The 133,163-nt window shown below is 43.5% G+C and overlaps 2 protein-coding genes across 3 annotated transcripts; both read right to left on the bottom strand.

Moving 5' to 3' along the window:
- Nucleotides 1–16,067: 16,067 nt before the first annotated feature.
- Nucleotides 16,068–86,942, bottom strand: vps45 (vacuolar protein sorting 45 homolog). Its single transcript, XM_059006367.1, has 15 exons — nt 86,493–86,942; nt 79,559–79,693; nt 78,731–78,791; nt 77,037–77,116; nt 76,870–76,938; nt 75,072–75,209; nt 74,283–74,393; nt 73,010–73,144; nt 68,955–69,068; nt 63,438–63,605; nt 60,551–60,709; nt 40,728–40,835; nt 40,518–40,639; nt 38,351–38,482; nt 16,068–18,075 (listed from the first exon to the last, which is right to left on the bottom strand). The coding sequence occupies exons 1-15, from the start codon at nt 86,583–86,585 to the stop codon at nt 17,988–17,990; spliced, it is 1,713 nt and encodes a 570-aa protein (XP_058862350.1). The 5' UTR covers nt 86,586–86,942; the 3' UTR covers nt 16,068–17,987.
- A 9,142-nt stretch (nt 86,943–96,084) lies between these two features.
- On the bottom strand, nt 96,085–118,200 carry LOC117395602 (retinol dehydrogenase 13-like). Of its 2 annotated transcripts, XM_059006369.1 has the most exons (7): nt 117,445–118,200; nt 116,972–117,106; nt 113,240–113,431; nt 101,899–102,060; nt 101,341–101,460; nt 98,925–99,129; nt 96,086–97,213 (listed from the first exon to the last, which is right to left on the bottom strand). In XM_059006369.1, the coding sequence occupies exons 1-7, from the start codon at nt 117,512–117,514 to the stop codon at nt 97,111–97,113; spliced, it is 987 nt and encodes a 328-aa protein (XP_058862352.1). In that variant the 5' UTR covers nt 117,515–118,200; the 3' UTR covers nt 96,086–97,110. The 2 variants fall into 2 exon arrangements, with proteins under 2 accessions (XP_058862353.1, XP_058862352.1); XM_059006370.1 differs by lacking the exon at nt 116,972–117,106 and having other exon boundaries at nt 96,085–97,213.
- Between the last annotated feature and the right edge of the window lie 14,963 nt (nt 118,201–133,163).

The following is a 133,163-nucleotide window of genomic DNA, read 5'->3' as shown; positions in this document are numbered from 1 at the left end:
AGTTCCTGTCCAGCTTGAGCTCTGTGCCGCGCTGTTAATGTTAGCTCTGATATTAACACACAAATGCAAGTATCACTATTACATTAGTACGTCTTTTTAAACCCCTTTACTTAATTTACTAGTTAACTGGAAATTCTGACAGGAGAAATCCACCTGTCAGTTTGGGGCTAGTAAACAACAAGGCCAGTAAAACTGAACCAGGTAACTACAGACCAGTAAGCCTGACTTATGTTATACGTAAACTTATGGAAACTATAATAAGATCTGAAATGGAAAATTACCTATATGGTAACAATATCCTGGGAAAGAGTCAGCATGGTTTTAGGAAAGTGAGATTGTGTCTAACTAACCTGCTTGACTTTTTTGAGGATGCAACATCGACAATGGATAATTGCAAAGCATACGACATGGTTTATTTAGATTTCCAGAAAGCTTTTGACAAAGTCCCTCATAAAAGATTAATTCTCAAACTGAACGCAGTAGGGATTCAAGGAAATGCATGCACATGGATTAGGGAGTGGTTAACATGTAGAAAACAGAAAGTACTGATTAGAGGAGAAACCTCAAAATGGAGTGAGGTAACCAATGGTGTACCACAGGGATCAGTATTAGGTCCTCTGCTATTCCTAATCTACATTAATGATTTAGATTCTGGTATAGTAAGCAAACTTGTTAAATTTGCAGACAACACAAAAATAGGAGTCGTCAAAATGATCTAGACAGCATTCAGAAATGGGCAGACACATGGCAAATGACATTTAATAGAGAAAGGTGTAAAGTATTGCATGCAGGCAATAAAAATGTGCATTATAAATATCATATGGGAGATACTAAAACTGAAGAAGGGGATCTATGAAAAAGACCTAGGGGTTTATGTTGATTCAGAAATGTCTTCATCTAGACAATGTGGGGAAGCTATAAAAAAGGCCAACAAGATGCTCGGATATATTGTGAGAAGTGTTGAATTTAAATCAAGGGAAGTAATGTTAAAACTTTACAATGCATTAGTAAGACTTCACCTAGAATATTGTGTTCAGTTCTGGTCACCTTGTTACAAAAAGGATATTGCTGCTCTAGAAAGAGTGCAAAGAAGAGCAACCAGAATTATCCCGGGTTTAAAAGGCATGTCGTATGCAGACAGGCTAAAAGAATTGAATCTATTCAGTCTTGAACAAAGAAGACTACGTGGCGATCTGATTCAAACATTCAAAATCCTAAAAGGTATAGACAATGTCGACCCAGGGGACTCTTTTGACCTGAAAAAAGAAACAAGGACCAGGGGTCACATTAATTTCAGGGCCTCCTGTCAACAGTTAGACCACACAGGCTTCAGTAAAAGGGAACTAAGTCTAGCGGCCCTGTTTAAAATCACGTGGGTCATTTTCATATCCATAATTAATGTTTCTGCTTCAGAAAACGACTTGGATTTTCAGAAAGGAAGTTACAACAAAACAACAAAGACGCTTCCTTCATTTCTCAAACTTTGGGGATCTGAAAATGAGACCAAGGTTTTACCTTGTGATGTCGAAAGTGCATCATATATATATATATGTATATATATATATATATATATATATATATATATATATATATATATATATATATATATATATATATATATACACTGTGTATATATACAGTGTCTTGCAAAAGTGTTCAGACCCCTGACCAATTCTCTCATATTACTGAATTACAAATGGTACATTGAAATTGCGTTCTTCTATTTTATTTTAAAACTCTGAAACTCAAAATCAATTATTGTAAGGTGACATTGGTTGTTGGGAAATATTTTTAAGAAAAATAAAAAACTGAAATATCTTGCTTGCATAAGTATTCAACCCCTGTGCTGTGGAAGCTCCCAGTTTACACGGATGAAAGAAATTGCCCTAACGAGGACACAATTACCTTACCATTGGCCTCCACCTGTGAACCATTAAAGTTGCTGTCACATTTTCTGGATAAAAACCCCACTGTTGAAGGATCATTGGTCAGGCTGTGAATCTGAAGGAAAATGAAGACCAAAGAGCATTCTACAGAAGTTAGAGATAAAGTAATACAAATGCATAGATTAGGGAAAGGGTACAAAATAATATCCAAGTGTTTGGATATCCCAGTGAGCACATTTGGATCAATAATCAGGAAGTGGAAGCTGCATCACACCACCCAGGCACTGCCAAGAAAAGGCTGTCCCTCAAAACTCAGCACTCAAACAAGAAGGAGACTTGTGAGAGAAGCCACAGAGAGGCCAACAATCACTTTGAAGGAGCTACAGAGTTCAGTGGCTGGGAGTGGAGTAATGGTGCACCAGTCAACCATATCAAGAGCTCTGCATAACACTGGCCTGTATGGGAGGGTGGCAAGAAAGAAGCCGTTACTCAAAAAGTACCATCTGAAAGCACGTCTGGAGTTTGCTTGAAAGCATGAGAGTGACCCAGCTGCGATGTGGGAAAAGGTGTTGTGGTCAGATGAGACCAAGATAGAGCTTTTTGGCCAAAACTCAAAGCGCTATGTGTGGCGCAAACCTAACACTGCCCATGCCTCAAGACACACCATCCCTACAGTGAAGTATGATGGTGGCAGCATCATGCTGTGGGGATGCTTCTCATCAGCAGGGACTGGGCATCTTGTTAAAACTGAAGGAAGAATGGATGGAGCAAAATACAGGGAAAGTCCTGATCTCAATCCCATTGACAATCTGTGGCACTATTTGAAAATTGCGGTCCAAAAGCGTTGTCCAACCAACCTGAACAACCTGGAGCAAATCTACCAAGAAGAATGGGCCAAAATCACTCCGACACTGTGTGCAAAGCTGGTACATACTTACCCCAAAAGACTTAAAGCTGTTATTGCAGCGAAAGGTGGCTCTACCAAATATTAATGTGTGGGGGTTGAATTCAATGTACCATTTGTAATTCAGTAATATAACAGAATTTGTCAGGGGTCTGAATACTTTTGCAAGGTACTGTATGTATATATATATATATATATATATATATATATATATATATATACAGTACTGTGCAAAAGTTTTAGGCAGGTGTGAAAAAATGCTGTAAAGTAAGAATGCTTTCAAAAATAGACATGTTAATAGTTTATATTTATCAATTAACAAAATGCAAAGTGAGTGAACAGAAGAAAAATCTACATCAAATCAATATTTGGTGTGACCACCCTTTGCCTTCAAAACAGCATCAATTCTTCTAGGTACACTTGCACACAGTTTTTGAAGGAACTCGGCAGGTAGGTTGGCCCAAACATCTTGGAGAACTAACCACAGTTCTTCTGTGGTTTTAGGCAGCCTCAGTTGCTTCTCTCTCTTCATGTAATCCCAGACAGACTCGATGATGTTGAGATCAGGGCTCTGTGGGGGCCATACCATCACTTCCAGGACTCCTTGTTCTTCTTTACGCTGAAGATAGTTCTTAATGATTTTTGCTGTATGTTTGGGGTCGTTGTGATGCTGCAGAATAAATCTGGGGCCAATCAGATGCCTTCCTGATGGTATTGCATGATGGATAAGTATCTGCCTGTACTTCTCAGCATTGAGGAGACCATTAATTCTGACCAAATCCCCAACTCCATTTGCAGAAATGCAGCCCCAAACTTGCAAGGAACCTCCACCATGCTTCACTGTTGCCTGCAGACACTCATTCGTGTACCGCTCTCCAGCCCTTCGGCGAACAAACTGCCTTCTGCTACAGCCAAATATTTCAAATTTTGACTCATCAGTCCAGAGCACCTGCTTCCATTTTTCTGCACCCCAGTTCCTGTGTTTTCGTGCATAGTTGAGTCGCTTGGCCTTGTTTCCACGTCGGAGGTATGGCTTTTTGGCCGCAAGTCTTCCATGAAGGCCACTTCTGACCAGACTTCTCCGGACAGTAGATGGGTGTACCAGGGTCCCACTGTTTTCTGCCAATTCTGAGCTGATGGCACTGCTGGACATCTTCCGATTGCGAAGGGAAGTAAGCATGATGTGTCTTTCATCTGCTGCAGTAAGTTTCCTTGGCCGACCACTGCGTCTACGGTCCTCAACGTTGCCCGTTTCTTTGTGCTTCTTCAAAAGAGCTTGGACAGCACATCTGGAAACCCCTGTCTGCCTTGAAATTTCTGCCTGGGAGAGACCTTGCTGATGCAGTATAACTACCTTGTGTCAATTTGGAATGGCCAATTATTTTTTAAGCTCAGCTCACCGCTACGACCCCTGCGCTGACTCGGGAGGGCGAAGACAAACACACACTGTCCTCCGAAGCATGTGCCGTCAGCCAACCACTATTTTTCACACTGCAGACTTACCATGCAGCCACACAAGAGCTACAGCGTCGGAGGACAACGCAGCTCTCGGGCAGCTTACAGGCAAGCCCGCAGGCGCCCGGCCAGACTACAGGGGTCACTGGTGCGCGGTGAGCCGAGAACACCCTGGCCGACCTAACCCTCCAGTATGGTAGAGTGACAAGAAGGAAGCCATTACTCAAGAAAGTCCACCTTGATTCCCGTTTGAAGTATGCAAAAAAAACACTCAGGAGATACTGTAGCCATGTGGCAAAAGGTTTTGTGGTCTGACGAAACTAAAATGGAACTTTTTGGCCTAAATGCAAAGCGTTATGTTTGGAGCAAACCCAAGCATGGTGAAGCATGGTGGTGTCAGCATCATGTTATGAGGATGTTTCTCATCGGCAGGGACTGGGGCACTTGTCAGGATAGAAGGGAAAATGAATGGAGCAAAGTACAGAGAAGTCCTTGAGGAAAACCTGCTGCCCTCTGCAATAAAGCTGAAACTGGGACAGAAGTTCCCCTTTCAGCGTGACAACGACTCAAAGCACACAGCCAAAGCTACACTGGAGTGGCTAAGGAACAAAAAGGTAAATGTCCTTGAGTGGCCCAGTCAGAGCCCCGACCATGTGTGGCATTACTTGAAGATTTCTGTCCATCAACGCTCCCCAAGGACCTTGACAGAGCTTGAACAGTTTTGTAAAGAAGAATGGTCAAATATTGCCAAATCTAGGTGTGCAAAGTTGGTAGAGACCTATCCCAACAGACTCACAACTGTAATTGCTGCCAAAGGTGCTTCCACCAAGTATTAACTCAGGGGGGTGGAGACTTATCTAATTATGATCTTTCAGTTTTGTATTTTTAATATATAATTTTTTTTTCAATAAAATCTTTTTTCCCCTTAACAGTGTGGAGTATGGTGTGTAGATAAGTGGAAAAAAATCCTCATTTAAATGCATGAAACTCTGAGGCACTGACACAACAAAATGTGAAAAAGTTCAAGGGGGTGTAGACTTTCTATAGGCACTGTATGTATGTATATATATACATGTGTGTGTGTCTGAACATAATTTAGATATTTTTTTAACATCATTTAATCAAAGAAACTACAAAATGATATCGCAAAAGTCTACAGGAAGACATAATAGTAGTACAGTATTTCATGTAAGATTTAAAAATGTCACATTTTTCAATTTTATGTCAGTTTGTCATTAAGTATATGAGATTTAAAAATGTCACATTTTTCAATTTTATGTCAGTTTGTCATTAAGTATATGGAAAACTACAAAGCGGTGTGTAATTCAATATGTTAACGTAACATTATTCAGCAGGTTTCATTCGACTTTATGAAGCAAAGTGTGTTAATTCCATAGGGTGATGCTAAACTTCTGTCCACAGCTGTATATAGCTAAACCACTGATGACACCTTCCAGTCCTGTGTTCCCATAGAAGCCTTTCTGAAGTCTGATGGCAGCCAGGTCTCTAGGAAGGGCATGCTGTCAAATATAAACTGACATGAACATGTATGGCTGGTTCCACAGATTGACATAAACATGTATGACTGGTTTCACAAAGCCTGATTAGCACTAGTCTTGGACTAGCCTAGTGTAACTTTGGGTAAAGAAGTTCAAGACTAATCTGGGAATGTGATCTGTGCTTTTAAATGAGATCCCCCCAGTAGGGGAGATTGGTGTGCTAACAAGGGATGAGCCTTGTTGAGCCGAATGGCCTTTTCTCGTTCCCAAACTTCGCTTATGTTCTTGTGTTCTTATCTATTCATTAAATAGGTCTCAAATGTGCAGTTTTGAAAGAAATACATGTTTTAGCAAACATGTGTTTTCATGATGGGAGTGCAAAATGGGTATAACTGTTGGAATTGTTTTGTTAGCTACAATTACTTTAATCGAGTAAGACTGTGTTCAACCCCAAAGAATCCTCAATACACAATGTACATGGCTGTGCGAGTCAACGGTCTTCAATGGGGATTCTGCAGGGACTCACTGCACAGTGCAACAACAACCCTACTGGCCAGCCAGCTCAAAGCGGATGCCTGCAGGGCTGGCCTTTGTCCTCCAGGGGGCAGTAGCTCACACTCGCTGTGGAGCTCCTGGGTGTAAAGAGGCAACTGGTTTGGGGATCGGAGGAGCCCGCTGACCTTCACTATTGAGCTGCTGTGGGGAGTGGGAAGCGAACAGGATTGGACTTTCTAAACTGGGGAACAAAATGGTGGTAAAAAGATGTGATGGAAAAAGCTGGTATTATAGAATTTGGTTAGTAAAGGATTCTTTCTAGAAAGTGACACCCCTGAATCCCATCTTCAGCACTACATGTGTTGTGTATTACGAGGGAGGAGGGGAAGGGGTTAAGTGGGATGTAAGAGTCACGCATCACCTGAAGACATGGGGGAGCATTAACATGTTAGAAATAAGGAACACTGAGACACACACTGCCTCCCCCACAGTCTGAGTCACACAGAGAAACAGCAGCTTCCAGGAAGGGGGGAGAGACACAATCAAATGTATAGCCTGGCAATAAAGTTACAAAATCATGTGATTCTCTGAGAGGGGGTGAGGGAGCAGTTCAGTCTCCATGTCTCAAGCCTGCCCTGGACTGGAGGCAGCACCCTTTCTCTTAGGGGGTGAGGGAGGGAGCAGTTTAGTCTCCATGCCTCAAGCCTGCCCTGGACTGGAGGGAGCCCCCTTTCTCTTAGGGGGTGAGGGAGGGAGCAGTTCAGTCTCTATGCCTCAAGCCTGCCCTGGACTGGAGGGAGCACCCTTTCTCTTAGGGGGTGAGGGAGGGAGCAGTTCAGTCTCCATGCCTCAAGCCTGCCCTGGACTGGAGGGAGCACCCTTTCTCTTAGGGGGGGGTGAGGGAGCAGTTCAGTCTCCATGCTTCAAGCCTGCCCTGGACTGGAGAGAGCACCCTTTCTCTTAGGGGGTGAGGGAGGGAGCAGTTCAGTCTCCATGCCTCAAGCCTGCCCTGGACTGGAGGGAGCCCCCTTTCTCTTAGGGGGGTGAGGGAGCAGTTCAGTCTTGCAGTTTTGAAACACATATTATAGTAAACATGTATTTTAATTGTCTGGTACTGCACTCGGTTAAAGGTAATGTCCATGCCTTATTCTCAGTTGTACCAGATGTTTTAAAATAAGTTTGCTATAACATGCATTCCTTTCAAAACTGTACATTTGAGACCGAAATCCTCCCCAATGGAAGAGCAGATCAGGGATTATTGTGTTGGCTACAATCACTAGGATTGGAGAAGATGTGTAGCAATGGAAAGTGTGCTGCATTCGTACAATCACTAGGAGTGGAGAAGATGTATAGCAATGGAAATTGTGCTGCATTCGTTCCCCTGCAGCCTCTTGTCTTGAGGAGTTTGTTCACTTTGCTGATGTTACTCATTAACATGCCGCCGATATAAATAGACAACTGGTGAGCCGGCTTCCTCTTTCAGATACTGCTTCCTCTATCAGCTGATAATGAGAAACGCTGCCCGCTTTGCAATGTCACTGCACTGGCCTCTCTATCAGCTGATAATGAGAAACGCTGCCCGCTTTGCAATGCCACTGCACTGGCCTCTCTATCAGCTGATAATGAGAAACGCTGCCCGCTTTGCAATGCCACTGCACTGGACTCTCTATCAGCTGATAATGAGAAATGCTGCCCGCTTTGCAATGTCACTGCACTGGACTCTCTATCAGCTAATAATGAGAAACGCTGCCCGCTTTGCAATGCCACTGCACTGGACTCTCTATCAGCTGATAATGAGAAACGCTGCCCGCTTTGCAATGTCACTGCACTGGACTCTCTATCAGCTGATAATGAGAAACGCTGCCCGCTTTGCAATGTCACTGCACTGGACTCTCTATCAGCTGATAATGAGAAACGCTGCCCGCTTTGCAATGCCACTGCACTGGACTCTCTATCAGCTGATAATGAGAAACGCTGCCCGCTTTGCAATGTCACTGCACTGGACTCTCTATCAGCTGATAATGAGAAACGCTGCCCGCTTTGCAATGTCACTGCACTGGACTCTCTATCAGCTGATAATGAGAAACGCTGCCCGCTTTGCAATGCCACTGCACTGGACTCTCTATCAGCTGATAATGAGAAACGCTGCCCGCTTTGCAATGTCACTGCACTGGACTCTCTATCAGCTGATAATGAGAAACGCTGCCCGCTTTGCAATGTCACTGCACTGGACTCTCTATCAGCTGATAATGAGAAACGCTGCCCGCTTTGCAATGTCACTGCACTGGCCTCTGTGCCATGGGGCTGTGCTTAGCCTTGACAAGGTGGGTTCATAACCTAAAGTAATATCATGTATAGTGGATCCCATCTGATACAGCCATCTGGAATAATATACAGCAGACCCTGATACTAATGCAAAACATAAGAACCCCTGGTTTGGTCCTTGTTTCTTTTTTCAGGTAAAAAAAGTCCCCTGGGTCGACATTGTCTATACCTTTTAGGATTTTGAATGTTTGAATCAGATCTCCGCGTAGTCTTCTTTGTTCAAGACTGAATAGATTCAATTCTTTTAGCCTGTCTGCATACGACATGCTTTTTAAACCCAGGAAAATTCTGGTTGCTCTTTGCACTCTTTCTAGAGCAGCAATATCCTTTTTGTAACGAGGTGACCCGAACTGAACACAATATTCTAGGTGAGGTCTTACTAATGCATTGTAAAGTTTTAACATTACTTCCCTTGATTTAAATTCAACACTTCTCACAATATATCCGAGCATCTTGTTGGCCTTTTTATAGCTTCCCCACATTGTCTAGATGAAGACATTTCTGAGTCAACATAAACTCCTAGGTCTTTTTCATAGTTCCCTTCTTCAATTTCAGTATCTCCCATATGATATTTATAATGCACATTTTTTTTTGCCTGCATGCAATAGTTTACACTTTTCTCTATTAAATGTCATTTGCCATGTGTCTGCCCATATTCTAAAGACATTTCAGTCATCTGAAATGTCTGTAGAATATACAGATGACCCTGACATTGGTCTGATGCAGCCATGTGAAATGTCTGTATTTATCACAGTGTAATCCCAGGACAGCCACAGGTCACAGGTCGTTGATACAATCCAGGGTTTGCCTGATGCTGTAAAATGCTCTCCAGGTTGATAAGATTGAGCCCTTAGTTTCTGATTGAATGAATGGTGATACCATTGTAAAACCCAAATAAAATAAAAAATAATCTGGTTCTGTGATTCTCCGAGAGACTACATGGTTTATTAAACATAAACTGATGTCTTCAGATCCAGCCCGGCTTGTCTCTCTGAAGGACTGGTGTCTATGATTAAATATGAAATGATCCCCTTTTTCGCAGATGAATTGATGAAGATTACAGCTCAATGGCTCAGGATAATCAGCACTGTGGGGCAGTGAGGCTGATCTGTGTGTGGAGTAGGTGGGGCAGTGAGGCTGATCTGTGTGTGGAGTAGGTGGGGCAGTGACGCTGATCTGTGTGTGGAGTAGGTGGGGCAGTGACGCTGATCTGTGTGTGGAGTAGGTGGGGCAGTGAGGCTGATCTGTGTGTGGAGTAGGTGGGGCAGTGAGTCTGATCTGTGTGTGGAGTAGGTGGGGCAGTGATGCTGATCTGTGTGTGGAGTAGGTGGGGCAGTGACTCTGATCTGTGTGTGGAGTAGGTGGGGCAGTGAGTCTGATCTGTGTGTGGAGTAGGTGGGGTAGTGAGTCTGATCTGTGTGTGGAGTAGGTGGGGCAGTGAGGCTGATCTGTGTGTAGAGTAGGTGGGGCAGTGAGGCTGATCTGTGTGTGGAGTAGGTGGGGCAGTGAGTCTGATCTGTGTGTGGAGTAGGTGGGGCCGTGAGGCTGATCTGTGTGTGGAGTAGGTGGGGCAGTGAGTCTGATCTGTGTGTGGAGTAGATGGGGCAGCGAGTGATCTGTGTGTGGAGTAGGTGGGGCAGTGAGGCTGATCTGTGTGTGGAGTAGGTGGGGCAGTGAGTCTGATCTGTGTGTGGAGTAGGTGGGGCAGTGATGCTGATCTGTGTGTGGAGTAGGTGGGGCAGTGACTCTGATCTGTGTGTGGAGTAGGTGGGGCAGTGAGTCTGATCTGTGTGTGGAGTAGGTGGGGCAGTGAGTCTGATCTGTGTGTGGAGTAGGTGGGGCAGTGACGCTGATCTGTGTGTGGAGTAGGTGGGGCAGTGATGCTGATCTGTGTGTGGAGTAGGTGGGGCAGTGACTCTGATCTGTGTGTGGAGTAGGTGGGGCAGTGAGGCTGATCTGTGTGTGGAGTAGGTGGGGCAGTGAGTCTGATCTGTGTGTGGAGTAGGTGGGGCAGTGAGTCTGATCTGTGTGTGGAGTAGGTGGGGCAGTGAGGCTGATCTGTGTGTGGAGTAGGTGGGGCAGTGAGGCTGATCTGTGTGTGGAGTAGGTGGGGCAGTGAGGCTGATCTGTGTGTGGAGTAGGTGGGGCAATGAGGCTGATCTGTGTGTGGAGTAGGTGGGGCAGTGAGGCTGATCTGTGTGTGGAGTAGATGGGGCAGCGAGTGATCTGTGTGTGGAGTAGGTGGGGCAGTGAGGCTGATCTGTGTGTGGAGTAGGTGGGGCAGTGAGTCTGATCTGTGTGTGGAGTAGGTGGGGCAGTGAGGCTGATCTGTGTGTGGAGTAGGTGGGGCAGTGAGGCTGATCTGTGTGTGGAGTAGGTGGGGCAGTGAGTCTGATCTGTGTGTGGAGTAGGTGGGGCAGTGAGGCTGATCTGTGTGTGGAGTAGGTGGGGCAGTGAGTCTGATCTGTGTGTGGAGTAGATGGGGCAGCGAGTGATCTGTGTGTGGAGTAGGTGGGGCAGTGAGGCTGATCTGTGTGTGGAGTAGGTGGGGCAGTGAGTCTGATCTGTGTGTGGAGTAGGTGGGGCAGTGAGGCTGATCTGTGTGTGGAGTAGGTGGGGCAGTGAGGCTGATCTGTGTGTGCAGTAGGTGGGGCAGTGAGTCTGATCTGTGTGTGGAGTAGGTGGGGCAGTGACTCTGATCTGTGTGTGGAGTAGGTGGGGCAGTGAGTCTGATCTGTGTGTGGAGTAGGTGGCGCAGTGAGTCTGATCTGTGTGTGGAGTAGGTGGGGCAGTGAGGCTGATCTGTGTGTGGAGTGTGTGTGGAGTAGGTGGGGCAGTGAGGCTGATCTGTGTGTGGAGTAGGTGGGGCAGTGAGGCTGATCTGTGTGTGGAGTAGGTGGGGCAGTGAGGCTGATCTGTGTGTGGAGTGTGTGTGGAGTAGGTGGGGCAGTGAGGCTGATCTGTGTGTGGAGTAGGTGGGGCAGTGAGGCTGATCTGTGTGTGGAGTAGGTGGGGCAGTGAGTCTGATCTGTGTGTGGAGTAGATGGGGCAGTGAGTGATCTGTGTGTGGAGTAGGTGGGGCAGTGAGGCTGATCTGTGTGTGGAGTAGGTGGGGCAGTGAGTCTGATCTGTGTGTGGAGTAGGTGGGGCAGTGATGCTGATCTGTGTGTGGAGTAGGTGGGGCAGTGACTCTGATCTGTGTGTGGAGTAGGTGGGGCAGTGAGTCTGATCTGTGTGTGGAGTAGGTGGGGCAGTGAGTCTGATCTGTGTGTGGAGTAGGTGGGGCAGTGACGCTGATCTGTGTGTGGAATAGGTGGGGCAGTGAGTCTGATCTGTGTGTGGAGTAGGTGGGGCAGTGAGTCTGATCTGTGTGTGGAGTAGGTGGGGCAGTGATGCTGATCTGTGTGTGGAGTAGGTGGGGCAGTGAGGCTGATCTGTGTGTGGAGTAGGTGGGGCAGTGAGTCTGATCTGTGTGTGGAGTAGGTGGGGCAGTGAGGCTGATCTGTGTGTGGAGTAGGTGGGGCAGTGAGTCTGATCTGTGTGTGGAGTAGATGGGGCAGCGAGTGATCTGTGTGTGGAGTAGGTGGGGCAGTGAGGCTGATCTGTGTGTGGAGTAGGTGGGGCAGTGAGTCTGATCTGTGTGTGGAGTAGGTGGGGCAGTGAGGCTGATCTGTGTGTGGAGTAGGTGGGGCAGTGAGGCTGATCTGTGTGTGCAGTAGGTGGGGCAGTGAGTCTGATCTGTGTGTGGAGTAGATGGGGCAGCGAGTGATCTGTGTGTGGAGTAGGTGGGGCAGTGAGGCTGATCTGTGTGTGGAGTAGGTGGGGCAGTGAGTCTGATCTGTGTGTGGAGTAGGTGGGGCAGTGATGCTGATCTGTGTGTGGAGTAGGTGGGGCAGTGACTCTGATCTGTGTGTGGAGTAGGTGGGGCAGTGAGTCTGATCTGTGTGTGGAGTAGGTGGGGCAGTGAGTCTGATCTGTGTGTGGAGTAGGTGGGGCAGTGACGCTGATCTGTGTGTGGAATAGGTGGGGCAGTGAGTCTGATCTGTGTGTGGAGTAGGTGGGGCAGTGAGGCTGATCTGTGTGTGGAGTAGGTGGGGCAGTGATGCTGATCTGTGTGTGGAGTAGGTGGGGCAGTGAGGCTGATCTGTGTGTGGAGTAGGTGGGGCAGTGAGTCTGATCTGTGTGTGGAGTAGGTGGGGCAGTGAGGCTGATCTGTGTGTGGAGTAGGTGGGGCAGTGAGTCTGATCTGTGTGTGGAGTAGATGGGGCAGCGAGTGATCTGTGTGTGGAGTAGGTGGGGCAGTGAGGCTGATCTGTGTGTGGAGTAGGTGGGGCAGTGAGTCTGATCTGTGTGTGGAGTAGGTGGGGCAGTGAGGCTGATCTGTGTGTGGAGTAGGTGGGGCAGTGAGGCTGATCTGTGTGTGCAGTAGGTGGGGCAGTGAGTCTGATCTGTGTGTGGAGTAGGTGGGGCAGTGACTCTGATCTGTGTGTGGAGTAGGTGGGGCAGTGAGTCTGATCTGTGTGTGGAGTAGGTGGCGCAGTGAGTCTGATCTGTGTGTGGAGTAGGTGGGGCAGTGAGGCTGATCTGTGTGTGGAGTGTGTGTGGAGTAGGTGGGGCAGTGAGGCTGATCTGTGTGTGGAGTAGGTGGGGCAGTGAGGCTGATCTGTGTGTGGAGTAGGTGGGGCAGTGAGGCTGATCTGTGTGTGGAGTAGGTGGGGCAGTGAGGCTGATCTGTGTGTGGAGTAGGTGGGGCAGTGAGTCTGATCTGTGTGTGGAGTAGATGGGGCAGCGAGTGATCTGTGTGTGGAGTAGGTGGGGCAGTGAGGCTGATCTGTGTGTGGAGTAGGTGGGGCAGTGAGTCTGATCTGTGTGTGGAGTAGGTGGGGCAGTGATGCTGATCTGTGTGTGGAGTAGGTGGGGCAGTGACTCTGATCTGTGTGTGGAGTAGGTGGGGCAGTGAGGCTGATCTGTGTGTGGAGTAGGTGGGGCAGTGAGTCTGATCTGTGTGTGGAGTAGGTGGGGCAGTGACGCTGATCTGTGTGTGGAATAGGTGGGGCAGTGAGTCTGATCTGTGTGTGGAGTAGGTGGGGCAGTGAGTCTGATCTGTGTGTGGAGTAGGTGGGGCAGTGATGCTGATCTGTGTGTGGAGTAGGTGGGGCAGTGAGTCTGATCTGTGTGTGGAGTAGGTGGGGCAGTGATGCTGATCTGTGTGTGGAGTAGGTGGGGCAGTGACTCTGATCTGTGTGTGGAGTAGGTGGGGCAGTGAGGCTGATCTGTGTGTGGAGTAGGTGGGGCAGTGAGGCTGATCTGTGTGTGGAGTAGGTGGGGCAGTGAGGCTGATCTGTGTGTGGAGTAGGTGGCGCAGTGAGGCTGATCTGTGTGTGGAGTAGGTGGGGCAGTGAGTCTGATCTGTGTGTGGAGTAGGTGGGGCAGTGAGGCTGATCTGTGTGTGGAGTAGGTGGGGCAATGAGGCTGATCTGTGTGTGGAGTAGGTGGGGCAGTGACTCTGATCTGTGTGTGGAGTAGGTGGGGCAGTGAGTCTGATCTGTGTGTGGAGTAGGTGGCGCAGTGAGTCTGATCTGTGTGTGGAGTAGGTGGGGCAGTGAGGCTGATCTGTGTGTGGAGTAGGTGGGGCAGTGAGGCTGATCTGTGTGTGGAGTGTGTGTGGAGTAGGTGGGGCAGTGAGGCTGATCTGTGTGTGGAGTAGGTGGGGCAGTGAGGCTGATCTGTGTGTGGAGTAGGTGGGGCAGTGAGGCTGATCTGTGTGTGGAGTAGGTGGGTCGTGAGGCTTATCTGTGTGTGGAGTAGGTGGGGCAGTGAGGCTGATCTGTGTGTGGAGTAGGTGGGGCAGTGAGGCTGATCTGTGTGTGGAGTAGGTGGGGCAGTGAGGCTGATCTGTGTGTGGAGTAGGTGGGTCGTGAGGCTTATCTGTGTGTGGAGTAGGTGGGGCAGTGAGGCCGATCTGTGTGTGGAGTAGGTGGGGCTGGCATAGTTGAAAGATTGTATTGTAATATGATTTGAATGGAATGAGAAAAGCGGCTCAGTGCCTGACACTTAGGATTCTCCTAGCCAGGTCAGAGCCAGGTAAAGGGAAGTTTCGAGAACATTTTTTAATAATTCATGTTAGAGCAACAGAGCCACTCGACAAGACTGCGAACAGCATCACAGAGTCAGGGGGATGTAACAAAGCAATTCATATGATCCTTTAACTGTGGATAAAAACTTCACACATCTCTGTGAATCACTGATGTTACACAATGAACTGCATCCAGTAGGGATGTTAATAAAGCCAGAGCAATGTAACCCTGCTGCAGCCCTGGCACACTGCACCCTCTCTGTCTGGAATGCAGGGGAAACAGGAAGCCAGAGCAATGTAACCCTGCTGCAGCCCTGGCACACTGCACCCTCTCTGTCTGGAATGCAGGGGAAGCAGGAAGCCACAGCAATGTAACCCTGCTGCAGTCCTGGCACACTGCACCCTCTCTGTCTGGAATGAGGGGGAAGGAGGAAGCCACAGCAATGTAACCCTGCTGCAGCCCTGGCACACTGCACCCTCTCTGTCTGGAATGAGGGGGAAGGAGGAAGGCAAATGTTCCATTCTCTACAAAGCGAAATTCCCCCAATATTAAATGCTGGTGTGTTTTTGGAAATTAGTGGAATTGAAAGTAGTTTGTGGTAAAGCCTGCATTGACAAAAGTCAGACTCAGTTCCAAAATACTGTGGTGCTACAAGAATGGGATGTAACTAAGAACCTTCCATTAGTTACATAGGGCTCAAACGGGCAGGTTTGAAGGAAACACATGCTATAGTAAACATGTGCGTTTATTTTAAAACATAACACCTGGCACTGCACCAGGGTAAATAAAGCTGTTGACAAGCTGTGCTTTACAAGGTGAGATATACAAATGGCCACAATGTATTCTGGGTCATCACAAGATTATGTATTTGTTTATGTATATATTTATCTATTTAAACCACACACTAACCCCCTCCCCTTTTATAACCCGTATTGCAGATGCAAAACGTTTGGTAAGATAGCTCTGCACAGCAGCTGCAGCAGCACCTTGTGTATGCAGTGCAGGATGACAGTTGTGTATGCAGTGTAGTGCAAGATGACAGTTGTGTATGCAGTGCAGGATGAGTTGTGTATGCAGTGCAGTGCAGGATGACAGTTGTGTATGCAGTGCAGTGCAGGATAACAGTTGTGTATGCAGTGCAGTGCAGGATGACAGTTGTGTATGCAGTGCAGTGCAGGATGACAGTTGTGTATGCAGTGCAGTGCAGGATAACAGTTGTGTATGCAGTGCAGTGCAGGGTGACAGTTGTGTATGCAGTGCAGGATGACAGTTGTGTATGCAGTGCAGTGCAGGATGACAGTTGTGTATGCAGTGCAGTGCAGTGCAGGATGACAGTTGTGTATGCAGTGCAGTGCAGGATGACAGTTGTGTATGCAGTGCAGTGCAGGATGACAGGTATTGAAGAATGGGAAACACTTCAACATACTTATTTTTCTTTTCTTACTTTATTTGATAAATCTTTGACACATTCACAGTCACAAATATTATAGAGAATTTCACAACTCCAAGTGTCTCTTGAACATCACATTTTTAGAATTCACACCCCATGTTAAACCCCATTTCCTTGATATTCCACTTGTCTTGCTTTGTAAAGTCACTGATATTTGAGGATGACAAAGCAGAAGAGCAGCAACACTGTCCAGACAGCAAGAGCTGACCATGGCCTCTATTCACAAAGCTTCCCCCAGCACTCATTTAAAGAATGTTTCTCGTTATGAAATGAAGCTGCTATTCTTGAAACGGTTCTGGACTATTGATGGTTACAAGAGCAGTTTCAGGAATAGCAAACTTGATTTTATTCCTAAAAACAGACTGATTTTTTTAAAAAACTAATCAGTTCAAGCTTTGTGAATATGGGACACATTTTCAAAGCCTTTACTTCAGTCTTTATTGATTTTCTGAAAGAGGTAAAACACCTGTTAATTTTACAAAAACAGAACCAAACTACTAAGTAATATAATCAACGTTCTCTCCCGCAGACCCACAGAGTTTGTTTCTCATTTTGTAACATTAAATTATTTTTTTCTCCTTTAAAAAAATAGGAGTTAATTAAAGACAACAATGTGCTTTCCCTCCCCTCAATAAATCAGGAGGCTGCAAAGATTTAAGTGTGAGGCCATGGGAAGGTCAGGGAGGATGTGAGTCACAGCGAGTCCTGAAGTGAAACCCAGAGACCTGGAGAAAGCAAGACACAGAACACGCCAACACTCACACACACACGCGCTCACAAACATGCACACAGACACACACACACACGTGCACGCACACAAGACAGGAATGTATGACCTGCCAGTAATTTTCCTGGCAGTCAATAGTTATTATACACTATTATCTAATTATTTATCACTTTTTTATTGTCATCTTGTGTATGATGAATATTCCTGCATTTTAATTGGGCCGGCCTTTCTAATCATTCTGAGTGATTTTGGGCTCTGTTGTTCCAAAATTGAGTTGTTCTCTAAATCTGACTACCTTACTTTATGCTTGTCTGGAGAATCTTAACTACTGGGGCTGAATATTTAAATTATGTTACAATGCGACCTTTCAACTCTGCCCTACTCTCTATAAAGGTAATGTAGGTGGGCATAGTTGGTCACACTGTCAGATGATTTGAATGGAATAAGGAAGGCTCTTTCCTGTATGAAAGATGCACACATTATGATAAGCGTGCAGTTAATATATATATATATATATATATATATATATATTTTTTTTTTTAAAATGGTAATTATTTTTCATGAAGAAAACGCAGTTGATATCACATGAGGTGTGTTTTCCAGTTCCCAGGTGAGTGCCCTGCTCTGGGGAGGCTGCTGGCCCTCGGGTCTGCAGTGTTGAAGTGTTGAGAGACGCAATGCTGCTACAGTGGTTGTAATGCTCTGGAAAGGACAGGGCTCTATAACATGGGAACTACAAGTGACGGCCAATAATGAAGTATTCAGTGTGGAAGCTGTTTCAGCGTTAATGGAATTACCACAGCGGGTTTATTTGTAGGATCAGCTTGTCAACTGCACATGTTTTCTATGAGTTTTGGATCCTATGCAGGTCCACTAGTGTAATTTTGCTCAGTGTAAGGTCCTAACTTTGCATCCATGTTTAATGTGCACTCCATCTCATACAGCGTCAGTCTTCACTGTGGGGTTTAGCACTGTGAGATACATGTTAAAAGATGATACAGTTTAAAGAGGGCACTCGCATTACAAAACAGACGCAAGTGAAGTTTCATTCAGGTGCAATTCTTCCTGTCCTTTGCTTGCTGTAAGTGTTGTTTCCCTCCTCATCTCCAAGACCTCCTCCCGAAGCAGGAAGCTGGGAGAGGATGACAGGAAGTGACCCGGGTCCTGCGTCAGCGCCTGCTCGCTGGCCTGCCTGACCCCTGTGACCTCTCAGCTCCGCGGCCCGGGGTCGTGGCTGCCATGACCTCGTCCAGGAAGCTGTGAGGGAGACACGGGGAGGAGGGGAAGAGGGGGTTACAGTACAGAAACTACTGGCCTGCAAGAGCAGGCAGCTTCTAAAGGAATTGGAAAAGCCTTTATTAAAATCTCCTTCCTATTTGAGCCAATCTTTGAGTGGTTCTGGGTTGTGTTGCTCCCACATCGAGTTATTCCAATTCTTCTCTAAATCTGCCGTTACCTGGCTTTGAACTTACATTGAGCTTTTCTGGGGAATCCTAAGCGCCAGGTACTGAAGAGCCTTCCTCATTCCATTCAAATCATCTGACAGTGTGACCATTCAACTATGCCCACCTGCATTACCTTTATAGAGAGTAGGGCAGAGTTGAAAGGTCGCATTGTAACAATTTAAATATTCAGCCCCAGTAGTTAAGATTCTCCAGACAAGCATAAAGTAAGGTAGTCAGATTTAGAGAACTCAATTTTGGAACAACAGATCCCAAAATCACTCAGAATAATTAGAAAGGCCGGCCCAATTAAAATGCAGGAATATTCATCATACACAAGACGACAATAAAAAAGTGATAAATAATTAGATAATAGTGTATAATAACTATTGACTGCCACGAATAAAGCAACTCTATTAAAACAAGCAGGCAAATAACATCCATCCCCATCACTACTGCTGTAAACTAAAAATCAGAGCCGCCAGTGTGATGAAAAAGTGGATGAGCACGACTGATATATACAGAACAAGAGAGAATCAATATGTACGGAACAATAGAGAATCAATATGTACGGAACAGTAGAGAATCAATATGTACGGAACAAGAGAGAATCAATATGTACGGAACAGTATAGAAGAAGAATGACCAAGTTGCATGATAATTTCATAAGCGATTATCCAGATATCTGCAAAAATGTAAGTGTGACATACAGATTGCTCAGTCATGTGAACACTCTGTATCCCCAGAATCTGCTATTCTCAGTGCCCTCTGTTCAGTCATGTGAACACTCTGTATCCCCAGAATCTGCTATTCTCAGTGCCCTCTGTTCAGTCATGTGAACACTGAGTTTCATGGCAAGCGGTTTCCCACAGATATGGAGAGATGTGTCTAGTGGGCCTCCACTATATCCCCTTCACAGGGAGTGTCACCCCCAACTATAGACAGGTGGGGTTAAGAGATGACTGATAACCAGCGAGAATGTTATTTCAGTACAAACATATGATTTCCACAGTGTATTTAACACACATGTACAGAGATGGATGCCAGTCACCTACAGCTATGGCCAAAAGTTTTGCATCACCCTAGAAAATGAACAAATTTTGCTTCAGAAAGTCTTAAGAAACCTGCTGAAAACAATAACGTTATGTCAACACATTGAATTACACAACGCTTTGGAGTTTTCCACATACTTAACGAAAAACTGACACATTTTAAAATGTCACATTTCGAAATCTAACATGAAATACGGTATTACTATTATGGTTTCCGGTAGACACTTGCGATATCATTTTCTAGTTCTTTGACTACATGATGTTAAACAAAATATCTAAATTATGTTAATTATGTCTCAATCCTAAAATTCTAGGTGATGCAAACTCTTTGGCTAGAGCTGTAGCTTTACCACTGGTGTGCTACCCTTTAGTACCCCACCCTGAGGCCTGCAGTATATATTATATTATATATACAGTGCCTTGCAAAAGTATTCAGACCCCTGACCAATTCTCTCATATTACTGAATTACAAATGGTACATTGAAATTTCATTCTGTTTGATATTTTATTTTAAAACTCTGAAACTCAAAATCAATTATTGTAAGGTGACATTGGTTTTATGTTGGGAAATATTTTTAAGAAAAATAAAAAACTGAAATATCTTGCTTGCATAAGTATTCAACCCCTGTGCTGTGGAAGCTCCCAGTTTACACCGATGAAAGAAATTGCCCGAACGAGGACACAGTTACCTTACCATTGGCCTCCACCTGTGAACCATTAAAGTTGCTGTCACATTTTCTGGATAAAAACCCCACTGTTGTAGGATCATTGGTCAGGCTGTGAATCTGAAGGAAAATGAAGACCAAAGAGCATTCTACAGAAGTTAGAGATAAAGTAATACAAATGCATAGATTAGGGAAAGGGTACAAAATAATATCCAAGTGTTTGGATATCCCAGTGAGCACATTTGGATCAATAATCAGGAAGTGGAAGCTGCATCACACCACCCAGGCACTGCCAAGAAAAGGCTGTCCCTCAAAACTCAGCGCTCAAACAAGAAGGAGACTTGTGAGAGAAGCCACAGAGAGGCCAACAATCACTTTGAAGGAGCTACAGAGTTCAGTGGCTGGGAGTGGAGTAATGGTGCACCAGTCAGCCATATCAAGAGCTCTGCATAACACTGGCCTGTATGGGAGGGTGGCAAGAAAGAAGCCGTTACTCAAAAAGTACCATCTGAAAGCACGTCTGGCGTTTGCCAGAAAGCATGAGAGTGACCCAGCTGCGATGTGGGAAAAGGTTTTGTGGTCAGATAAGACCAAGATAGAGCTTTTTGGCCAAAACTCAAAGCGCTATGTGTGGCGCAAACCTAACACTGCCTATGCCTCAAGACACACCATCCCTACAGTGAAGTATGATGGTGGCAGCATCATGCTGTGGGGATGCTTCTCATCAGCAGGGACTGGGCATCTTGTTAAAATTGAAGGAAGAATGGATGGAGCAAAATACAGGGAAAGTCCTGATCTCAATCCCATTGACAATCTGTGGCACTATTTGAAAATTGCGGTCCAAAAGCGTCGTCCAACCAACCTGAACAACCTGGAGCAAATCTGCCAAGAAGAATGGGCCAAAATCACTCCGACACTGTGTGCAAAGCTGGTACATACTTACTCCAAAAGACTTACAGCTGTTATTGCAGCAAAAGGTGGCTCTACCAAATATTAATGTGTGGGGGATATTTCAGTTTTTTTATTTTTCTTAAATATATTTCCCAACATAAAACCAATGTCCCCTTACAATAATTGATTTTGAGTTTCAGTGTTTTAAAATAAAATATCAAACAGAACGAAATTTCAATGTACCATTTGTAATTCAGTAATATGAGAGAATTGGTCATATATATATATATCAATAAATAATACAGTTCTGATGAAGCTGAGAGCGGCTTTGTTTGCTTCCTTGCCTCCCTGGGTCTCCTGCACAGATCCTGCAGACCTGCTCCTAACGAGGAACAGTGTCGTCTAACACAGGCCGATAAAACATTCATCGCAACCCAATCCCTGCCTGGCTGTCCACAAAGGGCACTCTGGGGGCTATCTGATCCACCATGGACGTACACTACTGTGTGTGTGAAAACAGCCGCCGCCACGGTCTCTACTGTAAAGACTACACACTGTGCACTGGCAGGGTCAGAGAGGGCTCTGGGTACAAGATAGTCAAGCTATTGTGCTGGGAAACTAATCCGTTCAGGCAGGGAGGCAGCCTGTAAAACACAATCTCCAATCTGCGGCAAGCAAACTGTACTGAGTTCTGCTATCCAGAGACCTGCGCAGCCGTGTCACTGCCGTTTTAAAAGGGTGTTTCTTCCTTCAGGTGCTTGTGTTGAAGGTTAAAATAAAAAATAAAAAAAAGCTATTATGAGGTGTTCAGATTTTGTTGTGACATATGTTTGTACGTACACAAGCACAACGTGCAAGAAGTCACTCTTATAATCACAAGCATGTGTAATAATATATATATATATATATATATATATATATATATATATATATATACACACACTACCGGTCAAAAGTTTTAGAACACCTCCATTTTTCCAGTTTTTATTGAAAGTTACGCAGTTTAATGTCTCAATGTACTCTGAAATTAAAGCATAGAACAAATAAACAATTGGAGATAAAAAAAGAAATCATGGAATCGTTTTGTTTAACAAAATTTAATCTAAATTTTTGACTCATCAAAGTAGCCACCTTTTGCAGATATAACAGCCGAACACACTCGTGGCATTCTTTCTACAATGGAAATCAAATATTGTTCGGAAAGTTCTTCCCAACACTGTTGCAGAAGTTCCCACAAATGTGTTGAACTTGTAGGTTGCTTTGCTTTCACCCTTCTGTCCAGTTCATCCCAAACCAGCTCGATGGGGTTTAAGTCTGGAGACTGTGCTGGCCATTCCATGATTTGAAGCCTACCGTCTTGTTCTTTTCTTCTAAGGTAGTTCTGACATTGCCTGGAGGTATGTTTTGGGTCATTATCGTGCTGTAGGATGAACCCCTGACCAACTAGGCGTATACCAGAGGGTATTGCATGGCGCTGCAAAATGCTGTGGTAGCAGTTTTGGTTCAGGGTGCCACTCACTCTGTGCAAGTCGCCGACTCTGGATCTAGCAAAAGAGCCCCAGACCATCACGCTTCCTCCTCCATGTTTGACAGTTGGTGTCACACACCTTTCGCCTACTCGACGGCGTACAAAAACCCTGCGTGATGAACCGAAGATTTCAAATTTTGATTCATCGGTCCATAAGACCTTCTTCCAGTCTTCAGTAGTCCACTGGCGGTGCTTCATGGCCCAGACAAGCCTCTTTTTCTTATTTTGCCATCTTAGCAGTGGCTTTCTTACTGCCACTCGACCTGTCAAACCTGCAGCTCGAAGTCTTCTCTTCACAGTTGAAACTGAGACTTGCTTACTTCGACCAGTGTTAAGCTGTGCTTGAAGCTGTTGTCCTGTGAGCCGCCTATCACGCAAGCTGTTGACTCTCAGAAACTTGTCTTCTGATTCTGTTGTGGCTTTGGGTCTGCCAGACCTCTTCCTGTCAGAGTTTCCTCCAGTTTCCAAGTGCCTTTTGATGGTGTAGGAAACTGTACTCACTGACACCTTGGCTTTCTTTGCAATTTCTTTAAAGGAAAGACCTACACTTTTAAGGGTTATAATGGTCTGTCTGTCTTCCTTTGTTAATTGCCTTTTTCTCGCCATTATGAGAGCAATATACTACTTCCTGCAGTACAATACTGTCCAAATAATGCTTAAGAGGGTGTAGTAACACAGTCTGTTCCAACACTGTAGGAATTGTTAGCATCAACTTTCAAGGCTTAATTTACTTCCATTGCTGCAGAACAGCTGTAAGTTGTTAACCCATTACTTGTTCCCTGAAAAAGGCCTTTTTGTATAACTCTGAAATGTACATTATTTTTCAGTTTTTGGTAACCTAAACTTTTTTTTTTTAACCTCTGGCAGTTTACCGCTTACCTTTGTACCATTTCAGGTTATTCACTGGACTTGAACTGCTTAAATTTCAATAAAAACTGGAAAAATGGGGGTGTTCTAAAACTTTTGACCGGTAGTGTATATATATATATATATAACCCTCCAGACTAGGTCCTTGGTTCAATTAAACAGCTAAGAGCATGGCTGGAACAATTAAACCACTAGGCATGTCCCTAAGCAGCTTCTTATCTGATTAAAGCACTTACACCTGAATGGTAGAATTGTCTCCAGGACCCAAGCTGCCCATGCCTATTGCAGCACTGTGCTAACGCACTGGGTATCTTCTTGCTGTTGATTACTGATTGACCGAGTCTGAGCCCCAGACTGGCCCAGCCGGTCAGACTGCAGCATAATGAAAACACAGGATTAGCACGGCTCTGTGAGGGTGACAGAGCATTAGCAGGAATCACCTGATGTACACGGCTGGAGATAGAACACGCTAATCCTAGGGAGAAGCCTTCAGACTGCATTAACAGAGGTGCCCGGATTGCACTACTCTCTTAGGGCACGATCACAAAGGATACAGTGCTAGAATGGAGGCATGTTTGGATTTGCAGTGTAGATACAAACACACACACTAAAGGAAGTGCTCCCTATAGCACTAATCTTGGACTACCTAATAGCATTTCTATCAGCACCATGAAACCAGTCTGTAAAACTCAATCTTGACTAACTGGGGCTGCAGCCGGTACAATCTGCAATCTAATCTGTAAAGATGCACACATTACAGTGAGTGTGGAATGGAGTTCTCAGTGGAATTTGTAGGGTTTTTTTGGTACGATCGCTCATAAAAGACCTCAGTGCTACACTTCCCACTGGAAGATTTCATGGACATTGAAAACACAAGAGAGCTCTCGGAATCACAATAGAGCTCTCAGAATCATGTCTAATCTCAAAGTACATCCGGTACTCCAGTGTAACCATGAACCTGTCCCCCTGGAACACTCTGTCTCTAGTGGAAAATGTTGCAGGGGGGACAGGTTCATGGTTACACACTGGAGTACCAGATGTACTTAACAGAGGTTAGATGTGATTCTGAGAGCTCTATCGAGGGGTACTTTAATCTTCAGCATTTAAAAATGATACAACGTGAAATCAAGATAGTCAAGTTAAGATAACTCTGATATTTCAACTCTGATATTATATAACTTTGTTTGAAACAAACATGAATGGATTTTCCTTTGTTAACTTTACTAAGAAGACCTGCTTTATCTACAGACAGTGGAATATGGAGCTGGAGGCAGGTACAGGGTGCCTGATGACTCTCCGTGTCTCTGCAGTAACGAAAGCTGTGACACAAGACACCGTCCTGCGCTGAATAATTGAAGGCTCCGAGGTGGGGGGGGGGGGAGGGCTACAGATTTCTACAGTTACAGCCATGGGGGGGTGGGGGGGCTGAAAAACATCGTTGAAAGAGAAGCTACTATTCTCGACACTCCGTCTCTCCCAGCATTCCCACTCTCTCTCGTCTGCCACATCTCCTGTACTAAGTTGGGCTAGTCGATATCAAACTACTGGCGAGACTTTCTGATGGTCAGACAACACTAGTTTGATATCCATGACTACAGATGCATCAATAAAATCGATTGATTGAATACTGATTACTGATCACCATGGCTTTTCTTGTGTGAGCCGGAGTTAAAAATGCATTGATTGATTTATAGCTACCCAGCAACTGTTGCCTTCCTTGGTCCTGTTTGTATTTGTTTTGTGATGAGAGACGGCAGAATCTAATGAAACCCAAGCTATCTTCATGCTTTTCAATATTGAAGTATTCTCCAGGCATTGATTATTGTTGATTAGCTGCCCGATACTCCATAAGGAAACTGACTGCTGATTGCACCTCTGTTTGTGACACACACCTCATTCTAATAGAAGTGAAGCACAGAAATGTTTCAGCCATGCTTGCATCAGCGTTAAACTGCAGAGTATTGAAATATACAGCTAGGTTTAGCATCACCCTATAGAATTAACTCATTTAGCTTCATAAAGTTGAATGAAACCTGCTGAATAATGTTAGGTTAACATATTGAATAACATACCGCTTTGGAGTTTTCCTTATACTTAACAAAAAACTGTCAAATTGAAAAATGTGACATTTCCAAATCTAACACGAAATACTGTACTACTATTATGGCTTCTGGTATTTTGCGATATCATTTGGTAGTTTCTTTGATTACATGATGTTAAATAAAATATCTCAGTTATGTTCATATAGTTGTTATTATGTCTCAATCCTAAAATTCTAGGTGATGCTAAACTTTTGGCCAGAGCTGTAGGGAGCAGAATGGAAAGGCAGTTGACTGCGGAGGTTCCAGCACAGCTGCAGTATTGAAGAACACACACAAGCTGTTTTTATATGGGTGATTACAGAATCAGCGTGAGTCACACTGCCATACTTACAGTGTACACAGCGATGTACATAAACATTTCATATTTAAGAACATTACAAATACCACTATAAATAGCGTACATGCAATCAATGACCGTTAAGGATTGGTCAGTATTTCAGCGCATCCTATCTAGTGTGCAGACGTCATCCTGCCCCTAGAACACAGAGCACATCTCTGAAGTTAAAGCCACCCTGTTCACACACTCCTCAGTATCAGACAGAACTCTTGAGTAGCAAGTTAATACGTTGTGTGTCTCCTATTACCACCGAAACTGCACGACAGGGCATCTCTTAAGCAATAAGGGACGCCCTGCACGCTTCGCATTAATAACTTAGAACAGATTTCCTTTTTAAAATAGATGTGGACTACTTTTAGTAGCTTTAATACCCTTATTATTTTGTTAAACTTTTTATTTCTAGTAAGTTGTCACCTAGAAACAGGAATGCATGATTGAGTGAAGCTATGGACACACTTTTGCAATGTTTTCAACAGTGTTTATCTCAGAATGCATTTATTTTCCCAGGATGAGAAAAAACTGCAAACAGTTTATGTTGGACACAGATTTTTTTTTGTATTTTTTTCACTTCAAGCCCAAGGACAGACTGCTGACACACGCTGGATTGAGCAATATACAGGAACATGAACTATATGCAGAAGTAGAATCAACTCACAAACAGGTGCTGTTACTGGACTGTGTTCTACTGCTCGGTTACTCATTTGAGGGCTGTGTTGAAATCATTTCATATTTCAAAACCACAGCAGTAAGCAGAAAAACAACATTGCACTTCGGGGTGCATGAATAGTGCATTGAATCACGACAGAGCTCTCAGAATCATGTCTATTCTCCAAGTACAGCCGGTACCCCTGAGTGTAACCATTAACCTGTCCCCACCCCTGCAACACACTGCCCCTAGTGGATGTATGAAATGCATCAGTAAGAAACGCCACACAGAACCAATGTGGTATTCTCTCCCATCCACTAGGGGGCAGGTTCCTGGTTACACGCTGGGGTACCGAATGATCATTTAGAGCCGTGGTGTCCAATACGTTCGCCACTCACCACATGTGGTGAATCGACCACAGATGTGGCAAATTGATGCTTTTCATCAGTTATATATATATATATATATATATATATATATATTTTCTTAATTTCGAAACAATATTCGAAATTTACGTTAATGTGTGTGGACAGTTTGAAAAGCATTTCCAAAGCGCTCGAGTTTGATAGGAAGTTTCCTCTTGGCAACCGAAATCGAGTCGATGAAATCGCTCGTCTGAAGTCAAATATGAATCAGCAGCTGGTGACTTTGGCTGGATACAAAGCGGTGTGGATTCTGAACAGAAGACAAAAAACGACATCATGCAGAAGGTTCGAAATCTGCAGCTGAGTCAACAGATAGTTGCTCATTGATTGCAAGATTTGTTGCAAAATCTTGAAGCCCAACTGCGTGCTCAGTTGAAGAACTGTGTGTCTTTCAGTGGCATTTGACGATTCATGTGACATCCGAGACACTGCACAGCTCCTTTTCTGGACTCGTTTGGTGTCAAAAGACGTGGAGATTCAGGAAGAAATGCTGGCAATTTGCGGGCTGAAAGACCGCACTAGTGGTGTCGACATTCTTGACGCTTTCAAAGGTGTCATGGAAAAGTCTGAATTGGATTTGAAGAAGTTAGCTTCAGTCACGATGGATGGTGCACCTGCGATGATTGGACAAAAATCTGGATTTGTCAGTCTGTTGAAGCAGCATCTGACAGAGAATAGCCTTAATGGCGATGATATGGCCTTGTTTCACTGCATTTTGTACCAAGAAAATCTTTGTGCTCAAATGGCGGGGAAAGACACGCTGAAAGATTTGATGGACACGGTTATGAGACTTTCTTGCCAAGAAAGGAACACTGGCAACTTACGCTGTGATTGAGGATGAAGCGTGGCAAAGTGACTTATACCTATCCCCTGATCTGTGCCTTTCAACAACTGTGTCCCGGAGTTCTTTTGAAAGCACCTTGGTGCTCATGGTTGAGTCTTTACTTTAAAATGCACTACCCAGCAGAGGAAACCTACAGGAATTGCTGAATTTATCCTGAAATCATGTGAATCACTACAATTTAACACAGGTGGAGGCCACTTAACTTGGTGTGTGATTTTGAAGGCGATTGGTTACACCTGAGCTAATTTAGGATTGCTATTACAAGGGGGGTGGACACTTATCCAACCAAGCTATTTCAGTTTTTATTTTTAATTAATTTTCTCCAAATTTCTAAAATATTTTTTTCACTTGGAAGTTGGGGTAGGATGTGTAGATAAATGAAAAAAAAAACTTTTTAATGCATTTTAAATTCCAGGCTATAAGGCAACAAAAGGTGAACATTTTGAAAGGGGGTGTTGACTTTCTATAGGCACTGTATCTGTAAATCAATTTGAGATATCTGTTTAATTTTTAGATATCTCTAACTGATTTACAGATATCTTAAAATGAATTGTATATATCTTAAAAACTGCACAATTAAAGATATCTGTAATTCAATTTGAGATATCTCGAAATGATTTGGAGATATCTTTAAATATTTCAAGGAGTATCATACGCTGAAGATTTAGACACTCTCACTCCCTCCACCCCCACCACCTGTTGGACCGGCAGAGCATTTTAGAACTCACTACTCAAAGGGTTAAATGCCCCTTACTTGGCATACATTTTGTTGTGCCCCCCCCCCATCAAGCACCAAAATTGTACTTTCAGATACAATGTATAAAAGTTGAAAACACTTTTTGTATCATAAATGTAACATTTAAAACCAGTCTATAAATCTCTTTTTTTTTTTTTTAAAACTTGGGAGCCAACATTTAGCTGACAACTCAAAGCCGGATTTCCAAAAAATAAAGCAGTGAAGTTAAATCCTTTTTTTAAACTTGCCGATTCAACTTTTACCTAACAGATAAATCTGAAAAACACGAACGTTCAGCAATTAAATTTGAAGAAATGAAACTGTGTTTTCACAAAAGCATTTAAACTAGTACAGAAGCATTTAAACTAGAAAGGAAGGGGGGAGAAAACAAAAAAACAGAAGGGAGACTACATCAAAACAAGAGCAACAACTCAGGTAAGACCACTATTAAATGTATTTATCTTAATGCTAGAAGTCTCAGAAACAAAATGTTAGAACTTGAAGCTACTGCACTAACAAGTAACTACGATGTGATAGGTGTTACAGAAACTTGGTTGTCTGAGAGTGATGGAGACGAATATAATATTAGTGGGTACACACTGTATAGGAAAGACAGGCAGGACAGAAGAGGCGGAGGGGTAGCGCTATACATAAGAAATAGTCTTGAAGCCCAAGTGTTAAATCAGGACAAAGAAAACAATGCAGAATCAATATGGGTCAGAATAATGGACAAAAATTCAAAGGGCATAATAATAGGAGCATGCTATAGACCGCCAAATTCAGACGCTGAGCAAAATAATCTGTTATACAATGACATTCGAAATGCGTGTAGAAAAGGAGAAGCCATACTAATGGGGGATTTCAACTTCCCCTGTATAAAATGGGAAAACCCGATGGGGGGCACGACGGACGAAATTGAAATGGTGGAAATGACAAATGACTGCTTCCTAACGCAATTTGTCAAGGCACCGACTAGAGGGGAGGCATGCCTTGACTTAGTCTTTTCAAATAATGAAGACAGAATAACTAAAACAGAGGTCAGAGAGCCATTGGCAAACTCAGACCACAACATGGTCTCATTTGAAATATTTTTTAAAACCCCAAAAGTAATGACTAAAGCTAAGGTTTATAATTTTAGAAAAGCAAACTACGAAGGTATGAAACAGAGACTAACAGAAGTAGATTGGAGTAAAATAGAGAAAACATCCACAAAAAAAGGGTGGCTGTTTTTTAAAAATGTAGTACTAGAGGCACAAAACAATTACATCCCAAAAGTAGACAAATCTAAATCTAAAACAAAATGGCCAAAATGGTTTAATAGATCAATTAAAAAAAATATTCAGCGAAAAAAGGCACTTTACAGAGCGTTTAAAAGGGACCAAAAACAAAGCACACAGAAAGAGTACTTGGAACTGCAAACACAAGTCAAAAAGGAAGTTAGAAAGGCCAAGAGAGAGATAGAAATCAATATTGCTAAGGGGGCTAAAACCAATTCCAAAATGTTTTTCCAATATTATAACAGCAAGAGAACATTCAAAGAGGAGGTTAAATGTCTAAGAGACACAAATGGCAAAATCATAGATGAAGAAAAAAAATAGCAAATATATTAAATGATTACTTTTCACAGGTTTTTACAAAGGAGGACACGGACAACATGCCCCACATGTCGACCTGTTCCTATCCAGTTTTAAATAACTTTAGCATAACAGAGGCAGAAGTGTTAAAGGGACTAGGAGCTCTTAAAATAAACAAATCCCCTGGGCCGGATGAGATCCTCCCAATAGTACTCAAAGAAATGAAAGAAGTTATTTACAAACCGCTAACCAAGATCATGCAACAGTCTCTTGACACAGGGGTTGTACCAACAGACTGGAAAATAGCAAATGTAATACCAATCCACAAAAAGGGAGACAAAACCGAACCAGGTAACTACAGACCAATAAGCCTGACTTCTATTATATGTAAACTTATGGAAACTATAATAAGATCCAAAATGGAAAATTACTTATATGGTAACAATATCCTGGGAGACAGCCAGCATGGTTATAGGAAAGGGAGATCATGTCTAACTAACCTACTTGACTTTTTTGAGAATGCAACATTGAAAATGGATAACTGCAAAGCATACGACATGGTTTATTTAGATTTCCAGAAAGCTTTTGACAAAGTCCTGCATAAAAGATTAATTCTCAAACTGAACGCAGTAGGGATTCAAGGAAATGCATGCACATGGATTAGGGAGTGGTTAACAGGTAGAAAACAGAAAGTACTGATTAGAGGAGAAACCTCGAAATGGAGTGAGGTAACCAGTGGAGTACCACAGAGATCAGTATTAGGTCCTCTGCTATTCCTAATCTACATTAATGATTTAGACTCTGATATAGTAAGCAAACTCGTTAAATTTGCAGACGACACAAAAATAGGAGGAGTGGCAGACACTGTTGAAGCAGCAAAGGTCATTCAAAATGATCTAGACAGCATTCAAAATTGGGCAGACACATGGCAAATGAAATTTAATAGAGAAAAGTGTAAAGTATTGCATGCGGGCAATAAAAATGTGCATTATAAATATCATATGGGTGATAAGTGAAATTGAAGAAGGGAACTATGAAAAAGACCTAGGAGTTTATGTTGACTCAGAAATGTCTTCATCTAGACAATGTGGGGAAGTTATAAAAAAAGGCCAACAAGATGCTTGGATATATTGTGAGAAGTGTTGAATTTAAATCAAGGGAAGTAATGTTAAAACTCTACAATGCATTAGTAAGACCTCACCTAGAATATTGTGTTCAGTTCTGGTCACCTCGTTACAAAAAGGATATTGCTGCTCTAGAAAGAGTGCAAAGAAGAGCAACCAGAATTATCCCAGGTTTAAAAGGCATGTCGTATGCAGACAGGCTAAAAGAATTGAATCTATTAAGAAGACTACGCGGCGATCTGATTCAAACATTCAAAATCCTAAAAGGTATAGACAATGTCAACCCGGGGGACTTCTTTGACTTGAAAAAAGAAACAAGGACCAGGGGTCATAAATGGAGATTAGATAAAGGGGCATTCAGAACAGAAAATAGGAGGCGCTTTTTTACACAGAGAATTGTGAGGGTCTGGAACCAACTCCCCAGTAATGTTGTTGAAGCTGACACCCTGGGATCCTTCAAGAAGCTGCTTGATGAGATTCTGGGATCAATAAGCTACTAACAACCAAACGAGCAAGATGGGCTGAATGGCCTCCTCTCGTTTGTAAACTTTCTTATGTTCTTATGTTCTTAAAATAAATATTTATTTTGCTAGCTATATCTGAATCTTAAAGCGCTTGATTTGGCATTGTACGTTGCAAGCTGCTCTTACACTCAGAGAGCCAATGTCTCTGCTTCCCCGCCTCCTCTGCATACTACAATGCCAAAAAATGTACACATTTCAAAACTTAAGAATTTGTTTATTAAGCTAGCAAAAACACTATTAAAATATGAATACATGGAAGCCGCATTTCAGCTCTGTTCACTGCAGTTTCACTGACACACTCGCCACTTCGAACATCCTTTTTCTGGTTCTACAAGTCCTAGAGTGATCGTCAAAGGCTCACTTGAAAGGTAAGAACTCATTATCTGTTTTTTTTTTTGTTTGTTCTTTTGCGCACCACTGCTACAGAGAAGTCTCTTTGGTAATGACAATAAAACAGGGAGCAAGTTTCTATTCCAGTACAAGCACCCCCTGTGCATTACTGAACTGTCACTTATTGACTCCTCCATTATTTAAACACACAGAAAGGTGATACAAGATGTACCCTTAACAGCCAATGAGAGTGGACTGAAACACAAGAACGCCAGGGAGCGTCAATCAAGTGCAAACTGAATGAGAACAAATATCAACAATATACAGTCAACCTTCTGGCAACTGCTGCTTAATCCCCAGGCTCTACAGGACTGCACAGACAGGCTAGATGCAGCCTTCTATACACACCTGCCCATTTCAACTCAATTGAATAATTCATTAATTGGACCTCCAATCAAGGCCCACAGCTTTCTCCATTCCATTCACATTCTCACATGGAAACTCGTGTTTAAACAGGGCTATAAATTAACCTTTTCCTGAGCTCATTTAATATACACACATTTAACAAAGACACTATTCAGCATTTATACCAGAAATAAAGTAAACAAATAAGAGAAAGAAAATGCTGCTATTGATGCAGTTGGTAGAATTCTGCACATTAATACTGCAGAATACAAATCAACACTGTCACGGGTGAGAAGTCTTCACCTCGTCACACAGCCCTGTACCAGGCAAAGTGACATTGAGAGGTCTTCACCCGGTCACACAGCCCTGTACCAGGCAGAGTGACATTGAGAGGTCTTCACCCCGTCACACAGTCCTGTACCAGGCAGAGTGACATTGAGAGGTCTTCACCTCGTCACACAGCCCTGTACCAGGCAGAGTGACATTGAGAGGTCTTCACCTCGTCACACAGCCCTGTACCAGGCTGAGTGACATTGAGAGGTCTTCACCCGGTCACACAGCCCTGTACCAGGCAGAGTGACATTGAGAGGTCTTCAACCCGTCACACAGTCCTGTACCAGGCAGAGTGACATTGAGAGGTCTTCACCTCGTCACACAGCCCTGTACCAGGCAGAGTGACATTGAGAGGTCTTCACCCGGTCACACAGCCCTGTACCAGGCAGAGTGACATTGAGAGGTCTTCACCTCGTGACATTGCCCGGGGCTTGTTGCGCAGGGAAGGACGAGGACAAAGTCATTGATTGATCTCAGTACTCAATTGGAAAGTGATAGTTGCATAATCACATTTCTAGCTAACAGCAGTTTCTAGACTGTTCCTCTCATTACACAACATCTGTAATGTACTATCGCAGGTAGGGTTACCATATGACTAATAAGAACATAAGAAAGTTTACAAACGAGAGGAGGCCATTCAGCCCATCTTGCTTGTTTGGTTGTTAGTAGCTTATTGATCCCAGAATCTCATCAAGCAGCTTCTTGAAGGAGCCCAGGGTGTCAGCTTCAACAACATTACTGGGGAGTTGGTTCCAGACCCTCACAATTCTCTGTATAAAAAAGTGCCTCCTATTTTCTGTTCTGAATGCCCCTTTATCTAATCTCCATTTGTGACCCCTGGTCCTTGTTTCTTTTTTCAGGTCAAAAAAGTCCCCAGGGTCAACACTGTCTATACCTTTTAGGATTTTGAATGTTTGAATCAGATCGCCACGTAGTCTTCTTTGTTCAAGACTGAATAGATTCAATTCTTTTAGCCTGTCTGCATACGACATGCCTTTTAAACCCGGGATAATTCTGGTCGCTCTTCTTTCCACTCTTTCTACAGCAGCAATATCCTTTTTGTAACGAGGTGACCAGAACTGAACACAATATTCTAGGTGAGGTCTTACTAATGCATTGTAAAGTTTTAACATTACTTCCCTTGATTTAAATTCAACACTTCTCACAATATATCCGAGCATCTTGTTGGCCTTTTTTATAGCTTCCCCACATTGTCTAGATGAAGACATTTCTGAGTCAACATAAACTCCTAGGTCTTTTTCATAGTTCCCTTCTTCAATTTCAGTATCTCCCATATGATATTTATAATGCAAATTTGTATTTCCTGCATGCAATACTTTACACTTTTTCTCTATTAAATTTCATTTGCCATGTGTCTGTCCAGTTCTGAATGCTGTCTAGATCATTTTAAATGACCTTTGCTGCTGCAACAGTGTTTGCCAGTCCTTCTATTTTTGTGTCATCTGCAAATTTAACGAGCTTGCTTACTATACCAGAATCTAAATCATTAATGTAGATTAGGAATAGCAGAGGACCTAATACTGATCTCTGTGGTACACCATTGGTTACCTCACTCCATTTTGAGGTTTCTCCTCTAATCAGTACTTTCTGTTTTCTACCTGTTAACCACTCCCTAATCCATGTGCATGCATTTCCTTGAATCCCTACTGCGTTCAGTTTGAGAATTAATCTTTTATGCGGGACTTTGTCAAAAGCTTTCTGGAAATCTAAATAAACCATGTTGTATGCTTTGCAATTATCCATTTTCAATGTTGCATCCCCAAAAAAGTCAAGCAGGTTGTTAGACACGATCTCCCTTTCCTAAAACCATGCTGACTGTCTCCCAGGATATTGTTACCATATAGGTAATTTTCCATTTTGGATCTTATTATAGTTTCCATAAATTTACATATAATAGAAGTCAAGCTTATTGGTCTGTAGTTACCTGGTTCAGTTTTGTCTCCGTTTTTGTGGATCGGTATTACATTTGCAATTCTCCAGTCTGTCAGTACAACCCCTGTGTCAAGAGACTGTTGCATGATCTTGGTTAGCGGTTTGTAAATAACTTCTTTCATTTCTTTGAGTACTATTGGGAGGATCTCATCCAGCCCAGGGGATTTGTTTATTTTAAGAGCTCCTAGTCCCTTTAACATTTCTGCCTCTGTTATGCTAAAATTATTTAAAACTGGATAGGAACAGGTCGACATGTGGGGCATGTTGTCCGTGTCCTCCTTTGTAAAAACCTGTGAAAAGTAATCATTTAATATATTTGCTATTTTTTTTTCTTCATCTATGATTTTGCCATTTGTGTCTCTTAGACATTTAACCTCCTCTTTGAATGTTCTCTTGCTGTTATAATATTGGAAAAACATTTTGGAATTGGTTTTAGCCCCCTTAGCAATATTGATTTCTATCTCTCTCTTGGCCTTTCTAACTTCCTTTTTGACTTGTGTTTGCAGTTCCAAGTACTCTTTCTGTGTGCTTTGTTTTTGGTCCCTTTTAAACGCTCTGTAAAGTGCCTTTTTTCGCTGAATATTTTTTTTAATTGATCTATTAAACCATTTTGGCCATTTTGTTTTAGATTTAGATTTGTCTACTTTTGGGATGTAATTGTTTTGTGCCTCTCGTACTATATTTTTAAAAAACAGCCATCTCTATTTTACTCCAATCTACTTCTGTTAGTCTCTGTTTCATACCTTCATAGTTTGCTTTTCTAAAATTGTAAACCTTAGCTTTAGTCATTACTTTTGGGGTTTAAAAAAATATTTCAAATGAGACCATGTTGTGGTCTGAGTTTGCCAATGGCCCTCTGACCTCTGATTTAGTTATTCTGTCTTCATTATTTGAAAAGACTAAATCAAGGCATGCCTCCCCTCTAGTCGGTGCCTTGACAAATTGCGTTAGGAAGCAGTCATTTGTCATTTGTGTCCATTATTCTGACCCATATTGATTCTGCATTGTTTTCTTTGTCCTGATTTAACACTTGGGCTTCAAGGCTATTTCTTATGTATAGCGCTACCCCTCCGCCTCTTCTGTCCTGCCTGTCTTTCCTATACAGTGTGTACCCACTAATATTATATTAGTCTCCATCACTCTCATACAACCAAGTTTCTGTAACACCTATCACATCGTAGTTACTTGTTAGTGCAGTAGCTTCAAGGTCTAACATTTTGTTTCTGAGACTTCTAGCATTAAGATAAATACATTTAATAGCTGTCTTACCTGAGTTGGTCGCCCTTGTTTTGATGTGGTCTCCCTTCTGTTTTTTTGTTTTCTCCCCCCTTCCTTTCTAGTTTAAATACTTCTGGACTCCATGTACACAGGCACAGTTCAGGCTGTTCAACACACGCCGTTTGGCCTTCTGGTTTTCTTTCCACCCAAGGTCTCAATTGCTTAATTGAACCAGTTATTTATCTTAATTGCTCAGTGCTAACATTTTGTTCCAGGTCTTTAAACATTGAGGATTTATTTAAAAGATACCCCAAAAAATCTGCAGGACTGTGGCTCTCCAGGACCAGGATTAGCCACCCCTGCACTAGCCTGTCTACTAAGGCCAACAAGATGCTCAGATATATTGTGAGAAGTGTTTAATTTAAATCAAGGGAAGTAATGTTAAAACTTTACAATGCATTAGTAAGACCTCACCTAGAATATTGTGTTCAGTTCTGGTCACCTTGTTACAAAAAGGATATTGCTGCTCTAGAAAGAGTGCAAAGAACAGCAATCAGAATTATCCCATGCTTCAAAGGCATGTCGTATGCAGACAGGCTAAAAGAATTGAATCTATTCAGTCCTGAACAAAGAAGACTATGCGGCAATCTGATTCAAACATTCAAAATCCTAAAAGGTATAGACAATGTTGACCCTGGGGACTTTTTTGACCTGAAAAAAGAAACAAGGACCAGGGGTCACAAATGGAGATTAGATAAAGGGGCATTCAGAACAGAAAATAGGAAGCACTTTTTTACGCAGAGAATTGTTAGGGTCTGGAACCAACTCTCCAGTAATGTTGTTGAAGCTGACACCCTGGGATCATTCAAGAAGCTGCTTGATGAGATTCTGGGATCAATAAGCTACTAACAACCAAACAAGCAAGATGGGCTGAATGGCCTCCTCTCGTTTGTAAACTTTCTTATGTTCTTATGTTAAGTTGTTCTTATAACTTTACAGAATTAAAAAAAAAAACTCAGTGTCCTATACCAAAAAATTACTACTTGATTAGTCATCTTTCCTATACCACAAAGTTCCGAGCGTAGTTATATTTCCAAGACCTGTATACAGGTCTGCATGGAGACTGCTCCCTCACTCCCGAAGAGAAAGGGTCCACTTTGCCAACCAAAGACAGCAGCAACCTTAAAACTTTGTACAAATCTGGGGCTAACCAACTGATTGATTGATCTCCTGTCAGAGAAGCAGCCAAGCTTTGCCGACAAAGAGAAACGTCAGTTGTGCAAATCACAAAGCAGTCTGCATCCAGTGATGCGCGCAGGGCGGCTATTTCTGGATCTTCCTTTTGTTGTGACCTCTGGCACGGGCCCCGGTTAGGATGCGCCGGCTCACTGGAGCAGAATGGAGACAGCGGGACAAAGAAGAAAGGGGATCTGATCTAATGGCTGCTACAGGACTATCAAGGAGCAGGATTCGATATCATGGCTGGTGTAACGGGTAGTGTGTGTGATGCACGGCCCTCACCGATTCTGTCCTGTCGAGGAGGTGAGATGAGGTTAAAAGCTGCGTATATCACCTGTATTTTTTTAATGTTTTTCAAAACTGCACTTAAGACCTCACTTTTAATTCTTCGCTATACAGTGAGTGCAGCCCACAGCTCCCTGACCACAAGCAGCTGTTTTCATCTTGCTTGTAATCCCTGCCTTCAACAGACCCCTGTTCCTGAGCCCACTCCCCGAGCACAAGGGGGGGGGGGCAGGGATTCCCAACAGCTGTCATAACCCCATCTTAGCTTTCACTTTCCCTGCAGGCTTGAGAATCTGGCACCCAGCCCAGCGATTTCAATCAAAAGCCCTTTTACACATTGCTGTAATTGCACAAGGAAACAAACTGTTGATTGTTAAGGTTGGTGCAGCAACTCTCTCCCAGACATTCACAACATTCTGCATGGCATGCACAGAGTTCTAAACCCCCTTTGTGCAGCAGAGTGGCCCAGTGTTTCCAGCTGCCTGCTCGTTAACCTTTTCACTGGCTACAGCAAGAGCCTTTGTCATTCTGTACAGTCTCCAGACCCAAGAGCAACTATGGCGACAGTGGTGCTAAAAATAAACGGCTAACGAAGAAAAACAGGTTGATCAACCCCTTCGTTTCTTATATACTGTAACCTCTATGTCAAAGCATTTGTCTAATTGTCTTAGTTTCAAGTGGTTTCACTTCAGTAAGATAGGGATGGAAATAAGACTCCCTTTCCATAGTTTTACTATGAGTTCAATAAGACACACCTGAACTTGTTACCTATACACATTGTGGCTAATCAAGCTTGTATTAAAACATGGAATGGGTGAAACTGCTACGCAATAGGAGTCTTATTTCCATCCCTGTAACACCAAAGGCAGCATTGGCTACAACATTTCTCCACTCATCTCAGTTTGGTATTAACAGCAACGAAGGCATCAGCTACCACATCCCTACTTGTCTTCATTTCTTGTAGTTATAAAGCTAGTCTGCATGACGAGGTGCCCAGCAGTGCCTCCCTCACCTTTTGGTGTTGTGGATGGTGGTTCCTCCCAGAACGACTCGGACCCCGGGGGTGCTGCGGTTCAGGCTGTACACACTCTGCGCCTCTTCGTACGTCGCACCTCCGATTATAAACACAACGATATCCTGCGGCCTGGAGAGAGACACACAACAGAGCTGAGTGAGAACACAGTTCAAATCACCAGAGAGATTGGCACACCATTCAGAGCACACATCAATCACCAGGGAGACTGGCAAACCATTCAGAGCACACATCAATCACCAGAGAGAGACTGGCAAACCATTCGGAGCACACATCAATCACCAGAGAGACTGGCAAACCATTCGGAGCACACATCAATCACCAGAGAGAGACTGGCAAACCATTCAGAGCACACATCAATCACCAGAGAGACTGGCAAACCATTCGGAGCACACATCAATCACCAGAGAGAGACTGGCAAACCATTCAGAGCACACATCAATCACCAGAGAGACTGGCAAACCATTCGGAGCACACATCAATCACCAGAGAGAGACTGGCAAACCATTCAGAGCACACATCAAATCACCAGAGAGACTGGCGAACCATTCAAAGCGCACATCAATCACCAGAGAGAGACTGGCAAACCATTCGGAGCACACATCAATCATCAGAGAGACTGGCAAACCATTCAGAACATATATCAGTCACCAGAGAGACTGGCAAACCAGTCAGAGCACACATCAATCACCAGAGAGACTGGCAAACCATTCGGAGCACACATCAAATCACCAGAGAGACTGGCAAACCATTCAGAACACACATCAATCACCAGAGAGACTAAAAAATGATATTGCAAAAGTCTACCGGAAGCCATAATAGTAGTGCATTATTTCATGTTAGACTTTTCAATTTTTGTCAGTTTTTCATTAAGTATATGGAAAACTACATTATTAAGCAGGTTTCATTCGACTTTAAGAAATCAGAATTAGTTAATTCTATAGGGCGATGCAAAACGTTTGGCCATAGCTGTAGGTGCAGAAAGACGGGCCAATGTAAAACAGAACTACATTCTTTTGACCATGTGAAATGTTCTCTTTGAGCTGCTGCCCTAACCCTGACCCCAGTTAAGAACTCATTTCAATCTTAAGATCAGTATTGGAATTCTATCAGCTGGCCCATCACTGAAAAGCCTGGCCTGTCTTTCTGCACCTGTGCCAGCTCGGATCAGCAGACTCCACGGAGCTCTCTACACTCAGCACTGACACTTTGTCTGTGCTCCCCACACTAGGAGGAGCCGTCCTGGCTCGTTTCCCCGGGAGGGACAGGTGTGGAGGGGGAGCGTGGATCACACCCTGCCCAAGATCACACACTCAGCTGCTAAGGGGTCCCGCACACCTGTTGTTGTTAATGCAGCTGATCTAAGGGATATTTAAAACACCAACGTTTAATTTAAAAAAAAAAGGGTCTAGTAAGGTTTGTGACTTTGTAAGCATGTGTGTGTGTGGAGATCTAAACTATTAGTTCATCACTGTGGATAGGTCGATCCTAACTCGGCCTGTCCTGTTTTTTTTTTTTTTTTTTTTTTAAACTATCGGACCTTGATGCGATGTGTTGCTGTAATTATTGTTTTTTCACAATTCGACAAGTGTTTCTCTAGATGAATGCAAACCCATTCAGACAGATAGACAGGCTACTATACCCAGAGATTATGTCACAGTTTAAAAGAGCCTTAGCAAGTTCATCCCAATCTGATAAGCAGGTCTCTAGACATGTATACAGTGTGAACTGTGTGAGTACAGATAATAATAATAATAACAATAATAATAACAATAATATTCGCTGAGAGGTTAAACGGATTGAAGTGGTTTTTATCTTCTATTAAACTGTATTGCTCTATTTAAATTACATTGTTAAACCATATGATGAAAGAAAGGAAGGAAGAAAGAGGTACAAAGATGAATAAAGACAGATAGCTGTCCTGTCGCCTCCTGTATTTAGGACCTCGTTGTGCCGATACTCTGCACAGCGACACAGAGCCCCTGAATGAAGTGAGCTGAGAATGGCTCTCGAGGGATCAGTGAATCACACAGGGCTGCACACTGCAGTGCGATGAGAGCACCTGGGATAGAAGTCACTGAGAAGAGCAAAGGAGCTGTGATGGGTGAGGGGTAGCTGTCTCACAGTGTGCTGCTGTGAGGGGTACCTGTCCCGCAGTGTGCTGGGTCCCAGGTAGGGGTACTGGCTGTCCTTCAGTCTGCCTTTGATCAGCTGGTCCAAGGTCTCCTGTAGAAGAGGCTGGTGCTGTGTGTACACGTTCTCCACCCCCTGCACAGACAAGCACACACAAGCACAGTGAGAGGCTGCTGCTGTATAGTCTGCTGCAGTCTACAATCTGCTTCTGCAGGGTCTGTACCTTCAGCCCTTTGAAGAATTGCTTGGTGATTGCCACCGCGTCGTTCGGGTTGATGAGGTCAGTTCCTCTCACTCTCTTCCCTCCATACTCCACCACTGCCTGCACCATCTGCAAAGGAGCACGGAAACCATTAAAACCAGTATAGTAGTCGTATCAGACTGTGCTACAGTACAGCGGACTCGTATCTCAGACTGTGGTACAGTACAGCGGACTCGTATCTCAGACTGTGGTAGAGTACAGCAGGACTCGTATCAGACTGTGGTACAGTACAGCGGACTCTTATCTCAGACTGTGGTACAGGACAGCGGGACTCGTATCAGACTGTGGTACAGGACAGCGGGACTCGTATCAGACTGTGGTACAGGACAGCGGGACTCGTATCAGACTGTGGTACAGGACAGCGGGACTCGTATCAGACTGGTACAGGACAGCGGGACTCGTATCAGACTGTGGTACAGGACAGCGGGACTCGTATCAGACTGTGGTACAGGACAGCGGGACTCGTATCTCAGACTGTGGAACAGGACAGCGGGACTCGTATCAGACTGTGGTACAGGACAGCGGGACTCGTATCAGACTGTGGTACGGTACAGCGGGACTCGTATCAGACTGTGGTACGGTACAGCGAACTCGTATCTCAGACTGTGGTACAGTACAGCGGGACTCGTATCTCAGACTGTGGTACAGTACAGCGGGACTCGTATCTCAGACTGTGGTACAGTACAGCGGGACTCGTATCTCAGACTGTGGTACAGTACAGCGGGACTCGTATCTCAGACTGTGGTACAGTACAGCGGGACTCGTATCTCAGACTGTGGTACAGTACAGCGGGACTCGTATCAGACTGTGGTACAGTACAGCGGGACTCGTATCAGACTGTGGTACAGTACAGCGGGACTCGTATCAGACTGTGGTACAGTACAGCGGGACTCATATCAGACTGGTACAGTACAGCGGGACTCGTATCAGACACTGGTACAGTACAGCGAACTCGTATCTCAGACTGTGGTACAGTACAGCGGGACTCGTATCTCAGACTGTGGTACAGTACAGCAGGACTCGTGTTGGAGACTGTGGTACAGTACAGCGGGACTCGTATCAGACTGGTACAGTACAGCGGGACTCGTGTTGGAGACTGTGGTACAGTCAGTGGTCCTGGGGCCCATTTCACAAAAGCGATTTTTGACAATTCGCAATCACCTCGCAAATAAAAAACTGGGTGTCATAAAACTTTTGCAGGGCTGCCAGGCAGCAGCCACAAGAAGCAATTTCCATGGCAGATCCTGATTCAGGACATACCATGGCGCCCATACTACTAGCTCGCTGTGGAACTGCACACTTTATTGAACAGATTTCTCAGGTAACCTAATATTAGATAAAAGGGACCCTGAGTGAACAAATAACACAAAAAATGATACATATTTAATTAATTAATTTTTTTTTGATCAAATGTTTTTTATTGACAATTTATTGACAAAGGCAGATATAATTTTTTCCCTTTTTTTTTGTCTTAGTTCTTCTCTCCCTCCCTCTCTCCCACCCAACCACTTCTCCATTTCTGCTAAGAAATAAATAATAATAATAATAAATTGCTCCAGTAAAAACCCAACTGTATAAATGGGTAACTGTATGTAAAAATAATGTGATATCTTGTAACAATTGTAAGTCGCCCTGGATAAGGGCGTCTGCTAAGAAATAAATAATAATAATAATAATAATAATAATAACCACTGGTATGTTCAGAGGCAAGACAATTCTCCCCATCGCAGCGTTCAGGGGCATTAAGGCAGACTTAGACTAATTAATTTTATAGCCTGATAATAAACCGAAATCGTCAAAAATTGTTAATAGGTGGGGGATCGATTGAGCAACATTTTCAACATCTAACAACACATCGTCTGCATATAACGAGATGTGATGCCGAGTGGAATTAACAGTGATAGGGGTAGACACAGTGGATTGACGGACAGCCTGAGCGAGTGGCTCGAGTGAAAGAGCGAATAATAGAGGGGAAAGCGGGCAGCCTTGACGGGAGCCTCTCGTAATAGCGAACTGGGAAGAGCATTTACTGCCTGTGAGTACCATTGCAGTGGGATTAGCATATAATACTTTGATCATATTAATAAACTCTTTTCCCAAACCCATATAATCCAATACCGACCAGAGGTATTCCCACTCATAGCGATCAAAAGCCTTTTCGGCATCTAAAGAAAGAACAACACAAGGATGGTCAACATCCGCAGCGGCATGTATAATATGAAGAAGGCGACGGACATTATCAGATGCTAGACAGGTCTTAATAAATCCTGTTTGATCGTGATGGATTAATCTAGTCAAAAAGGTTTCAAGGCGTCGTGAAAGCACTTTAGCATACAGTTTAGCGTCTGAATTTATCAGTGATAGGGGACGATAACTTGTACAAGATGTGGGATCTTTATCTTTTTTTAGTAAAAAAGATATTATAGCAGTATTTACATCTCTTCGAAATGAATCTTTTTCAATAGCAGTTTGCATCATATCTAGTAAGAGGGGGCCCAACTGACACCAAAAAGTAAGAAAAAATTCGGGTGGAATACCATCAATACCAGGTGACTTCCCCTTTCTCATGTCCTGTACCGCATCTTTTAGCTCTGTTAAGGACAATGGCGCTCCGAGCACCTTTGAATCATCAGCCGAGAGCCGTGGCAATTTGAGGTTTTGGAGAATTCGCAGACATTTTTCCTTATTAAAGCAAATATCAGAGCTGTATAGTTTAGAATAAAAGGAACGGAACGCAGAGTTTATTTGAGAAGGGTCTGATAATATATCTCCCTGGGTAGATTTAACTGCTAAAATGTCTGCGAAGCGCTCATTACTGTATAGCCTTAGAGCGAGCAAATGACTGGCTCTGCTGCTATTAAAGTAATAGTTTTGTCTGACCCTATGGATAAGAAATTCTGCACGCTGTCTGAGTAACTGATTCAGTTCTTTTCTTGTAAGATTAAGTTGCAGTAGTTTCAGAAAAAGAGTTTTGTTGATCATGTTCTAAAAGTGCTAATTTAGTTTCCAATTCATTGATTTTATTAAGCCGTGATTTGCTAAGTTTTGAAGCAAATAAAGTGGAATTGTCTTTGATAAATCCCTTAACTGAGTCCCATAGAATGCGGGGATCATCAACAGAACCACGATTAAAACTAATTTGGAGTGAAACATCGTGCGGAAGGATTCATTTTGTAATAACGTGGTATTAAAACGCCAGCGTGGGGCTCTAGTTGGGGTATCAGACAGTACAAATTTAGAGAAGTTTGCATGATGGTCTGATAATGACATAGGCAGCAGCTCTGTGGTATGTAATCTGAAGATTTATTTGCTTGCCTGGGAATGTCTTGTTTTTTAAGGTGCGATTCTTGAATCATGGCAACATCTATCTTTTTCCTACGCAAGAGATCGAGACAGGCAGTACGTTTCGTGGGAAAATTTAGGCCTCGCACGTTCCAGGATAAAGCAGAAATACTCGTCATAGGAATCAAAAACAAGTTTAAGTGTCAGAAACAAACAAGAAAGGTATCGCATGGGAAGTCCGGATATAGAAATAGACAAAATAGTATTGAAAGATAGGACAGTATTGACTCTCATGAAGTCCCCTCTCCTCCTCCCCAGTATGTAGCCACACCCGCCCCCCCGAACTAAGACCAGAACAAGTATAATACATGCCCACAAAACCCAGAACATGGGTTTTGTGGAGAGCAAAAATAAACTATAATCTTGGAGAAATAATAATAGGTTTAAGCACAGAGTGCACAAGTTAACAATGAGTTAGCGTAAGAGAGAAAATAAAAATAGATATGTATATTCAGCTGGTATGCTGACATATTAAGCGAAGAAAGAGTAATAGTAATAGTAGATAAATAAAGTTATAAAGTAGTTTGTTTACCATAACTGAAGTCCGAGGAAAAAATCAACATGATTAAGTAATAGTCCTGCAAAAAAAACAGTATAGTAAGCAGGATCCCCATGCTGAGAGCAGATGGCGGTTAGCAGAGCAGATTCAGGGCAGGAATTAATCTAGTCCCAGGCGCCGAGCTGAAATCCTCTTCCCAAACTCGTCGCACTCCATCCCGACAGCAGGAGATGGATCTCGTGTGGGGGAAACTCCAAGGGTGTCCAGGAACTGCTGAGCGTCGGCTGGTGACTGGAACAGACGCGGCTCCGAGTTGTGGATGACTTTCAGGGTAGCGGGGTAAAGCAGGAAAGCTTGCAGGCCTTGGGATCGAGCTGCACTAAGGGGCTGAGAGAAGGCCCTGCGGCATGGCGCTGTAATATTACTAGTCTGGATAAAATTTAAGATTTCTGTCCAGGGTCCAAGGGGTGTTCTTTCTGGCTGCTTGTAGTATGGCCTGGCGGTCTGTATATTGTAAGAGATTGAAAATGAGTGTACAGGGTCTATCACTTGCCTTGGATCTGTCATTCTAAATACGATGCGCTCTCATAATTTCAACATTGCTGTTCGACAGGTTTGGGAGCCACAATGGAATAGATTTTGTTAAAAAAATCAATCGCATCTGTACCTTTCGGATCCCTCCTTCAGCCCCACTAACCGAAGGTTATTGCGCATGCTTCTGTCCTCCATATCGGCCATTTTCAGCTCCAGTTGATCGACCCTAGATTTGCAGAGGTTTGCAGCTTTTGTGTTGTCAGCTACCAAGGCACTGACGGTAGATAATTCCTTTTTAAAAGTCTTGAACTCGAGAGAGAAGGCCGATGATTATCTGGCATTGCACGACATTTCAGAAGTTGACTGAGTGCAAGTTAGGCAAGATACAGAAATTGAGCTCGAATACTAAGCAAAATAGGCAAAGGGAAGCGAGGAGTGAAAACTCTAAGCTGCCATCACTACCAGCAGGTCACGTGATTCCCATATTTAATTTATTTATTAAAGAAAGTTATGCAACACCCAATGCCCCCGTGTGAAAAAGTAATTGCCCCCTTAGACTCAATAACTGGTTATGCCACCTTTAGCAGCAATAACTGCAACCAAACGCTTCCTGTTGTTATTGATTAGTCTCTCACAGCGCCATGGAGGAATTTTGGCCCACTCCTCCTTGCAGAACTGCTTCAACTCAGTGACATTTGTGGGTTTTCGAGCATGAACTGCTCATTTCAGGTCCTGCCACAACATCTCTATGGGGTTTAGGTCTGGCATTTGACTAGGCCATTCTAAAACTTTAAATTTCTTGTTCTTCAACCATTCTGATGTAGACTTGCATGTGTGTTTCGGATCATTGTCTTGCTGCATGACCCAGCTGCGCTTCAGCTTCAGCTCACGGACGGATGGCCTGACATTCTCTTGTAGAATTCTCTGATACAGAGCAGAATTCATGGTTCCTTCAATGATGGCAAGGCATCCAGGTCCTGATGCAGCAAAGCATCCCCAAACCATGACACTACCACCACCATGCTTGACCGTTGGTATGAGGTTCTTACTGTGGAATGCAGTGTTTGGTTTTCGCCACACATAACGGGGCCCATGTCGGCCAAAAAGTTCCACTTTTGACTCATCTGTCCATAGAACATTTTTCCAGAACTCTTGACGATCATCCAAGTGCTTTTTGGCAAACTTGAGACGAGCATTCATGTTCTTCTTAGTGAGCAATTGTTTCCGCCTTGCTACTCTGCCATGAATCCCATTTTTGCCCAGTGTCTTTCTGAGGGTGGAGTCATGAACAGAAGGGGCATTCAGAACAGAAGATAGGAGGCACTTTTTTACACAGAGAATTGTGAGGCTCTGGAACCAACTCCCCAGTAATGTTGTTGAAGCTGACACCCTAGGATCCTTCAAGAAGCTGCTTGATGAGATTCTGGGATCAATAAGCTACTAACAACCAAACGAGCAAGATGGGCTGAATGGCCTCATCTCGTTTGTAAACTTTCTTATGTTCTTAACACTGACCTTAGCCGAGGCAAGAGAGGCCTGCAGATCCCTGGATGTTGTTCTAGGGTTCTTTGTGACTTCCAGGATGATTTTACGGCTTGCTCTTGGAGAGATTTTAGCAGGATGGACACTCCTGGGAAGATTCACTACTGTCCCAAACTTTCTCCATTTGGACAATATGGCTCTGACTGTGGTTCGGTGGATCCCCAGAGTCTTAGAAATGGCTTTGTAACCCTTTCCAGACTGATAGGCATCAACAACTTTTTTTCCGGAGGTCTTCAGGAATTTCTTTTGTTCGTGGCATGATGTGCCTCTAGAACCTGTGTGCTGACAACTTCACTCTGATGGTAAGGGCCAAAGTTAGTCAGATTTATATTGGGCAGGGCTGGCACAAATCAGGCCTGGTTGTTAACCAAAGTACTCAAACAGCACATCCTAATTATCCCTTTAATTGGGTTGAGTTAACTGGGGGGGGGGCAATAACTTTTTCACACCTGAAGATTGCATGTTTGATTACCTTGCACACCAAACAAATGAAAGACGCACCAAACTTTGGTGTCATTTTTTCTCTCAGAGTCCATCTATATACTACTACAACCCACAAAAAAATCTGACCAAATACAATGTGAAAAATGTACAAAAATGCAGATAATCAGTAACTTTGAGGCAAGGTCAAGTTGTAAAAACACGGGTTATTTATTATTAAATGCAATCAATAGCAATTATTACATGAATGATAATAATACAAACAAAATTAAATGTGTACAATAAATAAGCACACAATCATGACACAATAAATAAAATGGACCAAATTCAAGTGACAAAAATAGTGACAAGCGCCTCCTTCTCACTAGATAAAAAAACGATCTATAGAAACCCACCAGATCCCCAAATCACCAAAACAAAAAGCACTTTCCTCAGTTCATCTCAGCTACAGTTCTCCACAGCAATAACAAGGCTTTGATGCAGCGGCCACCGGCATGTTATTACCTGCCCCACACGTTTAGATAATGAGGCTAAACGCAGCTTGATTATCAGGCATGCCCCCTAATAGACTAATAAAAGTGTGTGCTTAGCTGGCTACATACGTTTCAGCCAAAAGCCCCTTTTCACCTGTGTAGAACGAAAAGTAAACACACGCCAGTAAACTTTCTTTAAATACGTTTGCTGTACAGCGTTGACTTTTTTTACACAGCTGAAGAAGGGTTTATGTATGAATGCATGCATGCATGCATGCATGCATGTATGTATGTATGTATGTATGTATTGTAATATGGCACGGGGTAGGATAATTGATGGTCGATATGTTTCTTCACCTTTCCTGTCATTTGTTATTCAGCACTAACGAGCTCAGCAAGAGACAGGTGCCACGAATCAACGCACCTCTATATAATACGCTCTGACCAGCAAACTGTGTATGTGTGTAGTGGAGGAGAAAAGGACTTGGAGGACGGCGGGCATAGAGCGAGTGAGCGAGAAAGATAAAGGATAAAGAAACAAACAAAAAGGATTACTTGGCAACGACTTTGGAACGGAATTGGACCTCGATTAGTGGACTGGATTATTGGACTGAATGAGAACCCGAACCCGGGAAAACGACCCGTTTTCTGAACCTGAACCACGAGGCTGCCGATGATTGTTTGTTTTGATTAATTATACGAGTTAACCCTTTGCAGTCCATTGTCGGACTGGGTCCGACATTGCAATTATTCCTCACAGGTCCTTTGTCGGACTGGGTCCGACATCATTATAGCAACGCAATAAACGGGTGTTTAGTCGTTTTTTCTCCGGAAAAAGCCGAGAAAACCATTCAATTGCCGAGTGGGAGCGACAGGAGCCGAGAAGTCGAAAAAAAAAAAAAAAAAAAAAAGGCGTATTTCATGAATAGTCATACATGGTATCAGGTATCAGATAACGGGGCTTTCATAGTAAACAAGCTGGCTGAGTGCGTCAGCGCACTGAGACTATCATGGACATTTGCAGAGCTTTTTTGAGATGTTATAGTAATAAAATAATGACTTGGATCGCATTATTGAGGAGTTTGGTGATAAAACGAGTGATCCGGAGATGATCGATCGGTATGTACGACTATTATTATTATTATTATTTATTTCTTACATAGCTGAACGCTATAGCAAACAAAAGGGTGGGGCAGGGCTGGAGATGCCTAGTGAGTGCTTTGTTGATATGCAGGGCCATTTAAACCCGTTTGACTGTGAAAAAAAATACTTTTAAACAGCGCGTATAAAATTAACTGCGCGTGTGAAAATTAATTAGACCTGGCGTGCCTGACGCGCGATTAATAAATGGACCGCAAAGGGTTAAAGATTATTTCGTTTAGTTTTATTTTCTTTTTATTAAAAAAGAACTATAAACTGCTGCTTTATTGGAAGGCTATAAAAACCTGAAAACAATTAAACATACAGACACCGTGCTGTTTGAAATCATATTACAATCTCTCCGTGTCTGGTGTTTTGCATCTTACCGCCTGTCCATCACAACCAATAAGTATCCCAACCCAGCACCATATTATAGTATGTATGCATGTAACTTCAGAGTACAGCCTGTCACTTTTCACAGCTCCAAATCTCTTGTCAACAGTGAGGTATTTTGGTTTTCCTCAATCAACTTTAAAGCTTTTTCATCTCCCTTCTTTTAATTTCATTCTGTTCGCTAGATCTATCCATTTATTTCTAATTTTGGCTACTGTTATTTGCTCCTACCCAACAGTATTTACTGCATCAGTGATCATCTGCAACTTTTTTTTTCTTTGTGACTAAAACTTCCAGAAAACTTGCCAAATAGAACAGATTTGTGTCGACCAGCCATTTCAATAATTGTATCATTTAAAAAATGAAAAAGAAAAAAAACTTTCCTTTGCAACCCTGCCACTGTGTATTTACCTAATCAGTTACTATGTCTTAAAATGGATTACCGAGTTAGTGATTTCACTCATCGCAGATCGCAAGAGAGTGAGGGATGTGACGGCACTTAAGAAGTGCTTTATGAAACGCACGCAGCGCAGAACTCTGCGTCCTCGCAACTTCATCGCAATCGCAGGACTTTTGTGAAACGGGCCACAGATAAGCTGTGTTCGAGTCCTGCATCGGGCCCTGCAGGTCGGGTTCGGGTCGGAATGTGAACTTTCACGGTTTGCGGTTCAGGTGCGGGTCAAAAAAAAATAAAAAAATAGGGTCTGAATTTGAATCACCAAAAACGTTTTCTGTCCTTTCAGCGTACTCGTCTGGAACCCTTTCCCAAATAACGTATTAAAAGGTAAATGTACCAATATTTCCAGCAGGAGTCAGCTGACTAAGCAGTGTTGTTCTCACTTATTTGATACGTCGCAAGATCCTTTTATCACATCTGCTTGGTGATATTAAAAATGTTTGTGGACGAGGTGAAACAAAAGATAGCACAGGGTTTATCTCATGTGGTGGATACCAGTGCGAGAGGTAAATCACAAGTGTGGAATACTTTTGGAATCATAGCGAATAAAAATAATGAGCATGTGACTGGATTCATTGCTTGTAAACCCTGTCATTATTTTTTTGTAAACGACGGCCACAAAACTGGTTCATCATCTCTGCAAAAGCACAGGTGTAACTCCCTTTCAACTGGTGGCACGAAAGGAATACAGGTATTTTATAGTAAAGTAAGTAGCGAAAGTTAATATGTTACAATGTTTATATATGCAGACCACTAGAGAAAGCTACCACGCTGTACAGCCTAGTGCAGGGATGGCGAACCTTTTTTAGCTGGAGTGCCCAAAGTTGGATTTTTTTTTTAAATATACATCACTAAGTGCCAAGGGTGCCAATGATTAATTAGGGGTGTAAAAGGTTATCCGGCGGCTAAACAGTAACTTTTTAAAACAATATTTACTTTCCTTTTTTTGTAATTAAGTTTTTATTAAGCAAACATACCAAAAAAACAGCAATCCACAATACAAAATAATCAAGAACATTACATGAACTAGGACAGAACCCTTCCATCAGCCCTCATCCCCTCGCAACCTCCCCAAACCCTGAACCCCCCTCCCCCCTCTCTTGTCTGGAGAGCAGGTGTGGGGGAACAATATTTACATTCCTATGACTAATGGGACTTCTGCTGCTGAATATCCGCTGACATTTTTTCAACCCGTGGTTCATAGAAGCACACTGAAACAGGTTGTCTTACTATCTCCCCAGAAGAGGTCTCTATACAACAGCAGCTTTCAGCATGAACAGCTATCCCACTATTGCAGATATTTGCTGGGTGCCATACCTAACAAAAAATGGCCACAGTTAATATTGCCCACCACATCCCCTCCCCCCATCCCATCCATATCCCCATCCCCATCATAACTGCCAGACCAAACATACAGTCTCTCTCTTCAACCCCATCCCACTCCTGTTCCCCTGTATACTTCACTGGGCACTTAATGCTGGTCTCCCCTCACCTCCCATAATTTCTGCTTGTCCCTGAGAACTCGCAATCTGTTCTAAGCAATTCCCTTACATTCCCCATTCCCTGTCCCTAAGTACACCGCACATTCTTTTTTTGTAAATTTACAGACATAAAAAGCAATTGTGATAGTGCACCTCACAGGGACCCATCAACCTTTGCATATGCCCCTCTATATATTTTGGACAATGACTCTTTAATCCTTATTCAAGTAAGATCAATCAATCTTAATTTTATATAGCGCCTTTATAGTAGAACATCATCTCAAAGCACTTCACAGCATGTAAAAGAATAACAGTGCATCATACAATAAATACATAATTTGAATATTATATTGCTAAACTACCGTAAAATACATAAATCACATTTCATGACGCATTAAGTTTAGAATTATAATGCTAAACATCAGTAAAAGCAACAATCACAGTGCATCATACAATAAATATCAGACGTTTGCTCAATTGGCGCGCTGCACCAGTAACCCTGGCCATAATTGTTTTGTTTTTTTGTTTGCAGTTGCACACAGTGGCAGCCATTACCGGTGTACCGTCATTTTTTTTCAACTGTATATTTACTTACATAAAACATACCTACTGATATTACATTTTGTAAAATAACTATTTAAAAGACGAGTAGCAGATAAAATACTTATTAGAAAAAGATTTCTGTGGTGTCAAACTACCTTGAAAAAAAAGGAGTATCCACAAATGTACTCTACATATCAGAGGCATAATTTATTTTGAGACGATTGTTTTTTGAGAATTTACAACCTGCTTTTCCCCACTGTATGAAGAGGGGTAACATACCACAGTATCACCAGTAATTAAGATTAAAATAGTATGAAAAAAAAAACAAACAAAAAAAAAGTGCATCAAACAAAGATTACATAATTTGAGATACGAGTATGTGACAGTGAAATATATTTTCGGTATTTATGACAAGGGAAAGGTTTGACAATCAAAACTGCGTGGGACATTTGCTTTAAAGTTCAATGCACGTGTTGCCGCCAGTGACACCTGCAAAAAGACCTTGCACTGCACATTAACACGTGTGCGAAAAGCTGTACATCTTTTTAAAAAAGACGTAAGCCGAAAGTGCTTGGTTATGTAATTTCAACCTATTTTAGGCTCGCAGATCGAGTGTAAAGTATGAAAGATTGTGGCCATCTCTCCATTTAGTACAGCAGATGACGGTCAGTAAAATGCTACGAGCATCAGGCTAACGATCCCTTCCTCCCCGCGTGTCCCGCTGACACATCCATAGCTGACCACAATTACATTTGATCCTCCATGGGACAGTGTCACAAAGACGGCCAGAGTGGGTGGCGTCAGACCAGATGCAGGAAATAAACAGACAGAGACTTGGAGTTTGGTGGAGCTGAGCGAATGGTTTCGCTCAGCATTTAATAAAACAGCACAGAAAATAAAAGGTTTGAACACAAAACAAAACAGGACACGGCACTGGTAGCCAAAATAAACAGGTGGACAAAACGGACAGACACTAACAAACAGGGACGAACAAACACGGTGAGAAACACTTATTATTATTATTCTTCTTGTTGTTATTATTATTACCTCCGTCTCCAATCCCGTTCTCCACTCACTGAACACCTAACCCCGACTGAGTGCTACGTGTCTCTATATATACTGTTGTGCTGGGATTCAATTACTAATTAATTATTCACTTGAATCCCAGCACGTGAATTAATTCTGTGCAACCCCGTGCTCACATATTACATTTAACCAGCACGTGAAGTGATTTGTGCCCTCCTCGTGCCTAAATACAAATCTACACTTTTTAAATACACGTGAAACACAGACCCGTTTATATCCCGTGTACCAATGACTATACACCAACATTAACACACGCACGCAACACACAACACACAACACATAATTGCACACAGGGGCGGGGCACATTGCCACATATACCCCCCCTTGTGCGCAGCACACATGGCCTCAACGGCCACCTCCCCCCTTAAAAATCCAGCAGTCCAGGACAAAGTCTCGGGCTGGGAAGGGAGGCTTCAGTGGGCCCATGGCTGGCCATGCTGTCAGCACCCCTGCCGGTAGTGGCACGGCTGACAGCATGCTGGTCCTTTCCTGCAGCGAAACTGCTGCTGGGGAAAGTGGTCTCCTGACCTCTCCCCCTGTCTTTGTAGCCGGTAGCTCCCTTTGGTGGGGCTCCGACCACAGTACTTCCAGCAGCAAAGAAGCTGCAGTGGGAGCAGGTCTCCTGACCTCCCCCACGATCTCCGGCAGCGAAACTGCTGCAGTGGGAGCAGGTCTCCGGACATCCCCCACGATCTCCGGCAGCGAAACTGCTGCTGGGGTTGGTGGTCTCCAGACCTCCTCCCCCTTCTTCGTGGCCGACAGCTCCCCTTTCTGGGGCTCCGGCCACCGTACTCTCTGTGGTGGAGGTACAGGAAGCAGAGACAGCTCCTGCTGTTCTGCTTCTGGCGGTGGTGGAGGCAGAGGCAGCTCCTGCTCCTCTGCTCCTGGAAGTGGTGGTGGCGGAGGCAGAGGCAGCTCCTGCTCCTCTGCTCCTGGCGGTGGTGGAGGCAGAGGCAGCTCCTGCTGCTCTGCTCCTAGTGGAGGAAGCGGTGGAGGTGGCGGAGGCAGAGGCAGCTCCGGCTGCTCTGCTCCTGCCGGTGAAGGTGGGAGCAGCGTGTAGTCTCCTCCTTTTCCAGGGGACTGGTGCGGCTCCGCCTTTGACGGGGAAACCAGCAGGCATTCTCCCTCTGCTGGTGGAGGTGGAACCAGCAGGCATTTTCCCTCTGCTGGCAGCTTGGGTCCTAGGACTGTGGAAGCCCCGACTTCCCTCTCTTCGGGCTGTGGACGCACCGACTCCTCCCTTTTGGGCTGTGGACGCCCCGACTCCTCCCTGTTGGGCTGTGGACGCCCCGACTCCTCCCTGTTGGGCTGTGGACGCACCGACTCCTCCCTGTTGGGCTGTGGACGTTCGGGCTCCCCCCACTCAGGCGTAGGACGTTCGGGCTCCTCCCACTCAGGCGTAGGACGTTCGGGCTCCTCCCACTCAGGCGTAGGACGCTCAGGCTCCTCCCGCTTGGGCTGTGGACGCTCAGGCTCCTCCCGCTTGGGCTGTGGACGCTCAGGCTCCTCCCGCTTGGGCTGTGGAGGCAAAACCAGCAGGCATTCTTCCTCTGCTGGTGGAGACGGGGACAGCAGGCATTCTTCATCTGCTGGTGGACCTGCTACCTGGGCTGCTGTTCCACTTATCACTGCCTCCAGGTAGCTGAGGACCAACCCCACACCTTCCTCCCAGGTGCTTACGGTCTGTTCCTTGGCATACGCCTCCCATCGCTCCTTATCCATAAACTGCAGGAACTGGACGACTATTGGGATAGACTGGGCCTCCAGCCCAGCATTTTCCAGCATCCAGTCCCGCACTTTGATGGCGTCTTCTGCCATTTTTTTATTTATTTCCTTTTTTTTTTTTTTCCAATCCAAAACTGCGGTTCCTGCTCTGGCCTGAGTCCTGGAGGCGCTGTCGATCCCACGCAGGACACCACGTGTCACAAAGACGGCCAGAGTGGGTGGCGTCAGACCAGATGCAGGAAATAAACAGACAGAGACTTGGAGTTTGGTGGAGCTGAGCGAATGGTTTCGCTCAGCATTTAATAAAACAGCACAGAAAATAAAAGGTTTGAACACAAAACAAAACAGGACACGGCACTGGTAGCCAAAATAAACAGGTAGACAAAACGGACAGACACTAACAAACAGGGACGAACAAACACGGTGAGAAACACTTATTATTATTATTCTTCTTGTTGTTATTATTATTACCTCCGTCTCCAATCCCGTTCTCCACTCACTGAACACCTAACCCCGACTGAGTGCTACGTGTCTCTATATATACTGTTGTGCTGGGATTCAATTACTAATTAATTATTCACTTGAATCCCAGCACGTGAATTAATTCTGTGCAACCCCGTGCTCACATATTACATTTAACCAGCACGTGAAGTGATTTGTGCCCTCCTCGTGCCTAAATACAAATCTACACTTTTTAAATACACGTGAAACACAGACCCGTTTATATCCCGTGTACCAATGACTATACACCAACATTAACACACGCACGCAACACACAACACACAACACATAATTGCACACAGGGGCGGGGCACATTGCCACAGACAGACTTATTGTTTTTGATCAGCTTTCTTTTCCCAGGGTACTTGAATAAAGCAGCTCAGCAGCATAAACAGCCAACCATGAACGTGTAGATAATAACGGCTACAGTTAGCGCTGCTTAATTACTGGGGGCGGGGCCGTCCTTGCAAATGAAACTGACTGGCTTTCCAAAGTGCCACTCAGAGGGCGTGCAAAAAAAAAAAAAAAAAAAAAAAAAAAAAAAAAGCAGATAACTGCTCACTCGGCGTGCCAACAAATACGACTCTGCGTGCCACTCTGCGCACGCATGCCATAGGTTCGCCGTCGCCGGCCTAGTGTGTAAACTCAATCTGTGGAGAACGGTAGAGATATCTGTGTGTGAATCTGAGAGTGTAGGAGAGTCAGTTGACACAGGTAGTAGGTAAAAGGACAAACACTTGCGGGTTTGGGTCGGGTTGCAGGTCTTATTAAAGCGTAAAAATTGGTCCCACACAGGACTCTAAGCTGCGTACCGGCCGCTTTTACACATTCAAAAATCCAAAATATGGTCTAAATTAGTATTTAATGCGTACAAATGAGCAGAGGAATTTTGCTGCACAGCATGTCTGCCTCCGCTCCTGCCTCCCCTGAAACTTCCACTAACAACTACATCTCCCAGAATACAACGGATTTAGTTACTAGGAAACTGTACACAACAAAAATCAACCCAACAAAAATTATCAAATCTCTGGCTAGGCCTGTTCTCTTTACGGCCAATCACAGGAAGAATAAGAAAAATTCGAAGCTACACAGGTTGAAGCGTAAACACCCCAGTCCAGCTACAAATCCAACTGGAACCATCGTCAGAGGCAACCGCTAAAAAAAGGTGCCTAAAATATTAAACTAAATGCTTTATAACGTATTCATGCATTTCCTTATTTTATTTATCTGTATGGCTTTATATTGAAGTTTTAACATGTTCACTGAGTTTACAAATTGAATGTCAAAATATAAGTAATGTAATTAATTTGCAGAGTCAGAGTGAGACCTCAAAAAAAATGCGCTGAGCCGATACAGAACCTTGCAGAACACACGTGTGGTTGTACAGTCATTCAAAGTAACACTGCGGTTAAAAGGGAAGGCTCTTTATAATGCCTACCCCATTATTATTATTATTATTATTATTATTATTATTATTATTATTATTTATTTATTTCTTAGCAGACGCCCTTATCCAGGGCGACTTACAATAACTTTTTCACACCTGAAGATTGCATGTTTGATTACCTTGCACACCAAACAAATGAAAGACGCACCAAACTTTGGTGTCATTTTTTCTCTCAGAGTCCATCTATATACTACTACAACCCACAAAAAAATCTGACCAAATACAATGTGAAAAATGTACAAAAATGCAGATAATCAGTAACTTTGAGGCAAGGTCAAGTTGTAAAAACACGGGTTATTTATTATTAAATGCAATCAATAGCAATTATTACATGAATGATAATAATACAAACAAAATTAAATGTGTACAATAAATAAGCACACAATCATGACACAATAAATAAAATGGACCAAATTCAAGTGACAAAAATAGTGACAAGCGCCTCCTTCTCACTAGATAAAAAAACGATCTATAGAAACCCACCAGATCCCCAAATCACCAAAACAAAAAGCACTTTCCTCAGTTCATCTCAGCTACAGTTCTCCACAGCAATAACAAGGCTTTGATGCAGCGGCCACCGGCATGTTATTACCTGCCCCACACGTTTAGATAATGAGGCTAAACGCAGCTTGATTATCAGGCATGCCCCCTAATAGACTAATAAAAGCGTGTGCTTAGCTGGCTACATACGTTTCAGCCAAAAGCCCCTTTTCACCTGTGTAGAACGAAAAGTAAACACACGCCAGTAAACTTTCTTTATATACGTTTGCTGTACAGCGTTGACTTTTTTTTTACACAGCTGAAGAAGGGTTTATGTATGCATGCATGTATGTATTGTAATATGGCACGGGGTAGGATAATTGATGGTCGATATGTTTCTTCACCTTTCCTGTCATTTGACATTAGGGGAAGCAGTGTGGCGTAGTGGTTAGGGCTCTGGACTCTTGACTGGAGGGTTGTGGGTTCAATCCCTGGTAGGGGACACTGCTGCTGTACCCTTGAGCAAGGTACTTTACCTAAATTGCTCCAGTAAAAACCCAACTGTATAAATGGGTAATTGTATGTAAAAATAATGTGATATCTTGTAACAATTGTAAGTCGCCCTGGATAAGGGCGTCTGCTAAGAAATAAATAATAATAATAATAATAATTTGTTATTCAGCACTAACGAGCTCAACAAGAGACAGGTGCCACGAATCAACGCACCTGTATATAATACGCTCTGACCAGCAAACTGTGTATGTGTGTAGTGGAGGAGAAAAGGACTTGGAGGACGGCGGGCATAGAGCGAGTGAGCGAGAAAGATAAAGGATAAAGAAACAAACAAAAAGGATTACTTGGCAACGACTTTGGAACGGAATTGGACCTCGATTAGTGGATTGGATTATTGGACTGAATGAGAACCGGAACCCGGGAAAACAACCCGTTTTCTGAACCTGAACCACGAGGCTGCCGATGATTGTTTGTTTTGATTAATTATACGAGTTAAAGATTATTTCGTTTTGTTTTATTTTCTTTTTATTAAAAAAGAACTATAAACTGCTGCTTTATTGGAAGGCTATAAAAACCTGAAAACAATTAAACATACAGACACCGTGGTGTTTGAAATCATATTACAATCTCTCCGTGTCTGGTGTTTTGCATCTTACCACCTGTCCATCACAACCAATAAGTATCCCAACCCAGCACCATATTATATTATGTATGCATGTAACTTCAGAGTACAGCCTGTCACTTTTCACAGCTCCAAATCTCTTGTCAACAGTGAGGTATTTTGGTTTTCCTCAATCAACTTTAAAGCTTTTTCATCTCCCTTCTTTTAATTTCATTCTGTTCGCTAGATCTATCCATTTATTTCTAATTTTGGCTACTGTTCTTTGCTCCTACCCAACAGTATTTACTGCATCGGTGATCATCTGCAACTTTTTTTTTCTTTGTGACTAAAACTTCCAGAAAACTTGCCAAATAGAACAGATTTGTGTCGACCAGCCATTTCAATAATTGTATCATTTAAAAAATGGAAAAAAAAAAAAACTTTCCTTTGCAACCCTGCCACTGTGTATTTACCTAATCAGTTACTATGTTTTAAAATGGATTACCGAGTGAGTGATTTCGCTCCTCGCAGATCGCAAGAGAGTGAGGGATGTGACGGCACTTAAGAAGTGCTTTATGAAACGCACGCAGCGCAGACCTCTGCGTCCTCGCCACTTCATCGCAATCGCAGGACTTTTGTGAAACGGGCCACAGATAAGCTGTGTTCGAGTCCTGCATCGGGCCCTGCAGGTCGGGTTCAGGTCGGAATCTGAACTTTCACGGTTTGCGGTTCAGGTGCGGGTCAAAAAAAAAAAAAAAAAAAATAGGGTTTGAAATCACCAAAAACGTTTTCTGTTCTTTCAGCGTACTCATCTGTAACCCTTTCCCAAATAACGTATTAAAAGGTAAATGTACCAGTATTTCCAGCAGGAGTCAGCTGACTAAGCAGTGTTGTTCTCACTTGTTTGATACGTCGCAAGATCCTTTTATCACATCTGCTTGGTGATATTAAAAATGTTTGTGGATGAGGTGAAACAAAAGATAGCACAGGGTTTATCTCATGTGGTGGATACCAGTGCGAGAGGTAAATCACAAGTGTGGAATACTTTTGGAATCATAGCGAATAAAAATAATGAACATGTGACTGGATCCGCTGCTTGTAAACCCTGTCATTATTTCTTTGTAAACGACGGCCACAAAACTGGTTCATCATCTCTGCAAAAGCACAGGTGTAGCGAAAGTTAATATGTTACAATGTTAATATATGCAGACCACTAGAGAAAGCTACCACGCTGTACAGCCTAGTGTGTAAACTCAATCTGTGGAGAACGGTAGAGATATCTGTGTGTGAATCTGAGAGTGTAGGAGAGTCAGTTGACACAGGTAGTAGGTAAAAGGACAAACACTTGCGGGTTTGGGTCGGGTTGCAGGTCTTATTAAAGCGTAAAAATTGGACCCACACAGGACTCTAAGCTGCGTACCGGCCGCTTTTACACATTCAAAAATCCAAAATATGGTCTAATTTAGTATTTGATGCGTACAAATGAGCAGAGGAATTTTGCTGCACAGCATGTCTGCCTCCGCTCCTGCCTCCCCTGAAACTTCCACTAACAACTACATCTCCCAGAATACAACGGATTTAGTTACTAGGAAACTGTACACAACAAAAATCAACCCAACAAAAATGATCAAATCTCTGGCTAGCCCTGTTCTCTTTACGGCCAATCACAGGAAGAATAAGAAAAATTCGAAGCTACACAGGTTGAAGCATAAACACCCTAGTCCAGCTACAAATCCAACTGGAACCATCGTCAGAGGCAACCGCTAAAAAAAAGGTGCCTAAAATATTAAACTAAATGCTTTATAACGTATTCATGCATTTCCTTATTTTATTTATCTGTATGGCTTTATATTGAAGTTTTAACATGTACACTGAGTTTACAAATTGAATGTTAAAATATAAGTAACGTAATTAATTTGCAGAGTCAGAGTGAGACCTCAAAAAAAATGCGCCGAGCCGATATAGAACCTTGCAGAACACACGTGTGGTTGTACAGTCATTCAAAGTAACACTGCGGTTAAAATGGAAGGCTCTTTATAATGCCTACCCCATTATTATTATTATTATTATTATTATTATTTTTATTTTTATTTTTATTTATTTATTTATTTCTTAGCAGACGCCCTTATCCAGGGCGACTTACAATTGTTACAAGATATCACATTATTTTTACATACAATTACCCATTTATACAGGTTGGTTTTTACTGGAGCAATCTAGGTAAAGTACCTTGCTCAAGGGTACAGCAGCAGTGTCCCCCACCTGGGATTGAACCCACGACCCTCCAGTCAAGAGTCCAGAGCCCTAACCACTACCCCACACTGCTGCCCCGTTACCATTAAAGATTGTACAGTATTTATCAAGATTACTCATGACAATGTTGCATTTTACCCCCTGAAAATAAATGTTACTCTCTCAGTGTTCAAATTAGAGGGTAAATTACTCCCAGACCCAAAACCTAATCTGGAACGCTGGGTACAGTATAGCGGGACTTGTTTCTGAGACTGAGGTAGAGTATAGCAGAACTCGTATTCCCCTACCCCCCGCCCCCCTCCCTCCTCCACTCCTTTCTCCCCTCACACTCACCCTCCCGTAGGACTCTGAGACCCCCTTCCTGTGCAGCTCCTTCATGAGAGCCGGCAGGTTGTTGCTGCTGTGCTTCTCGTAGCGCAGTGCGTACAGCATGACCAGCCGGGCCGCGTCCAGCTCGCTCAACTTGGGGTTCTGGAGCAGCCTGCTCACGTTCTGACAGAGACACACAAGAGGGGGCCGTGTTACTGGGGTTATTAACACTAATAAATCACTGGGGTTCTGGAGTATTTGTTTTGAGCTTCATTGCCACTATAACAGGCAGATACATGCAGGTAAACTAATGAGTCAGGTGAGAAGGATTAAAGCATGAAGCAGCAGCAAGGCTCGAAACAAACACTCCAAGGCAAGTGCTGGATTTTGTGCGCTGCTCAAAAATTCTGTGTCTTCTTTGAAAGATAAAAATAAGTTAATCTTGGAGGAAGATGCAAGAATTAAACTGATCCTCGATTGCCACGGCTTCTACTCCATTAGGAAACTCGACTCTGCTTGCAACTTCAAGGTAAAGCACAGGAGTTTATAAACATAACTTTAAACAATATCCTTTCATAACATCTCACAATGCTCAACAGCACAGTGAAGGCGGAAGCTGTTTCAAGATCACATTATAAAATGAATGCAAAGCTAGGACCTTACAATGAGCAAAAACACACGAGTGGACCTGCAGAGGATTCGATATTCATGGAAAGAAGAATGTGGCAATAGTTCTGTAAATATCCCCCTGTGGTAGTTACAGTAACAGTGAAACAACTTCCACAGTGAATACTGCATTTTGGGCCATTTCCTGCAGGAAGAATTCCAATCTATAGACCCTTTAGTTAATTAATTTAAAAAATCCATTCAAATCAAAACAAATAAAACATGTGCCATAATGTGTGCATCTCTTACAGGCAGGCAGTACAGGTATGGCCAAAAGAACTAACTCATTTTGCTTCTTAAAGTCGAATGAAACCTGCTGAATAATGTGACGTTAACATATTAAATTACACACCGCTTTGTAGATTTCCATATACTTCACGAAAACTGACAAAAAATGTGCCATTTCGAAATCTAACATGAAATACTGTGCTACAATTATGGTTTCCGGTAGACTCTTATCATTTTGTCGTTTCTTTGACTACATGATGTTAAATAAAATGCCTAAATTATGTTCTATAGTTAATTTTTTAATGAATGTCATAATTCTAGGTGATGCAAAACTTTTGGCCACAGCTGTATATCCCCAGAAACTGATCCTCTCAATAGCTTACACTAAATAATGTTAATACCAAGTTTCCTGACAAGAGGATAAGCGGTTCAGCAGGTATAGGGAACATTGTGCAACATCTGTACTATAGATCCACCGGGGATAAGAAGACTGCATTTTAAACATGGCTGTGTAAAATCTATTCTGACAGAGACCTGGAATGTACAGTAAAGTGAACGGCTCATCCCAGCTGCTATATAAAACAGTCAAGGCTGATAAACTGAGCCAAGGACTCGCAGCGCTAGCCCATTAGCTCCTAATGTCTGCACTGCAACCCAATCAATACAAACATACTATTAGACTACATTCTCCTCAATGAACTAGTCCTCCCTGTCTCCAGCACCCTGACCCCCTCCATCGATTCAGCAGCACTGAGGAGCCCTCACTGAAGCAACACTGTAGGAAGGAGACTCATTGATCAGGGCACAGGGCACAGACAGAGCTGATTGATCAAGGCAGAGGGAGAGGAAAGAGATGATTTCACACAGGAGTTTTTGCAAGTGTGTCAGTAACATACATGGCTAGAGTAAATTCGATATTAAAGTCATCAGTATGACGGAAAATTTGATGCCCATGACGTATATCAACAGTATGGAGAGAGCAGTGCTTGTGTCTGCCCTGCGAATATGCCCTGCTCCCTGCCCTGTGCGTATGCCCTGTGCGTATGCCCTGCTCCCTGCTCTGAGCATATGCCCTGTGCGTCTGCCCTGTGCGTCTGCCCTGCGCGTATGCCCTGCTCCCTTTATCTGCCCTGCGTATATGCCCTGCTCCCTGCTCTGAGCATATGCCCTGTGCGTCTGCCCTGCTCCCTGCCCTGTGCGTCTGCTCTGCGCGTATGCCCTGCTCCCTTTATCTGCCCTGCGCGTATGCCCTGCTCCCTTTATCTGCCCTGTGCATCTGCCCTGCTCCCTGCCCTGTTTGTCTGCACTGCTCCCTGCCCTGTCCGTCTGCCCTGCGCGTATGCCCTGCTCCCTGCCCTGTTCGTATGCCCTGCTCCCTGCCCTGTTCGTATGCCCTGCTCCCTTTATCTGCCCTGCGCGTATGCCCTGCTCCCTGCTCTGAGCATATGCCCTGTGCATCTGCCCTGCTCCCTGCCGTTTGTCTGCCCTGCTCCCTTTATCTGCCCTGCGCATCTGCACTGCACTCTGCCCTGTGCGTATGCCCTGCTCCCTGCCCTGTGCGTCTGCCCTGTGCGTATGCCCTGCTCCCTGCCCTGTTTGTCTGCACTGCTCCCTGCCCTGCGCGTATGCCCTGCTCCCTGCCCTGCGCGTATGCCCTGCTCCCTTTATCTGCCCTGTGCATCTGCCCTGTGCATCTGCCCTGCTCCCTGCCCTGTGCGTCTGCACTGCTCCCTGCCCTGTTTGTCTGCACTGCTCCCTGCCCTGTGCATCTGCCCTGCTCCCTGCCCTGTGCGTCTGCCCTGCTCCCTGCCCTGTGCGTCTGCCCTGCTCCCTGCCCTGTGCGTCTGCCCTGCGCGTATGCCCTGCTCATCTGCCCTGCTCCTTACCCTGTGCATCTGCCCTGCTCCCTGCCCTGCGCGTCTGCCCTGCTCCTTACCCTGTGCATCTGCCCTGCTCCCTGCCCTGCGTGTCTGCCCTGCTCCCCGCCCTGCTCCCCGCCCTGCCCTGCTGCTCCTACCTGCTGTGCACTGGAGTGGTCACTCTGGCAGGCCAGCTCCTGCTCCAGCTCGGACACCTCCATCAGGCTGCGCTCGCTGACCAGCCGGGACAGCTCCCCCACCACCGTCACGTGCTTGGACACCGTCCCGGACATCTTCTTAAACTGAGGGTAGTTATCCACAAACGCCTGCTCAGGACAGAGAGAGAGAGAGAGAGGGAGAGGAGAGAGGAGCAAGGTAAACATACACCAGGGATGGAAATAAGACTCCCCTTGCAGGTTTTACTATGAGCTTGATTAGCCATAGTGTATAGGTAACAAGCTCAGGTCTGTCTTATTAAACTCACAGTGAAACCAGGAACAGATCAAAATGCTATGCAATGGGAGTCTTATTTCCTTCACTTTACAGATTATGATAACACCGCCCCCTGCTGCCTATTATAGATCTAGAAGCAAAATCATTGCAGGTATTTACCATGCAGTTTGCACCCTTCTAGTTTCAATTAGTATACACCTGTTAGCATATACACCTCTAAATGCTTTTAACTTGTTAATAAAGCCCTTCAAAATGATGACAACAATCTCATATTTTTTATTCAAGACATATTTCTTTTAAGCAAAATACATAAAGAAAGATCCAGGCGGCGTCGGTACCCTAACACTACAAATACATAAAGAAAGATCCAGGCGGCGTCGGCACCCTAACACTACAAATACATAAAGAAAGATCCAGGCGGCGTCGGTACCCTAACACTACAAATACATAAAGAAAGATCCAGGCGGCGTCGGCATCCTAACACTACAAATACATAAAGAAAGATCCAGGCGGCGTCGGTATCCTAACACTACAAATACATAAAGAAAGATCCAGGCGGCGTCGGCATCCTAACACTACAAATACATAAAGAAAGATCCAGGCGGCGTCGGTACCCTAACACTACAAATACATAAAGAAAGATCCAGGCGGCGTCGGTACCCTAACACTACAAATACATAAAGAAAGATCCAGGCGGCGTCGGTATCCTAACACTACAAATACATAAAGAAAGATCCAGGCGGCGTCGGCATCCTAACACTACAAATACATAAAGAAAGATCCAGGCGGCGTCGGTATCCTAACACTACAAATACATAAAGAAAGATCCAGGCGGCGTCGGTATCCTAACACTACAAATACATAAAGAAAGATCCAGGCGGCGTCGGTATCCTAACACTACAAATACATAAAGAAAGATCCAGGCGGCGTCGGTACCCTAACACTACAAATACATAAAGAAAGATCCAGGCGGCGTCGGTATCCTAACACTACAAATACATAAAGAAAGATCCAGGCGGCGTCGGTACCCTAACACTACAAATACATAAAGAAAGATCCAGGCGGCGTCGGTATCCTAACACTACAAATACATAAAGAAAGATCCAGGCGGCGTCGGTATCCTAACACTACAAATACATAAAGAAAGATCCAGGCGGCGTCGGTATCCTAACACTACAAATACATAAAGAAAGATCCAGGCGGCGTCGGTATCCTAACACTACAAATACATAAAGAAAGATCCAGGCGGCGTCGGTACCCTAACACTGCAAATACATAAAGAAAGATCCAGGCGGCGTCGGTACCCTAACACTACAAATACATAAAGAAAGATCCAGGCGGCGTCGGTATCCTAACACTACAAATACATAAAGAAAGATCCAGGCGGCGTCGGTATCCTAACACTACAAATACATAAAGAAAGATCCAGGCGGCGTCGGTATCCTAACACTACAAATACATAAAGAAAGATCCAGGCGGCGTCGGTACCCTAACACTACAAATACATAAAGAAAGATCCAGGCGGCGTCGGTATCCTAACACTACAAATACATAAAGAAAGATCCAGGCGGCGTCGGTATCCTAACACTACAAATACATAAAGAAAGATCCAGGCGGCGTCGGTATCCTAACACTACAAATACATAAAGAAAGATCCAGGCGGCGTCGGTATCCTAACACTACAAATACATAAAGAAAGATCCAGGCGGCGTCGGTATCCTAACACTACAAATACATAAAGAAAGATCCAGGCGGCGTCGGTATCCTAACACTACAAATACATAAAGAAAGATCCAGGCGGCGTCGGTACCCTAACACTACAAATACATAAAGAAAGATCCAGGCGGCGTCGGTATCCTAACACTACAAATACATAAAGAAAGATCCAGGCGGCGTCGGTATCCTAACACTACAAATACATAAAGAAAGATCCAGGCGGCGTCGGTATCCTAACACTACAAATACATAAAGAAAGATCCAGGCGGCGTCGGTATCCTAACACTACAAATACATAAAGAAAGATCCAGGCGGTGTCGGTACCCTAACACTACAAATACATAAAGAAAGATCCAGGCGGCGTCGGCATCCTAACACTACAAATACATAAAGAAAGATCCAGGCGGCGTCGGTATCCTAACACTACAAATACATAAAGAAAGATCCAGGCGGCGTCGGTATCCTAACACTACAAATACATAAAGAAAGATCCAGGCGGCGTCGGTATCCTAACACTACAAATACATAAAGAAAGATCCAGGCGGCGTCGGTACCCTAACACTACAAATACATAAAGAAAGATCCAGGCGGCGTCGGTATCCTAACACTACAAATACATAAAGAAAGATCCAGGCGGCGTCGGTATCCTAACACTACAAATACATAAAGAAAGATCCAGGCGGCGTCGGTATCCTAACACTACAAATACATAAAGAAAGATCCAGGCGGCGTCGGTATCCTAACACTACAAATACATAAAGAAAGATCCAGGCGGCGTCGGTATCCTAACACTACAAATACATAAAGAAAGATCCAGGCGGCGTCGGTACCCTAACACTACAAATACATAAAGAAAGATCCAGGCGGCGTCGGTATCCTAACACTACAAATACATAAAGAAAGATCCAGGCGGCGTCGGCATCCTAACACTACAAATACATAAAGAAAGATCCAGGCGGCGTCGGTATCCTAACACTACAAATACATAAAGAAAGATCCAGGCGGCGTCGGTATCCTAACACTACAAATACATAAAGAAAGATCCAGGCGGCGTCGGTACCCTAACACTACAAATACATAAAGAAAGATCCAGGCGGCGTCGGTATCCTAACACTACAAATACATAAAGAAAGATCCAGGCGGCGTCGGTATCCTAACACTACAAATACATAAAGAAAGATCCAGGCGGCGTCGGTATCCTAACACTACAAATACATAAAGAAAGATCCAGGCGGCGTCGGTATCCTAACACTACAAATACATAAAGAAAGATCCAGGCGGCGTCGGCATCCTAACACTACAAATACATAAAGAAAGATCCAGGCGGCGTCGGTACCCTAACACTACAAATGTTACAGCACCATTTATCAAAGCTTTAGCGATTGCTCACATGCACCACTAAGTGAACACTGAGACAGTGGAGGGACTGTAATCAATACAGACTGCACCCCCCCCCCCCCTCCCAATCCATCCAGCACAGAGTGCATTCAAAATCCACACCGCTGTATTCAAATAAGACGGCATTCATTTTAATGGACCTCCTTTCATGAGTTTTTACAATGCCCCTCCTCACACATTAATTGTACACTGTAGAAACTCTGTATAAAAAAATCTCATGACATTATTTTTTTAAGTGCTCATCACTCTCTGACAATGTGCAACCCAAACTCCACACCCTAAAGTACAGCTCTGGCCAAAAGTTTTGCCTCACCCTGTAGAATGAACTAATTTTGCTTCATAAAAATCGAATGAAACCTGCTGAATAATGTTACGTTAACATATTGAATTACACACCGCTTTGTAGTTTTCCATATAACGCCAAACTGACAATTTAAAAATCAAACATGAAATACTGTACTACTATTATGGCTTCCGGTAGACTTTTTCAATATTATTTTGTAGTTCCTTTGATTACATGATATTAAATAAAACATCTAAATTATGTTCATAATGTCTCAATCCTAAAATTGTCGGTGATGCAAAACGTTTGTCCGTAGCTGTACAGTTTGCAGGTATGCTGGTAAAGTAGTTTGCTGACAGACTGCTACTTCTTAAGTCAGCTCTAGCTAATGAAACAACCCCCAAGATCTTGCCTGTCTTGCACAACGCAGGTTTGAAACAAGCAGTTTATTAAAAAAATGAAGGTTATTAAAAAACAAACAGTGGCACGGGGGTTAAAGAAAGCTTTCAGGTGACTGGTCCTACTTGTACTTCCTGAGGTCAGTTCACCTTCATGGCAACCAGCAAGGCAAGCAGACCAGCGCTGTGTTAACCTAAACACTGTTTTTATATTTGAAATGCATGTGCTTCTTTCAAATGTGCACAAGCAAGACCTACATGGCATATGCAAGTACAATTCATTAGCTATAACCTCTTTCAAAGAGATGCCACTGTGGTTGATTACACAGAGCTGTCTGGAACCCCCCAGCACACTGGCTGACCTTGCTATTGATGTGTCTGTGCTGCCACCTTGTGGACAACTGTGTTCAATTCACTTTACTGAGGTCAATAGAAAGTGTATGAGCCAGCCCAACATTCAGTCCATACAGCAACCTAATGGGTAGGACTGGGGACTGGGGAACAGTGTGGCTTAAACCTGATAATCTTGGACTGGGGACTGGGGACTGGGGAACAGTGTGTCTTAAACCTGATAATCTTGGACTGGGAATTGGGGAACAGTGTGTATTAAACCTGATAATCTTGGACTGGGGACTGGGGAGCAGTGTGTCTTAAACCTGATAATCTTGGACTGGGGACTGGGGAGCAGTGTGGCTGAAACCTCATAATCTCACATTGAATGCAGCTCTATTGAGTATTCTAGACTACAATATCCAGTAGCACTGCAATCACATTGCTTTATTTCCCCTCCCGTGCTCTTATTTTCTACTAATATTTATATTTCTGATTCAGTCTATGGATTCAGACAGGCAACAGTGTGGAAACTTACAGCAGCCCTGCACCCAGTCTGGAGTTTCAGAACTCAGGGTCAAGTCCTGTTTTTTCAATTCCCAATTCCAATTCCTATTCCTTCAAAAGGAATTGGAACTGATATTTTAGAGACATTAATAATTGTTGTGATTGTTCAACTGCTTTCATTTTAAGACAATTTGAATTGACTAACAAACAGCGACTTCGGTGTAAATAATCTGTGAGAAGCTCATTTTAACAGAATACTGCTAATTGCAATTTTGTCTGTGATGTGTTTGGAGATTTGATTTCCTGGCTCTCCCCTTCATGTCTGTGATGTGTTTGGAGATTTGATTTCCTGGCTCTCCCCTTCATGTCTGTGATGTGTTTGGAGATTTGATTTCCTGGCTCTCCCCTTCATGTCTGTGATGTGTTTGGAGATTTGATTTCCTGGCTCCCCCCTTCATGTCTGTGATGTGTTTGGAGATTTGATTTCCTGGCTCTCCCCTTCATGTCTGTGATGTGTTTGGAGATTTGATTTCCTGGCTCTCCCCTTCATGTCTGTGATGGGTTTGGAGATTTGATTTCCTGGATCTCACCTTCATGTCTGCGATGGACTCCAGCTTCTGCTGTCCTTTGGGTTTCTTCTTCTGAAAATCCTCCATCAGGTTCTTAATGTTGGTGCCGATCTCCCCGAAATTCAGGTATAGGTTCTGAAAAAAAGTGAGGGAGATTCTCCATTCAGCGCTGCAAAACAGGTGTGTGTTACAGCAGGGACCGGGGTGTCTCTGGTGTGTGTTACAGCAGGGATCGGGGTGTGTCTGGTGTCAGGGGTACAGGTGTGTGTTACAGCAGGGATCGGGGTGTCTCTGGCGTCAGGGGTACAGGTGTGTGTTACAGCAGGGATCGGGGTGTCTGGTGTGGGGTACAGGTGTGTGTTACAGCAGGGATCGGGATGTCTCTGGTGTGGGGTATAGGTGTGTGTTACAGCAGGGATGGGGGTGTCTGGTGTGGGGTACAGGTGTGTGTTACAGCAGGGATGGGGATGTCACTGGTGTGGGGTACAGGTGTGTGTTACAGCAGGGATCGGGATGTCTCTGGTGTGGGGTACAGGTGTGTGTTACAGCAGGGATCGGGGTGTCTGGTGTGGGGTACAGGCAGGGCCGTGTTAAGCCAATGGGCTACATGGGCTGAAGCCCGGGGCCCCGCCTCCTAGGGGGGCCCCCGTCGTCCCTGTAAAGCAGTGGTCCTCAAAGTGGTGCCCGCTGGCAAATTCTGTGCTGCTCGCTTATGCTGTGCTTGTACGTACTCGACATATTTTTTTCTTTCCTGAAGTACCTCTGCGATACGATCATCCAACTGAATATCTGCATTTTCTCTGCGGTAGCCCAACCATAAATTAGCTGGGTGGGACATTAACTCTGTCTGTTTCAGTTGCAGGTACTGACAGTAAGTTTAACCAATAGGAGAATCAAATATCTGCCAAGTTTACGCAGTTGTCCAATCATAATTAAGCAGAGGCCGTTCACGGTATTCTGCATGAAAATTGAAGGCGAGTGAGTAGCCAATGGGAAAGTGAAAGATCCGACAGCTGTCCAATCATTCGTGAGCAGAGGCGGGCTGTTAATATGCCGGGTAAACACTGAATTTCGCCGACTGTAATTGAGAAAAATAATACATTTCAGTATTTAGAATTGAATTTTCTCTATATATATATTTTTAATTTCACCAGACAAGGGAAACACCGTAGTAGATTTAGTTACAAATCCACTTTCTCTGAATAATTGTACTGGGAGATGAGCGATCTTTAAAAAAGAGTAGTGTTGACAGATTTGACAAATTGACACAAAGCGAGACGCTATCCTCTTATTTTAGTTTATTCATGGTTATCTATGTAAACATGTTATTTAAAAAGATTTGCATTGCGTATTTTATATGAATTATTTGAAAAATAAGCGCAGCACACACAATTACTGCCTGAGACTTGGCCTTATCAGCGTAAACAAAGAATAACTCCCACTAAAACTCTATATATAACGTTATACTATAAGAACCTATGCAATAGTCAGCGTGCCCGCAAACAGCCAAGTAAGATCAATTTATGCCCGTGCCCAAATTACTTTGAGGACCACTGCTGTAAAGTCAAACTGATAACGGTTGGCAAATAAAAAAGCACGTACTAAACTAAACAATTTGCCTATTTTTTAAAACATTTTGTGTCCTTTTGGCATGCCGTAGTTATTTGACGAAATAAAAAAAATCTTATGCTAACTCAAATAAGAAAAGCTGAGTAGCGGTGCGAAAAAAAGAAAAATCACTAAACTCAAACTAGCTAAATCCGAGGAGGTTATAAATAGTACCCCAAAACTCACTAAACTCTTTAAAAGTCAGTGTCAGAAGAATGAAAAGTTAGGAAGAGCCACATGAGTCAGAGGAGCAAGCAGAGAGCAGCGAGTCGGTTAGCGCTGAGTGCACAGCCACTACAGCAGAGGAGAAAAACGAGAGCCAGCCATTGAACTGCCAATTTAAGGCGAGAGAAACTGACAAAACAGATAATGCTATTGCTAGCTCTGATACGGCATGTTGGGGTCCGATAACTGAGGAGGTGAGGTCGCACTAGGTGAGCAAGTGTCCCCTTATTTGCCAGTAAGACAGTACTTTTTCCGCCTCAGAGAGAATTTAACGAATTACTGAATTTAATGACTCAATCATTTAACTCTCATGTTCACTGAACATGACCTGCTTCGCCAACTGGACTTCACAGACATTAGTAAGGAATTATTTTTTAAGTTTTAAGGCAAGAAAGCATAAGATCTAGCAATGGTAAGTCAAATGTGTCTTTATACTTTGCAATGTTATTAAGGAGGCTTGAGAGTAGCGCCGACTACACTAAGTTTTTGTCTAATGTCATATCATGCTGTGCTGCCTGAAACATGGTCCCACCGACTACAACTAGCGTTGATTTAATTCGAAACGATGCAGTCGGTAATGAGAGCTAGTGGTAGTACCGACTACCATACTATTTTGCATGCCATAGCTACTGTGATGTGAGTGGTAACGCTGTCTGTCTACTGTGATGTGAGTGGTAACACTGTCTATTCGAATGACATTATTGTGTTGGTATTGTATGAGTTTGTGCTTGGGGGGGGGGGTTCTCCAAGGGGGCCCCTGAAATGGCAGTAGCCCTGGGCCCCCAAATACCTTAATACGGGCCTGGGTACAGGTGTGTGTTACAGCAGGGATCGGGATGTCTCTGGTGTGGGGTATAGGTGTGTGTTACAGCAGGGATCGGGGTGTGTCTGGTGTCAGGGGTACAGGTGTGTGTTACAGCAGGGATCGGGGTGTCTGGTGTGGGGTACAGGTGTGTGTTACAGCAGGGATTGGGGTGTCTGGTGTCGGGGGTACAGGTGTGTGTTACAGCAGGGATGGGGGTGTCTCTGGTGTGGGGTATAGGTGTGTGTTACAGCAGGGATGGGGGTGTCTGGTGTGGGGTACAGGTGTGTGTTACAGCAGGGATCGAGGTGTCTCTGGTGTGGGGTACAGGTGTGTGTTACAGCAGGGATCGAGGTGTCTCTGGTGTGGGGTACAGGTGTGTGTTACAGCAGGGATCGGGATGTCTCTGGTGTGGGGTACAGGTGTGTGTTACTGCAGGGACCGGGGTGTCTCTGGTGTGGGGTACAGGTGTGTGTTACAGCAGGGATCGGGGTGTCTCTGGTGCCAGGGGTACAGGTGTGTGTTACAGCAGGGATCGGGGTGTCTGGTGTGGGGTACAGGTGTGTGTTACAGCAGGGATGGGGGTGTCTCTGGTGTGGGGTACAGGTGTGTGTTACAGCAGGGATCGGGATGTCTCTGGTGTGGGGTACAGGTGTGTGTTACAGCAGGGATCGGGATGTCTCTGGTGTGGGGTACAGGTGTGTGTTACAGCAGGGATCGGGATGTCTCTGGTGTGGGGTACAGGTGTGTGTTACAGCAGGGATCGGGATGTCTCTGGTGTGGGGTACAGGTGTGTGTTACAGCAGGGATGGGGGTGTCTCTGGTGTGAGGTACAGGTGTGTGTTACAGCAGGGATCGGGGTGTCTCTGGTGTGTGTTACAGCAGGGATCGGGGTGTGTCTGGTGTCAGGGGTACAGGTGTGTGTTACAGCAGGGATCGGGGTGTCTGGTGTGGGGTACAGGTGTGTGTTACAGCAGGGATCGGGATGTCTCTGGTGTCGGGGGTACAGGTGTGTGTTACAGCAGGGATCGGGGTGTCTGGTGTGGGGTACACCTGTGTTACAGCAGGGATCGGGGTGTCTGGTGTGGGGTACAGCAGGGATCGGGGTGTCTCTGGTGTGGGGTACAGGTGTGTGTTACAGCAGGGATCGGGATGTCTCTGGTGTCAGGGGTACAGGTGTGTGTTTCAGCAGGGATCGGGGTGTCTGGTGTGCGGTACAGCTGTGTTACAGCAGGGATCGGGGTGTCTGGTGTGGGGTACAGCAGGGATCGGGGTGTCTCTGGTGTCGGGGGTATAGGTGTGTGTTACAGCAGGGATCTGGGTGTTTGGTGTGGGGTACAGCAGGGATCGGGGTGTCTCTGGTGTCGTGGGTACAGGTGTGTGTTTCAGCAGGGGTCGGGGTGTCTGGTGTGGGGTACAGCAGGGATCGGAGGACACCTACACTGGCGTAGAAGTCGTCACTCTCTGCGCTCAGCACCACCTCGCGCAGCTCCTTGCTGACCCCCGGGACTCGGGACAGATCAATCCGGTTGTTGTTCAGTCCCAGCAGCTCGTGGACCATCGCCTGATATGTCCACTAGAGGGCGCAAACAAGCAGTCACAACACAGCGACGATATCGGGGGGGGGGGGGATGGAAATAAGACCCCCATAGCACAGCAGTTTGATTCATTTGTGGTTTTACTATGAGTTTAATACGACACCTGAGCTTGTTACCGGTACACTTCTGCTAATCAAGTTCATAGTAAAACCTGGAATGGGTGAAACAGCTGTGCAATAGGTGTCTTATTTCTACCCCTGACTTAAGTTTATCAAAATGTAACAGTCATGAAATAAAGTTACCTTGGGGCTGAACTAAAAACAGCCTTACATCTTTAGTTATTAACTCTTCATCAATATATCATGTTAACATTATTCAATGTGCTTAGCCGATGTAAGAAAGTTAATCTATATATATTTTCCCTCTCACCTACATGCATCCAGTATTAGAAACTCGCACTAGTCCTGGGTTTCAGAATTAAGAACACAATAATGACATAATAATGCTAAATAAATTGGAGCCGCTTAAACAACTCCTAATTGTAACCCTCCAGGTAGTGGTGTGTCATGTGATCAGTTCAGAGCAGATTTAGCAGGGGCCAGACTGATCACATTCCTGGCCCCGGGTCATTTCAATAATCTACCTCAACAAGGTGCCTTCTGAAAGCCAGGACCAGCTGCAGCAGGGCTAGTCCAGGGCTAGACTGGCACCTTGGCATGGCCGGGATTCGATCCATGCTTGCATGATTTTACTAGTTCAGTAAGGGGGTGACTCACCTGGGTCAGTAAGCGGGTGACTCACCTGGGTCAGTAAGCGGGTGACTCACCTGGGTCAGTAAGGGGGTGACTCACCTGGGTCAGAAAGGGGGTGACTCACCTGGGTCAGAAAGGGGGTGACTCACCTGGGTCAGAAAGGGGGTGACTCACCTGGGTCAGAAAGGGGGTGACTCACCTGGGTCAGAAAGGGGGTGACTCACCTGGGTCAGTAAGGGGGTGACTCACCTGGGTCAGTAAGGGGGTGACTCACCTGGGTCAGTAAGGGGGTGACTCACCTGGGTCAGTAAGGGGGTGACTCACCTGGGTCAGTAAGGGGGTGACTCACCTGGGTCAGTAAGCAGGTGACTCACCTGGTTCAGTAAGGGGGTGACTCACCTGGTTCAGTAAGGGGGTGACTCACCTGGTTCAGTAAGGGGGTGACGGCATCATCACTGCGGTCCACAATCAGGAGCAGAGGAGGCACCTCCGTCTTGCGGAAATCAAAGAGCTCGTACTCCTTGGTGATGATTTGCTGCAAACGAACGAAACAAAGCATTGCTGCCTTTCTCCAGCCAGGCTACAGCAGCACCAGATTCAGGCACCATCAGATTAACACTCCACCGTGGTTACTATAGAAATACTATAAAGAAACTTCAGTGCAAATTCAGTGACAAAATCTAAAGATTACATTTTATTTTATAAAAGTTTACCATAGTATTTTTTGCAGTTTTCCCCCCATGCTTTTCCCATTGTTATACTATGCATTTACCACAGTTTACACTGGTTTGCCATGCTTATCAATATGCTTTACAATGCTTGCCTATGCTTTACTATACCTCTCTGTGCTTTACAATGCTTCCCTATGCTTTACTATACCTCTCTGTGCTTTACAATGCTTGCCTATGCTTTACCATGCTTTCACTGTGCTTTATTAAATTTGCTGTGCTTTTACTATGTGGAACTTTTAGAAGACCATTGTGTCTGTGTGTCTCTCTGTCTGTGTGTGTGCCTGTGTGTCTATGTCTCTGCCCGTATGTGTTTCTCTGTCTGTGCCTATGTCTCTACCTTGTCTGTGTCTCTCTGTCTCTGCCTGTGTGTCTGTCTATGTCTATGTCTGTGTGTGTCTCTCTCTCTGCCTGTGTGTGTGTGTGTGTGTGTGTCTGTCTGTCTGTGGCTCTGTCTCTGTCTGTGTGTGTCTCTGCAACAGTACCTTGACGCTCTCGGCCAGTCTCTTCGCCATGTCTGAGGAGTGCTGGTAGCGGATCATTGGGCACTTCTTGAGAGCCAGCAGCACGGAGGTCAGTCCCTGGGTGGTGCGAGAGAGGAGGGCGGGGTCCCAGGCTCGACCCTGCAGGGAACACAAACACAAACAAGCGCTACACACACGAGTGACATCACCCTGCCTGGGCTCCAAGTACCAATTACAGCCATCAGCATCATGGAACAGTGGATCAGCACAGCATACACAGTGCAAAGGGGCATACAAACAGCCTGTAACCCCAGATTCATACAGAGAGCCTGTAACCCCAGATTCATACAGAGAGCCTGTAACCCCAGATTCATACAGAGAGCCTGTAACCCCAGATTCATACAGAGAGCCTGTAACCCCAGATTCATACAGATAGCCTGTAACCCCAGATTCATACAGAGAGCCTGTAACCCCAGATTCATACAGAGAGCCTGTAACCCCAGATTCACACAGAGAGTCTAGAGCCCCAGATTCATACCGACAGCCTGTAACCCCAGATTCATACAGAGCGCCTGTAACCCCAGATTCATACAGAGAGCCTGTAACCCCAGATTCATACAGAGAGCCTGTAACCCCAGATTCATACAGAGAGCCTGTAACCCCAGATTCATACAAAGAGCCTGTAACCCCAGATTCATACAGATAGCCTGTAACCCCAGATTCATACAGAGAGCCTGTAACCCCAGATTCATACAGAGAGCCTGTAACCCCAGATTCACACAGAGAGTCTAGAGCCCCAGATTCATACAGACAGCCTGTAACCCCAGATTCATACAGAGAGCCTGTAACCCCAGATTCATACAGAGCCTGTAACCCCAGATTCACACAGAGAGTCTAGAGCCCCAGATTCATACCGACAGCCTGTAACCCCAGATTCATACAGAGCGCCTGTAACCCCAGATTCATACAGAGAGCCTGTAACCCCAGATTCATACAGAGAGCCTGTAACCCCAGATTCATACAGAGAGCCTGTAACCCCAGATTCATACAAAGAGCCTGTAACCCCAGATTCATACAGATAGCCTGTAACCCCAGATTCATACAGAGAGCCTGTAACCCCAGATTCATACAGAGAGCCTGTAACCCCAGATTCACACAGAGAGTCTAGAGCCCCAGATTCATACAGACAGCCTGTAACCCCAGATTCATACAGAGAGCCTGTAACCCCAGATTCATACAGAGAGCCTGTAACCCCAGATTCATACAGAGAGCCTGTAACCCCAGATTCACACAGAGAGTCTAGAGCCCCAGATTCATACCGACAGCCTGTAACCCCAGATTCATACAGAGAGCCTGTAACCCCAGATTCATACAGAGAGCCTGTAACCCCAGATTCATACAGAGAGCCTGTAACCCCAGATTCATACAGAGAGCCTGTAACCCCAGATTCATACAGCGAGCCTGTAACCCTCAAATTCATACAGCGAGCCTGTAACCCCAGATTCATACAGAGCCTGTAACCCCAGATTCATACAGAGAGCCTGTAACCCCAGATTCATACAGAGAGCCTGTAACCCCAGATTCACACAGTCTAGAGCCCCAGATTCATACCGACAGCCTGTAACCCCAGATTCATACAGAGTCTAGAGCCCCAGATTCAAAGAGAGCCTATAGCCACAGATTCATACATAGCCTATAGCCTCAGATTCTGCTGCAACCAAATATGCAATCACAACTGGATGACTGGTTTTCCAGGCACACGCACACACAATATCTAAGTAATTGCAATAAGAGCCGCTGTACCCAAGCTGAAACTCACCCGAGCACATCCGACGATATTGAGTGAGAAGAGGTGGGGGTTCACTGCGATGAAGTCTCCATAGAACTCCTGGAGTGAAGAAGCAAAGGCGGCTGTTAGCAGCATGTCTTGCGGCTGCACTGTGCATTGTGACTGTGTGGTTACAGCCCCAGGACAGGACTCCTTACCTGCACCTCCGCCACCACCTCCTGTTCATCAGCCTCGGCCAGCGCCTTCACCTCGCTCTTACTGATCACATTGCTGAAGTCTGAAACAGGAGACAGGCATTTATATCAGCTGCAGCTCACCACACACTTCCACAGACCTGACTGTTGTGCATTTCAACTCACTACACAGACCCCACGAGCAAGGTCGGGCTCAAGTCCTGTTTATCACTTCCAATTCCATAATAAAATCAAATCTCATTCCCATATAATGAATTCCAACACATCATTGATCAAAATGATCAATTACAAGCATTCTGTTAAAATGAGCTCCTCACAACAGGGGCAACAAATGACTTCAATTGAATTCGCTGTTTGTGAGTCAATTAAACTGGCTTCAAATGAAAGAAGTTGAACAATCACAACAATTATGATGTCTCTAAAATATCAATTCCAATTCCTTTGAAGGAATTGATTTTAAAAAGGAGGTGGAATCGGAATTGAAAAACAGGGATTGACCCCGACCCTGAATAGTGCAGTTTTGAAAGAAGCACATGTTAAGGCGAGCATGGATTTTAATCTAAAAGCATGATATCTGGCCCTGCTCCGTTTTGAAGATCGTTTGCTTGCCTTGCAGTAAATCTGTTCCTGCTTCACTTCCTAGATCCCTTCACCTCAGCAGTAGCAGCACCGTGCTGGGAGAGCCCAAGCAGGATTCTTTGGAGCATTTTGTTAGAACATTCACCTATCTGTGGTTATCTTGGGATTATCCCTGAACAGAAGTGGTTGATGCAATGGTGCCTTCCTGATGCTTTAACCAATTAAATAACAAATTACATTTTATTTGAAAAACAGCAGAACAGAAGCTGTATTTATGTAATTTGTTACATTCTAAATCAATATTTCTTCACAGATTCTGAGGACAGTTAAGTTAGAATTTCACACCAGCTATGAAGCTCAACACATGAAACATGTAGCGTTATCATCACTGTGGGTAGGAAAAAAACACCAAGAAATGTTTCATTTTTAGTGTTCAATTTCTTATTTTATATTGGAGTGTCAGAAAAGCATTTGAAGGGCTGTATTTGCAGAATTAACAGCTATATTTAGGCTTAACTTTTGCGCTTAACAAAATTAGAGTAAGTTCTTATAACAAAATAGTTAAAGACAGATAACAGGTAGGCCTAGATGATGCTAGTTATTGCTCCCAAAATTATAAAGTAGCCTGTCCTCAAACAAGGACAATGGCACTTTTTCTTTTTAATCCAGCTGTGGTTTAACCCAGTGGGGTTCATCAAATTAACCCTGATGTAAAGAAAGCCGGTCCGACTAAATCTAAAGCTATTGACAATGTCGACCCAAGGGACTTTTTCAACCTGAAAAAAGAAACAAGGACCAGGGGTCACAAATGGAGATTAGATAAAGGTGCATTCAGAACAGAAAACAGGAGGCACTTTTTTACACAGATATGTCAGGATCCTTCAAGAAGCTGCTTGATGAGATTCTGGGATCATAAGCTACTAGCAACCAAACGAGCAAGATGGGCTGAATGGCCTCCTCTCGCTTGTAAACTTTCTTATGTTCTTATGTAAAGGGGAGGGGCTTGTCCGGCTTTCACACAGACAAACTAAGAGACCGCAAAGCAGCAGAGGATGTACATTTTGCCTGTGCAGTAAAAACAAATTAAAAATAATAATTACATCAAAGTGAATACTCACAGATGAAGTAGACGCTGTATTTTGGTCTGCGGAGCTCCTGGATCAAGTATTCAACATTATCCTGGAGAACAAGAACACACAGGAGTGTGCAGGAGGCGGACAAAATAACAGAAACTCAGTCACAGCACTGTCAATATGTGTAGGGCAGTGTCAGAAACTCACACTAGCACTGCCGCCGCTGCTGCTGCACCCTGTCCTGGGGTTCCTTTAAATGATTTAGTAGCCAAATGTTTCAGCAACTCCTGGTTCCCGTTGATATCAGTAATATGTCTAAATAAGGGGAGTTGTGAACCCCAAGACTGGGTGCAACAGCAGGGCAGGTGTGAGTTTCTAACCCTGGTGTAGGGCTACCAAAATTATTTTGTACTCCCCTTGAAGGTGTTAATAATTACTGGGATTATTATGAATAAAAGCATTTTAAGCAAGACACCTCCACTTTATAATGCAGTCATTCACAATGTCACTCAACATCGCAGTGTTCCCAGATCATGCTCCCTCCTGCAGCACTGCCTGTTTCCTGCTCCCACAACACAGCACGCCACGCCCCTCCTCACGTCAGTCTGAGCACCAGCACTGTTTCAGGAGGGAGATTGATCTGGATATACTGTCATCCTTACATTCTCTTTCTCCTGTCGAAACAAATACAAGTTGAGAAATGTACCCCCCCTCCCCCCCCCGGCAGCTAATTTATGAGCCATGATGTGCGAATTATTAAGGTTATATGTGTAATGCTGTGGTACGGACAATATGGGCTCTGGAGCACTCCAACAGGGGCTCTGGAGCACTCCAACAGGGGCTCTGGAGCACTCCAATGCACCAATGCCCCACCTTGGTCGGTCGTAGGAAACAGATCGCTTTGAGGTGCTTCATGTTTTCTCTGCTCTGGGAGTCAATGCGTTCGAAGAGGTACACCTCCTTCTGCAGAATCTCTGACTGTGTGTACACCATGCTCACTATACTGGTCTGCACAGAGAGGAAACAGGGAAATAACACCAAGACATGTTTGTTAATACAAGTTTTGCGAGTCAGTTATCGTAACATTATAGTGAAAGAGAAAATTAAAAACAACAGGTAGATGGCAGTTAAACATGTTTCAGTAACCTACTTTTGTATGTATGAGCACTTATGCGGAGGGAACACGAAGCCACTCTGTGGCTTGGAACTTGGTTTCAGGAGACTAGGTTTCAGTCCACTCACTGCATAGCACACCAGGGGAGACTTGAGGTTTGATACAGCAAAGCTGCCTCAAACTAGGTCTCCTGGAACCAGGTTTCAAACCACTGTTTCTGAAAAAGTGGTTTTGTGTTCCCTCATCTTTAAGATTACCATTTAAAAAGGACGTGGAATAGGACCCATCTCTATATTATTAGTATCGGTACAGTCAGCTACTACGTGTTTTCTGACGCGGTGTTATACCTGTTTTACGGTAAGCTGCACTCTCTCAATGTTTCTGTTTTCCCTACGCAATGTGAGTGTGCATTTCACTTGCAGTATAATTCACTGGGTTCGGTCACCTCCGTATTGATGATCACGATCGGGACACTATATGGCATCTTGGCGTCCGTGTCACAGAGAATTTTTTTTGCTATACATTGTGAAAATTCGTTCGATAGTTTTAAAGTTACAGAATGGCATAAAAATTAGTTTTTACAAATTATTCAGACCATTTTTTGCGCTCAAATAATTAAAAATCAGCTGCAAGTTTAAATACCTCCTTTGGTAGGCTGGTAGAACTCGTTAATGATGAAAATGAACGCCTATGAAAATACGCCTGCGCACTTCGGTCAAATGTTAGAATGTTCGGTCTCCCATTGATTCTCTTGTTAACTTATGTCTAAGCCGAGCTGAGGAGTGATACAGAGTGTATAACTGCAGGCTGGAGACCAGCTATGCAGTACCTCTCTTTCACAAAGCAAGGGCTGCATTAAAAAACTAAATAACAACAACTACAAACTTGTAATAAAAAATAATAGACTTGTCAATTGTTTATCCTAGTGTAAGCAGAAATATAAAGCTGAACATGGTATAGCAGCAACGCGTGTTTATGATAATACATGAACCGCATTCATTATGTTTTATTTGTATAATTTAAGAGAATCAGTAACTTATTTTTGTAATACTGCATAAGCCTTGTTGCTTTTGCTAGGGGGTCTTAGTTTAAAAAGTAAAGTTGTTTACTTACTGCATTATTTGACAGGACATTATTTTGTGCTTTGCTGTTGTGGTCTAGACTGCAGACAGACACACAAGATGGCAATGTAAACAGGGTTGAAGTGCTGTTGCATGGGACAGTAGAATTTATTTCGGATTAAATAAAACCTATTTCATTGATTAACGATGCATGGGAGCCCTTAATAAACACCCACGCTTACACAAGCTACCTATATCAATTTACACACAATCTCAGACTCGCCGTCGGTTGTAAATCAAATTGAAAATCCAGCGTTGTGTAAAAAAAAAAAAGACTTGCAAGTCCACTCATTTCAGAAATGCATTCAACAACAGCTCGTCTTATTTGAAATCCAGCAATTTTTCAGTGGTAGTTTTCATAGTTCAAAACACAAATTGCACATCTTGTTCTGTTCAAAATTAAATCCTGGGTACAATTTCCTACAGTTACAATTCCAACTTAAAGATGAGCACAATGCTGGCATTCTGTGGTTCTTAAAACATGCATTTTTTGTGACAGCTGTAAGAGTTAAGTCGCACTGGGTAAGGGCTTCTGGTATGAAATAAATAACAATAATTCAACAGGAATTAACGAGTTCTGTACTCGGTCTCTGTAAATTAAACCACCTTATTTGCATGCTGTATAGATACACCAATTCTTGCTCACAACAAAAATTCTACACATCATTCTAATTAAAAAACAACATTCTGAAGATAGAAGACTGACAGCAGGGGCGGGCGTTACAAAAGAAAACACACACACACAATATGCTACGTGGGATAAGGGCCTCGTCCCTATACTGTAGTATTGTGCTTCCCATCGTGAATGAGATAATAATATTACCGTAATTATATATATATATATAATATAATATAATATATATATAAATAAAATAATTTAAGAATAAATGGACACTACAGGCTATAAACAGGGGTCACAGATTACTGTACTGACTGTTATTTGCTATGCAGGTGTGCACTCTCCAGTAATAATAATATTATGTGTGTGTCTGTAGCAGGCCCGATTTAAATAAAAATCCCAGTGAAAAGTTTTCACAGAAGTCAAATTCTACATTTGGAGACGATAAAAAAAAAAATAACTTCAGTGTGTTTCTAAAACTCAGATGTACAAGACTAGCGACCCCCTTTCTATCACCAGCTACCCAATTTCATTTAAGAATAATCGATGTCCCACATGGCACTGCGCTGGTCACGTTAAGGTTACAAACGCATTAGTTGCTGTTTACAGTAAACAGCGATCATGAGCAAATTTAAAAAAAAAAAAGTTTAATCAAACTTCAGGTAGTCAACTGCTGGCGATGCAAATAATGTAGTGCCACATAGTAGTACAGCTGTTGAAACTGAAATTGACAGCACGGAGGCACATGCGAATGCAACTTACTGCAATTATACAGCAGCATGCAAAAAGCCTGTTAGTACACATGGCTGTAAAATAAGTGCATTATTAAATGTGAAAAGAAAACGTTTACGGTAAGCTTGTCTTCTGTTCTGCTTCTACCATTATTACACTGTGTACTGTTTCGCATGTTAACTTTATTTCCTGGTATGTGTGGTTTAGTTCATCTTACATACAAAGCTTAACATGACCAATGGAATAGTCCAATCAATTATACATTTTTATACTGATATTGCAAATCTATTTTTACAGCAGTTCTTTGATGCATTTGTAAAGTATTGTTCCCTTCAACTTTTTGTTTTATTATTATTATTATTCCACATCATTAAACAGACCCCACATAAGTAAACAGACAATTCAAAATACACTACTATTAATGAGAAGTCTATGTATAAGTGTATAATATATTTAAAATATGATCATACTTGGAAATGTTTGCTTTAATAATACAGGATGTTGCAAATACTAAGATGGTTTGCAAACCTAAAACTTACACAGAGAAACCTACAATGGAAAAAAATGATGTACTTTCCATTGCATATGTATACAGATATTTTAACTCAGCATTCCAATAAAAAAACAATGGAAATTAAAAACAAAAAACTACGTTTTAAGTGACAGTAAGAGCTGACAAAGCCAAAAAAGAAGACGGGAAGTTGTCAGGTAAGACCGCCACTGCGCTCTTACTGCACCCATGTTCTGACAAGCCTTTCCAGCACACACTGCTTAACTGCTACAGGAGGTGGGGTCACTTCAGACAGCATAGGCAGTCACCACCACTGGGCAAGTCAGTGGGTTGCTGAGGATTCAAAAGTTCTCTGAAACAGCCCACTACAGTAGATATCCTTTAGAAGTTTTGAAGAGTCACTGTCCTTTGTGATTAAAACCAAAACAACTGTAGCAATGACTGTGTGACATTTGTTTAATCTCTTAATTTTTGTATTCCAGTGAAATCATGTACTGTTCATTATGAACAACACTACACAACTATGTGTAATTTCCAATACCAAGATGACCATTCTGTTAGAACCAACACACACGTTCAAGGTGTGTCCATTTCTGCATAAGCTAACAAAACAAAAAACTACTGTAAACAATCTCTTCAGTTAAAAATCAACTAAACAAACCCAATCATTGACACTATTGTATGTCCTTTCAATGATCTCATTACTGTGCCACACATACATCACATTTATTTCCCAGCATATTAAACACAAGTACTGCTTTTGTCAACAAAATAAATAAAAATAGCTGAAAGGGTTTTAAACAAAGGTTACTGTTAGAAATGTTTGTATATTTGAAAAAGGAAAGTGCAGCAGAAATACATCGTGTCACTTCACATGTGTTCATATTCTAATTGTTCTGATTATCTTTTACATTTCACATGTCAATGGTTTTAGTCACAAAGAACAGTGATCTTTCTTAACTTGTAAAGCAGTGGTTCACAACCCCGTTGGGTCAATTGCAACGAACTGAAAGCAGCGTACTAACTGGGGATGATCCCGTGGTTAGTACGCAGCTCCGTACTAAACTAGAACGCAAGTTAAATACCAATTGCAACGAACTTGGCGGCTGAAGTTAGTCCCCAGCTGCGTACTAAAAAAGGTCTCAATTGCAACAAACCCCAAAATAACTGCTGCTGCCCTCTAGAGGATACTAAGTACGGGACTAACTTAGTCTAACTCTTGCTATGGACTAAGAATTTTAGTATCGTACTAAGTGGAATAGTGGAAGACATGTGAAAGTCCCAGGATGTACTGGAGGTTTACTTTAGCTGAAATAATAATGTGTGCATATAATATACACATATATGTCATCACTATAGTATATTTGAAGCATCTGCTAACAGTACGGATATTGTAATAGTAAAATAAAATTACATTACGACTACAATACTGTTAAATACTAATAATAGTGTCAGCAGGATTACAGTCATGTAGTGGGGGCTCCCGAGTGGCGCATCCAGTAAAAGCACTCGCTAGAGTGTAGGATGCACTCTATAGTCTGGACGTCGCCGGTTCGAGTCCAGGCTATTCCACAGCCGACCGAGGACGGGAGCTCCCAGGGGGCAGCGCTCAATTGGCCATGCGTCGTCCGGGGGGAGGGAGGGTTAGGTCGGTCAGGGTGTCCTCGGCTCACCGCGCACCAGCGACCCCTGTAGTCTGGCCAGGCGCCTGCGGGCTTGCCTGTAAGCTGCGTTGTCCTCCGACGCTGTAGCTCTCAGGCGGCTGCACGGTGAGTCTGCAGAGTGTAAAGAAGCGGGCGGCTGACGGCACACGCTTCGGAGGACAGCCTAAAAATAATTGGGCATTTCAAATTGGGGAGAAAATAATTAAAAAAACTGATTGGCAACAACTAAAAAATTTTTTTAAAAAAAAGGATTACAGTCATGCATGTAGAGCCTGTAGTATGCGATAGCTGGTTTCACATTTGAAAGACGTATTTATTTATTTCTTTGAGGGGGGGGCAGCAAGTCTTTTCATTCCCTTTAATTTGAGGGGACTCGACACTGGTGGTTCTTAGGGGCGAGCAGGGATATTGAGGAGTAGGGACACAGTGGGTAAGAACATAAGAAAGTTTACAAACAAGAGGAGGCCATTCAGCCGATCTTGCTTGTTTGGTTGTTAGTAGCTTATTGATCCCAGAATCTCATCAAGCAGCTTCTTGAAGGATCCCAGGGTGTCAGCTTCAACAACATTACTGGGGAGTTGGTTCCAGACCCTCACAATTCTCTGTGTAAAAAAAAAGAGTCTCCTATTTTCTGTTCTGAATGCCCCTTTATCTAATCTCCATTTGTGACCCCTGGTACTTGTTTCTTTTTTCAGGTCAAAAAAGTCCCCTGGGTCGACATTGTCTGTACCTTTTAGGATTGTGAATGTTTGATATATATATATATATATATATATATATATATATATATATATATATATATCTTAAATAAAAAAAAAATATTACGTGCACACATACAAATATATGTTAGAGACTAATTAATATTTATGTATAAATGTCGGCCTATTTGTAACATTTTAAAAATGATTATTAGCTCATAATATCGTAAAATACATACATTACTGTTACAAATATTTAAAATGTTCTGATTCAGAGCCACCCCGCCTTGCGCCGTGTCTGGCTCCCTGTAGAAGGATTAAGCGGTTCTGATAGAATGAATGAATGAAAGAATGATTCAGAGCCCCCTTCAGTTCCTGTTTGGTAACAACAACAACAATGCTTGATCCTTAGTACCGTACTAACTCTGCAAGTTCATTGCAATTGACCCCTTGTGTCTGCTGGGTTTTGTTCCAGCTGAGCTCTCAGTTACTTAAATGAACACTCAATTTGGTTAATCACATTTTAAACTATTCTTCAGCTTATATGAAGTTGGAGATGTCATGTTCTATTCAATTTCATACCTAATTTCATTAAATCTGTAGTATTTTGCATTTAATCGTATCCTGATGTAACTATCACTGATTATCTGCTCCGATATTGAATCGTATTTTGTCATATACTTGTACTTACTAGAACTGAAGTCATTGTATTTTATATCTTGCTCTTAATTGTATTAATACTTGTACTGTAATTCTTGAAATGTATTTTTTATTTACAGCTGTAAGTCGCCCTGGGTAAGGGCGTCTGCTAAGAAATAAATAATAATAATAATAATAATAATAATAATAATAATAATAATAATAATAATAACTTGAAAGCTCCATCTCTTTCAAATCGTTCAACAGCTTGGATTAGGCCAATTGTTAGTTTAATTGAGTGTTTAATAAAGAAATTGAGTTGGAAAGACAGCAGACACAGGGGATCTAAGGCATAGTAGGCTGTTTCAGAGAACTTGAATCGTCAGTAACCCACTGACCTGCCCAGTGGTGGTGACTGCCTGTGCTGTCTGAAGTGACCCCACCTCCTGTAGCAGTTCAGCAGTGTGTGCTGAAAGCCTGGTCACAACATGGGTGCAGTAAGAGCGCAGGGGCGGTCTTACCTGACAACTTCCCGTCTTTTTCGGCTTCGTCAGCTCTTACTGTCACTTAAAACGTTGTTTTTTTGTTTTAAATGCTATACTGATGCGCCAGGTCCTGACGTGTCCGAGGATAATTTAAGCTACTCATTCTCTCAGGACCCTGGCTGTAGTAATTCTCTGTTCAATACAATGCGCATACTGAGACTCACCGTCTCTTTATCCATCACCAGAACCTTCATCCCCGGCCCGCTGCTTTCGATCATTTTCGACACATACTGCTTCACTGCCTGTGTGACGTTCATTTTGTTTTTACAGAGCTACAGTATAAAAATGAATAAAACGTTCCCTTAACAGCTAAATAATAATAAATATGGACTTATAACCAGGCCCGGTGTTGTTTTTCCAGTCCAGCTCCGTGTATCATAACAAACCACGTCACATTCGCGTTGTTGATAAAATCAAACAAGTCAGCTGTGCTTCACTCTCGCTTGTCCCCCGGAAGAGCTTCCCACATACTGCGGAGTTCCGTGCTCTGTTCCCGAGGTGTGCTGGGATTTGTAGTTCCACGCGTTGACAAATAGTAGTACGGCACTACCGGCAAAACATTGTGTCGAGGTAATTTTATATTTCGACTTATCAAAACGATTGTTTAGGCTACATATTTTGTTCCTTGTATTTCAGTCCTTTCCCGCCTCAGTCTTCGTGGTTGTCCGGTAATGACGTTTAAGCAAAAGAGCTCGAAGTCGCTCGCGTCCCGCTCACGTGAGAGTACAGCCCTGCACCGCGTGCTCGGCACGTGTTAGGCTGTGCGTGTTATTAGCGCCGTTCAAAAATAAAAGAAACAGCCTCATGGATTGTTTGTTTAATCGTTGTGATTGTGTGCTTATCACGTTTAAATGGTAATACTAATAGCTGATCTATTTTTAAATATGGCTTTTTGAACATTTAGCATGTTTTGAGATGACAATATAAAGAAAATAATGAGTTGTTATCATCTGCCATAAATCCACCCTCTGTTTAGTATATTATTGTGTATTAATATATACTGTTATTTAAGGGCTTCGCAGTTGGTACGGCGTCAGTGACTTGAAGAGAAAAAAGAACGTCATATCTGGTAACCCTAATTACATGAACAGGGCGAGAAACTAAAGCTCTCATATAAATTTGGTCAGACACCAAAATCCAAGCCGAACAACTGAACAAAACTCACAAAAATAGTAAAATATAAATCAAATAGTTTTTTTGTTTGTTTGTTTCCTATTAAGTGTTGTTGTAACTGTTAGTATTAATCTGTATAGTTAAGGTTCAACATTAATAATTCAAAATGAAACATATCCTTAATTTAATTTTAAAAAAATGATTTTGAACCCATTATTTAAAATAAAATGCCCTTCCCGCTCCCTTTAACGCTCGTCCTCATACATCAGCAGCGCATTGTAGCTACAAAAACGTTTAAGAAATTCCAGTTACTTCCATCTCTGCCCAATACATTGTTCTCAAGTTATTATTAAAATAAAGGAAACAGTAAACATTTTTTTGTGAATTAAGTTTTTTATTAATTTCAATATTAAATAGATAGCAACAAAATCAAATTGAATATTTTATCCAGTTTCTTTCATATTGACACGTCTACTCATTCACTGCACTGTATTGTACGCGCGTGTAAAGTTCGTATTTCACTATTTACTATTTCGCCTCCAGTGCTTCAGCAGCGCGTGTTGAAAATGTCAGTTGTAATCTCCTACTACACTGCATATAGGAGCGCAGTAAACACCGTACTCCCCTTTTAACAAAAAACACACAAGCCCCTCTGATTTACGCCAAGCTTGTGATGTTGCATAAGAACATAAGAAAGTTTACAAACGAGAGGAGGCCCCATTCAGCCCCATCTTGCTAGTTTGGTTGTTAGTAGCTTATTGATCCCAGAATCTCATCAAGCAGCTTCTTGAAGGATCCCAGGGTGTCAGATTCAACAACATTACTGGGGAATTGGTTAAAGACCCTCACAATTCTCTGTGTAAAAAAGTGCCTCCTATTTTCTGTTCTGAATGCCCCTTTATCTAATCTCCATTTGTGACCCCTGGTCCTTGTTTCTTTTTTCAGGTCAAAAAATTCCCCTGGGTCGACATTGTCTATACCTTTTAGGATTTTGAATGCTTGAATCAGATCACTGCATAGTCTTCTTTGTTCAAGACTGAATAGATTCAATTCTTTTAGCCTGTCTGCATACGACATGCCTTTTAAACCCGGCATAATTCTGGTTGCTCTTCTTTGCACTCTTTCTAGAGCAGCAATATCCTTTTTGTAACGAGGTGACCAGAACTGAACACAATATTCTAGGTGAGATCTTACTAATGCATTGTAAAGTTTTAACATTACTTCCCTTGATTCAAATTCAACAGCTTCCCCACATTGTCTAGATGAAGACATTTCTGAGTCAACATAAACTCCTAGGTCTTTTTCATAGATTCCTTATTCAATTTCAGTATCTCCCATATGATATTTATAATGCACATTTTTATTGCCTGTGTGCAGTACTTTACACTTTTCTCTATTAAATTTCATTTGCCATGTGTCTGCCCAGTTCTGAATGCTGTCTAGATAATTCTGAATGACCTTTGCTGCTGCAACAGTGTTTGCCACGCCTCCTATTTTTGTGTCGTCTGCAAATTGAACAAGTTTGCTTACTATGCCAGAATCTAAATCATTAATGTAGATTAGGAATAGCAGAGGACCTAATACTGATCCCTGTGGTACACCACTGGTTACCTCGCTCCATTTTGTTTCTCCTCTAATCAGTACTTTCTGTTTTCTACATGTTAACCACTCCCTAATCCATGTGCATGCATTTCCTTGAATCCCTACTGCGTTCAGTTTGAGAATTCATCTTTTATGCGGGACTTTGTCAAAAGCTTTCTGGAAATCTAAATAAACCATGTTGTATGCTTTGCAGTTATCCATTGTCGATGCTGCGTTGTTCTTGCGTGTTGAATCAGACACTGAGAGTATGTAGAATATAAACCTATATTGTTTTAATACAGCAGCCTCTGCAAATTGTATTGTACTGTAACATTAAGTCGGGTTCTACTGGGACAGCTTTAGAAAACACGTTACCTGCAGTTCCTGATATCAGCCACTAGAGGGGGCGGTCTTCACATATTCCACTCGCTTTTCCTAAAACGCATTTGGGTTCAGAAACGTTGTTTAAGCTTGGCAGTAAAATGAGGTTACATTCAGAATAGAGAACTATATAGGCAGCTGAGAAAAATGACGTATGCACTGTTAATTTTTTATTTATAATTTATTTTGTTATCTTTATTCAGCACCATACAAATCAATTTCCAGGGAGAATGTGTGTGTTTACTAACAGTACAGTACCGGGACGTTAGGTTACTTACCGTAACCCTGGTTCCCTGAAAGAGAAGAAGACCTCCAATGACATTACGTATGGGATATGCCTGCCCATTGGGTAGGTATCGCTGAGCTCTCTATACCAGAGCTGCCGATAAGCCCCATCCTGGGATGATGCACTCGGTCCCGCCTACCGAGGGAGGAAGCCATTTCTCTTTGTCCATCGAACCCGTGAGGGCGAGGGAGGGCATAATCACCGAGCGCCTTTAAGAAACCGGGTAGCCAAAAAATGTGCGCCAGGAGACATTGAATCTACGGGGGCATGGCAAGCATTGTGGAGTAGTGGTTAGGGCTCTGGACCCTTGACCGGAGGGTCGTGGGTTCAATCCCAGGTGGGGGACACTGCTGCTGTACCCTTGAGCAAGGTACTTTACCTAGATTGCTCCAGTAAAAACCCAACTGTATAAATGGGTAATTGTATGTAAAAATAATGTGATGTCTTGTAACAATTGTAAATCACCATGGATAAGGGCGTCTGCTAAGAAATAAATAATAATAATAATAATAATAATAATAATAATAATAAAAAGCAGAGATAGCCGCTAAATACACCTTCAAGTGGAAGGTGACCTACCAGCATCAAGCAGTTCTTGCAGAAACTATAAGACAACTGGCATAGGGCAAAATATGAGGTCATGGCTTCCAGCCAGACACAAAGCCTGGAAATACCTCCACTTATACATGTACAAAGACCTAGTGGAGTCTGCCCTAGCGCTCTGCAACGTACCCACAACCGCATCTGATAGCCCTAGGGCTAACCAGCGGTCCCTTTCAGGGGCCAGACCCATAGCCGGAACCTGCCCGGTTCCGGGTGCCAAAGCGAGCCTTTCGCCTGACTGAGGAGATCCATGGAGAGGAGGTCCACTGCCCAGTTCACTGCCCCAGTAATGTGCATTGCCCATACGGACACCAAGTTCCTCTGAGCCCATGTCAATAGCCTGAAGGCTATGCGATGTAACCCTGGGGACAGTAGGCATTATCTGCATCAGCTGTCTACGAGCCACGATCAAGCTAGCCAAGCTCCGGCCAAGAGTTTGCCCTTGAAGACTGAAGATCTGCAGCAGCGTGCTTCCGAGGCTACCTCGAAGCCAGGTTCTTCCTCAGCAGGGGTCTCGCCCACCTGCATTTCAGAGGAGAAGGAGGCCTCCTCCCCAGAGGCCGCTATAGAAAGCGTGTCCTCTTGTGCCGGCAGAGATGCCTCTTCCCATCCACCCTGAGCTCCCCTGGGGGAGGGGGGGTATGGCAATTGGGACTACAACGGGGCCTGGGCCTGGGCTGCTGGTGCCTGTTTAGCCAAGAGCTCTAAGACCTGGGCCATCTGGGCCTTGAGGTACATAATATCCCTTGCCTGCTTGGAACGCTTCACCCTTCTCGCTCGTAGTGATGGGGAGCGACTGCGGGCGGCCTGCACATCGGAGATGTCTAGCAGGGGGTCCTGGGACAGGTCATGGAGGAGGGGCTGTGAGGCTCCAAGAGCCGCCGACAGTCCGGCCATAGAGGACGCAGAGCTCGCCCTCTTGGCCCTCTCCAAACGAGCTTCTTTCACCCGGGGCTGGAAGGCCTCACAGATGTTACAGGCAACGTCCCTCTCAAGGGCCAAGATGGCATGTTGAACGCCCAAGCACCGCACACAGAGGGTATGCTTGTCCTCTTGCGGGATATTGGCGTTCCAGGCCGTGCAGGGGTGGATCCCTGGTGTTTTGCATGGGCCGTGCAGAAAACACCACTTGCACTGCGCTCAAGCACTGGTTAAAGTGAGATCGCGTGTGCTCACCCACTAGCGCTGTAGCAGAGGGTACCTAACACCGCGCACCGCGTACCGTGCTGCATTGTATGCCCGTGCAGTAGTGTAGTACCAAACACCGTGTGCACCGTGCAGCACCGAGTACCGTGCAGCACCGTGCGTTCTCGCACTAGCGTTGTGGCGGTGGGTACCAAGCACCGTGTGCAGTGTGCACCGTGCATACCAAGCACTATCTGCACCGTGTACCGTGCAGCGCTGTGACTGTACACTGACGATGTGGCGCTGGGCACCGTGTGCTGTATGCACTGAGCACTTGTGCACCGAGATACCTGAGTATCAAGGGCTATGCGTGCGCCGCGGTACTGAAGCACCGGGGGGGCCGCTACGAAAATGTGCCTACCCTAACCATGCAGTCACAGACACCTGGTCAGCGTATAGCTTGTACCAAGGGGACACAAGGCCGAAGCTGAGGTGGGCAAGTTGAAGCAGACAATAAACACGTAGAAAGATAGTAGAGGGGAGAGCACACTATTTGTTTACAAGGCCCAAGGTGGGCGGGCCTACTTAGCCCGCAGGGTCTACTCGACAGCGGTGATGCGGCAAGGCCTAGCCCCATGGAGGAGAGCGCAGCTGGAAGAGTCACTCGACAGCGGGGATATGGCAAGGCCTAGCCTCGTGGAGGTACTGTGTACTCTCAGAAAGAAATAGACAACCACTCGCGGGTTACTGCACAGATGGTCGCTCAGACACGACAGACAGATGACAAAGAGCGGCCTACCACGCTAGCCAAGAGGCCACTGAAAGACAGAAAGGCAAAAACGACTCAGTCTTTTTCAAGTCGTTGATTCCGGGAAAGCGGCGAACCAGCTTTCAGCATGAATGCAAAGGAAATACAATCGACTCTATTCGACTCGAGAAGCTCTTTTCTATCAACACACTCAGCTCAACACAGAGGTCTTACCGTACCGTCTTGAGAAGGAAAAAGAGGAATGGCTTCCTTTGGATGACAGTTTTATCCCCTCGGTGGGCAGGACTGAGTGCATCATCCCAGGAAGGGGCCTATCAGCAGCTCTGGTATAGAGAGCTCAGCGATACCTACCCAATGGGCAGGGATATCCCATACGTAATGTCATTGGTGGTCGTCTTCAAATTGAAAGGGAACTGCAAAACCATTGGTGTTGGACCAAAACTACCAATCCAAGCGTGTAAGTAGATTTAAATCAGATGTGAACCAATTATTATTATTATTATTATTATTATTATTATTATTATTATTATTATTATTATTATTATTATATTAATAGCACACCCTCTATAACAAACCTGTTGGGGGTCTTTGTTATATCGAGGGGTTCGTTATAGCAAAAGGATAATCAAAATGAAGGATAATCTGTTGGAATAAGTTAATGAGACTAGATTGTGAATACAAGTAGGATTACATGTACCTGTTCGTCTCATGTGGGCACTATTCTGCCTTTGCTTCTTTAATTCTTTAATTTATTAAAGAATTAAAACACAGTACAAAAAAAGAACACATTTTTGGTTTTTTTTACATTTTTTTATTCAATTTTACTTTGCCGCATGGTTGCTGAACACGCCAAAAAACAGAATGCTTTTTGACAACCAGTATTCACGACAGAGATATGCCTGCGTTACTTTTTTCAAACTATAGTTTCCAGCTTTTGTTGCAACATAACATGATTTTCGTTTCGGAGGCAGTTACACAGCGTGTTTCTTATCTCAAGACTTCACTGCGGAGGTGGCATCCTGTGCGTACAGACCGGGATGTTGACAGTGTGTGTTTATAGTATCTCAGTTACACAGCGTGTTTCTTATCTCAAGACTTCACTGCGGAGGTGGCATCCTGTGCGTACAGACCGGGATGTTGACAGTGTGTGTTTATAGTATCTTTTTTTTTTTTATTTGGGGTCCAGCAGGAAGATTCGTTATAGCCCAAGGCTTGTTATAATGAAGAGCATTATAGCGAGGGTCTGCCTGTACTGTTTAAAAATATATCTAAGAATTATTCTATTGCTGTTGTGACAGGGATGGGGTCAAATCCATCCTGCCAGCAATCACAGGTGTGCTCATTCCCTAATGAGGTGATTGCTGCTAACTGGGGAATGACCACCTGTATAAACAGGGGAATGACCACCTGTATAAACTGGGGAATGACCACCTGTTGTTGTGGTTTGGTCCCCCTGTGGGACCAATAAACCTGCACTCTAGCGCTTAAACAGCAGCTTTCCAGCCTCGGAGTCTCCTTCCTGCCGGTAACAGCCTGGCTGCGACGCTGCCCTGTCACAGATGTGTTGAGGTGCGTTCCCGAGCTCAGGAGCTGCTCTTAAGTTCTAGTTGCGGCCCAGGATCCTTACCAGATGAAAAGAACGTGATCACATTACCCCGTCTTGCCCAGCTGTACTGGCTACCTGTAAAGTTCAGGATTACTTTCAAAACTCTCCTGCTCACCTACAATGCCCTCTCATCACACCCTGCTGACCCGCTATGTCCCTGCCCGCAAGCTGAGGTCCTCTGACTTGCTGACTGCTTGTTATCCCCAAGCAAAAGTGCACCACACTCGGAGAGCGCTTGTTTAGCTTCATGGCTCCGACTCTTTGGAACTCTCTCCCAGCTTTGGTGCGTGATGCTCCACCGTCGCTTGCTTTAAATCAGCTCTCAAGACCCACCTGCTCTCTCTTGCGTTCCGTGCTCTTTAAGCCTGATATTTCCTATTAGGTGCTGTGTTGCTGCTGCTATTTCATGTATTATGCTACTATCATGTGTTATGCACTTTCCACTGTATATCATGTATTATGCATTTCTCTGTATTTAAAGTATTATGGATTTTCTTGTTGTTACTGCATCTTGTAAACTGCTTTGTGATGGTGGTCAACTATGAAAGGCGCTATATAAAATAAAGATTGATTGATTTGATTGATAGACATGTAACACAGGCAGGCTACATCATCCAGGGTGTAAACTCATAGACATGTAACACAGACTACATCATCCAGGGTGTAAACTCATAGACATGCAACACAGACAGGCTACATCATCCAGGGTGTAAACTCATAGACATGTAACACAGACTACATCATCCAGGGTGTAAACTCATAGACATGCAACACAGACAGGCTCCATCATCCAGGGTGTAAACTCATAGACATGCAACACAGACAGGCTACATCATCCAGGGTGTAAACTCATAGACATGCAACACAGACAGACTACATCATCCAGGGTGTAAACTCATAGACATGTAACACAGGCTTCATCATCCAGGGTGTAAACTCATAGACATGCAACACAGACAGGCTCCATCATCCAGGGTGTAAACTCATAGACATGCAACACAGACTACATCATCCAGGGTGTAAACTCATAGACATGCAACACAGGCTACATCATCCAGGGTGTAAACTCATAGACATGTAACACAGGCTACATCATCCAGGGTGTAAACTCATAGACATGCAACACAGACTACATCATCCAGGGTGTAAACTCATAGACATGCAACACAGACAGGCTACATCATCCAGGGTGTAAACTCATAGACATGCAACACAGACAGACTACATCATCCAGGGTGTAAACTCATAGACATGCAACACAGGCTACATCATCCAGGGTGTAAACTCATAGACATGCAACACAGACAGGCTACATCATCCAGGGTGTAAACTCATAGACATGTACCACAGGCTACATCATCCAGGGTGTAAACTCATAGACATGCAACACAGACTACATCATCCAGGGTGTAAACTCATAGACATGCAACACAGACAGGCTACATCATCCAGGGTGTAAACTCATAGGCATGCAACACAAACAGGCTACATCATCCAGGGTGTAAACTCATAGACATGCAACACAGACAGACTACATCATCCAGGGTGTAAACTCATAGACATGCAACACAGACAGGCTACATCATCCAGGGTGTAAACTCATAGACATGCAACACAGACAGACTACATCATCCAGGATGTAAACTCATAGACATGCAACACAGACAGACTACATCATCCAGGATGTAAACTCATAGACATGCAACACAGACAGGCTACATCATCCAGGGTGTAAACTCATAGACATGCAACACAGACAGACTACATCATCCAGGATGTAAACTCATAGACATGCAACACAGGCTACATCATCCAGGGTGTAAACTCATAGACATGCAACACAGACTACATCATCCAGGGTGTAAACTCATAGACATGCAACACAGGCTACATCATCCAGGGTGTAAACTCATAGACATGCAACACAGACTACATCATCCAGGGTGTAAACTCATAGACATGCAACACAGGCTACATCATCCAGGGTGTAAACTCATAGACATGCAACACAGGCTACATCATCCAGGGTGTAAACTCATAGACATGCAACACAGGCTACATCATCCAGGGTGTAAACTCATAGACATGCAACACAGGCTACATCATCCAGGGTGTAAACTCATAGACATGCAACACAGGCTACATCATCCAGGGTGTAAACTCATAGACATGCAACACAGGCTACATCATCCAGGGTGTAAACTCATAGACATGCAACACAGGCTACATCATCCAGGGTGTAAACTCATAGACATGCAACACAGGCTACATCATCCAGGGTGTAAACTCATAGACATGCAACACAGGCTACATCATCCAGGGTGTAAACTCATAGACATGCAACACAGGCTACATCATCCAGGGTGTAAACTCATAGACATGCAACACAGGCTACATCATCCAGGGTGTAAACTCATAGACATGCAACACAGACTACATCATCCAGGGTGTAAACTCATAGACATGCAACACAGACTACATCATCCAGGGTGTAAACTCATAGACATGCAACACAGACTACATCATCCAGGGTGTAAACTCGCAGTCAAAGCACCTCAACACAGACTTATATACAAACACACACACACACACACAATATTTGAGTAATTTAAAAAAGAAACGCTTCATTGCAAACATTATAAGAAGGGGACAGAAACTATGAAAATGGAATCTGAATCTATTTACTGTTTAATAAAAGAAGTATCACAACATTTATTGTATGTGCTCTTTCCACAAACTCAGTACCCTATCAAAGGCACTACTCAAGCATATTATAATATCCAACACACGCATTCACACACGATATCTGATACCCAGATCCACCTCAAATTGACAAGCGCACGTTCTGAAAGGAACCCCAAACACAATTCTGAAGTCAAACAGATTACACACAAACCCTCACAATGAAAGGTCTGCGTTCTTTATTTGTGGTTTGCTAACCGTATCGGGTGTGTTTCGTAGCATGTAGTTAGTAGGTATAAATGACTAACTAACTAGAGTCAAGAAGCTCATCATTGACTTATTGTCTAGTTATAAACTGGGAACCTGTGACAGAATAAAAGGTGTGAAGCAATAGCAATGAGCTCATTCCATTATTGACTGAAAGAGGAATCAGCCTCTGCTGTTTATTTTTACTGCTCCTCGACTGTCTATCAGTTTTGCAATCACCCTGAGTGGTTCTTTTTAATTTGTGTGCCTAATTATTTTAACCCCAATGTTCTCTCCAATTTAAAGTGTCCAATTAGTTTAAAGTAAAGTTTAGTTTAAACTTTCACTGCCGTGCTGTGAGCAGGTTCCTCTCCAGGAGAGGTTCTGCTGTCAGTTCTCTTCCAGTCCCACCAGTCTGGCGCTCAGCTCCCACAGCTGCCGGGCCGCCCTGTCATCCTGCCCCTCGGGAGCCGGCTCCTTCAGGGAGCAGTCACTGCAATCACACCCACACCCAGTGAGAGAGGGGAGGGGGAGAGGGGAGGAGAGGATGGAGAGGAGAGGGAGAGAGAGAGAGGAGAGGATGGAGAGGAGAGGGAGAGAGGGGGAGGAGAGGGGAGGAAGAGAGAGGGAGGGGGAGGAGAGAGAGGGGAGGAGAGGGGAGGGTGAGGGAGAGGCAGGAGGTGAGGGGAGGGGGTGAGGAAGAGGGGAGAGGAGAGGGGAGGAGGGGGGAGGGGGGAGAGGAGAGGGAGGGAGAGGGAGAGAGGGGGAGGAGAGGAGAGGGTGAGGGAGAGGCAGGGGTTGAGGGTGAGGGAGGGGGAGGGGGAGGGGAAGAGGGGGAGGAGAGGGGAGGATAGGAGAGGGGAGGGGGAGGGAGAGGTAGGGGGAGAAGGGATAAAAACATAAGAAAGTTTACAAACGAGAGGAGGCCGTTCAGCCCATCTTGCTTGTTTGGTTGTTAGTAGCTTATTGATCCCAGAATCTCATCAAGCAGCTTCTTGAAGGATCCCAGGGTGTCAGCTTCAACAACATTACTGGGGAGTTGGTTCCAGACCCTCACCATTCTCTGTATAAAAAAGTGCCTCTTATTTTCTGTTCTGAATGCCCCTTGTCTAATCTCCATTTGTGACCCCTGGTCCTTGCTTCTTTTTTCAGGTCAAAAAAGTCCCCCGGGTTGACATTGTCTATACCTTTTAGGATTTTGAATGCTTGAATCAGATCACAGCGTAGTCTTCTTTGTTCAAGACTGAATAGATTCAATACTTTTAGACTGTCTGCAAACGACATGCCTTTTAAACCTGGGATAATTCTGGTTGCTCTTCTTTGCACTCTTTCGAGAGCAGCAATATCCTTTTTGTAACTAGGTGACCAGAACTGAACACAATATTCTAGGTGAGATCTTACTAATGCATTGTAAAGTTTTAACATTACTTCCCTCGATTTAAATTCAACACTTCTCACAATATAACCAAGCATCTTGTTTGCCTTTTTTATAGCTTCCCCACATTGTCTAGATGAAGATATTTCTGAGTCAACATAAACTCCTAGGTCTTTTTCATAGATTCCTTCTTCAATTTCAGTATCTCCCATATGATATTTATAATGCACATTTTTATTGCCTGCGTGCAATACTTTACACTTTTCTCTATTAAATGTCATTTGCCATGTGCGGAGGGGGAGAGGGGAGGGGGGGAGAGGAAGAGAAGGGTAAGGGAGAGGTAGGAGGAGAGAGGGAGGAGGAGAGAGGGTAAGGGAGAGGTAGGGGGAGAGAGGGAGGAGGAGAGAGGGTAAGGGAGAGGTAGGAGGAGAGAGGGTAAGGGAGAGGTAGGAGGATAGGTAGGAGAGAGGGAGGAGGAGAGAGGGTAAAGGGAGAGGAAGGAGGAGAGAGGGAGGAGGAGAGAGGGTAAGGGAGAGGTAGGAGGATAGGTAGGAGAGAGGGAGGAGGAGAGAGGGTAAAGGGAGAGGGAGGAGGAGAGAGGGTAAGGGAGAGGTAGGAGGAGAGAGGGAGGAGGAGAGAGGGTAAGGGAGAGGTAGGAGGAGAGAGGGTAAGGGAGAGGTAGGAGGATAGGTAGGAGAGAGGGAGGAGGAGAGAGGGTAAAGGGAGAGGGAGGAGGAGAGAGGGTAAGGGAGAGGAAGGAGGAGAGAGGGTAAGGGAGAAGGAGAGAATCCATATTATATTGGGAGTGACAGAACGCAGGCAGCCCTACCTGAAATACAGCCCGCTGCTCCTCTCCAGCCCCTCAGCCACGGCACAGTGGATGCTGGTCTGCGCTCCCTGGACTGGTGTTTTCATGAGGCACAGAGAGGGGGCGCTCACAATCATCTTCAGCAGGGGATACCCTCCCAGTACGTGACGCCCCAGCTCCGTGCGGATCACCCCAGGGTGCAGGGAGTATGAAGTCACTCCAGTGCCTGCAACACGAATTCCATTAATCCCACTTCAGATCAATCTTGTTATAGCAGTGTGAGAGGCAGTGGATTTGAGTAGCTCAGTGGTTAGAGTGCTGGGCTGCAGTGTGGGAGGCAGTGGGTTTGAGTAGCTCAGTGGTTAGAGTGCTGGGCTGCAGTGTGGGAGGCAGTGGGTTTGAGTAGCTCAGTGGTTAGAGTGCTGGGCTGCAGTGTGGGAGGCAGTGGGTTTGAGTAGCTCAGTGGTTAGAGTGCTGGGCTGCAGTGTGGAAGGCAGTGGGTTTGAGTAGCTCAGTGGTAATGCGTGTTCTGTGTGATTTTCTATTGCTGCTTCTGCTTAGAACATGTAGGACAATATTGTGAAATGTAGAAAACGACGTACAACTGGACTGTATAACAGAGTGTCTTTAACACCCTCTAGTCGGTGCCTTGACAAATTGCGTTAGGAAGCAGTCATTTGTCATTTCCACCATTTCAATTTCGTCCGTCGTGCTCCCCACCGGGTTTTCCCATTTTATGCGGGGGAAGTTGAAATCCCCCATTAGTATGGCTTCTCCTTTTCTACATGCATTTCGAATGTCATTGTATAACAGATTATTTTGCTCGACGTCTGAATTTGGCGGTCTACAGCATGCTCCTATTATTATGCCCTTTGAATTTTTGTCCATTATTCTGACCCATATTGATTCAGCGTTGTTTTAGAACTGCCACTTATCTCAGGGCTCACACATAGTTAGTCTGAAGTTGGTTGTTAGCTGGTATATAAGGAAAATGTACCTGAGCATCTGAAAACTACTAGGGGACTCCGATCCAGAGGACCAGACTTCCAGCTCTGCCTTGCACAAGAGTGCCCGGTGTACAAGAAGAGTGCCCGGCGTAGAAGAAGAGTGCCCGGTGTACAAGAAGAGTGCCCGGTGTACAAGAAGAGTGCCCGGCGTACAAGAAGAGTGCCCGGTGTACAAGAAGAGTGCCCGGCGTACAAGAAGAGTGCCCGGCATACAAGAAGAGTGCCCGGTATACAAGAAGAGTGCCCGGTGTAGAAGAAGAGTGCCCGGCGTACAAGAAGAGTGCCTGGCATATAAGAAGAGTGCCTGGCGTACAAGAAGAGTGCCCGGTGTACAAGAAGAGTGCCCGGCATACAAGAAGAGTGCCCGGCATACAAGAAGAGTGCATACAAGGGAGTCACTGATCAGACTAGTCCTGTTACCATTGTGACGAAGAGCGAATTAATCCGAATCAACAATCTTCCTCTTGACCGGTGAGGGCACTGTACAACAGGAACTGCGTGCTTCGTACTGAATGGTTGGGCAGTTCATTCCAGGGGCAGTCGGAAGCCGGCCATTCAGGAAGAGGGCGGCGTTACGGTACCTGGAGTCATCGCCCTAGTACGGTGAGCGAAGTTTCATTCATGAATTGGAGGAGACGTGATTGAATGAGCTATCGGAGGGGGCGGGGCTTAGGGTACTTTAGGGGGACGTGACGCCATAATCAGTTCCTTTGTTGTGGTTAATGGGAGGAAACAAGGACAGGAAACATGAATGAAGTGTTGTCCCATTGATAAAAAGCCTGTATTTGTCTTTGCCAGACGGCTGATACGAAGCCGGGAGCTGCAGCCAGAAGCCAGCCCGGACCTGAACGCACAAACCCACCACCACTCAGAGCACCGCACCTGCACCAAGAGCACACACAGTCTGGAGACGTGTTGTTTGTATCTGTGTTACGTGTTTTGTGTTTGCATTATTATTACGGGATTGCAACCCCTTGTTTTGGCACTGGCAATACCCATTACTGGGTAGAGCCAGCTTTATTATTTAAAACCTTTTTCAAGGATATTAAAGAACCTGAACTGTGAACATTGTGTTTGTCTGGAGCACCTGAATCACCTGTACACCTGAGCACTGCAAACCACATTGCCACACCATATAGCTAGTTGACTACTATAATCAGTATAAGAATAGATTTGCTCTAATTGTTTGCTGTTAAATCACTATGCTATAATGGAACGAGTGTTATTAAATAAACCGTATCATTCGATACACTGTAATCAATACTCTGTCTTTACTCTTCACTATTAAATCATATAAGGCTCAGGATTAAGGTATAAATACCCCAATTCCCTTCACACATTCTTCGCCTTGCTTGCTAACTATTCCAGCCAACATGCGGAGGTAACGCCTCCCTTTGAAAGGGCAGGAGTGGGTTGGAGTCTCTTCTCACCCTGCAGCCTGTGTGCCAGCTCTCTGGAGAACAGCAGCACGGCCAGCTTGCTCTGCCGATAGCTCTCCAGGGGGCTGTACTCGCTGTGCTCAAAGAAGATGTCATCAAAGTGCACTCTGCCTGCAGGAGAATAAACACAGGCTCGTCCCAGTGACCGGAGCAGGGTACTCCAATTTTCAGAGTAACTGTCTTTAAGAAGTATTTGTCAGCAGGTATTAAATAAATCCATTCATTAACATGTTGATTTTAAAACAAGAAAAGCTTTCCTTCCCTCGCCTTTACAATCGAGTCCCACTCAATGGCAATTCACTCCTGCAGTGAGTGTTTTAAAAGCTGACTGGAAGTGGATTCTTACTGCTGTCTAACCATTCAACTGGAAAGCCAGCTCTGCAGCAGAGAGGCGAGTGCGTCAGTATTAGGAACTCATCAGCTGCTAGGAGGAGCTCCATTACACTTGTATAGGGATCTGCAAATATCTTTAATGCAGTTATGGCCCAGACTTAATGAAAACAGTGTGGTCTACACACAGTACAATATAGGCTGGGGTGCGAGGCTTACCCCCCTTGTGGGCGATGCTGGACACATTAACCACACGGCTGGGGGCGGAGCTCTTCAGCTTGTCCAGCAGCAGATTGGTCAGCAGGAAATGGCCCAGGTGATTGACGCCGAGCTGCATCTCAAAGCCGTCCTCAGTCAGCCACTTGGGGCACATCATGACACCTGGGAAAGAGAAGCAGCGCAGGTTACAGAGCGCCATCCAGGGATTCTAGTGCCAGGGTACCTCAGAGAGATTTTAAAGAACACCACCCTGTGATAATCGTATTCTCTTATCCCCAGCACTGACCGTGTCTGTGTCAGCAAGACAGTAGTTAATATTCGCATCTGTTTCAGGGCAGCAGTGTGGAGTTGTGGTTAGGGCTCTGGACTCTTGACCGGAGGGTCGTGGGTTCAATCCCAGGTGGGGGACACTGCTGCTGTATCCTTGAGCAAGATACTTTACCTAGATTGCTCCAGTAAAAACCAAACTGTATAAATGGGTAATTGTATGTAAAAAGAATGTGTAAAAAAATAATGTAATTGTATGTAAAAAGAATGTGATATCTTGTAACAATTGTAAGTCGCCCTGGATAAGGGCATCTGCTAAGAAATAAATAATAATAATAATAATAATAATAATAATAATAATAATAATAATAATAATAATAATAATAATAATTAAAACAACTCCTTGATGAACGGATAGTGAAGGAGCCCCCAACTGATCCCTCAGACTTGCTTTCAGTGGGTTTCTTCACTGGGAATGTTACGGATACCCTCAGACTGGCTTTCAGTGGGGTTTGCTTCACTGGGAATGTTACGGATACCCTCAGACTTGCTTTCAGTGGGTTTCTTCACTGGGAATGTTACGGATACCCTCAGACTGGCTTTCAGTGGGGTTTCTTCACTGGGAATGTTACGGATACCCTCAGACTTGCTTTCAGTGGGTTTCTTCACTGGGAATGTTACGGATACCCTCAGACTTGCTTTCAGTGGGTTTCTTCACTGGGAATGTTACGGATACCCTCAGACTGGCTTTCAGTGGGGTTTCTTCACTGGGAATGTTACGGATACCCTCAGACTTGCTTTCAGTGGGTTTCTTCACTGGGAATGTTACGGATACCCTCAGACTGGCTTTCAGTGGGTTTCTTCACTGGGAATGTTTACTCTCAAGTAAGGGGTGTCAGCATGGGAACTGAAATGGGAACCATCACATGCCGGCCTTTGTGGGCTCAGTTGAAAACAGATTTGTACAGCAATGCAATGGAAACAAACTTAAACTGAATCTCTGCTAAATTGAGCGATACAAACTCTTGTAAAGATTTAAGAGTTCATTCAATCTTTCAGTCTCTTTCCTGCCAGTCACATCTGGGGCCACCCTTCTATCCTACCACAGTGTCAGAGTGGGATAGCGCCCTGTCACAAAGATGGCCGGAGTGGGTGGCGTCAGACCAGAAGCAGGAAATAAACAGACAGAGATTTGGGGTTTGGTGAAGCTGAGCGAATGCTTTCGCTCAGCATTTAATCAACAGAACAGAAAATAAAAGGTTTGAAACAACAAAACACAGCACACGGCACTTGAGGCCAAAATAAATAGACGAACAAAACGGACTAGACAGACAAACAAACACGGTGAGCAGATAACAATATTTACGTTCTTTTATATTTACTTTACTCCTTCTCTCTCTCCCGTTCTCCACTCACCGAACACCCAACCCTGAGCTAAAGAAACGTGCATCTATATATACTGTTGTGCTGGGATTCAATTACTAATTAATTATTCACTTGAATCCCAGCACGTGAATTAATTCTGTGCAACCCCGTGCTCACATATTACATTTAACCAGCACGTGAAGTGATTTGTGCTCTCCTCGTGCCTAAATACAAATCTACACTTTTTAAATACGCGTGAAACACAGACCCGTTTATATCCCGTGTACCAATCTATACACCAACATTAACACACGCACGCAACATACAACACATAATATGCACACAGGGGCGGGGCACATTGCCACACGCCCCCAAGAGACTCAGCCAGGAAGGCAGCAGTTCAAGCAGTTTAACACAAATAAAAAGGCATGAGGGCCAAAATAAAGCTTTTATACAAAAGGACTAAACGTTTGTAAGCTGAGCATTTCACCGTCACTAGAAGTTGTCAAACACTCACCCCAAACTCCTGCAACAAACAAAGCGCTTTTCCTCCCTTTACATACAGGAGTGGCCATTCGCCAATTAACACTCAATCACCTCATTAGGGAATGGCCACTCCTGTGATTGTTGACAGGGACAGAATTAACCCCATCCCTGCCAACCTTACACCGGCAGGGCCTCTGCCCTGCCACAGGATACCAGAATATCATTCTGAGACATCTCCATCACAGCTTTGAATTCCATCAATAACATCACTGTCTACTGCAAACCCAGCGATTCTCATTGTATCTGCAGTGTGACTCCTCACAGGCTGGCCCTGACTCCATTAACACCACTGTCTACTGCAAACCCAGCGATTCTCATTGTATCTGCAGTGTGACTCCTCACAGGCTGGCCCTGACTCCATTAACACCACTGTCTACTGCAAACCCAGCGATTCTCATGGTATCTGCAGTGTGACTCCTCACATGCTGGCCCTGACTCCATTAACACCACTGTCTACTGCAAACCCAGCGATTCTCATGGTATCTGCAGTGTGACTCCTCACATGCTGGCCCTGACTCCATTAACACCACTGTCGACTGCAAACCCAGCGATTCTCATTGTATCTGCAGTGTGACTCCTCACAGGCTGGCCCTGACTCCATTAACACCACTGTCTACTGCAAACCCAGCGATTCTCATTGTATCTGCAGTGTGACTCCTCACAGGCTGGCCCTGACTCCATTAACACCACTGTCGACTGCAAACCCAGCGATTCTCATGGTATCTGCAGTGTGACTCCTCACATGCTGGCCCTGACTCCATTAACACCACTGTCTACTGCAAACCCAGCGATTCTCATGGTATCTGCAGTGTGACTCCTCACATGCTGGCCCTGACTCCATTCTCTATTCACACTGTTTAACTCTCAAGAAGTATTTGCAGCGATGATCACGACTTTTTCAGCCTCCTCACTGAAGCTAAATCCCACACTTCTGATAGGAACAGAAATGGTGTTTTATATAATAACAGGAAACACAGACCTGTACACTTTCCCTTATTTGCCAGGACTCTCCCGTTTTTTGGACATTTCTCCCAGACAACTCCCGGGACAGATTTTCTCCTGTATTTTGCTAAAAACTCCTGTATTTTGCTATTTTACTGTTAAACCCCTTTATGTCAGCAAACCTGTAATTTCCGCAAAAGTCATGTATGGTCAGTCTGTGGTTACTGCAATCCTTGTCAGTACATAACAGGGTTTAGGACCCAGGGGAGCCGTGTGGCAGGCATGAATTCAGAGCATGGCTTTGCATGCGATAGCCCTCCCGGTAAAAAAAACCAAACATATATATTGATAGATGTGCAAATTTGAATGCAAATTTCAAGCTTCTTGCACATCAACACATTCTCAATTTTTTTTTTATTTCTTAACAGACGTCCTTATCCAGGGCGATTTATAATTGTTACAAGATATCACATTATTTTATATACAATTACCCATTTATACAGTTGGGTTTTTACTGGAGCAATCTAGGTAAAGTACCTTGCTCAATGTCCCCCAGCAGCAATGTCCCCCACCTGGGATTGAATCCACGACCCTCCGGTCAAGAGGCCAGAGCCCTAACCACTACTCCACACTGCCACACTGCATAGGTGTCAGAATTATTGGCACCCCTAAAGATTCTTATAAATAAAACCAAACAATTAAATCTGCATTAACATTACATAATCCTGAGCAGCGCTGGAGAAGGGCACACTTTCTGTAAACTATGCAGGACTGATTTCAACAGTGGGACATGGGAGCAAGAATGAGGTTTGTGGTACTGTAAGCACAAGAGATCACAAAAACACCAAAAAGCCAGCGAAGTTCAGAAAACCAGCGCTTCATCGCCAAAGGATCAACGGAGATCAAGAGAGTTACACCATGTGCAGAGACCTTTACATGCTGTGACCAGCTCAGGAACTCTGTAGACATGTTCCCAGACTCACACGCTGCAAAGGATTCTGCAGGAAAGTCTACAAGCCACACACACAGTCAAAGACATTTCTATTACAATTTCAGCATCAACATTGCTTTAGAAATTCTGATTGATTGATAACATGTGTTTGTCCAGCAGTAGTGTGTGCATTTAAAATAGAAGAGAGTTGACAATGACATGTTACTGACAGTGGTATTATTGATCTGCAACAGCATGTCCAGTGTGATGAATAGCATTTTGTTCTTGTTATAAAGTAGGTGCCACAGCTCACCCTTTGCTGGCATGGTCAATGTGCAGCAGCAAACTCAGCCTTTAGGTTTGTGGTGTGATGAAAGTAACAACGCCACTGTGTATGCTTCGCTGTCGTGCAAAATCAACTACAGTGGAGCGGTTCACAAGGTACTGGCTGCTGCTGCCAAATCAGCCACCTACTACAGCACAGTAAGAACCACATGAGCTGAGAGAGAATGTGATGGTAAAGCATGGCATGGATGGTTGTTTTTCTGTTTGATAGGTTTCCTTTTTAAAAGCAATTAGAAGGAGCAGCGTATCACAGTCATTCTACCATGTAATAAAGTGGGATAGTTGCATGCCTTTGTCTTATGTAGGTATTCACATCAATTCAGGACACTGAGATTTCACTTTACAAAAGCTCCCTTATTTTGAAAACTCAATGTTGACAGGTATGGTAAACAACATGCAGATGACACAATTCCTTCACTTATCACCCGACCACAGAGAAATACAGAACATCGGGCCAAAAAACGAACAGCTTACAGCAGGCCCCGTCTACAGACAGCACCTACTTACAAGACTGCTCTACTGATATCATACAGAAGAGACAAGCATCTAAGAGTATATGCAGTCCACAGTGAGACCCGTACTTCATGCAATAGATCCTGATGCACTACCTGTAAATACATGAACACCGAACAGAGATCAGAGGCACTGAATCATCATTCAACCTTTCACATGCACCTCTGCCTGACATTTCAACAATGATAATCACACTGCTGAAGACACGTCACATGCTGTGGGATCAGTCAATGCTGTGGAACCAAAACCATTGATATATATGTATGCATATATACTGTATGTATGTGTGTATATATATACAGACGTGCTCAAATTTGTTGGTACCCTTACAGCTCATTGAAATAATGCTTCATTCCTCCTGAAAAGTGATGAAATTAAAAGCTATTTTATCATGTATACTTGCATGCCTTTGGTATGTCATAAAATAAAGCAAAGAAGCTATGAAAAGAGATGAATTAATGCTTATTCTCCAAAGATATTCTAAAATGGCCTGGACAGATTTGTTGGTACCCCTTAGAAAAGATAATAAATAATTGGATTATAGAGATATTTCAAACTAATTAGTTTATTTAATTAGTATCACACATGTCTCCAATCTTGTAATCAGTCATTCAGCCTATTTAAATGGAGAAAAGTAGTCACTGTGCTGTTTGGTATCATTGTGTGCACCACACTGAACATGGACCAGAGAAAGCAAAGGAGAGAGTTGTCTGAGGAGAGCAGAAAGAAAATAATAGACAAGCATGTTGCAAATATTATTAAAAAGTTTAAGGTCCATGGAACTGTAGCCAACCTCCCTGGGCGCGACCGCAAGAGGAAAATTGACCCCAGATTGAACAGAAGGATAGTGCAAATGGTAGAAAAAGAACCAAGGATAACTGCCAAAGAGATACAAGCTGAACTCCAAGGTGAAGGTACATCAGTTTCTGATCGCACCAACCGTCGCTTTTTGAGCGAAAGTGGTCTCCACGGAAGGAGACCCATGAGGACTCCACTTTTGACAGAAAAACATAAAATAAGCCAGACTGGAATTTGCTAAAATGCATATTGACAAGCCACAATCCTTCTGGGAGAATGTCCTTTGGACAGATGAGTCAAAACTGGAGCTTTTTGGCAAGTCACATCAGCTCTATGTTCACAGACGAAAAAATTAAGCTTTCAAAGAAAAGAACACCATACCTACAGTGAAACATGGAGGAGGCTCGGTTATGTTTTGGGGCTGCTTTGCTGCGCCTGGCACAGGGTGCCTTGAATCTGTGCAGCGCACAATGAAATCTCAAGACTATCAAGGCATTCTGGAGCGAAACATACTGCCCAGTATCAGAAAGCTCTGTCTCAGTCGCAGGTCATGGGTCCTCCAACAGGATAATGACCCAAAACACACAGCTGAAAGCACCCAAGAATGGATAAGAACAAAACATTGGACTATTCTGAAGTGGCCTTCTATGAGTCCTGATCTGAATCCTATCGAACATCTATGGAAAGAGCTGAAACTTGCAGTCTGGAGAAGGCACCCATCAAACCTGAGACAGCTGGAGCAGTTTGCTCAGGAAGAGTGGGCCAAACTACCTGTTAACAGGTGCAGAAGTCTCATTGAGAGCTACAGAAAACGTTTGATTGCAGTGATTGCCTCTAAAGGTTGTGCAACAAAATATTAGGTTAGCGGTCCCATCATTTTTGTCCATGCCATTTTCATTTGTTTTATTACTTACAATATTATGTTGAATAAAAAATCAAAAGCAAAGTCTGATTTCTATTAAATATGGAATAAACAATGGTGGATGCCAATTACTTTTGTCAGTTTCAAGTTATTTCAGAGAAAATTGTGCATTCTTCGTTTTTTGTGGAGGGGTACCAACAAATTTGAGCACGTCTGTACATGTCTTTTTTGCTCATCTTGGTATCAAGGGTACCAATAATTTTCGAGGTGACGTTATATATTGTGACAAAGCACAACTCACTCGGGTTCGTGCCCCTTTAAAAATACGACCCAGAACAATGAAATGGAGTTTTAAGCGCTGGTGCGCTATTTTTAATAAACACAAAAATCAAACAAAATACACAAAATAAACACCTAACTCCTCTTGGAGCACTAACTCAACTCTCAGGAACACCCTGACTAACGTGGGACAGCTACGCTGTTTTCCCGTCCTTCCCAAAACCACAAACTTCAACACGCAGGTTTGACACCGCACTTACTTTTTCTCTCTGGCTACTCGGAGACAGAGCACCTCTTCTGCCTCCTTCTACTCAGCAGCGTAGAGCAGACTGACTGTTCTCCTTATAAACCCTGCACCTGGCTCTAATTTACAATCATAGCCAGGTGCAGGTGATAATTAACAATAAAACAATTAACAGAAAACAATTAACCCAGACAAATGTGCATTCCGCACATGTTTTTACTGCAGAGAGGTTTTAACCCCCTCCCTGCTGTCTCACAATAGAGAGAGAGAGAGAGAGAGAGAGAGAGAGAGAGAGAGAGAGAGAGAGAGAGAGAGAGAGAGAGAGAGAGAGAGTGTGTTGTCAATGTTGCATCCTCAAAAAAGTCAAGCAGGTTAGTTAGACACGATCTCCCTTTCCTAAAACCATGCTGTCTCCCAGGATATTGTTACCATATACAGTGCCTTGCACAAGTATTCACCCTCTTGGACTTTTCCACATTTTGTAGTGTTACAACCTGGAATTAAAATGGATTTAATTAGGATTTGTTGTCACTGATCTACACAAAATAGACCATAATGTCAAAGTGGGGAAAAAAAATCTACATATTTTTATTTACAAATGAAAAACTGAAAAGTCTTGATTGCATAAGTATTCACCCCCTTTGCTATGACACCCCTAAATAAGCTCTGGTGCAACCAATTGCCTTCAGAAGAAGTCACGTAATCAGTTGAATGGAGTCCACCTGTGTGCAATTAAAGTGTCACATGATCTCAGATTAAATACACCTGTTTCTGGAAGGCCCCAGAGTTTGTTAGAGAGCATATCTAAACAAACAGCATCATGAAGACCAAGGAGCTATCAAAACAAGTCCGGGATAAAGTTCTGGAGAAGCACCAATCAGGGTTGGGTTATAAAAAAATATCCCAAATTTTGAACATCCCCCAAAGCACCGTTAAATCCATTATTAAAAAATGGAAAGAATATGGCACAACCGTGACTCTGCCTAGAGAAGGCCGTCCACCAAAACTCAGTGACCAGGTAAGGAGGGCATTAGTCAGAGAAGCAACAAAGAGGCCAATGGTAACTCTGAAGGAGCTGGAGAGATCCACAGCTGAGATGGGAGAAACCGTCAATAGGACAACTATAACCCGGACGCTCCACAAAACTGGGCTTTATGGAAGAGTGGCGAGAAGAAAGCCATTGCTGAAAAAAACCCATATCAAATCCCGTTTGGATTTTGCCAAAAGGCATGTGGGAGACACAGCAAACATGTGGAAAAAGGTTCTCTGGTCTGATGAGTCCAAAATTGAACTTTTTGGCCTTAGCGCAAAACGCTATGTGTGGCGCAAAGCCAACACTGCTGATCACTCTGAGAACACCATCCCCACGGTGAAGCATGGTGGTGGCAGCATCATGTTATGGGCATGCTTTTCATCAGCAGGGACTGGGAAACTGGTCAGGATTGAGGGCAAGATGGATGGAGCCAAATACAGGGAAATTCTAGAGGAAAACCTGTTTCAGTCTACAAGAGACCTGGGACTGGGACGGAGGTCCACCTTCCAGCAGGACAATGACCCTAAACACACAGCCAAAGCTACACTGGAGTGGTTTAAAAACAAGAACCTGAATGTCTTAGAATGGCCCAGTCAAAGCCCAGACCTCAATCTGATTGAGAATCTGTGGCAAGACTTGAAAATTGCTGTTCACCAACGGTCCCCATCCAACTTGACAGAGCTTGAGCAATTTTGCCAAGAAGAATGGGCAAATATTGCAGGATCCAGATGTGCAAAGCTGGTAGAGACTTACCCAAATAGACTCATGGCTGTAATTGCTGCCAAATGTGCTTCTACCAAGTATTGACTCAGAGGGGTGAATACTTATGCAACCAACAAATGTCTTTTTTTTTGTTTAATTAACTTTTGTGTCACAATAAAACATATTTTGCACCTTCAAAGTGTTAAGTATGTTGTGTAAATCAAATGGTAAAAATCCCAATTAAATACATTTTAATTCCAGGTTGTAACACTACAAAATGTGGAAAAGTCCAAGGGGGGTGAATACTTATGCAAGGCACTGTAGGTAATTTTCCATTTTAGATCTTATTATAGTTTCCATAAGTTTACATATAATAGAAGTCAGGCTTATTGGTCTGTAGTTACCTGGTTCGGTTTTGTCTTCCTTTTTGTGGATCGGTATTACGTTTGCAATTTTCCAGTCTGTCGGTACAACCCCTGTGTCAAGAGACTGTTGCATGATTTCTAAAATTGTAAACCTTATCTTTAGTCATTACTTTTGGGGGTTTAAAAAAACTTCAAATGAGACCATGTTGTGGTCTGAGTTTGCCAATGGCTCTCTGACCTCTGTTTTAGTTATTCTGTCTTCGTTATTTGAAAAGACTAAATCAAACCTCCCCTCTAGTCGGTGCCTTGACAAATTGCGTTAGGAAGCAGTCATTTGTCATTTCCACCATTTAAATTTCGTCCGTCGTGCTCCCTACCGGGTTCTCCCATTTTATATGGGGGGTTGAAATCCCCCATTAGTATGGCTTCTTGTTTTCTACACGCATTTTGAATGTCATTGTATAATAGATTATTTTGCTCAGCGTCGGAATTTGGCGGTCTATAGCATGCTCCTATTATAATGCCCTTTGAATTTTTGTCCATTATTCTGACCCATATTGATTCGGCGTTGTTTTCTTTGTCCAGATTTAACACCTGGGCTTGAAGACTATTTCTTATGTATAGCGCTACCCCTCCGCCTCTTCTGTCCTGCCTGTCTTTCCTATACAGTGTGTACCCACTAATATTATATTCGTCTCCATCACTCTCAGACAACCAAGTTTCTGTGACACCTATCACATCGTAGTTACTTGTTAGTGCAGTAGCTTCAAGTTCTAACATTTTGTTTCTGAGACTTCTAGCATTAAGATAAATACATTTAATAGTTGTCTTACCTGAGTTGTTGCCCTTTTGATGTGGTGTCCCCTCTGTTTTTTTGTTTTCTCCCCCCTTCCATGTATAGATATATTATTTACTTATTTATTTTATTTTTTGTACTATTATTTCATTCCATACATTGGCACACTGTTACAATTGTTTGCTTATTTGTATTTTATTCATATCATTTATTTATTTAAGTCTTTGTTATTGTCATAGTTTATTATACAGCTACACACCCTGTTTTTTTCTCAGTCTGCTTTTTTCCTTACCTTAGAATCGCAGTGATTCAAAATGGGGTCTTTTTGTTAAAGTTGTGATGTAAACACCAATCTCTCATTCCTACTTTCACCTGAAGAAGAGACCTTCAGGTCTTAAAAGCTTTGTTTTTAATTATTGTTACAGGTTAGTCCAATAAAAGGGTTCACCTCTCCTCTTGTGTTCACACTGGGTCCGTTTAGAGCAGGGCTTCTCAAACTCGGTCCTGGGGACCCCCTGCAGTGCTAACACCACTCGGAAGTAAGCGTGGAGTGCAGGATGCGCGCTATAGCCTAGAGGGCGCTGGTTCGGGTCCAGGCTATTCCACTGCCGACCGTGGACGGGAGTTCCCACGGGGCGGTGCACAATAGGGCCAAGCTCCGCCCGGGTGGGGTGGGTTAGGTCGGTCAGGGTGTCCGCGGCTCACCGTGCACCAGCGACCCCTGTAGACTGGCCGGGCGCCTGTGGGCCTGCCTGTAAGCTATCCGGAGCTACGTGGTCCTCTGACGCTGTAGCTCCAAGCTGGTTGCATGGCAGCCCTGCAGAGTGAAAAGAAGCGGACGGCTGATGGCACACGTTTCGGAGGATGCTTGTGTCCGTCTTTGTCCCTCCTGAGTCAGCGCGGGGGTGGCAGCGGTGAGCCGGGTTGAAATAAAAAATAATTGGACATTTCAAATTGGGGAGAAAATAAGAAAAATAATTGGCGATTCCAAATTGAAAAAAAAAAAAAATAAATAATAATAATAAAAATAATAATAATAATAATAATAATAATAATAATAATAATAATAATAATTATGGGCAATCAGGATATGCAAATGTCATCGTTACAAGCCAATCAAATCGCATAGAAGTTGCCAAAAGCCTTCAACATTGACAGCGTTTTCAAAGTCAGAGCACAGCAACTGCAGGCATGTTTCACCCTGTTTGGGGCTCATCAGCGCAGTGTAATGGTGTTCGGACTAGTAAAAGCTGTAATTGATTTACTCTCCTTAGCTCTTCACTAGTCGGAGTAACATTTGTTAATATATTTTTCTAGGGGGGTGAGCTGTGCCCTGCCAGGGGCAGCGTATACCTGCATTGTTGATGAGGATGTCCAGCCTCTCCTCTCTCTCGTTAAACTCCCTGCTGAACTGGCGCACGGAGCTGAGCGAGGCCAGATCCAGCCGTCGCACCGCCACGTTGCCGTTCCCCGTGGTCCTGCGGATCTCTGCCGCCGCCTGCTCTGCCTTGGCGAGATCGCGGCATGCAATCACCACGCGGGCACCTAGCATGAGAGCACAACAAACACACAATCACCACGCGGGCACCTAGCATGAGAGCACAACAAACACACAATCACCACGCGGGCACCTAGCATGAGAGCACAACAAACACACAATCACCACACAGGCACCGAGCATGAGAGCACAACAAACACACAATCACCACACGGGCACCTAGCATGAGAGCACAACAAACACACAATCACCACGCGGGCACCGAGCATGAGAGCACAACAAACACACAATCACCACACAGGCACCGAGCATGAGAGCACAACAAACACACAATCACCACACGGGCACCGAGCATGAGAGCACAACAAACACACAATCACCACGCGGGCACCGAGCATGAGAGCACAACAAACACACAATCACCACACGGGCACCTAGCATGAGAGCACAACAAACACACAATCACCACACGGGCACCGAGCATGAGAGCACAACAAACACACAATCACCACACGGGCACCGAGCATGAGAGCACAACAAACACACAATCACCACACGGGCACTGAGCATGAGAGCACAACAAACACACAATCACCACACGGGCACTGAGCATGAGAGCACAACAAACACACAATCACCACGCGGGCACCGAGCATGAGAGCACAACAAACACACAATCACCACACGGGCACCTAGCATGAGAGCACAACAAACACACAATCACCACACGGGCACCGAGCATGAGAGCACAACAAACACACAATCACCACACGGGCACCGAGCATGAGAGCACAACAAACACACAATCACCACACGGACACCGAGCATCAGAGCACAACAAACACACAATCACCACACGGGCACCGAGCATGAGAGCACAACAAACACACAATCACCACACGGGCACCTAGCATGAGAGCACAACAAACACACAATCACCACACGGGCACCGAGCATGAGAGCACAACAAACACACAATCACCACACGGGCACCGAGCATGAGAGCACAACAAACACACAATCACCACACGGGCACCGAGCATGAGAGCACAACAAACACACAATCACCACACGGGCACCGAGCATGAGAGCACAACAAACACACAATCACCACACGGGCACCGAGCATGAGAGCACAACAAACACACAATCACCACACGGGCACCAAGCATCAGAGCACAACAAACACACAATCACCACACGGGCACCGAGCATCAGAGCACAACAAACACACAATCACCACACGGGCACCGAGCATGAGAGCACAACAAACACACAATCACCACACGGGCACCTAGCATGAGAGCACAACAAACACACAATCACCACGCGGGCACCGAGCATGAGAGCACAACAAACACACAATCACCACGCGGGCACCGAGCATGAGAGCACAACAAACACACAATCACCACGCGGGCACCGAGCATGAGAGCACAACAAACACACAATCACCACACGGGCACCGAGCATGAGAGCACAACAAACACACAATCACCACGCGGGCACCGAGCATGAGAGCACAACAAACACACAATCACCACGCGGGCACCTAGCATGAGAGCACAACAAACACACAATCACCACGCGGGCACCGAGCATGAGAGCACAACAAACACACAATCACCACGCGGGCACCGAGCATCAGAGCACAACAAACACACAATCACCACACGGGCACCTAGCATGAGAGCACAACAAACACACAATCACCACACGGGCACCTAGCATCAGAGCACAACAAACACACAATCACCACGCGGGCACCTAGCATGAGAGCACAACAAACACACAATCACCACACGGGCACCTAGCATCAGAGCACAACAAACACACAATCACCACGCGGGCACCGAGCATGAGAGCACAACAAACACACAATCACCACGCGGGCACCGAGCATCAGAGCACAACAAACACACAATCACCACGCGGGCACCGAGCATGAGAGCACAACAAACACACAATCACCACACGGGCACCGAGCATGAGAGCACAACAAACACACAATCACCACACGGGCACCGAGCATCAGAGCACAACAAACACACAATCACCACACGGGCACTGAGCATGAGAGCACAACAAACACACAATCACCACACGGGCACCGAGCATGAGAGCACAACAAACACACAATCACCACACGGGCACCGAGCATCAGAGCACAACAAACACACAATCACCACACGGGCACCGAGCATGAGAGCACAACAAACACACAATCACCACACGGGCACCGAGCATGAGAGCACAACAAACACACAATCACCACACGGGCACCTAGCATGAGAGCACAACAAACACACAATCACCACACAGGCACCGAGCATGAGAGCACAACAAACACACAATCACCACACGGGCACCGAGCATCAGAGCACAACAAACACACAATCACCACACTCGCACCGAGCATCAGAGCACAACAAACACACAATCACCACACTCGCACCGAGCATCAGAGCACAACAACCACACAATCACCACACGGGCACCGAGCATCAGAGCACAACAAACACACAATCACCACACGGGCACCGAGCATCAGAGCACAACAAACACACAATCACCACACTCGCACCGAGCATGAGAGCACAACAAACACACAATCACCACACGGGCACCGAGCATCGGAGCACAACAAACACACAATAACCACACGGGCACCGAGCATCAGAGCACAACAAACACACAATCACCACACGGGCACAGAGCATGAGAGCACAACAAACACACAATCACCACGCGGGCACCGAGCATGAGAGCACAACAAACACACAATCACCACACGGGCACCGAGCATCAGAGCACAACAAACACACAATCACCACACGGGCACCGAGCATCAGAGCACAACAAACACACAATCACCACGCGGGCACCGAGCATCAGAGCACAACAAACACACAATCACCACACGGGCACCGAGCATCAGAGCACAACAAACACACAATCACCACGCGGGCACCTAGCATGAGAGCACAACAAACACACAATCACCACACGAGCACCGAGCATGAGAGCACAACAAACACACAATCACCACGCGGGCACCGAGCATCAGAGCACAACAAACACACAATCACCACACGGGCACCGAGCATCAGAGCACAACAAACACACAATCACCACACGGGCACCGAGCATCAGAGCACAACAAACACACAATCACCACACGGGCACCGAGCATGAGAGCACAACAAACACACAATCACCACGCGGGCACCTAGCATGAGAGCACAACAAACACACAATCACCACACGGGCACCGAGCATTAGAGCACAACAAACACACAATCACCACACGGGCACCAAGCATCGGAGCACAGACAACCAGACTGTGTGACTCCCTCTGCACACCACATGGCCATGCCTTTACCAGGGGAGACCCTCGGGGACCTCTGCACTCCCCTGAATGAAACATTTTAAGAAGTCACCTACATGTGAAAATGACACAAAGTGACTCTAAACCACAAGAAGAAAGCCCTTGGTAAGATTACTGTGCTGTTTGACACCCACAGCAGTGCGGTGCATGCCCTGCGCTACCCCCTCCGTGTGCAACATTTGACCTGTGGGTGCAGTACCTCTCCCAGCCAGGTCGCGCGCTGTCTCCTTGCCAATACCGGTGTTCGCGCCGGTGATCAACACAGTCTTCCCATCAAGCCTTGCTTTGCTCCTGCACACCCCGCCCGCGATCCACCTGCGCAGCAGAAGCAGACCTGAAACAAGAGGCCCACCTCAGACAGGAGAGCAGCAGCATGGACAGAGAGCCACACCTGCCTCACCTGCACCACTCTGCAAGGGCCACACATTCATGCTCAATTTCATACTACAGGAGGATTCTTTTAAGAGGCACTTTCTTATGCATATTTAAGTGGATCATTTTGTTTTTCTGTGTAGTCTATGAGGAGGTGAATTGTAATAAACTACAAGGCCTTAGGAGCCATTTATTTTAGAACAGAAAACGTAATGCGAAGCTGCTTACCCTCGACAAATAAACCAAAGAATGATTGAATGCATGAATGAATGAAGGAATGAAACGCTAACTGAGACTTACTTATTGCAGTGACTGCACCTGCCGCTCCGTACTTTGCCAATGGGCCAGTGCTCAAATCCTCCAGTTTCATTGCTGTGCTGAGAGAATTCTGGATTCTGTGTTAACTTGGTCCTCAGCAGGCTTGTGTCTCACTGTGTTAACTTGGTCCTCAGCAGGCTTGTGTCTCACTGTGTTGACTTGGTCCTCAGCAGGCTTGTGCCTCACTGTGTTAACTTGGTCCTCAGTAGGCTTGTGCCTCACTGTGTTAACTTGGTCCTCAGCAGGCTTGTGCCTCACTGTGTTAACTTGGTCCTCAGCAGGCTTGTGTCTCACTGTGTTAACTTGGTCCTCAGCAGGCTTGTGTCTCACTGTGTTAACATGGTCCTCAGCAGGCTTGTGCCTCACTGTGTTAACTTGGTCCTCAGCAGGCTTGTGTCTCACTGTGTTAACTTGGTCCTCAGCAGGCTTGTGCCTCACTGTGTTAACATGGTCCTCAGCAGGCTTGTGTCTCACTGTGTTAACTTGGTCCTCAGCAGGCTTGTGCCTCACTGTGTTAACTTGGTCCTCAGTAGGCTTGTGCCTCACTGTGTTAACTTGGTCCTCAGCAGGCTTGTGCCTCACTGTTAACTTGGTCCTCAGCAGGCTTGTGTCTCACTGTGTTAACTTGGTCCTCAGCAGGCTTGTGTCTCACTGTGTTAACTTGGTCCTCAGCAGGCTTGTGTCTCACTGTGTTAACTTGGTCCTCAGCAGGCTTGTGTCTCACTGTGTTAAAGGCAGTGTCTCCTCTTGTTGCTGAGGAGTTTAAGTGCTATGAATAGCTGTAAGCTTAATAAACCAGATTAAGAGCCTGTTAGAAACGTAAGCAGCAGATGAAGTGAAGCAGCGCGGCACGGTTCACCTTGCTCTAGTTTGCTGTCATTCTCAGGGGTTCCTAGTGCAATGAGCCATTCTGTTTTGTTGAGAAGTGACTTGACTGTGACTGCCGCAGACACTCTATATATCAGTGGTTCTCAAACTGGAGGCGCAGAATGTTTCCTGGAGGGGCTTGAGAAGGTTCAGGGTTTTTTTTTTTAATTACCGTGCACATCTTAACCTATATATATATATTAACTTGAAGCAAATCTCACTGCTGACACCTCTTGCCATGACAAAGTTTCTAGCTGGCGCTGTGCATCTGATTGGTGCCTTTTGTTTAAGCTTGCATGTTATTGGACGAAGTCATCTGGTCATGTGCGTGGTTTATTGGCTCACTGCATGGCGCGCGCGTTAGTAAGCGCTGGACAGACACGTCTGTAAACTATAGCAGTGTTTAAGTTTGCTCTTATTATGACACACAGAGAAGCTAGAGGCATGTTGAATAAGTACAGAAATCGGCGGCACAAAGTGATTTAACCCTTTAAATGCAAGGCTACTTATTCAACGTAGATACATAAAGAGTGAATAAGATGCTGAGTGATTGACATATGTGGCATACTTACCTGCTGTTCTTCCCCAGTAAACCACGTTGGGCCGGGCAAAATACAAGTGGGGCTTGCAGAGAGGGTATGTCAAACTGCAGTTGAAGAGTACCATTGGCTCAGAGGGCTTTACTGTCCGAAGTTGAAAAGCTTGAAGGAGACTAACACGCACAAGGGACACAAGGTATATTTCATTCACCGAGCCATCATTAATGCTCAGGAACAGCAAAAGCCTCAGTCTTCTAAGAGAACATTGCACTTACACATCCATTCAGAGGCTTGAGCAACCCCAATTTCATCTCATGCTATGCAAATGCAACATTGCAGTGCCTTCTTCACTTGCAACCTCTGAAGGATTCATTAAAACACCAGCCAACAAGAGGCTATCAGGAGCTTTGTTCACAAATAGGATCACTTGCCATCCACTGCGTCTTTAACTAATGTGGATATTTGTCACTTCTTAGGAGAACCTTTCAATAGGGGTGAGCAGCACCATGTTGCAGAGTTTCTCACCAAATTATCTGACATTTGTCCCGAAGTATCTCGCATGGTTTCAGTCACCATAAGTCATGACATTCTATGTACTAGATGTAGGTACCGCTCATCAAACCGAGAGGTGTTGCATGTTTATCCTCTACATATACCTGCTGGGACAGATTTCATGTGTTTGGAAGAACTCATTCATAGAAATAACAAATGGGCAATGATTCCTGGTAGCAAATGTAGGCAATGCAAAACTACTCCAATCATGAAACGCGGACTTATTCAATCAGCAGGGAGACTGATTGCAGTCCAGCTTATGCTTTGGGAAACCAAACCAGACGGGACCGTTACAAAGTGACACAATGCTAAGTTTACTGCTGTGCAGAAGAGCACAATACTGTGGACAACAGGAATTACCAATTAGATTCCATTATCATACACCAAGGACAAGATGTTACTTCAGGACACTATGTGTCTGTTCTTGCTGTGGGTGCTACTGGAAAATGGGTGCATGCAAATGATGCACTTATTGAAGTCAAACCATGGTCAAGAAATGCAAATAAAATGTATATGGCCTTTTATGAAGAGATCTAATGCTTTACAAATGCCTCAGCCTATCACCACTATATCAAGGAGAATAATGTTTTTCCAGTATTAAAATGTGTTAGTATACTACCCTTTAGCACAGACATGCATATGTACCTTTTGAACCATTTATAACATTGTAGTTTTGTACCTACGTAAATATCAATATATCAATACCTACCAAAATGGACATATTGTTTTCACCACTCATGCAACTATAATAATATAATGTTTACACTTTCAATACTGTCCAAAAGTCCCTTCTACCATTATTTTACTTTCAAATCTTTTCTCATTGCTCTTATATTACTCTAGTACTCTCTTGTAATGTCTGTCTATCTATTTACCATACACATTCTCGAATGTCTTTCCCTCGCTTTATTCATTATTTGATGAAGTAAAAAAAGAAGTGATATCTATAACAAAAACAATGTAAAAAAACAAGTTAGAAAAACGCAACAGTCGTTTAAAGGGGTGATATCAAACACTAAAGTCCAAGTTCGGAGAAGCAATTAGGCCAATTTTATCAAGCATCAAGCAAATAGGCACACTTGGAAAGGTGCTGGGGCTCAAGATTCACACAATTCTTGCTTCTAACTTGGCGCCTTTTTTTGATCGCTTCGCTCCACTTTATCGCTCCACTTGAAATGCTCAGTGGCGCAGCGGGCTAAGGTTGTGTGCTCTTCAAGAACGTCATGTTGCAAGTTCAAACCACTTGAAATGCTCTTTGTATGACTTGAAATGACTGAGACTGTGTGTTGTAGTGTGTGTGTTTCTCAGTGTATGTGTGTCTCGGTGTGTGTGTGTCAGTGTGTGTGTGTGTTTCAGTGTGTCTTTGTGTGTCTCAGAGTGTTTGTGTCTCAGTGTGTGTGTGTTTCTCAGTGTGTGTGTATGTGTCATTGTGTGTGTGTCTCAGTGTGTGTGTATGTCAGTTTATGTGTGTGTGCCTCAGTGTGTGTGTGTGTGAGAGTGTGTCTCAGTCACTTCAAGTCATACAAAGAGCATTTCAAGTGGAGCGATCAAGAAAAGGCGCCAAGTTAGAAGCAAGAATTGTGTGAATCTTGAGCCCCAACACCTTTCCAATTGTGTCTATTTGCTTGATGCTTGATAAAATTGGCCTAATTGCTTCTCCTAACTTGGGCTTTTGTGTTTGATATCACCCCTTTAAACGACTTTTTTCTTTACATTTACAATGTTTTTGTTATAGATACAATATTACTGCAATAGATGAACACTATTCACTGATTGTCAATAGGCTACTATACTATACTATAATACTACTATTTCTATTATTATTATTATTATTATTTATTTCTTAGCAGACGCCCTTATCCAGGGCGACTTACAATTGTTACAAGATATCACATTATACATTATTTCACATTATACAGATATCACATTATTTTTACATACAATTACCCATTTATACAGTTGGGTTTGTACTGGAGCAATCTAGGTAATGTACCTTGCTCAAGGGTACAACAGCAGTGTTCCCCACTGGGGATTGAACCCACAACCCTCTGGTCAAGAGTCCAGAGCCCTAACCACTACTCCACACTGCTAGAGAGTTTCAACTTTTAACAACTCTCCTTCCGTTGGGAGGCCCGGGTTTTTTGTACCTCAGAGATGACATGAAACCAGTCTGCAGAATTCGTGGTAAACGTGACCTGTGCAAGGTCGAAAAATTGCACACTGTCAAAAAGTGGTATGTTTGTATTTCAAGTACATAATGCAAGTACCCGTTTATGACGGTTGTTTTTAATGTTGTCAAAAGGTGGTACGTTTGTATTTCAAGTCTTTTAATGCACATGCCAGTTTCGCTACCAGTTCTTTTTGTTTGTTTGCTTGTTTTGTTTTTCAATATATACACTGAATTCGGTACAGCCTACAGTACAATGTGAAGCAGGAACGTATTGAATAGGCTGCTGATGTATGCTTGCTTTACATATGGACTGAAATCCGTAAATAGGACTGAAGTGATTGTATTTTGTATCTTGCTCTTCATTGTACTGTAATTCTTGATATGTATTTTTTGTATACAACTGTAAGTCGCCTTGGATAAGGGCGTCTGCAAATAAATAAATTAATTAATTAATTAATTAATTAATTAATTAATTAATTAATTAATTAATTAATTAATTAATAATAATAATAATAATAATAATAATAATAATAATAATAATAATAATATACATTTCAGAACCATTAGTTGTGTTTATAAGTTGCTACAGATCTTAACACTGCATTAAAACAATATACAGATTTAAACTTGTGCAATCTATCTTATTTTCACATTTTTTTTACATGTGACTGTGTTCCCTTGTTTAAGCAGATGGCTAGAATATATAATACATGTTTTAAATGATGTTATTGCTGTGATTGACACAGGGCAGCAGTGTGGAGTAGTGGTTAGGGCTCTGGACTCTTGACCGGAGGGTTCAATCCCAGGTGGGGGACACTGCTGCTGTACCCTTGAGCAAGGTACTTTACCTAGATTGCTCCAGTAAAAACCCAACTGTATAAATGGGTAATTGTATGTAAAAATAATGTGATATCTTGTAACAGTTGTAAGTCGCCCTGGATAAGTGCGTCTGCTAAGAAATAAATAATAAATAAAATAAAAATAAATGTGATATGCATGCTGCCTGTGTGGACGGCATACCAAGGACTCAACATTGGATATGCTATGTTGGCAATAGATAATAAAGTTTGGAGATACAATGGTGTTTACAGTGCTCTCTACAGGAATGTTACCATGTGAAGGTAAGCAATGTTAATATGTACAGGTGACTGGTTCTAATGGTAGACAGTATTAGCTGTGAGAATTATTGCAATTGTTCAAGAGTATAGTGCCGATATTAATGCATGAAACAAAAAGGAAATATATACAGAATATTAAAATGCTTGCACTACAGTATACTGTACTGCATCCCTGTGATAAAAATAAATCAATAACACCCGTGTGGTCAGAATTACTGAGAACTACTACCTGCTGTTTACAAGACATATGCTTAGGGAACCTCCACATGGGAATAGAACCAGCATGCCCGAAATAGAGAAAAGGTCATTATCATTATGTGCAATTAAAAAGAAATACAAAAATAGTCGCCAGATCTTTAGTTAGTTCCCGTCGTCCCGTCCGCCCCCATATTTGACTTTTGTTTAAACAACGTTGGGTTCAATACACACAGAGCACATTGCATTTGTACAATGCTGTTAAAAATAAACCCCTGTGTTGATACCATCCAAGACATGCAGGGCGGTGGGTAGAACAGGCAAGAAAATGGCATGAACAGCATCTATTAAGTAGCTAACACAGGGCTGGCAGCAATCGGCAAACACAAACTAACAGAAATACTGCTCAGAGTTATCGGTGTGATATAGTTAGTATAGCCCCATACCTTTTAAACCTATTGCACTGAAAATAAACACCCCATGATAATACATTCTATTAACACCTTTCAAAACGAGATCTCCACCCATACAAGGCTCTAATTAAGGGCACATTGATTTGTTATTGCTGTGATTGACACACGAACAAGACAATCTGTAGTTCACGCACAAAATCGTTTATGTTTACCATACTTGCCAACATTCGGAAACTGTTTGGGACAGGCTAAAATAATTGAATCTATTCAGTCTTGAACAAAGAAGACTACGCGGCGATCTGATTCAAGCATTCAAAATCCTAAAAGGTACAGACAATGTCAACCCAGGGGACTTTTTCGACCTGAAAAAAGAAACAACGACCAGGGGTCACACATGGAGATTAGATAAAGGGGCATTCAGAACAGAAAATAGGAGGCACTTTTTTACACAGAGAATTGTGAGGGTCTGGAACCAACTCCCCAGTAATGTTGTTGAAGCTGACACCCTGGGATCCTTCAAGAAGCTGCTTGATGAGATTCTGGGATCAATAAGCTACTAACAACCAAACGAGCAAGATGGGCCGAATGGCCTCCCCTCGTTTGTAAACTGTCTTATGTTCTGATGTTCTTAACACCACATGACCATCATGACAGTGAAAATAAACATAACGAAGCGTTCTTCCTTGTATAAGTTAGTGATCAGCAGCTGTTTCAGCTGCACGAAGAGCACAGCGTGCGGTTTTCACTAACTCTGCTGTGCAGAAGAAGTGATTATTTTTTTCTATGGGTAAATATCGGGACTTTCTTCCTAAGCATCGGGACGCGGGACATTTGCTAGGAAATCGGGACTGTCCCGACGATATAGAGACTGTTGGCATGTAGGGGACCTATGTGTTTACAATTTTAGATAACCCGATTTGTTGCTTATCAGTTAATGTCACGTACATCTGCTGAATTGTGAAATAAAATGCTATTAAAAATAACTTTTAAGGGTCAAACTCAATACATCGTACCCCGTTCAGCGCGCGTTTCTTTGTTTTCTAAGCTAAATCATTTGTGTATGGCCAGGCAAGAGCAGTACACGATGTTTAACGCGGTTTAACGCGTACCGCAAAATAACACCACACCAGTTCAATCCACAGTCTACAATAATCCACAATCTTCAACTGCAAAATACAGAACAATCTAAAATATGTATCACGATAAAATAAACAGCCTTACATAAAGAAAAAAACAAACAAAAAACACATTATTTGAGTCCACTCAGAATGATTAAAAACAGAATGCAAACGAGAACAGTAAGCATTTTTAAAATTATAAAACTGAAGAAGTATCCCTTTGTTTAATTGTGTAGAACTAACGGCACACGTCATCAGTACTTATAAAAAAATGAAGACATCAAACACATAAAAACATTTACTTGCCAGTATTTATTATTTCTATATTTATTATTGCAAAAAAATCGGTTTTACTTCAACATTCAATATTTGTAACATGAGTTATCTGTGGGTTTTTACTTTTCACTGAAAACAATTTTTGTTGATAAAAAATTGATGTGTGATAATATATATATATATATATATATATATATATATATATATATATATATATATATATATATATATATATATATATATAATTATTATTATTATTATTAGTCTCACTATCGTATTTAATTTATTTTAAAGAGACACGCGCCTGTTTAAATGCATAGGCCCCACGCACTTTGGTCGCCATTTCTGGCTCCATTTTGTGCACTTGTATGAAGATCACCATACCAAATCATTGCCATAAAGTTGTACCCACACAGTACATCTATATGACAAAGAACACGTACTTATATTGGTACAACAATACAAAATAACAATAATACAAATTATGAGTGTGGGTGTGTATGCTGGGGCAAGCTTGAAGCTCACAAAATGGAGGTATGACGAACTCCTTGTTGACTATGTTCTTGAACTCACTGACGGGCACAGTTGTCAGAAAGACTTGTGTTATTGTATTAATGTTAGTAAACACAATTGCAAACATTCAAATGCATGTAAAAAGTCTACATTGTTAAACCTAAACCAAGCTAAAATTACTGAACAAAGAAACTGTTACGAAAAGGGAAAGGGGCGTCCCCTTCTTAATGATGTCACTCCGCCCATGCCCGAGCCAGCCCTCCAATCAGGGGCGCCGGCTCCAACGGGAGGAAGTGATGTCAGTGTATGCTTCCACCAGTTCCAGTTGAAATCGCCTCGGAGGCTGTGTGCTGTGGGGACAGCGCGCGTAACGCGACGTGGATTCTGTGATTACAGCGTCGTGCTGTGGAATAAAGGTGAGTTTTAAACGGTAATTAAATAATAATAATAATGAGTGGGTTGCTGAGCTACGAAAAATGTAATGAAATTGTGTTTGCGCGTACAGTGGCTGAAAGCAACATCACAGCTTCTCACAATAACTGGGTGGGTGGGTGGGGGGCGAGGGCTGCAGGATACATGTCGTGGTGCGTGCAGGGCAGGTTTGCACTGATAGCCCCCTTCTCATTTCGTTTGTGAAGTCGCACACGTATTTTCAGAGGTTCGCTGCTTTTCAGGGAGCAGTCTGGAACAGCCGGTGTCTCTTTAAATGTTGCTTTCCTCCTCCGAATGATACGCGGTCCTGCGCGGGTAGTGCGGCGCGGCGGCCATGTTGTAAGCTGCAGCCTGGGTCTGGCGGACTACTTTCTTTCTGTTTCTGCCTTTCGGCAGCAGCGAGTTGGGAGCTGTTTTCATGAACGAAGATCTCCGTGATAGCGAGCCTGCTGTTGCGCAGGACGTTCAACTCTGTTTTTATTTGTGTAAATACAGACCTACGTGTTTGTCAGTGAAGTGAGAACAACAACATAGTAATATACTGACATTAAAGGGACTTAAACACTAAGGCTGATAGTGTCCAGCAGAATGTTTTACTTTGAAATAATGTACAAAGAATAATATTGTACAACTCCAGGAAGGGTATTGGCATCAGCATAACACTTGGAATATAAACACTAATTAATTGTGTTTATTTTCAATTAGAAAGTTACACCCCCCAAAACAAGTATTTAATGTAGTAAGACTAGGTTTGCATTTCATAAAAGTGCATTTGTGTAAATGAGTTTATTTAAATGTAACTGTGTGTTTACTGTTTTATTTTCTGATTTACTGTTAGTCCAGCGCGCACTAGTGGTTAATGGCAGAACTGCAACGAGTGTCACGTGTTTGCACTTCAGTATTCTGATATTTGACGTTCTACACACTGCTGGTCTTCTAAATGTAGTCTTTAAAATAAAACATTAAAAAAACATTGAATAATAACATTACCAATATGGTCTTCTCTCCAAACACTGCTATACACTTTGCATAATAAGCTCAACGTTAGCTGTGATCACGTTTAAAGCACCACACTGTGCGTCAGTATCATCTGAACGTGTTTCCAGGAATCAGGGAGCTGTTTGTGGTAGTCCTGGTTGAGAATCAATGACAATAGGTGAAAACATAAGGCTATGGCAGTCACTATCTACAATACATATAACTGGAATAGACATGCATATATTCTCTCTATTTAAGAGAAAAATATATATATATATATATATATATATATATATATATATATATATATACACACACACACACACAAGGTATTCCGTTGGTTTGTATAAAATGTGTTTGCCGATATCTTTTGAAAACAAGCCCTGACAGCCCCATAAGCATTGCACTTTTTAATTATTAGACAAAATATTTACACAATACTTAATCTGCTGCTATAACCATGATTCATTTATTACAAATAGGTTTAATTAATTGAAACCAAATCACATTTTTATTTACAATGAAGAGAACATATACCATACATGCCAACAGTCCCCACATGGTCGGGACAGTCCCGATTTCCTAGCAAATGTCCCGCGTCCCGATATTTACCCATAGGAAAAAATTCATTTACTCTGCACAGTAGAGTTAGTGAAAACCACACGATGTGCTCTTCATGCGGCTGACAATCTGCTGATCACTAACTTATACAAAGGTAGGAACGCTTCATTGTGTCTATTTTTACTGTTATGATGGTCATGTTGAGCTGGGGGGATACGTCTATTATATGATAATGAGTGTTTTTTGCTTATGACTCCTCCCATGTGTATGATGCATATGACCCCCCCAAGACAAGAGTCCCGCTGAACAGTTTCCAAATGTTGGCAAGTATGCATATACTGTGTCGCCCAAATGCTTATAATGAAAACATGTATTATGTGTTCCCTTCGTTGTAAATAAAAACGTGACTTGGTATAATACATGTCAGTCACGTTTTACTGCCCTTGTATTAAGAAACAAATCAATCCCCATTCTATATATATATATATATATATATATATATATATATATATATATATATATATATATATATATAAACAAATTAACGCACTTGCCCGTCACACACGATTTCTGACTCCGTCACCACGATTTCTCCATCAGTTCAGTGTTACAGTGTACTTGTTTATCCGTCACAGCCCAGTTCTCGCATGCAAATCAGTCTGTCTGTGTGCAGTTACACAAGCGCTTCCTCCAGTCTCACCTGACGAAAATGCAGCAAAAACAAAGCGAACGAGGCAAGCTAGGGTAATGTAACAGTTAATCTTTAAGCAGTTTTTGCGATGTGATGCATTTAAAAAAATCTGTGCGTTTTATTTTGAATACTGACTTTGGATAGTGTTTAAATTCTGGAAACCTGTTTTTTTTTTTTTTTAATCTTTTGTTAAATTGCATGCCTTTTACGTTTTACACAGTTCTGTGCATGGGTAACATTTTGATTTAAGTTTGCTGTTGGGTCGTTAATGGGAAATTTTACATACCGCTACAATACGTACTGGATTTAAAAGTATGTCCTGTATTACAATCCACGTGTCGTCTCTTTTGGCAAGTGATATTTTCAAAATCATGTCGTTCTGAGTTAAAATGCTTCTGTTGAAAATATAGTACTGTACCAACAAAGCCAGCTACAGTACATCTAAATAGAAGCCTACTTATTTTAACACAGTCCTTTCAGCTGTGTATTTTGACATTGTATCTTTTTTGTGTTCCTTGAACGTACAAGGGTTGGAACGGGCCACAGTGAAATAATCAGATATGCGTCGCACTCGTTTAACCGTCACTGAAGTTAATTTTATAGGGGCGGATGTGTGAGTGCAGACTGTGGTACCGTACTGGAGTAACTCTGCTTTATATCTCAACCCTACATTTTCTCCAGGTTTTGTTAAGCAATAGACTGTAACTAGTGGGGCTGTAAGTCTACGTTTAATTGACTACACATTTAAACCCATTGTTAATCCAGTCGTTTAACCGTTTAAATGGCCATAAATTTAATGTTTCACTCATTAATATTTTTATATTTTACTTCCAATATTTTTTTGGACTGTAAGTTAGCACTAAAATGTAATCCTATTTTAATATTTTAAAAAAACATTCATAATCGATTTTACAACGTACCATTTCTCCAGAAGCTCCAAAAAAAGCGTGTGTATCCAACATCGAAAAAACATTAAAAAAAATCTTTAAATTAATTTAAATTAAACTTAAAACACAGTGACAAGACTACATTTTTAGTTTCATTCACTTCTATATTGTTGGCAGGAAACAAAACATGTCCAGAACCAAAAACCTTAATTTTTTTTCATTAAAAATCAAAGCCGTTGTCTGGTACAATACTAGTTCCCAGCATCCCTCCCCTTCACAATCGCGCTTGTGCATTCACGTGAAAAAATACTTAATTTCCCATCGTTCTTCTCTTTCACGGCTTCTCGGTTCAGCTCGCTTGAATAATTAAAAGCTGTTCTGTAATTGCAGATGTGATGTTGAACACACACAAAAATATGGACTATTATTATTATTATTATTATTATTATTATTATTATTATTATTATTATTTATTTCTAAGCAGACGCCCGTATCCAGGGCGACTTACAGTTGTAAACAAATACATTTCAAGAATCACAGTACAAGTAATAATACAATTAAGAGCAAGATAAATACAATGACTTTGGTTCTAGCACGTACAAGTGTGACAAAATACGATTCAATAATGGAGCAGATAAGTGTCGGTGATAGTTATATCAGGATATAATTAAATACAAAATACTACAGATTAAATAACACTTGACAGATTACAGTACTCTAAAGTACAGGATTAAATGCAGTAAAATAGGGGGCAGATAAGAGCAAGTAAAGCGCATTTAAGGAAGGGTGATAAGTGTCCAGAGGGAAAGAAAAGAGGAGTTCTACAGGTGCTTTCTGAAGAGATGAATCTTGAGGAGGCGCCAGAATGTGGTCAGGGACTGGGCAGTCCTGACATCTGTAGGAAGGTCATTCCACCACTGCGGGTGGAGAAGGAGCAGTCTCTGGAGGCAGGGGAACGTAGAGGAGGTAGAGCCAGTCTTCTAGTGCAGGAGGAGCGGAGAGGTCGAGTGGGGGTGTAGGGAGAGATGAGGGTCTGGAGGTAGCTGGGTGCAGTCTGGTCAAGGCATCTAGGTTAGTACAAGAGTCTTGAACTGGATGCGAGCGGTGATCGGGAGCCAGTGGAGTGAGCGCAGCAGTGGAGTTGCGTCGGAGAAGCGAGGCAGAGAGAACACCAGGCGGGCAGCGGAGGAGGGAGAGAGTGTGGTAGATTCCAGAGGAACAGAGATAGAGAGATCAGAGGAGGGGGAGGAGGAGGAGAGAAAGAAAAGGAGGTCAGATTTAGAGAGGTTGAGTTTGAGGTGATGCGAGTGCATCCAGGAGGAGATAGCAGACAGGTAGAGGTACGGGAGGGGATGGTGGAGTCAGAGGTGGGGAAGGAGAGGAAAATCTGAGCATCATCAGCATAGGAATGGTATGAGAAACCATAGGATGCGATGAGGGGGCCCAGGGAGTGGGTGTAGAGAGAGAACAGGAGAGGACCCAAGACTGACCCTTGGGGGGACTTCTGTTGAGAGAGGGCGAGGTGTGGAGGTTGCTCCACACCAGGATACCTGGTAAGTGCGGTTGGAGAGGTAGGAGGAGAACCAGGCCAGAGCAGTGCCAGAGATTCCCAGGTCAGCGAGAGAGGATAGTGAGACAAATAAAAAGGTGTAAGCACTTTGTAACGGACATCTTTTGTAACGTTGTTCTTTTTATAAATAAATAAATGGTAGCTACATGCTTCTTTTCCAATGTGTTAGTGTTTTACTGTGGAGTGAATGGAGCCGTGAGGTGCCAATTCACTTTACTGAAATAATGTACAGTACTAAGATTAGGGCTCTATGGAATTTGTGTTATTTTGTTCTGATTCCCATTTTATTTTATTTTTCTGATTTCCGTTTTTACCGTAATTAGGTTAATTTAAATGAACTTATGCACACCACAGGCAAGGTGAACAACACAAAACCGTGAACCTACAGGCTTCTACTTTTTCCATTTGGTTTGCGTTCGTCTTCATTTGATTAAGTATTGTTTTATCTAATTATATTGAAAAATAGTATTGTTAACTTTAAACGGGTTGTATTTTTTTTTTTTAGTGCTGTGTGGGGTGCTCCAAAGTAAACAGATGGGCGTGTTTCATAACTTTTAGTTTTGAACTTGATCAATTCTATATTACTGCTATGCCCATGGTTTCACTACCATAAATCTTCTCTGTGTGAACATTGGGATCGTATTGTTCTGCTGTAGTAGCAGTCTGTGTGAGGAGTACTTTTTGTGTTGTAATACAGACGTTAAAAATAGTCTGCAACGTTGTCTAATTGTTTTAAGTCCTTAAATTTTCCATGATTGCATTTATTTAACGCACTCGAACGGTGAATTATTTTCACTGATTCAGCCCTTCTCGTTGTTTATCCCTTACAGAATACCCCGTCTCATTTATAACCCAGCTACAGAAACCGTCCCCCCGCCACCCATTCACACACTTTTGAAACCAAAGTTACACCACTGCCTGTACTGACCATTAGTTTAGCATTTTCCCTTCAAATATGTAAATCTCAAGCTTAATGCTGTACTGCCAAATGCATTTCTTTCGTACAGCGCCTAATTCCGCATTAATATTCTTTTGATTCCGTCCGTGCTCTCGTTAACACAGATTCCATAGGGCCCTATAAGACCTGAAAAAAGGCAGTGCGATGGAGATACACAACAACGCAGGAAGTTGGTCTGTCCTTAATTTATGCAAGACGTATTTAGAGTGATCACGTGGAAGGTCAGGTTTCCTTAAATAGAAAGGGAAACATATCTTATGTGGAAAATAATGCAAAAATAATTTGATAATATATTTTACTGTTAAGTTGCGTTTAAATGTATAATACAATTTTTAAAACGAAAATATTTTTAATCCACGTTTACTGTTTAAACCCTCACAGCCCTAGTAACTAGCGACTGGGGTGCAGTTCTAATTAAGAAAAGATGATGCTATGAGAGACCATTGTTTTCAGTCTTGAGTTTTCTTTCATGCCCTACAATCACAGGGGGGTGGAACTTTTGGGGAAAACAAAACGTCTAGTCCAAGGCAAGGGACAGAATACTTTTGCTTTTGTTTGACTGTGAACCCGAAGTTGAAAAGACTCTGAGAAACGGTCAAAACCACAGTTATTTCCTTGTGATTTATTTGAACTTCCTCTGTTATTACACAACACACTTTCACCTCGGGCGTATCGCTTTCAGTATTAAACCACGCAGCTTTATAAAGACACATGGGAATGTGAGCCATTCGGATTACTGGCAGGCTGTAGTTTTATAGGACATGGTGTACAGTGCGTTTCTGGAGAGCAGGACACCTCTTGTGTCAATTGGAGCACCAGTTTGGCGTAGAAATATATTGTCAGCTAAAATGACAGAATACTGTGCCCTGTAAAACGAAACACAAAATATAGAGCGTCAATTAAATTAGACACCATTTTTTTTTTCTGTATGTTGATGTTAGTAAAGCGTGATCCAATGCACTGATGGCACAATTGTTTGCATCATTTGTGTAAATTTAAATCTGTAGTCATAATATCTACAGTAAATGCGTTATTTTGCAGACACGGCACAAAGGTACTCTAGTTACTCAGACGCAGTTAGCAAAATGAAAATACTTAAATATGTAACTTCGTGTGATTCATAAGATGTGAAACATGGATTATTTTTCATTATATTCTGTCTGTGCCAGCTGTAAGATTTTTCTAGTGTGATGTGAGTATCATTCATTTATATACAGCTGTAGTCAAAAGTTTGATACCCCAATGGAAATGTTATAATTTCTAGAAATTTCGCAAACAAAGAATTTTAGGAAAAATCTTTTCAAACAAAAGTCTTGCTTTTGTGGATGAGGAAAAAAGTTTTTTTGCAAAACTCCAAAAATGCTAATTCAGAAATATTCATACCTAGAGGTCGCGTTAATGCAAAATTTTGCATCCTAGACGCAAAATAAATCCACTGGACAGAAAAATATTTTGTCTTGCGTTCAGTGGACACACAGATGGAAAGGCATGTAGACATGCATATATGTAGACATGCATATTCAGGGTAATCTATTACACTGCAGCAATGACTGTAAAATACTTGCTTGCTTAAAAATATAACAGCATTAAGGTACAGTCCTGTAGGTGGCAGCAATAAGCCTCATATTTGGCTTTGCCAGAAATATTGAGGATATTTACTTTTTAGTCCACACTACATAACCGATCTCGAGAAACGTACTTAAAAACATTTTAATAAATCCTGCTCAAACTTTAGCATTCACACTGAAGTACCGTTTCATGTTTAGTCGGGTGTAATGTGTACGCACAGGCGTTCGGTTACAGTTCCTAGCAGCGCAGTGAACAGTGGAAATTAATACGATAGTATCCCACCATGCACTGTAT

Source organism: Acipenser ruthenus, chromosome 32, assembly GCF_902713425.1.
Source record: "Acipenser ruthenus chromosome 32, fAciRut3.2 maternal haplotype, whole genome shotgun sequence".
Lineage (NCBI taxonomy): Eukaryota > Metazoa > Chordata > Actinopteri > Acipenseriformes > Acipenseridae > Acipenser > Acipenser ruthenus.
The sequence above is the reverse complement of the archived record's forward strand: the minus strand, read 5'-3'. Positions and strand labels throughout refer to the sequence as shown.

Bases quoted from the DNA above. Each gene is read 5' to 3' on its own strand.
- vps45 (XM_059006367.1), bottom strand. From the start codon at position 86,585: ATGAACGTCACACAGGCAGTGAAGCAGTATGTGTCGAAAATGATCGAA. The intron at 63,606-68,954 runs GTGAGATCCAGG...TGTCCTGAGCAG, and splicing joins AGTCCATCGCAGACATGAAG to GCGTTTGTGGATAACTACCC. The intron at 60,710-63,437 runs GTAGGAGCAGCA...TGTCTCTGTCAG, and splicing joins ACCACTCCAGTGCACAGCAG to AACGTGAGCAGGCTGCTCCA.
- LOC117395602 (XM_059006369.1), bottom strand. From the start codon at position 117,514: ATGAAACTGGAGGATTTGAGCACTGGCCCATTGGCAAAGTACGGAGCG. The intron at 113,432-116,971 runs GTACTGCACCCA...CTCTCATGCTAG, and splicing joins GCGCGACCTGGCTGGGAGAG to GTGCCCGCGTGGTGATTGCA. The intron at 101,461-101,898 runs GTAAGCCTCGCA...ATTCTCCTGCAG, and splicing joins CAGCATCGCCCACAAGGGGG to GCAGAGTGCACTTTGATGAC.